Below are 144,179 nucleotides of genomic sequence, written 5' to 3'. Positions count from 1 at the left end.
TTGCTTATTTGCAGTATATTTCACATATTAGACAGTGGTACAAAAAATGTTGTTCCATTAGTGTGCAACAACATGTCTCATTTTTTTCTCAATTTATTATATTTAGTTTTTAGATTAGATCAGTTCATGTATGAACAGTGCTGTTAATGTGATTCATGTTTTTCATGATGTTCACCCACTATAAAGATATTTTTAAAAATATCGGGACTCCAATATATCAATATTTAAGAAACTGCCATTATTGGTGCTTGATCTATCAAAGTATCATTATATCAACAGAAAAAATATCAACATACCACCCTATAAAAATATCAGCTACCCAGTGTAAATATACTGCCGATTTTAGAGGTGTATATTCAAGTATTGAGTTGTTATCAGATATTCTGTAGGACAGGAATTGAAAGGAAAACACTATTTTTACACTTGGCAATAACCACATTGCTAACAATCTCAACTGCAAGTGGTACAATACGAGGTATCCAATGGGTCTGTTGTTTGGTTTCATCACGTATCAAATTTATCCAGAACACTTCGTGTCAACCTCCCTGTTTCTTCATTTCTCCTAACACCAGCAAATTAATGGTTTTAGTATCAAAATTGCACAGTGAAGTTAAACATTGCAGTTTCTGTTGACAGCACTGAGCACTGATCATGTCAGCATTTCTCCCCAAACGTCTGCACCCACCCAAAGGCCAATCTTGTCATTTAGATTTTTGTTAATCATTTTTAGCAACTGTTTATGAAGAATGGCAATGTGAAGAAATACCACACAAGTTAAAGCTGTTTTTAATGCATCTGGTGCGTTATTTCTTCACATCGGAAATCTTGTTATTTCATTCACATCTCCCCTCCCCCCCCCCCCCCACACAGTGCAATCGGACTACTACTTTATACCACCTATCCCTGCTTCACACAGTCAAAGAGAAAGACTGGACACGATGAAAGCTCAAAAAGTAGAAAGACTCCTCCACACAGTGAAAGTAAAATTATGTTCTACAATTTCAAAATAATCATTTCAAGTACTTATTGAAAATAGCAAAAAAAAATTACACAAGATAAAAATATCAGTAGGCTACTCGATATTGCCACTTCAATATATCAGTGAAAAAATTTTTTCCAAACCATTTTTCAAAAAAATATTGATATATCAATGTAATGATATTTTACCAACAGCCTTATTACAAAGCATACCCAAATAAACTGATAGGAAATATTATTACTGCTCTCCCCTTTTTTTTTAGCATCCAGGCTACTGTAAGTCTTTCAGGACAGATAACACATGTGCTGTTACCCCACTTGATAACAGCCGTAAGGTCAAAATTGTAGTTGTCAAAATAAATAATTTTTACAGTGAATAGCAACTATGGCATCTTTTAAAAAGTACTTCATTATAAAATTTCTCAACGAGTGTGACACTAACCAGCAGGGACAACCATTACAAGGATACCAAATGTCCAGACAACTGAATTCCAGGCAATCCACTGTATGCTTCACTGAACGCCTACATGCCCCCCTCCCCCCCTCATTGCGGAGACTGATATACTACACGTCCACAGGCTCCCAGCTCGGTAACTCATTAGGTGGCCCCACCTGAAAGTCTCCCATCATGGCATGGAGCATAGACCACTCTTAAACCCTTACTCGGAGTCAGATCTGGAGCTCAGAGGGCCAAGTCAAATATGAAAAAACACTTCTCTCCTCGTGGGATGACTCTCTGTACCAGCAGATGACAACAAACAAAAGCTCACTAATGAACTGGCCATTGTGCCTTCTACAGTATGGGATCTTGTTACTGCAACACCATATAATCATAAACATTCTAAATATCGTTCTAATGCTGCTTCTCCTTTTAGATTGTATTTCTTTTAAGTTCCAGTGGGACCTCCTTTCTTTTGGTGTGGAAGCCCTATTATTGTACAAAAAAATCTGTATTGTAACTGTGTTGCTCCAGAGACAAATAAATAAACTAGTGTGGAGATGGTGGCTACCAAGTACTCAATTTGCAGCAAATGTATGAAATTCCCCTCCTCATTACTGTGCTGGTGATCCCGAGCATTACAAGATGTCTGTTGTTATGCCAATTTATAAAATACACACATTTAGCAAGTAGCAGTATAGACCATTATACATATTCAGAGAAGGATTTAGTAACTGATGAATGTCAGCCTTTAGTGTCACAACAATAAATTACTTTTTCAGTACATGTACAATTTACCTTTTCCTCGCAATAAAACATGAATGTAATCTTTCAATCAGGAATTAAATATTTTGCAAGTTCTGCATTATAGTAAGATTGTTCCACTCCTGCACCACACAACAAGTACTAAATTATTCTCAGAACAGAAGGCAGTGTTACATGTTAGTAGCTCTTAACATTGTGGAATGATGGTTCACAATGCCTTGTCAGATCCCGACATAACACTGGAGTAATTCACCATGTCTGTAACAAAAATAAATCTCCATGAATACACAAACTATTTAGAATGAATGGTCCATTAAGTGTAAGGCAAAATGTTGAACTACTCCACTTGCTGTTCATTTCTGACTGGATGCATGTTATATTACTGTGAATATCATCTTTATATCAATTACAGCCCCCCCATGAACCATGGACCTTGCCGTTGGTGGGGAGGCTTGCGTGCCTCAGCGATACAGATAGCCGTACCGTAGGTGCAACCACAACGGAGGGGTATCTGTTGAGAGGCCAGACAAACGTGTGGTTCCTGAAGAGGGGCAGCAGCCTTTTCAGTAGTTGCAAGGGCAACAGTCTGGATGATTGACTGATCTGGCCTTGTAACAATAACCAAAACGGCCTTGCTGTGCTGGTACTGCGAACGGCTGAAAGCAAGGGGAAACTACAGCCGTAATTTTTCCCGAGGGCATGCAGCTTTACTGTATGATTACATGATGATGGCGTCCTCTTGGGTAAAATATTCCGGAGGTAAAATAGTCCCCCATTCGGATCTCCGGGCGGGGACTACTCAAGAGGATGTCGTTATAAGGAGAAAGAAAACTGGCGTTCTACGGATCGGAGCGTGGAATGTCAGATCCCTTAATCGGGCAGGTAGGTTAGAAAATTTAAAAAGGGAAATGGATAGGTTGAAGTTAGATATAGTGGGAATTAGTGAAGTTCGGTGGCAGGAGGAACAAGACTTCTGGTCAGGTGACTACAGGGTTATAAACACAAAATCAAATAGGGGTAATGCAGGAGTAGGTTTAATAATGAATAGGAAAATAGGAATGCGGGTAAGCTACTACAAACAGCATAGTGAACGCATTATTGTGGCCAAGATAGATACGAAGCCCACGCCTACTACAGTAGTACAAGTTTATATGCCAACTAGCTCTGCAGATGACGAAGAAATTGAAGAAATGTATGATGAAATAAAAGAAATTATTCAGATTGTGAAGGGAGACGAAAATTTAATAGTCATGGGTGACTGGAATTCGAGTGTAGGAAAAGGGAGAGAAGGAAACATAGTAGGTGAATATGGATTGGGGGACAGAAATGAAAGAGGAAGCCGCCTGGTCGAATTTTGCACAGAGCACAACATAATCATAACTAACACTTGGTTTAAGAATCATGAAAGAAGGTTGTATACATGGAAGAACCCTGGAGATACTAAAAGGTATCAGATAGATTATATAATGGTAAGACAGAGATTTGGGAACCAGGTTTTAAATTGTAAGACATTTCCAGGGGCAGATGTGGACTCTGACCACAATCTATTGGTTATGACCTGTAGATTAAAACTGAAGAAACTGCAAAAAGGTGGGAATTTAAGGAGATGGGACCTGGATAAACTAAAAGAACCAGAGGTTGTACAGAGATTCAGGGAGAGCATAAGGGAGCAATTGACAGGAATGGGGGAAATAAATACAGTAGAAGAAGAATGGGTAGCTTTGAGGGATGAAGTAGTGAAGGCAGCAGAGGATCAAGTAGGTAAAAAGACGAGGGCTAGTAGAAATCCTTGGGTAACAGAAGAAATATTGAATTTAATTGATGAAAGGAGAAAATATAAAAATGCAGTAAGTGAAACAGGCAAAAAGGAATACAAACGCCTAAAAAATGAGATCGACAGGAAGTGCAAAATGGCTAAGCAGGGATGGCTAGAGCACAAATGTAAGGATGTAGAGGCCTATCTCACTAGGGGTAAGATAGATACCGCCTACAGGAAAATTAAAGAGACCTTTGGAGATAAGAGAACGACTTGTATGAATATCAAGAGCTCAGATGGAAACCCAGTTCTAAGCAAAGAAGGGAAAGCAGAAAGGTGGAAGGAGTATATAGAGGGTCTATACAAGGGCGATGTACTTGAGGACAATATTATGGAAATGGAAGAGGATGTAGATGAAGATGAAATGGGAGATATGATACTGCGTGAAGAGTTTGACAGAGCACTGAAAGACCTGAGTCGAAACAAGGCCCCCGGAGTAGACAATATTCCGTTGGAGCTACTGCCGGCCATGGGAGAGCCAGTCCTGACAAAACTCTACCATCTGGTGAGCAAGATGTATGAAACAGGCGAAATACCCTCAGACTTCAAGAAGAATATAATAATTCCAATCTCAAAGAAAGCAGGTGTTGACAGATGTGAAAATTACCGAACTATCAGCTTAATAAGTCACAGCTGCAAAATACTAACACGAATTCTTTACAGACGAATGGAAAAACTAGTAGAAGCCAACCTCGGGGAAGATCAGTTTGGATTCCGTAGAAACACTGGAACACGTGAGGCAGTACTGACCTTACGACTTATCTTAGAAGAAAGATTAAGGAAAGGCAAACCTACGTTTCTAGCATTTGTAGACTTAGAGAAAGCTTTTGACAATATTGACTGGAATACTCTCTTTCAAATTCTAAAGGTGGCAGGGGTAAAATACAGGGAGCGAAAGGCTATTTACAATTTGTACAGAAACCAGATGGCAGTTATAAGAGTCGAGGGACATGAAAGGGAAGCAGTGGTTGGGAAGGGAGTAAGACAGGGTTGTAGCCTCTCCCCGATGTTGTTCAATCTGTATATTGAGCAAGTAGTAAAGGAAACAAAAGAAAAATTCGGAGTAGGTATTAAAATTCATGGAGAAGAAATAAAAACTTTGAGGTTCGCCGATGACATTGTAATTCTGTCAGAGACAGCAAAGGACTTGGAAGAGCAGTTGAATGGAATGGACAGTGTCTTGAAAGGAGGATATAAGATGAACATCAACAAAAGCAAAACAAGGATAATGGAATGTAGTCTAATTAAGTCGGGTGATGCTGAGGGAATTAGATTAGGAAATGAGGCACTTAAAGTAGTAAAGGAGTTTTGCTATTTGGGGAGCAAAATAACTGATGATGGTCGAAGTAGAGAGGATATAAAATGTAGGATGGCAATGGCAAGGAAAGCGTTTCTGAAGAAGAGAAATTTGTTAACATCCAGTATTGATTTAAGTGTCAGGAAGTCATTTCTGAAAGTATTCGTATGGAGTGTAGCCATGTATGGAAGTGAAACATGGACGATAAATAGTTTGGACAAAAAGAGAATAGAAGCTTTCGAAATGTGGTGCTACAGAAGAATGCTGAAGATTAGAAGGGGTGGATCACATAATTAATGAGGAAGTATTGAACAGGATTGGGGAGAAGAGAAGTTTGTGGCACAACTTGACCAGAAGAAGGGATCGGTTGGTAGGACATGTTCTGAGGCAACAAGGGATCACCAATTTAGTATTGGAGGGCAGCGTGGAGGGTAAAAATCGTAGAGGGAGACCAAGAGATGAATACACTAAGCAGATTCAGAAGGATGTAGGTTGCAGTATGTACTGGGAGATGAAAAAACTTGCACAGGATAGAGTAGCATGGAGAGCTGCATCAAACCAGTCTCAGGACTGAAGACCACAACAACAACAATCAATTACAGCAAGAAACTTTATTTCAATCTCAACTGACTACTGACACTGGTTTGTTATTTACCCTATTACATTCAGTGCAGTACTGTAACAACATAACTGCGCTTTTTCCCACATACTCATGTGAATTCTAGAATTACTTCTTGCGCTTCCTCCGATTCATCTTTCACGTTCCCTTTGGATGTGAGTGGCTCAAATGTGGGCCTGTGACAGAGATAATAAAACTAACTGTAACTTGCATCACGCTTAAACTGAAGCAGCCAATATCTGCACGTATACCGAAAACTTTCACAGAATGTGTACCTCTTAATAATAAATGACATCACATACGTATACAAAAACACTCCTGAAACTGCAAAGTATGTCACTGAGGGATGCTGCTGTGATGCAGGGCTATATAATACGTGCAGTTTTGGTACACAAAGAGAGCAAGCAAGATGTAAATTAATTTCATTAAAAATTTTGCAATAAAATTTACAGGTATCAAGAAAATTATAAGAAGCAGAACTTATGGACAATGAGATCCCACATATTCCTTTATAATGGCATACGTATGACAGAAAATTAAATAGGTGTTATAATCTACAGCACTATGATAGCCCATCTCAGTTCTGCTTAACAGAACAGGGGGGGGGGGGGGGGGGGGGGGGGTGGAGAGCCACAATATACTTAAGCAGTTAAATCAAGGACAGCACCCGAGTTACAGAAAGCTGTTCAGAAATGCTTGTTAACATTCCAGAAAGAGCACTCACCTATTTCTAACAAAGTTCCCTAATTAAATTAAAGTTTTGGTACATGATGCTATGAAGCCTCGTAACAGCAGAGTATCTAAATGAAAATACAAGTATTTGTCATAAACGAGCATCTACTATCTTGTATTAGCAATCCATAACACAAAAACACATAATGAAATATAACAGATATCAAATTATAATACACCACAGAGTAGACAATACCTGTTTGTTGAAGTGCTAAATACAATTTCAGGTTGACACAAGTACGTAAAATTCTGGGTGGAATGCAAATAATGGAGGGAGTAAAGATAACCACTCAGCAAACAGAGAGAGAGACAGAGAGAGTGAGTGAGTGAGTGAGTGTGTAGGCATGCGCAGGGGGCGGGGGGAATGCTCAACAGGTACATTAACACAAACAAGACAAATTGTTCCTGAGCCTCCAGGCAATGTCCTACTTCACAGCTAACTAACAGCACACATTCACACATACAGTGTCTGTGTACATTTGTAAAAATACTTGTGAAAGTAGGGAAAGCAAAGGTAAATGATTTGGACTCCAATGTGATGTTCCACAACTCCCCTCTCCCCCTGTCTTTCAAATCTGGGTTGTGATTATGGAACGATATCTGGCATATCCCAGGGTCTAGGTTGGAAGGTGATAATTTGGTTATATTGGCGAAACCAAATAATGTCAATGGCGAACAAAGGCTGTGGTAGTAGATTGACCAGTAGTCCAGCCTAACGTTTACATGTATTTAAACACCCCTTTCATCATAAAAAATTGAACCTGCAACATACATTCAGATCTATCGCAAATAATCTACGAGAATCGCAAGGTGTGCCCAATACTTTTAGCAAAATTTGAGCACTTTACATATCTTCCCTATGGGCAGGTTTAGTGAGAATCGCCCTTCACTACTCAGGAAGCAAAAAGGAGGCGACTGTTGCTCAACATTAGGATCGTACATAAATCGTATGAGTTCTAGTAACCACATAAACATACATGCAAACAATTGTCTGCATTCAGACTACCAAGTACTGCGAATGTGATACAGAAATTAATATCAAGCCCACAACACAAAGTTTGATTGTCGTGAATCTGAAACACACACACTTGTATAATGGGGATCACGGAAGTGTCCGATTCCATCCGCCTCTTTGACCCATGACGTCATCAATATGGCGGAAACAGCTATTCTAACAAGGGAACCTCCCCATCGCACCCCCCTCAGATTTAGTTATAAGTTGGCACAGTGGATAGGCCTTGAAAAACTGAATCCAGATCAATCGAGAAAACAGGAAGAAGTTGTGTGGGACTATGAAAAAATAAGCAAAATATACAAACTGATTAGTCAATGCGCAACATAGGCAACATCAAGAACAATGTGAGCTCTAGAGCGCCGTGGTCCCGTGGTTAGTGTGAGCGGCTGCGGAACGATGGATCCTAGGTTCAAGTCGTCCGTCGACTGAAAAGTTTAATTTTTTATTTTCAGACAACTATTATCTGTCCGTCCTTCCGTACGTCTGTCCGATGTGAGGTAACTGCGCCGTAGTATGGGGCGCCACACCTAAACAAACATCGAAACACACAACGTCAGTCGACTACAGCGCACGGAAGAGAGAGTATTCCTGCTAACGAGGCTCCCTGGCTGGCAGTTGACTGTACACTACTTTGGACGAGAGTGCATTAAATACGTGAGATGTATTCCGTGGGCAATATGAATCCAGCAAATATAGCTCGCGACTTCAATAACAATCGCACAGTTTTGCGGTACGGTCGCAAAACACAGGCACTAAACTTATTACAGTGAACAGAGACGTCAGTGAACGAACGGACAGATCATAACTTTGCGAAAATAAAGAAAGTAAAATTTTCATTCGAGGGAAGACTTGAACCAATTACCTCTAGGTTCACCGCGGCTCACGCTAACCATGGGACCACGGTGCTCCTTGGCTAACATTCTCCTTGATGTTGCCTATCTTACAGATGGACTACTCAGTTTGTATATTTTCCTTACTTTTTTCATAGTTCCACACAACTTCTTGTTTTCTCGGTTGGTCTGTGTTCAGTTTTTCAAGGCCTATCCACTGTACCAACTTATAACTAAATCTGAGGGGGGGGGTGTGATGGGGAGGTTCCCTTGTAAGCGTCTCCAATATGGCGTCTATTATGTCCCTACACACACGTGGCAACAAACATGAAAATATATATAAGTAAGACAATAACATGTCCCTCCCAAATTACAAGCAAACTAACGGGGAAACTGGGGGTGGACAAGCTAAATATAACAGTAAAAAACCACGATCCCAAAATACACAAAATAAACAAAAAAAATTACAAAATCTTCAGGAATCGGACACTTCCCTTGACCTATAAAGGTCAACCGCAAATGACGATTTCAAAACACCAACACCTACAGCAAACACTACGGAAATTGGAATGAGACGTTTCCCTTGACTACACTGACGATACCAAAACACAAATACCTACATATAAAGCTAAGAAAATTGGCATCGGTCATTTCCCTTGACCTATACAGGTGAACTATAACTATTGATAAGAAAAAACCAACACCTACAACTACGAAACACAAAATCAAAATCAAATCCAGCTCAAAAATTGAAAACACAAACACAACCAACTCAAACTCCGTGCCGTAATGACGCCACACACCACAACACCTTTACATCATGGGTAAATAGGGGTAATAGCCCTGTCATATTTAAATGTTATTTCAAACTGGTGAAATTATTTTGAAATACGCGCGAAAAACACTTTTGCCTGTGCCAACAATTTAATGAAGAAATTCGTGTATGGCATCTCCGAACTAACCCAGAAACTTCGTTAGTCAGGCATTTAAAGTGACAGAAGTAATTTTAACTACTATCATATGGACAAATGGGTACAAATTTCCAAGAGCAACCTGACTGTTACAGACTCAACATACGAACGAAATTAGGTTTAGCTATACGTATTATGACCAGGCCACGGCGTTTCCTTCATGCAGAACACACTTACTTCGAAAATTGCCGTATTAGAAGAAAACATTCATCAACGGACACAAACAGAAAAATGATACGGATTTCAAAACCCCACTATCTGTCGTCACGACAGTATTTTTGCTTACCGGTACTTTCGAAGTTGCTGCAGTCCTCTGCATCCTGACCTTCAGGAATTGCGATGCAACCCTTAACATTTTGCATTCTCTTTTTCAAAATACTCCCTCAGATATCATTCGAGTCCGCGGTCCTGGCTATGCAGCAGGCATTGTTTCTCCGTTTCACTTCATATTTTTCGTTTCTACCACTCGTTGCACTGGACATGATTTGAAATGAAACATAAGTGAATAAACACTAAAAACACCAAGAGTTACGAACTAAACTGCTTATTAAACAATGAGAAACGACAGCACCGGTTACACGGGGTACATTTTGCGTTCAGATACGCGCACATTAGTTTTGCAACGCTGCAACTTTGTTCATGAGCTCGTGCTCATTCAGTCATTGGTTGGATTCCTGCGGTCGCTTAGCAACGAAACGACGCTGTCAGTCTCGCAGACAAAAGAGTGTCAAGCGACGAGCGCTTCCTCTCCTCGCAGGGTTGGCATCCTATGCCCGTTTTCTGTGCTCCTGCTCATCCAAAAGTAAAACCACAGTCTAAAGCCCGGTCCACACGCAACGATCTGTCTGCGCAGACATCGGCGCAGATGTCTGTACATGCAAAAGATCGCTGCAAATGTGGTGTGTTCACACGACACAAACCCCAATCTACTACTCGCCCGCCATCTGTCGGAGTAGAAATGAAATATCAGTGGCAAGCGACTACGCTCCCCGTAAACGTCAAAATTTAATTCAGTTATTTTGAAATATAGAAATGGAGGAAGTTCTGTTGTGGTCTGTGGTCGCAATTTGTGTTGCAAAAAACATTCAGACCAACCGCAGGAAACAGAGAAAGCGGTCAAAATGGTGTAGACAGTGGCTGCTAAAGCGAAAGCAGTTTTGTCACGTAAATTTACTGCGAGAGTTGCAGGGCGAACCAGTTTTGTGTTACATTACCTCGTGTTCCATTTCCTCGCACATTGGCACTCCAATTTCATCTTCAATTGTACTCCTGCTTGGTCTTGGTGTTTCTTGATCACTAAGAAAGACAAGCAGATCAAAATACCATAACGTTGGCTGGTATACTTGATCTACTCCTACACCAGATCTTCTAGATTTCTCAACTTTGGATAACTCTTTTCGGTAAACAATTCGCTGACAGACTTAATTTACTTGACTTGCCTTCATGAACTAATCCTTCAGGAAAGCGTAAATAGCTTCACATCTGTTGGGTATTATTTCACTCAATGCTTGTTTCGACATTGCAGATGAAAATTCCAAATCCTTGTAGCTCCTTCCTGTTGCTAGGAATCTGAATGTTACCGCCAGCCGTTCATGAGGAGAAATTGCCCTTCTCATACAAGTATTTTTTCTTATAATATGAGGGGTTACAAGCTTTAAGAGATAATTTTAAGTTTCGACATCCATCCGCAAATAATTTCGCCAGTTCGCAACGTTTTTTTTATTTTTTATTACCGTTTCTCTGTTTACCGAGACGTCAACTGCCCGCATTTTTTCAATTAGAGCATTGTATGCGGCTGTCTTTTTGTCTCGGTCACTATGTTCTTTACTTTTAATCTTCCACAAACATGGGTGATTTCTATATATTTCAATGAATTCACTTATAAACTCTCGAGAACACTGACGAGTACCAGCCATTTTAATGCCCTGTGCGCACAAATATAAACACTAGACTGAGCAAACAGCTGTTTCGCGCCAGATTTGCGGCGATCTCCTGTCCACACGCTCCAACTTGTCTGCGCAGATGTGGTTTGAACCCACAGATTTGAGAGGTTTCGTTGAAACCTCCAACTCCAACTTCCAGGTTTGCACACACCTCAGGTTGGTGCAAATCTTCTGTCCACACGCAACGATCTGTCTGCGCACATGTGATGTGCGCAGACATTTGCGCAGACAGATCGTTGCGTGTGGACCAGCCTTTAACATGTTAGACTGTGGTAAAACTGAGCACTGTGAAATGAAGAAATGGTCATGAGGATCGCCGAGAGCTTCTGTTTTTGTGAGGGTCGCACTCGTATCCCGTCCCAGATAAGGGTGAAATTCAAAATACGGAAAGAAAAAGCGAGCAACACACAACAGAAAGTAAAGCCCGGTCCACACGCAACGATCTGTCTGCGCAGACATCGGCGCAGATGTCTGTACATGCAAAAGATCGCTGCAAATGTGGTGTGTTCACACGACACAAACCCCAATCTACTACTCGCCCGCCATCTGTCGGTGTAGAAAAGAAATATCAGTGGCAAGCGACTACGCTCCCCGAAAACGTCAAAATTTAATTCAGTTATTTTGAAAAATAGAAATGGAGGAAGTTCTGTTGTGGTCTGTGTTCACAACTTGTGTTGCAAAAAACATTCAGACCAACCGCAGGAAACAGAGAAAGCGGTCAAAATGGTGCAGACAGTGGCTGCTAAAGCGAAAGCAGTTTTGTCACGTAAATTTACTGCGAGAGTTGCAGGGCGAACCTGTTTTGTTTTACATAACCTCATGTTCCATTTCCTCGCACATTGGCACTCCAATTTCATCTTCAATTGTACTCCTGCTTGGTCTTGGCGTTTCTTGATCACTAAGAAAGCCAAGTAGATCAAAATACCATAACGTTGGCTGGTATACTTGATCTACTTCTACACCAGATCTTCTAGATTTCTGAACTTTGGATAACTCTTTTCGGTAAACAGTTCGCTGACAGACTAATTTACTTGACTTGCCTTCATGAACTCATCTTTCAGGAAAGCGTAAATAGCTTCACATGTGTTGGGTATTATTTCACTCAATGCTTGTTTCGATATTGCAGATGAAAATTCCAAATCATTGTAGCTCCTTCCTGTTGCTAGGAATCTTAATGTTACTGCCAGGCGTTCATGAGGAGAAATTTCCCTTCTCATACAAGTATTTTTCTCATAATATGAGGGGTTACATGCTTTAAGAGATAATTATAAGTTTCGACATCCATCCGCAAATAATTTCGCCAGTTCGCAACGAAATTATTTTTTTATTACCGTTTCTCTGTTTGCCAAGGCGCCAACTGCCCGCAATTTTTCAATTAGAGCATTGTATGCTGCTGTCTTTTTGTCTCGGTCACTATATTCTTTACTTTTAATCTTCCACAAACATGGGTGGTTTCTGTATATTTCAATGAATTCACTTACAAACTCTCGAGAACACTGACGAGTATCAGCCATTTTAATGCCCTGTGCACACAAATACAAACACTAGACTGAGCAAACAGCTGTTTCGCGCCAGATTTGCGACGATCTCCTGTCCACACGCTCCAACTTGTCTGCGCAGATGTGGTTTGAACCGACAGATTTGAGAGGTTTCGCTCAAACCTCCAACTCCAACTTCCAGGTTTGCACACACCTCAGGTTGGTGCAAATCTTCTGTTCACACGCAACGATCTGTCTGCGCAGATGTGATGTGCGCAGACATTTGCGCAGACAGATCGTTGCGTGTGGACGGGCCTTAAGGCCACCATCTGGGCTGTGGTAAAGCTGAGTACTCAAAACATGCGCTAACGGCTATAGCACAACTTTTTGACGAGTTTGGAGGTATTGTAACATGGTAGGTCAGGCCCGACATCAACCGGTATCTTAAACAACCACATGTTCAAAAACTGCCGCAATAAGTGTCTGCATAACAAAGGCTGCTTTCCAATGTTATATCGGTCCTTCCGTAGCACATCTTTTAAACCAACGTCCACAAAGCACTCAGACGTCAGGGAGCATTTATTTTCTACTAAGCTTTTTAACAGTATAGGGAATATAGGCATCAGTAACTAATGTGATCAACGCAAGAACTGTACCGTTTAAGCATGTATCATGAATAAGACAAAAACCAGCCGTAGGCTGTATTATTATAAAATGTTAATGCTTAAAATATGTATTATAATTTTCTGAGCAACACGGTGCCAGAAGATTTCTACTGCACTGAGTATTCACAGTATGTGTGAATATCATGCTAAATGAAGAACATGATTTGTGTGACTTTTGTACAAGAATAAGATATTCACTTGTTGCATTAGAACATAACCTCTGTCAGTATCCTAGTAACAAACTCTTTTTAGCTAGAAAGATGCTTATGGACTGGGCAGAACATTTACCATTGAAAAAAAAGAAGCATAACAAAAACATTCCAGACATTACAATTAAAGATCAACTCAGGGGTAACATGCGATGACATTTAGTGCATTCCAGTTTGGCTTTGTGAATACAGTGTAATACCAAATAGAGCAGTCCTCCTTACAAATGCTAAAAATGCAACATTAGGCATACAAATATGTTCACATGTTATTAAAGTGCGCGTCATATATCTTGGCGGCCGAGTTTAGGTTAGTTCTGCGCATCTGACGTCACAAAACACAGTCAGCCAATGAACAGAGAACGACGTTGCCAGATCTCGACAGCAGTGCAGAGCACGGACGAGTGTCTTCAGTTTTAGAAACGTTCAGTCATAAATAAAGTAATAGAACAAAAGCAATGTCTTGATAGCAGACTTTCTTTTACAGAAAGTTTGGAAAAAGCATTCTTTATACCAATTGCTTCATATTCTATTAATTAATTAAACCAAACAAGCAATAAGACTCCTAATTCAGGCGATAGCAAAGAAAAGAGTCCATATGGAGTTACACTGTTTGATGAGCTGAGGTAGCGGAACGGTTAAGATGTTAGGCTGCGAAGTGAAAGGTTATGAGTTCATACCTTGTGCGGTGCTTAATATTTTCTTTATTTAAAAACAATATTGGAGTGCCTTACTTCACGAATTTTATTCGTTTGAATGAAATTTCTAGTGCTTTGCCTCTTCATTAACTTTTTCGCTGCTGCAGACACGTGCTCCCCGCATTCCGCGCTGTGCGCGATTTTGTCATCACTGCACTTCTCGCCTGTGCAGACACATGGTGTTCCCACTGCTTTGACACACTTATCATTCGATTTCACAAAAACTATTTGGCCAAAAAATTTGATTTTTACACGTCTTCTTGCCTGATACCTTCCCCCCATAAATGACGTAATTTTGTTTTGATGTGCAGCATTAAATGTAGTAAAACATTGCACGAAATTTTGAAGAGTTTGCAGAGGTAAAAGTCCATAGCGTATACTTTCCGTATGGTCGATTTTAGTTGCCACAATGTTGAGAATGAAATGTGGACAAGATACCTAAATTTCATATAATATTTACTGTATAACAATATCTCATTTAATTTAAGTACCACATAGGTGTCGTATGTAATATTGAGAAATATTCTGTCTTTCGCGACTGTAATAAAAGTTTTATATACACACGGCGCGTTTGGCTTTATTTTAAAATACTTCCATCGGTGAAAGGTATGGCACATACACAATGTTCTATTTCTTGTTTTTGTTCCACAGTCGCAGTTTTACCAATGGTATTGAAATATATCCCTCTTCTGCAACTGTAATAAGCGACTTATTTAGACCAGACGCGTTTCTCTGTTTTGAAGCATCATAAGAGGACTGTATTTTGTGTCCTCCATTGCCAAGTCACCTTTCGTAGTTTTGTGCTGTGGTAGCACAATATTCAACGTTTGTGTTGGCTCATCAGTGTTTTAGCAAATAAATGCTGTTTGTGTGTGCCACACACAAAATTATATTTGACATAGCTCTGAGCACTTCACTGACAGATGGTATATTCAAGTCCTAATGTTTTTGTAAGTCCACAGTTTTGTTTAATGTATTTTGTCTACTTCCTTTTGATTGATTGAAGTGCTTTAAAATAAAGCCAAACGTGCCCAGTGTAAGTAAAACTTTTGTTACAGTCGCGAAAGGTGGAATATTTCTCAATATTACATACGGCACTTATGTGGTACTTAAATTAAATGAAATATATAGGTATCTTGTCCACATTTCATTCTCAACATTGTGGCAACTAAAATCGACCATATGGAAAGTATACTCTGTGGACTTTTACCTCTGCAAACTCTTCAAAATTTCGTGCAAAGGTTTACTATATTTAATGCTGCATAATAACTGCGTTGAACATCGAAACAAAATTAAGTCATTTATGGGGGGAAGGTATCAGTCAAGAAGATAGGTAAAAATCTAATTTTTGAGCCAAATAGTTTTTGTGGAATCGAATGATAAAGAGTGTCAAAGCAGTCGGAACACAATGTGTCTGCACAGGCGAGCAGTGCAGTGACAAAATCGCGCACAGCGCGGAATGCAGAGAGCACGTCTTTGTAGCAGCGAAAGGGTTAATGCGGCCGTGGTGGCTTTACTTCATGAACTGCGCGCTCCCCCCTACACGTAAGCTTGCGAACTATACTATACTATGGCGCTGCTTCTATTGGCGCGTGCGTCGTGTGCAACTGGCAACGCAGCAATCTCCAGCATCTGGGCGGGCATGCGCGAGCCGCCAAGATAAAAGAATTGAACTATAACAAGCGCTAAAAATTTTAGCAGAAATCATTACACTAAAATAATTCTCCCACTTCAATTAAAGTTTCAAAGCACATAATTCACCAGTCTCACATTTTCACCACTGAATATATTAGTTAATTAAGTATGACTAGAGTTCAATAAATACAGTAGCATTCAGTAGTCTGGATGTCCATTCACTCTATACCACACAATCCCATTTACAAATGTGCTCTTCCACGCAGAATACGTCTGCAGCTCGTGGTGTAGTGGCTAGCGTTGCTGTCGCTGGATCATGGGGCCCCGGGTTCAATTCCCGGCTGAGTTGGGGATTTTCTCTGCTCGGAGACTGGGTGTTTGTGTTGTCCTCATTTGTGACTGTGGCTAGATTGGATTGAATAAAAAAACTGGACTGTGTAAAAATTGGGACTTTGTACGGGCACTGATGACTGCGCAGTTGAGTGCCCCACAAACCAAACATCATCATCATTCCATCCAGAATATCTTTTCTATGGTACATAATTGTAAATGGCACAAAAACTACTTTTCTTTCACAAAGATTACAAAGTATACTCAGTGGCAAGAAGTATCACCATTCAAAGTAGAGTTACATGCTCCAGATTGGCTGGTATGGCTAGTGTACTGATTGGCTAATGTGAACAATGTCACTTGATCGAATGAAATGCTATGGACAAATGTCACAGACAGCATTAGTTACAGACTCAGATGCTTTCTTTATGACATCACGATCATTATCCAATGAGCATCGGATACTGATGTGCAGCCTCACTCCGGCAAGTCACAGCCCACTTAGAGAGGCCACTCGGTTGGCACTCTGGCACTCTGGTGAGCTGCCAAAGATGCAGCATTATTTAATTGATCGCAAACGAGTGCTGGGTCTATTCTGTACATTGTATTACTGTTATCCAGTAAATGTGTTCAGTGCTACACACAACTTGCATCTTACCTGTTGAACTATAAAGTACTATGTTCTATACATCGTGTTTGTTCTCCCTATAACAAACTTGGCGACAAATGAGGGTTACGTTTCCTCCACGCGTTAGTGTCAGTGCTAAGTCACCCGACAAACATCTCAATGGAAGAAATACTCCTGTGTCTCACTGCCCAGCGGCAATCTTTCACAGTACAACAGCAGGCTCTTGCCACAGCTCTCAATCAAGTGGCATCTACATGTTCACAGCAGGTTACCTTCCCGTCAGTGCAACCATTGCCCTGTCTGGTGTATGATGAATTGGTTGAAGATTGGTACCTCTATGACATGCAGTTACACCAATGTTTTGAGGTTTTTCACATGGGCAGTGCAAACCTGTTTAAGGCTTCCTTTCTTTCCTGGTTTTTGCCATGGATCTATCAGTTGTGCCAACTTGTGCCTCTGTAAGAACTGGTCAGCTTGTCATTTGGTGAAATGTGCAAGCTTCTCTCAACCAGTTAGTGAAATAAAACACATCTCACTGTGATGTGTGGAGAATTTTACCATTGTCAGAAATGGCCTAACCAATCTTACAAAGCCTGGACTGAGGACTTGCATGGGTTGAGCCATCATTGTAAATGTGTCACTAGTACCTATCACGAATCCTATGCTGATCACAGGGAGCATGATATTATTATTCATTTGGCCCCAGACAGGAAAGTCCATGAAAAGGAACTTCAGTTTGAGAATCTGATGCTTACAGATGTGCTCAGTACAGCACAGTCATTTGCAATGTCATGGGCTGCAGGTGATCAGATTGCCTGGAGACAGGTATTGGAACACACTGCTTCGTATGACATGAGTGTGCTCGTGCCTCAAGCAATGGATTGTTTGCAAAGATGTTGAAAGAAGGCCACATTACAGCAGTGTCTAATTACTCTTCAAACATGATGGACCATCAGTGAAGATGGACATAAAACGTATCTCTACACTGACTATTTCCTGGAACAAATTGTTTGTTGACTTTCGTGTGTTTATTAAACTGCTAAAAATGCAAGTGGACACAGGACATGCAGCGACTTTAGTAAACGCACAAACGTGTGTGGACTTGGGCTCCCCTCCCCTCTCCACACCCCACATAGGTTTCACGGGAGTGGTTTAGCTACAACAAATAGCATATCCTGAACCTAGGTCAGTTCTCTGCTCCTGTCTCTTACAAATCTGTGTTTAACCTCTCACCTTCCTTGTTGGGACCATTCCCATACCGCAGACCTGTTCAAGTTACATACATTTAACACTTTCGGTTCCTCTATTGCCAATGAGGTAAATTTAGCACCAGATCAAGTTCCGCATCAGCAACTGGAGTCCATCTGCTGCGAGTTTTCACCTCTGTTTCCCACTGGACTAAGGTGTGCTACCAGTTTTCAGGCCCACATTATCATGAAAGAGTCCTCTCACCCTTGTTTTGTCCAGGTGCAACAGGTGCTTCTCGCATTGTGCGACTCTGTCAAGGCCAAATTAGACTGTCTGACATCACTTGATGTTATTCAACTTATTTCTTCCAGTGAATAGGCTACACCACTGGTCATTGTTAAGAGGCCAACAGGTAAGCTTTGTCTGTGCAGTGACTTCAATGTCATGAATAAAGCACAGTCCATGACAGACGCATACCCTTCGCCTCGCAATCATGAGTTGCTCACAAAATTGTCAGGCGGCCACTACTTTTCCAAGATTGATTTGATGGAAGCATACCTCCAGTCCCTCTTGTATGAGATCTTCTTGCTATCAATACGCCTTGCAGCCTATACCAAAACCAACGATTGTTTTTTGGTGTTGGTAGGTGTCCACAATTTTTCATTGTTTTTTAGAACAGCTGACAGCCTCTGTACCCAGCTACTTCAATTACCTTGACGAAATCATTGTTTCAAGTTCTTAAACCAAAGTCCATCTTAGTAATCTCCAGTTGTTGTTTTCTGTTTTGCTGTCTGCTTGTCTTATGTGTAATTTTGCCATATCTAAATTTTTTTATCCTTCAATTAAGTGCCCAGGTTTTGAGATTTGTCACACAGACGTTTGAGCTGTTGCATCACCATGTTGACACAATTGCAGCTTTGCCATGGTCAACCTCCATTAAGAAACAGCAGGAATTTCTGGGTAAAGTTGTGTATTGCCGTAACTTTTTACTGGCACATCCACTGTAGCTTAGCCACTGCACGCGGTTTTGTTTATGAATCCCCAGCTTGTGATCAATGTCCACTTTGTTCAAATCTAAGCTTCAATCTGCCCCACATCTAGACACTTTTCAGCCAGGTCAGCATCTCATGGTGGTTACAGATGCCTCTCATCACAGCACTGGTAAAGTGTTGGCACCCAAATACGTGAACAGGTCTGAAAGACCCATTGTTAATGCTTGCAAGACTTTAACTCCCACTCAGCAGTGGTATTTTCAGATTGAAATGGAGGCTTTAAAATTTATGTTGACCCTCAAGAATTTTTGCACCATCTTGTATGCTTCTAAGTTCCATTTAATCACAGATCACAAGCCACTGGTTGCCCTTTTTAACCCTCCGGCCTTCTGTACCAGACAGACAGCACATCGTTTGCAGCAGTGAGCTCTCTTCCTCTCCCATTATCATTATCAGATCCAAAACTGGCTGACAGAGCAACACACCAATACTGATGCCTTATTGTGCATTCTGATCAGGCCATACCTGCCATTCAATCAGGAGGAGTTTCTTTGTTTCTATTTAGATACTGAAAATCAGGATGCGGTCATTGGTTTTATCATCACTAGTGCCACGATAGCATCGGCCATCACCGCAGATCCTGTAATTAGTCAGGAGCTCTCATTTGTGCAGCACGGTTGGCTGGAGAAACCTCTGGGCTGTGCCTTGAATCCCTTGCGTAATTATTTCTCGCTCCAGCAGCGCCTTTCTGTGTTCAACAGGGTTCTTTTGCTAGCTATGGAAGATGCTGCTTTCTCGATTGTTATTCGCATCTCCTTATGCTGTAATGTACTGCAGCTTCTGCATATCGGTCATTGGGGGACCTGTGTCTTCAAAGCTTTTGCATGCCAACATGTGTATTATCTGGGCATAGACTGGGGCATTATACAGCTTGTTGCTGCTTGCATCTAATGTGTTCAGCAACATGTGGCCCTGCAGTCATCTCTTTTCTGCCTGGCCAATACCACAGCACCTGTGGAAGCATTTACATATAGATATTGCTGGGCCCTTCCTAAATTGGTATTGGCTCATTGCAGCGGATGCGTATTCCAAATTTTTATACATGGTGCATTGTCCATCCACGTCCATAATGGCCGCTGTTTCTGCCCTGTCTATTTTTGCAATTGAGAGACTTCTGTATGCAGTGGTTAATGATAATGGCCTCCAGTTTGTTTCTAAGAATCTCCATCTTTTTGTCAAGTTAGTGGTGTTCACCATCTCACAGCTCCTCCGTTTCATCTTCAATATAATGTTGAGGATGAATCCATAGATCACCCGATTAAAACTCAGATGTGGAAGTACGTATCCGGCAGGGCGCCTTGAAGCTACTTTAGACCATTTTTTGTGTTTGTACCATTTCATTCGGGTTGGGGACAACAGCACCGTGGAGCTGCTACATGTACACAAACCATGCACACTTCTAATATAACATGATGAAAATGTTTTTGTGTGGTGAAGTTTGAGATGTGTATCATTGCTTAACACAAGAAAAACAATATACCATGTCATATCAAGGATATGCTCCACCAAATAAATAATATGTGTCATGTGTAATCGGGGTGCTGCTTCTTGATGACCGACGTAAGACTGACCTCAGACTAACCTATGGCCGCATACAAATCACCTCTATTTATATGATTTTAAACAAGTACTGTCATTGTTAGATATTAAATTTCTAGATTTATACAATTAAAATTTTTACATACATCTACCAAAATTACATAGAAATTTATATGAAATAAAAGTGAATAATTTCGTACAAAGACAGGAAAGAATTTATTTCTATTAAGACCATAAATTACATGTTTTATCATTGCAACAATATATTTTGTTAATTAGCATATATCATTTTACTTACTTAAAGGATAATCACCCTATCATTTTCAGGTGAACAGAGGGATTAGTTTTATTGAATGAAAGGCCTAGATTCAATAAATTAAATTTAGTACAAGTAAGATTTTACATTTTCTATATAGTCTTAATTACAATTCCATTAACTAACACCAATTAAAACATGAGTATGCTTAATTATGGCTGAAAAATCATCATATCATATTTCTATTACAGATGCAAACAATTTTTTGCTTGAAAACATAAAAATAGCTGTCTCTTGATGATTAGAAATATCGGAACTGTACTGGTTAATTACTCCACAATCACAATAGCAAAATTATTCCTATCATGTGCTTGAAGTTTGTATTGTGTGCAAATTGTGATGGTGCATTAGCTTTTAACCCAATATGTTTCCTTCATTCTACGTACTGTTGGGGCCCAACATAAAAAAATGTCAAAACAATAGCTTAAATTAATGCAAAATTACTAATTTGCTCCAAAAATAATAATAATAATAATAATAATAATAATAATCTTTGGGGTATTCGAATCTAGGTAACCAGAAAATACAAAATCAGAGCAGCAGTTTAAATTGGTGTAAATGACTGATATTACATATATGCCCTCTACAGGAGAGTAGGGATGAGACTGGAAGAGGGTACAGGATCCCAAAAGGGATTGTGGTGTTACAATACCCTCCAAAGTGTTTTGACTGTTACAGAGAGATAAAGCTCTTCTAAATCTGTGGCTAAAATGAAGCGAATATAATCATGACTAGTGAAACAAACAAACAATTTGACAATTAGAGTGTGTGAAAAATACCTGTTATATACAAAGTTTTGTCAGTCAACTAGAGGGCTGAGGTACGAGGACTGCAGCCTTGGCAGCAGTGTCAGTAGCCTCGTTTCCTGGCAGACTGACATGAACAGGAACCCACAGAAACATCAAACTAGCTCCACCAAGAGTGAGCAAGTGACAGTGTTCCTCAACACACTGCACTAAGTGATGGTTGTGTACAGTGCACATAGACTTTGGAGGGCGCTGAGTGTGTCTGAGCAGAGATCACCATTGGAAAGTCTGTGTCACCGGATGTACTCTTTGGCCTGATACAGGGCAAATAGTTCAGCTGTAAATACTGAGCAGTGTGCCAGAAGCCAATTTAAAAAGACATGGGTGCCAATGACGAAAGCACACCTGACCTTACGGTCAGTCTGAGAGCCATCAGTGCATAGCACGAAGTTCCACGTGAAGGGCGTGAAACTGAAGGCAATACAGCAAGGCTGCAGTAGTGTCCTTAGAAGGCAAATGAAGGCCAAGGTTAACAGGGGCTGCTTCACAAAGCCAAGATGGTGAAGGGTTCACACCCACCAGGAAAGTTGCAGGTTGTGTGAAGTTAAGCCGCCGTGTCAAGTGCCAAAAGCGGACTAGAGAAGGTAACAGAGAAGAGGGATGCACCCCATACTGGAGATAAAAGGAATCATCAATACTTGGCAGACAAACGGCACGCATACCTGCTGAGGAGAAAGTCACGGCAGCAGGACAGTGGTAGTTCAGCAGCTTCAGCATACAGACTCTCAACTGGACGAGTGTAAAAGGTGCCACTGGCCAAATGGATGCCACGATGGTGGACAGTACTGAGATGGCATAAGAGGTATGGAAGTGCAGAAGCATAAACAAAGTACTCATAGTTTCGAATGGAAAAGTGACCAGTACTAATGGAGGAGGGTTGTTTGATTAGTATCCCAGGAAGTACCATTGAGGACACATAGGACATTGAGGAACCATGTATAGTGGGTTGCAGGTAAGACACATGGGAGGACCAAGAGAGTTTCCTATTGAGCATGAGTCCCAGGAATATCTTAGTTTCAACGAATGGAAGGGCAACAGGCCCAAGATATATAGAAAGTGGAGAAACCAATTGGGCCACCAGGAATTCATGCAGACGGTTTTGTCAGTGGAAAAGCAAAAGCTATTTTTGATACTCCAGGAGTAAAGAAGGCCAAGACATCGCTCAAGATGCTGCTCAGTGAGACAGGTCCGTGGAGAACTGGAATAGATGGCAAAATCGTCAACAAAAAGGGAGCTGGAGATGCCCAGCGGCAGACAGGCCTTATAAGGTTAGTGGCGATAGCAGAGAGCATGACACTCAGGACAGAGGCACACCATTTTCCTGGATAAAAGTGTCCAACAAGGCAGAACCCACATGCACCTTGAAAACTCAGTATTTTCAAAATTACTGAAGGAAACAGGGCAGGCAGCCGCGGAAGTCCCACGTGTAAAGAGTAAAGAGGATATCAGTTCTCCAGCAGGTGTCGTAGGCCTTCTTCAAATCGAAAAACACAGTCTGGGACTTCTGCAGAAAACCATTCATCACATGGGTGGACAAAGTAATGAGACAGTCAATTGCAGAATGCCGTGCTCGAAATCCATTCTGTGCATTCACCAGTAAATTCCAAGACTAGAGTCACCATACTAGCCGGGCATGAATCATGCATTCCGTCACCTTGCGAACGCAGCTGGTGAGAAAGATAGGGCAGTATCTAGAAGGAAGGTTTTTGTCCTCACTGGGCTTAGGTATGGGTATCATGCCAACATCCAGGATGTGCGCTCTGCTCAGATGCAGAAAGTGCTTGCCCACAAGAGAAAGGTGCTGCAACATCTGAATGTGGATGGTGTCTGGTGCTGGGGTGGAGAATCAGGATGAACTGAGAGCATGAGCTGGCTCCCTCATAGTAAAAGTGGCATTGTAGCACTCATGATTCAGAGAAGAGAGGGGTATTGCCCGAGCCTCTTCCACTCGTTTTCAATGGAGGATGTAGGGTGATAGTGGAAAGAGCTCGAAATGTCCGCAAAATGGCGACCCAAGTTGTTGGAGATAGCAATAGGGTCCATGATGACATCAAATGCTACTGTCAGGCCGGAAATCGGGGAATTGATCTTGGCCCCAGAGAACAATTGGAGGTTGGTCCACATGACAGAGAAAGGGGTGGAACTGTTAAAAGAACTAGAGAATGAAAGCTCTTTTGCTACCCCGAAGAATGCGATGACACTTTGCACACATCTGTTTGTAATGACTGCAGTTTTCTGTCGTAGGATGACAGTTAAAAACGCAGAGAGCATGTCTCCATGTCTCCATGCACAAATTGCGTCGTGGTATGCCTCAGTCCACCAAGAAAGGGGGACACAATGTGGTAAAGAGAAAGTGCAAGGAATGGAATGTTCCGCAGCAGTAAGGATAATGTTTGAGAGATATTCCACCTGGCCATCACAACTGGTTAAATCTTGTTCTTGGAAGCACGCCAGGGAGGGGTAAAGCTGCCAGTCAGCCTTAGTAAACTGCCATTTTGGTGTGCGCGCAGCTAGGGTAGGAGTCAGCAAACGAATAGCACATGGGAAATGGTCGCTCCAGTAGGTTTCAGAGAGAATGGACCACTTGAGAGGATGGGCAAGCTGGGCATTGAAGAAGGATTGGTCAAAACGGGAACAGGTGTGCGAGGAGTTGGAAAGGAAAGTGGGTGCTCTAGTGTTAGGGCAGAAGAGGTTAAGTTGGTTAAGAAGATCAGCCAAGAGGGCACCTCTCTGACGGGTCCTGGGAGAACCCCAAAAGGGGTTATGTGCATTAAAGCTACCCACTAGCAAAAATGGGAGAGGTAGCTGCCCAGTAAGGTGCAGGAAGTCTGCCCTGGTGACACTGAATGATGGAGGGGCATAAATGGTAAAGAGGGAAAAAGCCAGGTGAGGAAGGAACAGGTGAACTGCAACAGCTTGAAGATGGGTAGTCAGAGGGATGGGCTGACTATGAAAGTCATTCCATATGAGCAGCATGATGCTCCCGTGAGATGGAATGCCAACCTCAGGGGCAATGTCAAACCGGACTGGGAAGAAATGTGAAAGCTGAAACCAGTCATGAGGACACGCTTTTGTTTCCTGAAGGCAGAGTACAACGGGATGCTGTGGTGCTAAAAAGCAGTAAATCCTCTTTGTGGGACCAAAGGCTGCAAATGTTCCATTGGAGGAGAGTCATGATGAGGAAAAAATGAAGGGGTGTCACCTCAGCAGCTGCTGAGTGACAGCCTGTAAAGAGTCACTGCCACAGGGCACAGAACCAGGAGGATCCTGCTCCATGGGAGTACTCCTTCTGTCCTTTCCGGCCTAGAAGTTGTGTAGATGGTGGTTTTGCCTCCTGAGGCTGGGAGTCTGATAGCTTGTTGCACAGCTGGATGGGGGGATGGTGATGCTACCTTGACACTGGGAAATTCTACATCCTCTTGCATTGATGCATGCCTGTATTTGTTGTGGAGTACTATCCACAAGTTCATCAAGGCACTGTTGGTCCAGATAGTCCCAATCCTCAATGGCAATTTGGCATAGATCCCTCAGAGTGGTTGGTGGGTCACATTGTCCATAAACAGCCCTTTTCAATCTATTCCAGGTATGTTCGACAGGGTTCATGTCTGGAGAACATGCTGGCCACTGTAGTCGAGCGATGGTGTCATCCTGAAGGAAGTTATTCGCAAGATGTGCACAATAGGGGTGTGAATTGTTGTCCATGAAGACGAATGGCTCGCCAATACACTGCCAATATGGCAGTACTGTCAGTCGAAGGATGGCATTCACGTATCATACAGCCATTACGGTGCCTTCCATGACCACAAGCGGTGTGCGTCGGCCCCACATATTGCCACCCCAAAACAGCAGGAAACCTCCACCTTGCTGCACTCGCTGAACAGTGTGTCTGAGGCATCCAGCCTGACCAGGTTGCCTCCAAACACGTCTCCAATGATTGTCTAGTTGAAGGCATATGCGACACTCATCAGTGAAGAGAACGTGATGCCAATCCTGAGCGGTCCATTCGGCATGTTGTTGGGCCCATCCGTACTGTACTGCAGAGTGTTGTAGTTGCAACGATGCACCCTCCATAGATGTCAGGAGAGAAGTTGTGCATCATGCTGCCTATTGTGCACAGTTTGAGTCGTAACATGGCGTTCTATGGCTGCACAAAAAGCATTATTTGACATGGTGGCATTGCTGTCAGGGTTCCTCTGAGCCTTAATCCATAGGTAGTGGCCATCCATTGCTGTAGTAGCCCTTGGGCAGCCTGAGCAAGGCATGTCATCGACAGTTGCTCTCTCTTTGTATCTCCTCCATTTCTGAGCAACATCACTTTGGTTCACTCCGAGATGCCTGAACACTTCCCTTGTTGAGAGCCCTTCCTGGCACAAAGTAACAATTAGTAAAACATTGAATAATTTTCTTACTTGTAGCTTTTTTCAAAGGGTGCAGCTTTACCAGTTTTGAAAATGAGTTGGCTGTAACAAAAAAATATGTGTAGCCTTCTTTAATGTGGGGAAGTTGACCAAATAAGACAATTCCCATCAGTTCTGACTTACCTCGTGGAATTATGCTCTGCATGAAACCTTTATGTTTCTGGTTGGTAACCTTTACCCTCTGACATAGATCACAAGAACTCAAACACTTCCTGACCCTCCTGGAGATATTATCAAAGTACACTTTTTCCTGTAGCTTTTGGACACACTTCACGGATCCACAGTGGTCATAGCTCTTATGTATATAGTTAATCAAAGTGTCAATATACTGTCTAGGCCAAAAACCTTCCAATTATCCAAATTGGGACTAAAATAAACTAAATTCCTTTAAACACATGGTAATACTGTTTTACCTTATACATCCTTTCTTACCTAAGTAGTTCTTAACTAGTTTTCATGTCTCACCCTGATTTTGATTATATCTCAGTTGTCTACAGATTCTCACAATTTCTTTCTCTTTTTTAATCCCTTGAATGTACATGATCCTAAAATTCCTATTCTCTTGAATATTCTCACTATCCATGTTACCTCCTACTGGTAATCTAGACAGGCAACTACATTCTGATCACCTCTAATGTACTGGATTGATTAATCAAAATGCTGGAAGAAAACTGCCCACCTGGTAACCCCACTGTGATATAGTTTGCACTCCTGACTAGCACAGAGCTTTGTGGTCTGTGTATACAATAACTTTGTGTCCAACTAAATAATTCTGAAATTTTTTAAATCCCCAAATAGTGGCTAAAAGTTCCTCCTCAGTAACTTTATAATTTTTGTCATGCTTTTATAAGCCTCTACTGGCAAAACTAATATCACAGTGCACGGTCTCTCCCTCAACTTCCTTCTGTTGAAATAAACAAACTCCTAAGCCATAATCACACCCATCTGTCATCATACAGAATGGTAAATTTAAGTCTGGTCTATATAAGATTTTATTATTGACAAGCTGTCTTTTAATCTCATTGAAAGTTGCTTGACATTCGTCAGTACATTCCTAAATACTGTTATTTTTCAAAAGCACAAAAATACATTGAGCATTTACAGCATATGTCCTTATATATTTCCTATAGAAATTGCATAAACCATAAAATGACCTAAGTTCCTATATAGATCCTATAGGAATTGCATAAACCATAAAATGACCTAAGTTCCTTCTTTGATCTCGGTTTGGGGAAATCTGCAATGGCCAACAATTGTCTTTATCAGGTAGAATTCCTTTCTTATGAATAGTATGCCCAAGAAATTTCACCTCTTTAACTCCAAATTTACATTTTTTCCAATTTTAATGTCACACCCCGTGCCTAAATTTTACTGCAATTGCTTTCAGAATTTCCATATGTTCATCGCAAGTTTTAGTGACTACCAAAATGTCATCCACATAAATGATCAATTTTGAAAGTAACTCACTTCCCAAAGCAAAATCCAAAGCCCTGATAAAGTCAGCAACTGATAAGTTTAATCCAAACTATTGAAAACTTTTTCTGTTATACAAAATTGCAGTATATTGCCTAGAGTTGGGTTCTAAAGTGATTTGATGAAATCCTGATGTCAAATCCAAACTTGTAAAATAATTTGCATCATGGAATTTATATAGCAATTCCTCCATTGATTCTGGGTGGTCAGTTTCCTTTTCCAAAAAAATATTTAAATGTCGAGAGCCAAGTACTATTCTAAACCCACCATCTCTCTTACTACAGGATTGTTGTACTGACTACTATTCCTTTCTGTTATCCCCTAACTCTGTAATTTCTCCAACTCCTTTTCAAGAACCTTCCCCTAATCTTTTACCCTGCCTGGCTTGTCACTGAAAACGCTATTATATTCCCATAGGAATCCCTCCAAGTCACTCTTTTCATCGCTACTTAAATTGTCTGCTGAGTTAAGTTTGTCCAATACCAATTGAGAAAAATCTTCACTAACTACCTGGTTATCAAAATATTTATTATCTTCATCTAAATAATTTCTGTCATCAAATACTTTCACTCCTCTTAAATTATTTCTACAATTCTCATCAAACATTATGTATAACTTAGTTTCACCATGAACACCAGATTTTGGATCAACAAAACCTAACTTCATGTTTAACCAATAACACCTAGAATTTACTTTCAGTATCCAATCCATCCCTAACAAGAGTCAGGTCAGTTATTACTAGACCTACCTGTTCAAATAGAACATTACTGACAGTAAATGAAATTAATGCCTGCCTACTGGCTGCTGAGTTTACCAATGGCTCCCTTTAGTTTAACACCAATAGTTGGAAATTCAGTGTACTGTTCAGTGTTCTTTGATCTATCTCTTAATTTAACAGACACACCATTTACTAGGCTACCAGTGTCCAACAGATAAACTCTCAGTTGCCTACAAATATTTCAATACAGGGACCACCGAGTGTTTCATGCTCATTACTTCCATCCTTTTCTGCCAATAAATTAGCTGCCATATATCAATTACACGATGAGAAAGGGGTACACACTATCAGTAGTCAGCAAGGCCAACTGCAGAATTAAATTGTCTATACATGCATAGCACTAACAACTATCACCCTTCCCTACTTTAACCAAGACCAATCGTTAGCCTTTCTTGAGCTCAGTTGTTGTTCTGTTAGTCACTTCACCTCTTACTTGGAGACGAATTCAATGTAAGTGCTACAGTTTATTGTTTCCATGTTGGGTGCTGTTGTGATAGTTTTTAATTATGAATAAGTCAACAACAAGAAAGAAATGAAAACTGATGTCGATTCATCTGCTAGCATTATGGAAAGTTAAAAATATGTACACACTGTTATAATAGCCTAATTACCTATCGCTAGTGGTTTAATGTTGGCACTGGAGTCGCTATTTGAAGACTGGTAGAACACTGGGGTTGTAATATTTCAGTATTCCACAAGGCAGTGGAGCAATAAATGCAATTACAAAGAACATTAAATTAGATCAGTCTTTGGTGAAGCTGTTCTGCAGGCCACTGGTAAGTATTTATTTTGACAACACAGACGAAATAGGTTTTCCTAGTGAATATACACATCCCATGTTGATCGGATGTAAAGTGGGATGCTGTTGCAGTAGGGGCTATGATGTATGAAGTGGGCAGCCACAGAAGCAAGTAGCCCAAATGGAAAAATACCAGCCTATCTGGTCACCCAAATGGTACTGAATTATGGAAACCATTTCTGATACAGAACAGTGGAGAGGGTTTTATGGGAAGTTTGAGGGGGCACTTGATGAACGTACACTCTATAGTTCCTTCATTTCTAAAAGATTTTTTCAGTGGGCTGCTTGAATTCATCAAAACCAACATTACCCTGCAACACTTCCACCCCCTTTCGTTCAAAATCTATTTACGCTCTTGTAATATTATAGACACTGAGATGAGAGGATGAGAAAAGGCTTGAAGCATTTGCAATGTGGATGTGAAGGAGAATGGAGAGGATAAGCTAGACAAAAAAAGTTAGTAACGAAAGTGTTTGGATAGTGTTGACGTGAGGAGAAGACTGCTGCAGGTCACAAGACAAAGGAAGAAGAACTGAACAGGAGGAGTGTCTGCTAACAGATGCTTTGGGAGGTATAGTTCACAGGAGACTGAGAAGAAGGAGGAGTTACAAGATGATAGATGACATAAAGGGAAGTGGAAATTACATGGGCCTGAAGAGGATGTCAGAAGTCAGAAGAGGTTGGACAGTTTCCGTGTGAAAACCTGCATTTAGGCAGAACACTGATGATCATGGTTATGTAATACTATAGTAACTGAGGCCAGCAATTCGATTCACAATTAAATCTTAAAATACTCATGCATTCATGCACCATCAAATGACGAAACATGCACAATTAAAGAACAAACATGCAATGTCAGAATTAAGTCTTTTGTTGTGATGCATTTTATTTTACTTCGAACCAATGTACAACAACCAGTTTTTCGAAATTCTCCACTGACTTTGGATAGCTCTGCATGTTGAGCCACTATGCTAGCATTCCCTGGATTCAGAAAGCAAGGTGATTTGAGTCCATCTGCTGGCAACCTGAAAATAGTTTTCTGTGGTTTCCCATTTTCAATTTAGGCAAATGCTGGGGTCGGTCCCTCACTAAAGGCCACAGCCAATTTCTTCTAAATATGTTTCTTCCTTAATAGATTTAAGTTCCCCCAAAGATGCAGCCTCTATGCTTAAATGAAATAAGCTGCATCGAAAGCGAGTGGAGCATCTCTTTGTAGACTCCTGGCACTAAATGCCATATGATAAATAAATAAAAATCCAAATTCTCCTCATTCAGGCTCAGGCATTTGTCTATCAGGACATTGTTTAATGTATCAAATGATCTTTCTTACATTGCAAGAAGTTACAGATGCATACTTAAATGAGGAAATTTGAGGGAGTGTAAGGTTGAATAATTCCAGAGCCTTTGCATTTTCACTCCAAGAAATTTCTCTACCTTCTCTGTCGAACAGAGATGTCTTCATACCAAAAGGCCTGCCAGTATCAATCACAGTGTACCAAAAATTAACACTTGTCCATTCCTGATCACTTTTTCAGTCAAATCCAGACTGAAAGAAGAGTGTAAAACGACCTTGAAGGCTGAACAGACATTGGAACATGACTGCTTGTTGGTTTGCCAAAATGCAGCACTCCTAAGTAATGAAATTATATCTTCACATGGTAAATACTCAGAGGAAATTGTTGGATAAAATGGTTACAGTTCTTTATGGAAATTTTCAGAATAATTGAAAATACATGGGCCATTTTAAGGTCCTCTTTAACAAATTGGATCCTCTCCCACTCCCCTTTGACAAAATCCTGTTTGTGCCCTTGGTGCCACTCATCAAATTCTCTACATAATCCATGAGCAGTTGTATTCATCACTTACAATGACAGTTTCATCATAGTACATATCCAGCTGTTGGCTACTAGTACATTAATACTGAACATTATCTCATGTTAAAGAAATTAGACTCTGATGTGAAACCAACATTCTGTAATGAAGTGCTGAATATTATATTTGTCAGTGACAGCATCTATTTCATTTAACACTACTTGTTTCCATAGTTAAGTATTTATAAAGTTAAATTTTTAATAAATTACTTATAATTTGTGTGACTGTTGTATTATCTGCTTGACCTTCTCCTCAATTAGCCTTGCTACAAGACAACACAATCGAGACTAGATCATATGTAGAATGTATGTTTATAGCCCTGTAATTGACAGTGCCAGCCTAACACAATGCTGCACCACAACTCTCACCAAGTACATGTTGTCGCATTCAGACAAATATAGCCAGTGCCTACTCAGACAGGCCAAAGACTTCTGTTGCAGTACAGAGACAGAACAGCAAACCTACCTTTTGTCCAGTTACAAATGGCTTAAAAGACAATCAAATTTCAATTGAACACAGGTGCATCTGTTTCCCTCACCAATAAAGACACTATGAAAGAATCGGTAGCCAATAGCTATTGAAGCTTACTTCTGTTTTGCCTACATATAATGGACTCGAAATACTAGCACACTTGGTGTGTGCACTTTGCCAGTAACTATTGTACTATCTTCTAGAAACAGTGCAAATATTTTTGGTTTAGACTTGTTTGATCCATTCAACTCATGCATACAAGATAATTTGATACAAATCGCTGTTTCAGTGCCTCCTACCAATGTTTCTGACTTGTGTAATAAGTACAGTGAACTGTTTGAAACATGATTAGGACATGCTAAAGATTTTGAAGTGCACATTACTATCAAATACAACGCACAGCTATATTTTTTTCCATGCAAGGGCTTTTCCCCATGCAATACATGAGGAGGTTGCTCAGGGACTGCAAGTCAGTTGGCATCCTGCTAGCTAATTCTCAAAAAGCATCAGGTGGTTTACATCTATGTGCCAATTTCAAAGCCACAGTAGACCCACAAACTGTTGTGGATTCATTTCCTCTCCCACAGCTGGAGGATTAATTGACAGATTTGGTCAACAAAGTTTCTTTTCCAAGACTGATTTACATGAGGCACGCTTATATTTACCGATGGATGAGCTGTCCAAGCAATACTCATAGTTCATGATCATTACTCACCTGGGTTTGTTCCAGTTTCAAAGATTATCATTTAGAAGTTCTTCATCTCGTGTTTTATTTCAAGGGTTCCTGGAACATTGAACAGCAAAAGTTCCTTCATGTACATACTATGTGGATGATACTGTTGTCACAGGTCGTATGCCTGCTGAAGATTTGGCGACTTTAAAATGTTTCTTTCAAGTTCTTTATGCAGCTGGTAATGAGTGTATCAAGGAAGAACCTGAATATTTAGGGCATGTAATGAATGCACAGGGTATTCATCCTGCTAATCTGCACTTGACTGCTATTACAGAATTGCCGGCACTCCGTGACATCAAGGAGCTACTGGCCATCATGTGGTAGTTCACATATTACATTAAGTTTTATTTCAAACACAGCACAACTTACTGTTCTGTTGAACTGGCTGCACCAGAAAGGTGTACCATTTTGTGACCCCAAGTATGTCAGGATGCATTTCAATAGTTAAAGGACACATTGATTAATTTTGATCCACCCAAGCCTGTGTGTCAGCTGTGGGTGCATCTTCGTATGGGGATTGAAGCTGTATTCTTCTATTCATTTGGTTTATGTGGCAGACCCATTGCTTTCGTCTCAATAACTCTCAACAAGGCACAGTGTGATTACAGTCAACTTGAAAAAGAAGCTCTCATCATTACCTACGGTGTACCAAGTTCCACCAATATTTGTGTGGTTGGAAGTTCTGTTTAATTACTTTCCATCATATTTAATGACTTTGTTCAGTCCTTCCAAACCTATCCCATCATGAACAGTGCAAAAGTTGCAACATTGGGTTCTGTTATTGTCTAATTATCAATAAGAGTTGGTGTAAAGTCCCAGTGCACAATGTTCAAATGCCAAATTATTGTGTCAGTTACATGTCCTTCCTGATGCAGCATTCGATTTGTCTGAGGAATCGTGTTATTGATTGATACTCAGGATTTTGAACTTCTTCAAAATTTTCCTCTTGATTTTCTGCATATTGCTGGAGCAATTACTTATAACTCCTCAGGTTATTTTGCAATACATGTGCATCTGGTGGCCACGTACCCTGAAAGAAATTCCTGACCCACATGGAGCTCTGCTACTTTTTGCACTGTTATGCACTAAAAGTGTTATATCCTAGCCAGTAATGCCACCCGAGCCCGCTGCCAAAAGGTTGGCAGCATCAAAGTCCGGACGCCGTCCGCATAAGCAGCGCCAGGGAGATAGGAAATCGCCGCAAGTCTGCGCGCGCCACGGCTGGCTTCTGGTTTCTTAAGCGCTGGAGTCGCGAGCGCTAGGACAGTTCTGTATTCGCCGCTCAGTTGTATACTCGCCACCGAATTGTGTACTTGCTAGTCAGTTGTGTGTTCATCGCAGCAGAGTTGTTGTTTGTCGTCAGCCGACGCTGACCTAGCCGCTCCGACTCGAACTAGACAGATTTCTGTAGACACCGAGTTCACTACTGTGTTGCTGTATCTTCGTTAATAAAGATAAGTACCGACTTTTATTTAATCAGAGTGTTTGGGTTTTCATCTTTCTGTTCACTGTTCCAGCGGACCGGTCGGCCCGCTATTAAAAGTGTGGCGGTGACTTCGTAAGCCGTTTCTACAGCGAATTGCTTGTCGCTACGAACGCCGCCACAAAACTGGCGACGAGGACTTCCGAACTCGTGTGCAGGACTGGTTCAACTTGTTTCTGGTTATACTAATTATAGCGATAAAATTTTGGGGGCTGGTTTAATTTGTGTTCACTATGTCTGCCGAATTACAACAGTTGATCTTCTTACAGAGTCAGCAAATACAAGGTCTGGTGGAAACAATCGCCAAACAAGCGGCTAATCCTCCAACACAAAAGGAACAAGCACAGGCAGCACCACCTTTCCGTGCTTTTGATGCATCACGAGAAGAATGGCGAGAATATTTCGCGCAGTTGCAGGCGCACATGACAGTCTACAAAATCACGGGTACTGAGCGGCAGCTTTATTTAATTTCCAGTGCAGGCGTGGAAGTCTATCGACTACTTTGTAAGTTGTTCCCGGAATCCAAGCCAGAAGCTTTAGACTATGACGTTGTTGTTAACAAGCTTGCTGAGTATTTCGAGTCGCGAGTTCATGTGGCAGCAGCCAGATTCAAGTTCTTCAGATTAAAGAAACTGCCACATCAATCTAACAAACAGTGGTTAACAGATTTACGGGGCCTCACCCGTCAGTGCCGATTTAATTGTGTGTGTGGAGCTTCCTACAGTGATGTCATGTTACGAGACGCTATTACTCAAAACATTGCAGATTCTCGTATTCGTGCTGCTATCTTAAAGTTGCCTGACCCGTCATTAGAGACTGTGATGAACATCATTGAAGCCCAAGATACTTTTGACTATGCTGAGTGTGAGTTAGATCAGCCATGTATTTCTCAAATTGCCTGTGCTAAGCAAGTTATGTCACGCCCGCGGCCCCACCGGCAGAGTCAGACTGTAAACACTAGCCGACCGCGTCATGTTAAACACATTCGTCAGCCGCGTGTGCAAAATGCCTTGCCCTAAGTGTGTTCTTGCTCATCCTCGTGAACGTTGCCCGTTGAGAAACGCGGTTTGTCACTTTTGTCAAAGGAAAGGACACATCCAGACTGTTTGTTTGCGTAAACGCAAGAACAATTCTAGTGCTGCCCAGCCCATGGATATTCATGTTCTTCAAAGCCAGCCCGCCCAGAAGGTCGCGTTTAAAGACTCTTTCACGGTTCGTGTGGGTAATAAACTTGTTCGCAATAAGCCACCCACCCAGCCCTCTGCTATGCGACCCAGGCTTAATTCAAACGTTGTAAAAAGTAATGTGCAGACTGCAAGTGAAGCGGGAGTTGTTGTTCCACCCGCCCAACCCACGAGTTGTCGTAAGCAGCGAACACGCGCTAAACGCGCTGATTTTGTGTCTTCCGCCTCCACTGCACCGATCCAGAGACAGTGTAATAAACTATTTGTGAAGCTACGCATCCAGGATAAGACCTTCAATTTTCAATTACACTGGTGCGTCTGTGACTCTCATAAATAGTGCTACGTATGCGGCTATCGGCCGCCCTAAACTTTCAGCGGCAAAACATTCTTTGGCTACTTATAGTGGAGAACAAATTCCTGTGTTAGGTGTATGTAGCGTGCCAGCCACATTCCGTGGCAATACAAAAACAGTTTCATTCACAGTGCTCCGCGCTACAGACAGTGTAAACATTTTCGGATTAGACTGTTTTGACTTGTTTGGCCTGTCTATCCAAGACAATGTGTTGCAAATTAATTCTGTTGTTGTTCCTCAAGACAGCATAACCGATTTGTGTAAACGATACAGTGACATATTTAAAGACGAACTAGGTTGTGCTGCGAACTTTGCCGCTCATATTACGTTAAAAGATAATGCTCAGCCTCGATTTTGTCGTGCTCGTCCAGTGCCTCACGCCCTCCGGGCACCTGTAGAAGATGAACTTCGTCGTTGGCAAAACAACGGTGTTATTCAACCCGTTTCAGCGAGCCAGTGGGCTTCTCCCTTAGTTATTATAAAGAAACCGTCTGGCAAGTTACGTTTGTGTGCTGATTTTAAGTCCACAGTTAATCCTCAGACTGTCATTGATTCTTTTCCTTTGCCTAGACCGGACGAGCTGATGGATAAGTTAGGGAAGCTCGTTTCTTTTCCAAAATTGATCTCCGTGAAGCATATTTGCAATTGCCCCTCGACGAGCAATCACAACAGTATTTTGTCATAAACACGTCGTTGGGGTTGTTCCGTTTTCTGCGTTTGCCTTTTGGTTGTGCGTCAGCTCCAGCTGTTTTTCAGCGTTTTTTGTCACAACTTCTGGCTAATGTGCCATCGTGTTGCAACTATTTAGACGATATTGTTGTGTCCGGTCGGACGCCTGCTTAACATTTCCGTAATTTGGAGTGTTTGTTTACAGTGTTGTCTCAGGCAGGCCTACGTTGCAACATCGATAAATGTTCATTTTTCCTTACGGAGTTGGAGTATCTGGGACATGTTATTAATGCTCAAGGCATTCATCCCTCCCAGTCACATTTAGCAGCTATTCGTGATTTGCCCGCCCCCCGCAATCTGCAGGAATTGCAAGCAGTTCTTGGCAAATTGACATATTATATTAGGTTTATACCTAATGCATCACAGATTGCTGCACCGTTGCATCGTCTCCGCCGTAAGAATGTTCCGTTTGTGTGGTCAGCTGATTGCCAATCAGCCTTTCAGCAGCTTAAAGAGGCTTTATTGAATGATCGTTGTCTGGTCCATTACGACCCTAACAAGCCTCTGGTGTTAGCTTGTGATGCCTCTTCTTTCGGCCTCGGTGCTGTGTTGTCTCACCGAGTCGGTAACACCGAACGTCCTATTGCGTTCGCATCTAAATTGCTAAACAAAGCTCAGTGTAATTATAGCCAATTGGACAAGGAAGCGTTGGCTATTGTGTTCGGTGTCACAAAATTCCATCACTACCTCTATGGTAGACCATTCTAGTTAGTAACAGATCACAAGCCCCTGACGTCACTGTTTCATCCGTCTAAACCAGTTCCTCAGCGGACAGCTCAGAGACTACAACGTTGGGCTCTTTTTTTTTATCACAATACCAGTATGAGATACTGTATCGCCCTACAGCTCAGCATGCAAACGCTGACGCGCTTTCTAGATTGCCGATTGCTGCGGATGATGTCTTCGATTCCTCTGACGACTCTTGCCATCAGATTGACGCCGATGTGCATCAATCCCTCCGGGATTTTCCGATTGATTATCGTCAGGTGGCACGTGAGACAGCTACGGATCCTCATCTGAGTTTCCTATTACGTTTTGTTCAACGTGGTTGGCCGTCCAAGACAAAGGACATATCGGACCCTGTGGTTCGTCGCTATTATCCGCAACGTCATCTGTTGTCTGTTTCGCACGGAGTTTTGCTGTTACGCACCGAGAATGACCAGCTTCGTGTAGTGGTTCCCCAAGTGCTCCAATCCAAGGTCCTCGACTTGTTGCATCAAGGTCATTGGGGAGTGGTCCGCAAAAAGCAGCTTGCCCGCCGTCATTGTACATGGATCGGCATTGATAAGCAGATTACGCAGATGTCTACAGATTGTTCGACGTGTGCCGAACACCAAGCTGCTCCGCCTCAACGCTATTTTGAGTGGGCACGGCCTGCCGGTCCCTGGCAGCGAGTACATATTGATTTCGCTGGTCCATACTGGAATTCTCGTTGGCTCATCGTGATAGATGCATTTAGTAATTTTCCGTTTGTTGTGCCCATGCAGTCTACAACGTCTGCACAAACTATACAGGCGTTGACTTCAATTTTTTGTATTGAGGGTCTTCCAGAAGTTTTAGTGTCTGACAATGGTCCACAATTTACCTCTGCTGAATTTGAAAGTTTTTGTTCTGCCAATGGCATTCGCCATGTTCTTACTCCGCCGTTCCACCCTCAATCGAATGGTGCAGCGGAACGTTTTGTACGCACATTCAAGGATCATATGGACCGCCTTCGTGCTACGCACTCTCGTCAGCAGGCCCTCATCACGTTCCTGTCGTCGTACTGGACCACGCCACGCGACGGCCCTTCGCCTGCGGAGCTTCTCCACGGCCGTCGTCATCGCACCCTACTACGGTTGTTGCACCCCCCGGATCGACCCGCCGCTTCTGAGCATCGCACGCGTTTTCAGCGCAACGACTCCGTTTTTTTCAGAGTTTATCACGGTCGCCGTCGTTGGGAACGTGGTACCGTGATAAGTGTCCAGGGTCGCGGGTTTTATACTGTTCAAGGTGCTACTGGGGTGCACAGGAGGCATCGGAACCAGTTGCGCCGCGCTGGCCGCCCGGATTCTGCCGCTCGTTCTTTGTCCACAGATTTGGTCCGCGGCGGGTTCCAGCCGCGCCTTCCGACTTCGCTGCCGCCCCCAGGGCAGCAGCAGCAGCCGTCGCCGCTACCACGCCGACAGCCCGTCCCGTTGATGCCTCCCGCGCAGCTTCATTCGGGAGCGCCCCAGGTGGTCGCTCCGGCGCCTGCGGTCCCTCTTCAGTCGCCACCGCCTTCGGAGCTGATGGACGTCGACCCCTCAGCCGGGCCGCCTTCCCAAGCGGTGGCTGTGCAGCCTGTCCTGCAGCCGCTTTCCTTGGGCACCCCCAAGGAGTCTGACACCGCAGCGCCTTGTCAGGCGCCCACTCAGCAGCCGTCGACGCAGCGTCAGGATACGCTGCCTCTCTTCGTGGGTCCCGACGCCCCGTCGCGTCCAGTACCAGAAGCTGCGCCCGTGGTCACAGGCGTGCACCCTGACCTCGGTTTTCAGTCGGTGTTTCCCGAGGCCCCGCGCAGCCAATGCTGGGGTGCGGACCGGGGACTGCCACCGACAACAGTCTCCGCCCCGGTCTCTTCTGCTACGCCTGCGGCCAGACCCCTCCCCCGCCGTCGACGCTCGCCACGTCATTATTCAACGACGGTGCGGCGATTTGGGGGGGGAGGAGTGTTATATCCTAGCCAGTAATGCCACCCGAGCCCGCTGCCAAAAGGTCAAAGTCCGGACGCCGTCCGCATAAGCAGCGCCAGCGAGACAGGAAATCGCCGCAAGTCTGCGCGCGCCACTGCTGGCTTCTGGCTTCTTAAGCGCTGGAGTCGCGAGCGCTAGGACAGTTCTGTATTCGCCGCTCAGTTGTATACTCGCCACCGAATTGTGTACTTGCTAGTCAGTTGTGTGTTCATCGCAGCAGAGTTGTTGTTTGTCGTCAGCCGACGCTGACCTAACCGCTCTGACTCGAACTAGACAGATTTCTGTAGACACAGAGTTCACTACTGTGTTGCTGTATCTTCGTTAATAAAGATAAGTACCGACTTTTATTTAATCAGAGTGTTTGGGTTTTCATCTTTCTGTTCACTGTTCCAGCGGACCGGTCGGCCCGCTATTAAAAGTGTGGCGGTGACTTCGTAAGCCGTTTCTACAGCGAATTGTTTGTCGCTACGAACGCCGCCACAAAAAAAAGCACAGTCAGATGTTCTGTTGTTGCAATCAGAGAATCATGATGCATGGGTTGTGATTCTTCATTCTCTGAAATGGGATGTTTTGTCTTCTTGAACTAAGGTCACTGTATATGGAGATGGTATCTGTTCTTTTGGACATGTCCAAAAGAACAGATTCCATCTCCGTATATAGTTCAGGCTAATCAGCCATGACCTTATTCTTCTGTGCGGATGCACATGCATTTCCCGAACTCTTACGGGACTCAGTCAGATTGTCTGCCGCAAGTAATTAATGTAGTGGGCAGGGGCACTACTAGTGTAGTGTGTGGACATTCAGTTGAGAATGTGGGTCTCACGGAGAGCATGCAAGGGATAAATCCCTACATTCGCACTATCCTCTGTGCCCTCGGTAGCTCAGATGGATAGAGCACCTGCCACAAAAGCAGGAGGTCCCGGATTTGAGTCCCGGTCAGTGCACACATTTTCAACTGTACCCGTCGATGTATATCAATGCTGTTGACAGCGTAGGGTCTTGATTTAATTATTATTGCTTAAGGTCACTGTGGTGTAGTTTGTACATAGCAACTTGCTCAATATTATTGAACTTGGCTGGGCATGAGCTCGCAGGTTCAGCAAATGACCTCTCATTTCAATGTGCGTACAGAGCATCAATCCACTCCACCACAACATTGTTTTTAGTGGCCACGTCCATTCGGACCATGGCGATGCATTCATATTGATTTAAGGGATCTATCCTTCAACTCACAATGGTTGTTAGTGGTAGATACATACAGTAAATTTCCTTTTGTGACTTCTGCACCTTTTCACCCTCAGTCCAAGAGTGAAGCTAAATGGTTCATTTGAACATTCAAAAGTCAACTGGAGAAAGTCCATGCCTCCCACACACAGCTGCACACCTTTAAGATTTCTCTTTCACCTACTACTACTTACCAGATGATGGGAAGCTGCCAGCAATTGCTACATGGCCGTCATATCTGTAACTTGTTGCACCTTCTGCAGTTGCCACGAAAACAATTCATTTCACTGGGTCAGTCAAAGTTTTGAGTTGCAGGATGAAGTCTTATTTAAAGTTTCTGGCAAGAAACAGTGTTGGGAGCATGGTATCATCACATGTGTGTTAGGACGTTCATCTTACATCATTCAAGGTTCTTCTGGGCTGCATTGGCTTCACCAGAACCAGTTCTGCACCCTTACGTCACTGATTCTGCCACAGGATTTTTGCTCACAGACCCAGGAAGTTGCTGGGATCTGCAACAGCCTCTCCACCCATTGTGGATGCAGCAATCCAGCACAGTGCCAATGAAGAATGATGCCATGCCACTGTCACCGTCACTGCCAGTCCCACACCCAGAGCTGATGCTTACAGATATGCCACCCGTGGGCAGGCAGCATGACATCCTGGAGTTCTGCTTGCAGTCAACCCACCACAGGGTCTGGGTCACTAAATGCAGGTGTTTACCCTGTGGCTGGTTTTCTGGGCAGTGTTCTTGGTCAGGCTGCAGACAGGGAACTGCCATTGGCCATTATTACACTCTCTGTCTCTTCATCTACACCTGCAGTCAGGCCTCCCCACCATCGTCACATGACATGGCACTTCACGACTACGGTGCGGAGGTTTGGAGAGGGGGGCACAGGGGGGGAGGGGAGTGGGAGGAACAATGTGGTGTCATCTGCAAAACGAGGTTTCATGCAAAGTTCGGTACCTCAAGACAGCACTAAAAGTAAAAAGACAGTAGCTGCCAAACGCAACAACGAATCAGAGACATCAGTGCAGAAGTGCCCTGAGTGTTTTCTTACGCTGCTGCAGCTGGAAAGTTATCTCTGGTCGACTGCAGTGCCACTTGCACACACTTTATGTAATCAATGATCACTTGTAATTATTGCTTGTGATGACAGTATCATCGTAGTATATATCCAGCTACTCATAAATAGAACAGCTATTCTGAACCTTTTATCAGTTAAAGGATTGTCCTTTGGTGTGAACCATCATTCTGTAAGGCAGTACTAAATGTTGTAAGTATCAGGAACAGCAACCATTTCATGTTATATGTGTGAATACTACATGTTTCCAAAGTTAAGTATTTACCATGTTCAAGCGTTAATAACCTGCTAATTGTTTGTGTAAGTGTTGTAGCCCCTCAATGTCATCCTGAACTAGACCTGTTACAATACACCACATAAGCAATGTAATTAACCCTTTAACTGCTCTGGACGTGTTAACGTGTGCGTCTTTGTACCTGCCCTGTGTGCTCTGAATGTGTTGAAGTGCACCACCAGTCCTTTTGCCTGGTACTCTGAATGTGTCTATGTGTAGACACGTGTAGGTACAAAGGCACACACATTAACACGTCCAGAGCAGTTAAAGGGCTAAGAGCTTAATATGAGCTACCAGCAAGCAATGTGTCAGCTTACAAATGTCTGCAATGACATAATGTAGATTACATTTATTGATACCAAGAGTAAAAGAAAAAAGCAGGAAACTAATAAGAGGGCTTTACCAATGTTCCTGGCACAACAGACATATTGCCTGCCATTTATTTTTTTTATCCAAAAAAAGACCCCATCACCACACTTCTAAGTTCCTGGAAAGTAATGAAATAGAATAATGTGACCAAATTCCTGTTTCATTTCTTAATGGATGATAAAGCTCAGTCTCCCACTGTCAGAGCAAATGTGCCATCAAACAGAAAGTATGTAATTTAATAATGGATGAATAACACAAAGACTCAATGCCAACAAGTTATTTACTACTGCAGAGTTTTGAAGTGCCAGTGTATTGCAAAGCACATCAAACACATGATTATTTGTAGGCAGTTCACATACATAACAAAGGTAAATAAAAACTATACTTTTCTCTCATACATAAGTTAATATGAGAATGGAATATGGCAGAAACCAGTTGTTAATAAAAACTGTATTCATGAAATGATTAACAGTTTTTTTTTACATCAATTCCTTTCAATAACAAATAGATATAAATGCCGGCTAATTTCTGTGTTTGTGTCACAAATTTAATGACAAATTATTGTGAATATCTTTTATTTACATATTTGTCCTTTGAATATTTAATATAACATCATTTAATATAAATAAAATACTATAGATATTGATATACAGGATGTTCCTTGTGTGATGGAAGCTCTGTTTCCATCATCCACAGACAGCAGTAGTCAGCTGGAGTACCGGCACCAAGCAGCAGTATTTGAATTGGTACATTACCACACTGTGGTTATTTTGCAAGATTTCAGGTTCAATTTGTTCACAGCTTTGTGAGCAGATGTTAATGACACAACAGGCTGAAGTGCTAAATGGTGGAGGATTTCTCGGATGTCTAATTTATTCCAAATTAAAATCTATACTCCATCTGCCACACTGAGCAAGCAGTGTTGCACTGCTCATGTGGCAATTGGAGACAGGTCAACTGTACCTACATATTGCATATTTCGACTTCGTCCTATAACATAATGATGACATGGTGTACAATGACTATGTGAGATCAGCATATTTTGCCTTCTTCCAAAGCATCATCTCTTATGAAATTTTACTGTGGGGTAGTAGCTGTCATGTAAATGACATTTTACTTTTACAGAAGAAAGTAATAAGAATAATAACGGATTCTGATAAAACAGAACATTGTAAACCTCTGTTCATTAAATTGCAGTGTCTTACAGTAGTAAACTTATTCATCTACAATGTTTTAATGTACGTTAGAAACAATGTGTCTAATTTTGTGTTGAGAAGTGATATTCATAGCCATAATACTAGAAACAGAACATCTGTAGACGTTCCATATCATAGATTATCAAAATCGCATAACTCTTACCTAGTTCTTGGACTAAGGATGTTTGATAGACTAAGTGCTGACTTTAAAGAACTGCCTGTAAATATCTTTAAAGCTAAATTATACAAGCTACTAGTGAACAATCCGTTTTACACCATTGATTAATTCTTTGAAGATGAAAATACTGTATTCTAACGTGTACCTATTTTATGTAAACCAATTTACATCGATATAGTAGTTTATGTAGAAATATATGCTCTTGACTTTGTCTATTGCTGTAATCAGCTGAACGACAATAAAATTATTATTATTATTATTATTATTAGTGTCATATGTAAACAAACAGAAAGAGAAAAAAACACTGATCTTAAATTTTTGCCTCTATGTTAATGTTTGAGATATGAGTTGTGGTAACAGACTGATCTGTAGCATAGCTTGAAGTCTAGCTTGGTCGTGAGTTGGCTCAGTTAATCCTTGGAACATGTCTGGGATGGTAGCACTTCTCATGTAATGCCAGAGACAGGTCTTGCGCTATACATGGAACACCCTGTTACATACATATAAACAAAATACAGTGACTTGTAGGGGTTGGGTAAGAATGGAGCAGAAACTCAACCACAGCCTTTCCAATGGAATCACACTGCCATTAACAACTTGGAGAAATCACAGAAAACCCAACTCAGGATGGGCAGACATGTTCAGAAACCCAGGCCTCCAAATGAGAGCCCAGTGCCTCAACAACACACCACCTCCTTAGATGTTTTATCTGTGTGAGTGAATAATATATTGTGGGACAAGAATGTCAGCCAGTACTCGCCTTATGAAGGAGAAATGTTTTCCAATTGATGCATACAGTTTAAAAGTAAAAGTAATGGCTCTAACTTAACTTTCGGCACTACTAGTTCCTTTCCAGGGGAGAAGAGGGTTGGGGAAGGTTAAAAGCTAAGGGCAGCACACTTGGCTCCCAGGATGAAAGGGGGACCCTCCCCTATCCTTGCACTGAGGATGAGGGGCAGCCAACTTTAATAGGTCCCTTACAGGAGAAAGAAGAGGATACAAAAAGTAATTTGACACAAAATAAAATACAAAACTGTGTTTATTAATCATCAAATATAGCAATGCTATCACCTTATCATACGTAACTATTACCTTCAATGACCTTAACAGAATATAATGTGCAGATTATTTTTACATCATTTTGCTGTTCAGCAGGTGGAATTCAGATAAATGAGAATGCTTTCTATATTCACTTCTTTTGTGTCTTTTTAACTAACTACTAACATGAGGAAAAATGATTGTGAACTTAAGGTGCAACACTACTGCTAGATTTTAGAACCAGAGCCACCAGTTGTTTTCAGCTGCAAGAACAGCAGTGAAAAGAGATGATTTTGAGATTTTACTACAAATGGCTTTGGGAACACTTAAAACAAGCCATTATCCACTATGTGTTCTGGCTAGCTTCAAACTAAAAATGCAGTGAATGTCTGTCTGCATGTTGGAAGAAGACAAAATTCGAATTAGGGAAAAAATGTATATTTTTAATGACACTGTTTCCCTGTCAATCAGTGGAAACGACCTTAGTTGACTGTACATCTTTCCTTAGCCAGCAGAAAAATTCAGCATTAAGTTTTACCTTTGCTACATGGCAAAGGAGACAATGACTGAAATGAACTTCAATATGTCACGAAAAAAGCCATTTATATGCAAAATTTTACGACATACACGTAGCAAATTAGCAGCAGAAAATGTGGGGAGATGAGGGCGCAGATAGCAAGAACTTTATTCAACAGGAAACATAAAATCTCTACTGAAGCATCTAACATTTGTTACTTATGAAAAATGAAAACATACAGTTCCCTATTTAATGTCATTACAATATGCTGTGATACGAATAACTACGTTTCGGTAACTTCCTATTGTAATCGAAAAACTTACATATACTTTGAAATCTACACTGATTAAAACGTGTACGCGATTGGCAGACGGCCGCGAGCGTAAACAGAAAAGCAATCACGCGGAACGGTGAAAGGGGACAAGCTCCACCTCCGTTATACAGGCCTGGCAGTTTACTATCGCGTTCTCATACTTTCTCCTATCCACAACTGTTACTGGAGGCCCTTGTTTCTGTGAAGAAGAACTGCCATGATATCGCAATACAGACCGCCAGTCCCATCTGGTGCTGTGAACTTAGTAACTGTACCCCGTGGTGGACCAGGATTAGTCCGTTAACTCAATTCAAAATATGAATAGAAAACAAAGAGCAAAGTAAAGTGAAGTACACAAAGTTTCCGGTAACGGCTGCAGCGCGACTGTTTGCTGAAGTCAGCAGTGTCGTAAACGTGGTAGGTCAGGACTTCAGGTCCGACCCCAACCAATATCCTGAGGAGAAATTCATACGGAAGTGACGTGTTGCGGGCAGGACGTCGGCATTTCATACTAAAGTGGCGCTGTCTGAGATTCGGGGCCGGCCGCGGTGGCCGTGCGGTTCTGGCGCTGCAGTCCGGAACCGCGGGACTGCTACGGTCGCAGGCTCGAATCCTGCCTCGGGCATGGGTGTGTGTGATATCCGTAGGTTAGTTAGGTTTAAGTAGTTCTAAGTGTTCTAGGGGACTTATAACCTAAGATGTTGAGTCCCATAGTGCTCAGAGCCATTTGAACCATTTTTTTTTAGATGCGGGACCAGGGTCTCTTTAAGACTGTCGCAATCACCGCAGTCGCAGGGGGGTGCGGAGTGAGACCTGTAAATACATATTTGTTCATCAAAAAGTCTGGTTTCTTGTTAAAAGAACAAAAAATTCAAATTTAAAAAGTTAATTGGCTCCATTCACACAAGTCGCGCGGTTAAGAGCAGTAAAGAGCACATTCACTGTTGATTCTATTTTTTTTCTTAAACCGGCCAGCTTTGATGAGCACCGCAGCAGTCAATGTAGACCAGCAAGCAGTTCCACTGCTAATCCACGGGCAAGCGCGTTCGAGTAAACGGCTCTAATGTTTGTGGTACCTTGGTTCAGCAACTCAGTCAGGTGTGAAGTACGAAACAGTCTGTGGTCTGCGTCTGGTGCTAGCAGAACCTGTGATTTGTTTTATGCTAGAGTGTACAACGAATCGTAAATACTTGTCGGTTGGCAAAAGACAGGAGCAGTTACGGCAAAAGGGTTCACTAAATAAATTTTTAAACTTAATTGACACTGTTTCAGTGAATGTACAGTGTGATATGAAGGAATGTAGTGTTACTAAAGTTTCATCATTAGATAACTCTGAAGAACTGCACGTTTCGTGCATGCAAGGACTGGTGGCTAATGAAACTGTTCCATTAACGGAAATAGCTAATAACAACGTTACTGCGGACGAAAGCGGAGCAGGCCAAAATCACCAGGACGAAAAAAAAACCTCATTTAAGGAAGGTAACTGTCGATGATCTTAGCGACCTGGGAACCTGGCCGGATATTATTGCTTCAGTCATCTTTCAAATGATGAAAAAGTTAAGCGAATGTGGCCTGTATTTTCTCGAACAAAAGATGCCGTGTATTGCTTTTGTTGCAAGTTGTTCAATTCGAGTGTTGGCGCTGTTACAAGAAACGGTTTAAGAAACTGGCAAGACTTGTCAAAAGTTCCCTCTAACCGTGAACTGCCCCGCAATCAAATTACTGAAATATAGAAGTGGAAAGAGCTTCTGCAGAGAATTAAAAACTCAAAATTAATTGACCAGAAAACTCAAGATCAAATTGATCAGGAAAAAAAGAGGTAGAGTTCAGTTTTGTTAACGTTATGTTCCGTAGTATGTTTTCTTAGCGAAAGAAATCTTCTACTAAGAGGCGAATACGACATGGGAAATCCAGGTAATGGAAACTTTTAAGGGCAAGTAGAATTAATGGCAAAGTTCGACCTTGTTCTAAAATGATCGTATTAATTGTGTGACTAAACCTGGAAGACTGGGTTTCTTAAGTAAGGACATACAAAACGAAATCATTACCATTATTTCTGATGAACGATACCACACTGAAAGATAAAGGTTACTCAATAATGTTGTAATGTACACCAGATTTAAGGAAATGGTCTTACAAAATTGTTACTTCATATAGGTACTACATAACCTTGGCATACCGCTTGCAGACTGTAGGGAACAATCTTCCTACAAAGGGAGCAACATGAAGGGCAAGAAGAAAATACAAGAGTTCATTGTCGCCCTTTCTGTGCTCGTGGCTTGAATTTGGTTATTAGTAGTGCAGTTAAATCATCTATAATTGAGCTATATTTTTTGTGTAATTCAAAGGTCGTTCACATTATTCTCTGCGTCTGTGAAGCACTCAAGAATCACATAACCTGACTTTGAAGGCGTTGTGTGGTACAAAGTGGGAGGCTAGGATTGAATGGGAATGGGGTCTAAGATCTGAGCCTAATAACGTAAGACTTACATTAACAGAGTTAAAGAACACATGCAAAAATGATCCCATGTGTTTCAGTAAAGTATCCAAGCTACTGAAAGAAATCTCAAAATTTAATTTTTTTTTTCTGCTGTGATACCGGTATGGCATAATGCCCTTTGCCATGCCAACATAGTCAATAAAACAGTTCAGCAAGAAGATATGCAATGAGACACTACAGTAAAATTCATAAAATCGAAATTTAGTGTTACTGAGGAACACAGAGCCAACGATTCTGAAGAGGCTAAGAAAGCAGCAGATTGTACCTTTAGGAAATGTTGCTGAGTTAACAGAATCCAGATCTGCAACTATTAAAAGGCTGTCTTCTTACAAAGGTAAGGATGAACCCATTCCAGGGGAAGCGAACCGATCAAGGATAAACTTCTTCTATGTTGTGGCAGGCACAGCTATTATGTCTTTGAAGGAAAGACTTCAGCAGCTCAGTAACTGCTGTGACGTATTCAGTTTTAGTTTTCACATTAAGTGCTTGGTGACAAAAAAATACGATCTCAACAGGGAACGTAGAAATCTTGCAGCAGCTTTGAGAGACCTAAAATGCGTTCAGGAAACATATTTTCGCAAGATATTGCGAACAAATTGGAACAGCTGTTCCCTAGGCTTCTACAAACAGTGTACACATGTTTAGAAGTGCTTCCGTACATCTTCGAAATGATTTGCAAGACGTTTACCCAAATATAACAATTGCATTAAGACATTTTTGTACATGCCAGTGTTTGCATCTTCCGCAGAACGTAGCTTTTCCAAGCTGTAGATCATTAAAAGCTATCTCACATCTTCAATGCGCAACTAGCGTCTAAGACGTGTTGCCACAACAGCAATGGAAAGACAGATTGCTCGGTCGCTCGACATGAAGAAACTGGTGAAGGTCTTCGCTGCTCGAAAAGCAAAAAAGGTGAAGATTTAGGTAAGTAATTTCTAAAATAATGCTATTACAATTTAGTAGGCTTTTCCATGTTTTATTTGTTGTTAGAGGCAATATTTTAATCAAATACCTAATTTTGCATGCTTATAGCGAAGTTATTACTTCAAGTCAGCTGGGCTTCGCTGGCAACTATTGTGAACTATTACTAAGATGTGGTCATCAGTGAAAAACGAACACGACAACAAAATTTGAGATTGCATGTAAATACCATTTACTGCTACGCTAGCTCTCACCGGCCGCTTGTCTTAAACATAAAAACTTATCAACGTTTCACGCGTTCAACCAGCCGCTTTTGCTTTTTAAAAGGTAAAAGTTATGATGAAACGCTCAGTCGTTACAGCCGCTGCAATATTTGTAGTACCTAATCTGTGATACCCTCACGATATATGAAATACTGCAACTAAGACTCTTAGTACATTTCAGAATCGCCATATACTTGCTTGCTGTTAAACTAGTTAGTTAAAGGAAAACGTTATATGGGGCATTATGTTTCAGAATGTACTTATCGAGGATTATTTTGCAAGCAACAACGCACCAATGAAGTTCTGCTTCGAACCATAACGTGACACAGAGGGTATTGTTACGGATCTGACAAATATTTAGACGAATCTGAGAGTTTGGAAAATATTTAGTAATTTGATTGATTGATCGATTCATCTGTAGCAAAATATACATTGCATGAATGTCATCAAATGTTTGTACAACATTTCTTATAAAATAAACATGTCTCTTTACAGTATATACAGCTCCTATACCTAGTTCCCCTTTTCTAATCATGTCAAGTTAAATTTATTACGCAGTTCATGAACACTAGTCTATAGCTATTTTAAATATTCATCTATTATCTAGTAAATATTTTTCTAGCCTTTGACTAAGGGTGTGGGGATCATTTACATCTTTTATTTCTAGTGTTAATCTGTTGTACAATTTAATACCATGATATAATACACTATTTTCAGTTTTTGACTTGTTTCTTCTGTTTAGGTGTAAACAGTGTCTGGATGTGGTTCCATGGTCGTGAACTGTGCTGTTTTTGGTATACAGATTAATGTTTTTCCTTATATACATTATGTTTTGATAAATATATTCACACAGAACTGTCAGAATTTCTAACTTTTTACTACAAGAGACACAACTAAAATCATTTCACAATTGGTCCAGTATTATTATAATGTCAGAAAGGTATAATAAGTTTTTAGGCTCCTTTTTTTCAATTCTATTTCGTGTTGGTTTTACCTGCAGGTTCTTTCATTTTAAGTACATATTAATATATTTTTGGTGCATATTTTCCATGTTGTAATGTATATTTCAGGTATTCTTGAGCGTATTTTAATGTGTACTTTCTTACATCTAACATGGCAAAACCAACTGGCGATCTAGCCAGGACAGGAACACATCCTGTTTACATTTAAAAAAGATGAACGGAGATGCTGTGAAATCTACACTATCTGGTATTCTTACAGCTCGAGGTTAACACGCTATGCTCCATATAAAAAATAACTAAACGCGTTTTGGCAACAAGTACTAACTTAGCTGCGACTTCGCATGGGCATTGCATGAGCTTTACTATGCGAAGTCGCAGGGAAGCTAGTACTTAATAAATTCCTGGCCCGTTTGAATTTATGTTCAAAGAATCATCAGTCCATGAATTTCATCGAAACTGTTTTAGCTGTAAACACACGCGCGCGCACACACACACACACACACACACACACACACACACACACACACACAGAGAGAGAGAGAGAGAGAGAGAGAGAGAGAATAGACAAATTTACATTAGTGAAAAAGTGTGGAGGCCCCCAACTCAGACGTCACAGGGGGAGTGGGGGAGGGCAAAATTCCTTAAAGTGGTCCTCTGTGGGACAGTCATGCTGCGAATGGCCCTGAATGTATCGTCTTCATCAGACGAAGATTTGATGCACTGGATTTTTTCTATTGAGCAGTGAAGAAGATATTGGTTAAATACGTTATAGTTGAAAAAAGGACGAAATATGGCATATTCACCGAATGAAAGAGCTGACCACATATCCCGGTCATTTCTAGTATTTTTACAGAATGTTTCAAAAGTGTTTCTTTATTGTGTTAGCAAAGTGAACTACAGCATTTAGAGAAAAACAACGAAACTGGAATGTTCTGATCATATTTCCTATTTCTCATACGATTTTCATTGGAACATCAGCCTACATATTACTAATTTTGTGGAAGATGTTCAAAATACTAGGACACTTTTTCAAAAACTGATCATCCTTAAATATTTCATCGTTGTAGATCAGTACTTCCTTCTGCAGGGCATTGTCTTCTACCTTGTGATAGAGGCTTTGCCCTACACAGAGGAACAGAATATCCTTTCACACAACTGGATTCCAGTCATTGCCAACGCCAAGGACAGCGCTTCCTTCTGTGCAAGATGGAACCAGAGGATTTCAGGGATGTTAGAGCAGTAGACCACCGCTTGCACAGAGGCTCATTTGCAGAGGCACATGTGTGACTACACATTCCTTCTGACAGCTCCTCTACACTAGGGGTAACGAAAAGACATAATATACAGCAACCGTGGAATTGTCAAAGCATTGCAAAGAAGCCGAGAAGTAATGAGAAAAGAAATGTGCTGCTAAATAACATTACTGTTTCCCTATCTTGTGTCATAAAATTCTGCCAGTAAAAGTGCCAAGAAGAAAGCCTTACTTGATGTGTGTAAGTATATCCCAGCTGAAAAATGGAACTTCTTTGAGCAATTACCAGGATAATAGTGGATTTGCATGTCTGTCTGGCAAAACTCACTGATTGAGGACAGAAAATGTAATGGTGACTGTACATTCTTCATGTAAGTATTGGGGAAAGGGGGGTATCACGGCAGTCTCCATTGTCGCCAGATGTATCCAAGATGGCGGCGATGACGTCATCCAAGATGGTGGTGTGTAGACTTGGAAACAGTGCATGACATCGTGCAACATGGCGGCTCTGGCGTCATCTAAGATGGCGGATTTTGGCGGGAAGATAGGTCAATTAGGCTATCTAACCCCCTACCCCTCCCCTCCTCCATAAAATGGCGGGAAGTTCAAATTGCAACAGGATAATGCATCAGACCACGGTTACCTCTACTAACCTAAGAAAATGTCGGGGAAATAGTTAAATTGGGCTATCTCCACTAACATAAGTCACCCGACCGCCACATCTTCCTAAGAAGTGGCGGTAGAGAAAGGCCACTTAGGCTATCTCTACTAAGCTAAGAAACTTGCAGGAAAGAAAGGGTAGTTGGGCTACCTCCACCAACCTGTCATCCGACAGCCACCTTCTCCTATGGGTTGGTGGGCATAGGACTCGACCTGTGCTGGACATAAGTTTTTATTATTTTGCATGCACTATTTTATTTAAACAATTAGAGGCACTACCACCATCCAGTGTGGGCACCAAGGGATCTGGACTCCAATTGACCTAGTACACAGTAGCACCACCAGACAGTGCTGTCATCCCTCCTGTGACATAATCCAAGATGGTAGGGGAAAATGGCGGGAAAGAGTGTGGTCACCATGGGGTCTGGACTCCAACTGACCCAGTACACAATATCACCGCCAGAGGGCACTCTCATCCCTCCTGTGCCGTAATCCAAGATGGTGGGAGGAAATGGCAGGAAGCAGTGTGGTCGCCATGGGGTCCAGACTCCAACTGATCTAGTACACAGTACCACCACCAGAGGGCGCTCTCATCCGTGACTTAATCCAAGATGGCTGCCATGAGGTCAGCTGATGATGCAAGTACTAAGATGGCGGGGAACAGTGTGTTCGCCACGAAGTCTGGGTCTAGTACACAGTACCACCACCAGAGAGCGCTGTTGTCAGTTCCATGAAGTAATCCAAGATGGCGGTCTGGGGTGGGGGAAAATGGTGGGTAAAGGTGCCTGTACTGGACATGAGTCTTTGTTTTTCAGGCAGTGTCTCCACCACAAGATCCAGAGTCCAAGTGACCTAGTACACAGTACTGCCACGAGAGGGTGCTGCCATCCCTCCTGTGATGTAATCCAAGGTGGTGGTCTGCAGGGGAAAAACTCTAGCGTGATATTTTCTCTATTGATTTGTAGTGACAGGAACAGTAAAAATCGAAGAATAACTGGGACACCAGCAACGGCAGCACTGCCCTGGCCGGCGCTAGCTGCTACTGCCGAGCACGCCACGATACTTCATCACTGCTGAACTGCTGTTTGTTCTTCGAGTTTTATTCTCTCTGTTAATACCTACTGATAAAACGATTATCACACTGGACTAATGTGGGTCTGTTCAATCAAAAGGTCAAATAAAATTCCGCTTTAATTATCAGTTTGTTTGTATTTCCAGCCCCTGTTTCGCTGTTTGTAAGTCAAAACAGGTAACACACAGAGACCATAAAAATATTCAGTTCAGGCACACTGGAAACTTCATTTTCGTCTTTGATACACATTGCAAGTCAAACTCCAAGATCGCCAAGTTCCTCGCTTTTTGGTTTCATTGCTAACAGCGTACATCAAATCAAATGTAAGAAAAGAGATATTCAGAAACAGGCAGTACTAACCGTTTCGTCGATTCAGTATTTCTTGATTTAATAGAAACCTCCAAAAATAAGTGAATGAAACTACACAGTTGCAGAGACCTCTTCTGGTCTCTAACATCTATGATGCAGACGGAGGCGATAAATTATACCCGGCCTTGGTAGAAATTTTCATTTCGCGCTGAAGTTTGTTGAGCTTATGCCCCCCACACACCGAGCCACTGACAAGGGAAGCTCCCCATCGCAGCCCCCTCAAATTTAGTGATAAGATGGCCGAATGGATAGCCCGTCAAAAACTGAACACAGATAGGAAGAAGGTGTAGTGAATTGTGAAAAAAAAAGCAAAACACAAACCATGAGCGGTCCAAGAACAAGAAGTGCAATAAAGAGCAACCGGATACAAAATTGTTAAGGCTTTTGTGGCCACTTGTTGGCATACTGCCTATTGGCTTCTGTCTCGGGTTCTTCGGCCGACGTTCATCTAATGATTTTACTGACGTTTCGCCAGCACGAATGGCTGGCATTGTCAAAGCTTCACCCTCCATTGCCGGTGGTGAACTGGAGCGGAGCTCGCGGCCGCAGACTATATATACCTGGCGCACCAACGTTGAGGGCTTCTCCGCGGTCATTTCCGGTGCGGTTCTCCTCTTGCTACCTGCGACGGTCGTTCGCTGCAGTACGGGAAGCCAGGATCTGTTTACCTTAACGCTTTCCTCTTTCTTGTTGAAGCTGTTCGCGTGTTTTTGTATTTCAACAGCTTCTCTGAAGAAGCGTGTGTGATAGTGCTTCTCTACAGCCAGAACTTCCGTATCGGCGAATTTTATTACGTGGTCGGTCTCACTTAGTGCGTGCTCTGCCACGGCCGATTTCTCCACCTGCCCCAACCTGCAATGTCGCTTTTGTTCTTTGATCCTGGTGTAGATTGATCGTCCAGTCATTCCGACATAAACTTTTCCGCATGTGCATGGTATACGGTATATTCCCGACATTGCAAGTGGGTCCCTTTTCTCCTTTTCCGATCTAAGACACTCTTTGATCTTCCTTGTCGGTTTGAAAATCGTCTTTACGCCGTGTTTGCGCAATAAACGGCCGATTCTGTCCGTCACTCTCGGAATGTATGGCAGAAAGGCCGTACCCGACATTTCTTTTTCTGATTCCTTACTTCGCCGTTACACTTCTAATATAACTTGTGAAGTACCCATAGCTCCTCAGAACACTTTCCAGGTGTTGCATTTCGCGTCTGAGGTGCTATTGCTCACATATTCGTCCTGCTCTCGTTACAAGCGTATTAATCATGCCTCTTTTCTGGCTCGGGTGGTATTTTAATAGTTTGTGCAGGTATCGGTCCGTCTGTGTCGGTTTTCGATACACGCTGTGTCCCAGGTTTTCGCCATCCCTTGTGACCAGCACATCTAGAAATGGCAGCTTTTTGTCCTTTTCTACTTCCATGGTAAATTTTATCTTGTCGTGGAGGCTGTTCAGGTGTCTTAGGAAGTCACCGAGCTGTTCTTCGCCATGGCTCCGCACAACGAAAGTATCATCGACGTACCTGTACCACACCTTAGGTTTGCAAGTCGCCAAGTCCAGTGCCTGTGCTTCGAATTGTTCCATGAAGAAGTTGGCCACCACTGGACTAAGAGGACTACCTATGGCGACGCCTTCCAGGTAGACGAACATAACCGTTTCCAGTCGATGATCGGTTCAGTCGGACCAGAGGACTCAATCCATTACCTGTAAACACAGGCACACCATTGTGGGGCCACCAGCAGCTTGCACAGTGGCTTGTTCACAACTTGGGTCACTGCTTCTTTGGTTTTCTACTATACACGCTACCGTCAGCTCTTACCAACTGAAATCGGGATTCATCCGACCATGTCACGTTTTTCCAGTCGTCTAAAGTCCAACAGATATGGTCACGAGCCCAGCAGACGAGCTGCAAACGGTGCGATACTGTTTGCAAAACTTCTCAAGTCGGTCGTCTGCTGCCTAGCCCATTAACGCTAAATTTCGCCGCAGTGTCCTGAAGGACCCGTTCGTCGTAAGTTCCACATTGATTTCAGCGTTTATTTAACGCAGTACTGCTTGCCTGTTAATTCTGACACCTCTACGCAAACGCGGCTTCTCTCGCTCGTCAACTGAAGCCCGTCGGTCACTGCGTTGTCCGTGGTGAGCGGCACTGCTTGAAATGCGCCACTCCCGGCACGCTCTCCACACTGCGGATCTCGGAACACTGAATTCCCTAACGTTTTCCGAAATGCGATGTCCCACGCTTCTAGGTCCAGTTACCATTCCGCGTTCAGATTCTGTTAGTTCCCCTCGTGCGGCTACAATCACGTCGGAACCCTTTCACATGAATCACTTGAGAACAAATGACTCTCCGCCAAAGCAGTTCCCCTCTATACCTTGTGTACGCAATACTACAGCCATGTGTAGGTCGTTGCTACACTCCGTTCATATAAGAATAAACCTGATGTAAAAAAACGCATACGCGATGATTGGTCAGCGACCGTAGCACATGTACAGTGGTGTTGCTACTCTCTTGGAAGTACGTCCTACTTATGTATTAGATATACAATGAAGAGCCAAAGAAACTGGTACACCTGCCTAACTTCGCGATCACGCAGAGGTGCCGCAACACGACTGGGCATGGACTCGACTAAGTCTGAAGTAGTGCTGGAGGGAATTGACGCCATGAGTCCCGTAGGGCTGTACGAGGAGGTGTTGATCTCTTCTGAACAGCACTTTGCAAGACATCCCAGATATTCTAAATAATGTTCATGTCTGGGGAGTCTGGTGGCCAGCGGAGGTGTTTAAACTCAGAAGTGTGTTCCTGGAGCCACTCTGTACCAATTTTGGACGTGTGAGATGTCGAATTACCCTGCTGGAATTGCCCAACAGACAATGGACACGAATGGATGCGGGTGATCAGACAGGATACTTATCTACGTGTCGCCTGTCAGAGTCGTATCTACACGTATCAGGGGTCCGACATCACTCCAACTGCGCATGCCCCACACCATTACAGAGCCTCTACCAGCTTGAACAGTCCCATGCTGCCATGCAGGGTCCATGGATTCATGAAGTTGTTTCCATACCCGTACACGTCCATCCGCTCGATACAATTTGAAACGAGACTCGTACAACCAGGCAACATCGTTCCAGCCATCAACAGTCCAATGTCGTTGTTGATGGGCCCAGGGGGGGCTTAAAGCGTTGTGTCGTGCAGTCATCAAGGGTACACGAGTGGAACTTCAGCTCCGAGAGATCATATCGATCATGTTTCGTTGAACGGTTCGCACGCTTGCACTTTTTGACGGCACACCATTGAAACCTGCGGTAATTTGCTGAAGGGTTGCAGTTGTGCACTTTGAGCGATTCTCTTCAGTCGTCGTTGGTCCCGTTCTTGCAGGATCTTTTTCCGACAGTAGTGATGTCGGAGATTTGATGTTTTACCAGATCCCTGATATTCACGGTACACTCGTGAAATGACGGTACGCGAAAATCTCCACTTCATCGCTAACTCGGAGATGCTGAGTCCCATCGCTCGTGCACCAACTACAACGCCAAGTTCAAACTCATTTCAATCTTGATAACCTGCCATTGCAGCAGCCGTACCCCATCTTACAGCTGCACCAGACACTTTTTGACTTACACAGGGTCGTTCATTGATAGTGACCGGGCCAAATATCTCACGAAATAAGCATCAAACGAAAAAACTACAAAGAACGAAACTCGTCTAGCTTGAAGGGGGAAACCAGATGGCGCTATGGTTGGCCCGCTAGATGGCGCTGCCATAGGTCAAACGGATATCAACTGCGTTTTTTTTAATAGGAGTCCCCAATTTTTTATTGCATATTCGTGTAGTACGTAAAGAAATATGAATGTTTTAGTTGGACCACTTTTTTCGCTTTGTGATAGATGGCGCTGTAATAGCCACAAACGTATAAGTACGTGGTATCACGTAACATTCTACCAGTGCGGACGGTATTTGCTTCGTGATACATTACCCGTCTTAAAATGGACCGATTATCAGTTGCGAAAAAGGTCGATATCATGTTGATGTATGGCTACTGTGATCAAAATGCCCATCGTGTGTGTGCTATGTATGTTGTTCGGTATCCTGGACGACATCATCCAAGTGCCCGGACCGTTCGCCGGATAGTAACGTTATCTAAGGAAACAGGAAGTGTTCAGCCATATGTGAAACGTCAACCACGACCTGCAACAAATGATGATGCCCAAGTAGGTGTTTTAGCTGCTGTCACGCCTAATCCGCTCATCAGTAGCAGACAAACGGCGCGAGAATCGGGAATGTCAAAAACGTCGGTGTTGAGAATGCTACATCAACATCGATTGCACCCGTACCATATTTCTATGCACCAGGAATTGCATGGCGACGACTTTGAACGTTGTGTACAGTTCTGCTACTGGGCACAAGAGAAATTACGGGACGATGACAGATTTTTTGCACGCGTTCGATTTAGCGACGAAGCGTCATTCATCAACAGCCGTAACGTAAACCGTCATAATATGCACTATTGGGCAACGGGAAATCCACGATGGCTGCGACAAGTCTAACAACAGCGATCTTGGCGGGTTAATGTATGGTGCGGCATTATGGGAGGAAGGATAATTGGCCCCCATTTTATCGATGGCAACCTAAATGGTGCAATGTATGCTGATTTCCTACGTAATGTTCTACAAGATGTTTCACTGCATGACACAATGGCGATGTACTTCCAACATGATGGATGTCCGGCACATAGCTCGCGTGCGGTTGAAGCGGTATTGAATAGCATGTTTCATGACAGATGGATTGGTCGTCACCGCACGTTCACTGGATATGACGTTCCGGATCTCTTTCTGTGGGCAAAATTGAAGGATGTTTGCCATCGTGATCCACCGACAATGCCTGACAACATACGTCAGCGCATTATCAATGCCTGTGCGAACATTACGGAAGGCGAACTACTCGCTGTGGAGAGGAATGTCGTTACACGTATTGCCAAATGCATTGAGGTTGACGGACATCATTTTGAGCATTTATTGCATTAATGTGGTACTGGCAGGTAATCACGCTGTAACAGCATGCGTTCTCAGAAATGATAAGTTCACAACGGTACATGCATCACATTGGAACAACCGAAATAAAACGTTCAAACGTACCTACGTTCTGTATTTTAATTTAAAAAACCTACCTGTTACCAATTGTTCGTCTAAAATTGTGAGCCATATGTTTGCGACTATTAGAGCGCCATCTATCACAAAGCGAAAAAAGTGGTCCAACTAAAACATTCATATTTCTTTACGTACTACACGAATATGTAATAAAAACGGGGGTTCCTATTTAAAAAAACGCAGTTGATATCCTTTTGACCTATGGCAGCGCTATCTAGCGGGCCAACCATAGCGCCATCTGGTTTCCCACTTCAAGGTAGACAAGTTTCGTTCTTTGTAGTTTTTTCGTTTGACGCTTATTTCGTGAGGTATTTGGCCCGGTCACGATCAATGGACCACCCTGTATAGGCGTTACCGACCGCAGCGTCGTATTCTTCCTGTTTACATATCTCTGTATTTGAACATGCATGCATATACCAGTGTCTTTGGCTCTCCAGTGTGTTATTACTACGCTACATTAAAGGAAACTTTGAGATATTCAAATGTATTAACAGCCATCAAAGTTTTTCTTAATCACTTTTAAGTTCTGTATTTATTTCAAAAATCGTGTAAAGCCTCTGCACTGTTGTGCTCTGATTGTCGCGTTGTCAATGCGCAGTATGGATATGGCTGTTACGTAGTGACACACGCGTGTGGAACACGGTTAAAAAGTTAAGTGAAATAGGCTTTCCTTAAAGTTTTTCATAAATTTACAGAGATTATAGGCTATGAAGTTTTTCGAGGGATTGTATTAGTTATAGTTGAGACCAATCTACCGGTTGGCCGTATGGCGGAAACGGTACCGTTCTAGAGTGATGGTATCTTTCTGCAGTTCACTGTTCTCTGATTCAAATCCGGCCTACATCCTTTTTTTCTCGTTTAATTTCAAATACCTACATCTCGTAATTGTAAAATTCATCATCATTTTTTTTTTGAATAATACAAGTTTTCTTTTTTCGAATTACGTATTGCACGTGAAATTCATATTTTCATTTCAAATAGAAATTCTTAATTATCGATATTTTATGAAAGACTGCTAATAAAAGTGCTGAAATTAATAAAATATAACAATTTAATTTTTTAAGGCAAAAACCAAATGCTCTTTATTTGGACTATGTCCATCGTTTTATACCACGGATGTAGATAAATGTCGTAGAAACACGAAAAACAATCATTTTCACAGCATCGAGCACACCATACAAATGCCGCGTTTGTACATTTGCCACTGTATCATTACAATATGAACCCAACAGAGCTGATCTGGGAGCAAGTCACGGATTTTGCCCGAGAAGTAACAAGACTGTTGAGCTGCCAGACGTACTGGAACTAACGCACGCAGCTGTTTCACACGTCACTGGCGAACGCTGGCGGACATAGAACGGCTCATTATAAAAGAAGGTGCATTCTGTTGTTGATAGGCTCGTTATCAACGTAGCAGGTGACACTTCCAGAACACAAACATATTGCCGGCCGGAGTGGCCGAGCGGTTCTAGGCGCTTCAGTCTGGAACCGCGCGACTGCTACGGTCGCAGGTTCGAATCCTGCTACGGGCATGGATGTGTGTGTCGTCCTTAGGTTAGTTAGGTTTAAGTAGTTCTAAGTTCTAGGGGACTGATGACTCAGATGTTAAGCCCCATAGTGCTCAGAGCCATTTGAACCAGAAACGTATTTCTCGGATTCGGATAAGGAAGGCGCTAAAAGATTACCAGACGGCTGACAGTAATTAATACCTTCAATAGCTTCAGCATTCAACAGTATGCTGAAATCCCTGCAGTATGCTTTTGCGCCACACACAGCTCGTCCAGAAGAATTACCCTGTGTTTAAGTTAGAAATTTCCACCACTCTTATTTGTAATTAGAGTAGTACCGGGTGAGAACGAGAGCATTTTATACTTTCCGTCTGGTCACGTAAGAAGCGCGTGGCAGTGCTGGAGTTCCGCCCAATATTATTTCATTCTCTGTAAAAATTAAATTACATTCGAAGCTATATTGTTGGTTTGCTCGTCTCTTTTTATGTCTAAACTGCAACTGCTCACAACCTTGCATGTTGGTCAGTGCTGTCGAAGTTTAATGCGACGGTAAAGCCCTTGTCTCGCACTAATGCTCAGTCTATGTGTGTGTGTTAACACAGCACAAAACGTATCCTTATTATCGTACTTGACTGTCCTGGTCTCACAGCTGGCTTCCGCTCCACGTGAAACGAAATCCAATGAGATTCAAGCAAACGCGGAAGAAGACATGGCGTAATGTTTACAAAAAAGTTCAAATGTGTGTGAAATCTTATGGAACTTAACTGCTAAGGTCATCAGTCCCTAAGCTTACTCACTACTTAACCTAAATTATCCTAAAGACAAACACACACATCCATGTCCGAAGGAGGATTCGAACCCCCGCCGGGACTAGCCGCACAGTCCATGACTGTGGCGCCTTAGACCGTAATATTTACAATAGGTTTATTATTATAATGAACAAAGTATAGCTGGTTTGCCGCCCAAGGCAAGAACTGAAAAATAACGCCCCCTCGTTCCTACTACCATCCGTCGGCCCGATGTCCTGCGCTTCCCCCTCCCCCCCCCCCCCCCCCCCCACACACACCGCACCCCCTGATCAACCGCCACCATTAACGTCCAACGGCAGAGCAATGGAAATCAGGGTCATGGTTTGTTTCCGTTTCGAACACAGTAGCGACTGCGTTAGATTAGAGGTAGACTTTCGTCAAAGTAACTAAAAAGGCTCATTAAGTAACTGGTCCGTGTGCTTTTGAAAACAACACGGTGTTTTGATTTTCCTCTTTTTCATCTTTTTTCCTCATTTGCTCAGTTTTCTTCACATTTTCATTTGAAAGTGATTTTTTCCGCCCTTTCCCGCCCCTAAAACTTTGCCGCCGCAGATGGCCACCTAGTCTTTCCTAAAGCCGTCGGCACGTGGACCTTGCATCCGAACGTTGAGCGTGCCGAGTTTCCAGCGTCATTGCGTGGAAGTAGGGGAGTCTTTCCGAAAATGCGGAGGAATATCTAGCGTGTCAGATACTCTGAAGGCGCGTTTGAACGTTGACGGCAGAGCGTCACCTACGTGACACGCACGCCATCTCACTTCAAATTCAAATGGCTCTGAGCACAATGGGACTTAACTTCTGAGGTCATCAGTCCCCTTTAACTTAGAACTACTTAAACGTAACTAACCTAAGGACATCAGAGACATCCATGCCCGAGGCAGGATTCGAATCTGCGACCGTAGCGGTCGCGCGGTTCCAGACTGTAGCGCGTAGAACCGCTCGGCCACATCGGCCGGCATCTCCCTTCAGTACAGAGTTGTGAGGCGCCATATTGGCCTCCAGTTGAAAAATGTTCAAATGTGTGTGAGTTCTTAAGGGACCAAAGTGCAGAGGTCATCGGTCCCTAGGCCTACACACTAATTAAACCAACTTAAACTAACCTATGCTAAGAACAACACACACACACCCATGGCCATGGCCGAGGGAGGACTCGAACCTTCGGCTGGACGGTCCGCACAGTGTGTGACGTGGAGCCTCTAACCGCGCGGCCCTCCAACTGAAGCCAATATATGAGCTATATGTCCCGTTTGTGAGCACGAGCAAATTGAGGATCAGTCGCAGACCCGTAGTTGATTGTACGATTCGTTGTAGTAAAATGACGAAAAACGTAGTATCCGTGGTGAAAGAGTTATTATAACTTGCTTATTACGAGAGGACGCCATTTCAAGGGAACGGCATGTTGAGGATCCATCAGAAGCATATCGTCCTTGATACAAATTGTTATAATTAAATTTCAGTTAGCAGTATACCTACGATTAAAGCTTGCAGGAGATGGTAAGATGCCAGACGGTCATCCAAGAATCGTGGTCTACATATCGGCTTGAGGAGCGCCATAACTTCGTATCGACAAGTATTATGTGTTGATGGTTCACGTGCCACTACACCCAAATATTTTTGTTCTAACCTTCACGTTTTTAATAGGTTCTGACTCTTTCTTATAAATGTATACAATCGCTGTTTTGTAAATATAAGTGCGCTCTTTTCGAGGAGTGGGTTTGTTCGGTTGGCTTCTGAGTAGCAACAGTGACCAACTAAGTCACCTTAGGGTTTTCCAAAAAGTGAGAATAATGAAATAATTTTTATCTTATGTGGAGAACTATTGTAAATTCGTATCGCACTGTTTATAATGGAAATTTTATAAGGCAATGTCCTTTGTTGACTGGACGTGGTACCTTCCTTTCTGCCTTAAAACATGTCCATGGATATTGAATTTTTTATGTATACGACAGACACAGCAACATGACTAGCGTTTGGCCAGTGGAGAAAATGTGCGTCTCGTGGAACTAATGTAGGCATTTTACGCGCGCCCATTTCGTAAACAGTTCGCTGCGATCGCGTACACCACGTGGAGGCCGACGTCCCGTGTGGGCAACTCGCGGGGTTCCTGAGCGTTCAGCAGCACGCCGCTGAACTCGGCACGCTGAACGTTGGCTTTCGGAAGCACGGACTGTGGAAACGGCCCTGTCTGTATACGTACATGTCGCTGTCCCGTGACTTTTGTCAACTAAGTGTATCTTCTAGCCCCACAGAGACTACCCGAAAACTCTCTAAAAAGAAATTGTATCTGTATTAACGCAGTAAGAAAGATGACGCACAGAAACTAATCAACAACGATTACAAGGGGAAAGTAATGAGAGCCTTTATGCAACTGTCTGCTTTGAGGAAATTTAATTTCATTGTCAGTTGACTTTTTAAGAAGCAATGAATTCTTGAAACACACGTCAATCCGGCGATTTTCTATTTGCTCCATCGTCAATGAGCATGAATCTGTGGTGCGAATCACACCCAGGCAGGAATAGTATCTAGAGCAAGTTTTTGTAATTAAGCGGCGCACAGTCAGCTGGCCCGATGGCTGCCTTCTTAGTAAACCTTTAACTACTCTTCCTTAGAGAAATAGTAGCACCTTGTGTTTACTTTTAAATTAACTCCTTTTTTTCTTATTCAGTAACAGAAGTAAAAGAGAGTCATCCCGGTCGCCAGACTGCATGACACAACCGGAGTACGGCGGCGAGGCAGGGGCGACAGACGTCAGCGACGACGAAGGAGCAGCTTCTCTCTGCGCGTCTCCCGTGGCTCGTGTGAGTGGGGCCTTGAAGGCGCCCTTACTGGACCATACTCCATCTCGTCTGGGTTGATGTTGTTAGCAAAAGAGGAAACCACTGATCTAGTGGGCGTAATGGCGATGCTGCCAAGTGTAGCCATAGCGATACGTGATCATTGACAAATCACACAGCACAAGGTTGCTTAAACACACGTGTTAAAACTATTAAATACAAAACTGAATGATGAGTCCAAAAGTTTGCTGAATCTGTCTTTATTCAGTAAGAGTCATCCTGGTCATCAGGTTAGTCTTGTTACAGCAGAATATCGGACTCTTCATTCAGTTTTATATTTGACAGTTTTAACAGCTGTATTTAAACAACTGTCTACTGTACAAATTGTCAGTCAATAGTGTATAATTATTTTAGCTGTGGCTGTCCCAGCTTTAGAATTATCTGTAGCCGTAGCAGTCTTTTTTGCGTCATATTATTATAATTCCGTCACCAGCGTGATTTTTACTGGATAATGTCTTACTGTTTAGTAATCTGGATGCACTAAAATTGGTTAAAATGAGTATGGTGGCAATTGAGAACATTCTCCTTGTAGGTTCCGTGCGACGTCGGAGGTCGTGCGCTTCCAGAGGGGCAACTCCCGGCTGGGAGCGGTGGCGCGCTCCTGTAAACCAAGCGACTGGGGAGCCGTTGTGTGGGAGAAAACTGCGGCTGTGCACGCAGTTTCGATCGTTCTGTGAGCTCCAGAACGACCGCGGCGACGTCCCCGAGCATTTACCCGGGGGTGTGAGGGGGTTCTCCGTGCTCGACAGCCGCCTGATGACAGGGGCGCTGATCACCTCGCGACGCCGCACGAAACGCGGCTGAGGCCGATCGAGACAGTAAGACGCGATGTGCTATGAGAGCGAACTGCGCAGCGAAGTCTCAGCCAGGGAGCCGAGGCCCGGAGTAGTCGCTAGCGAGGCGGCGGTTCTTCCCAGTCCAGGTGGCCCAAGGCCCGGGAATAGGCGCCGTTCCACCACACAACTAATTTTTTCTCGCATTTTCTTACTTGTTGTACGTTTTTATTGCCCATAATGAACCATTCACTCTGCAACGGAGTGTCCTCCCATTTAAAGCTGCCTGACACGTTAGAGCTGGGTTTAGAACCCGCAATTTTTACCTTCGTTCTGCCGACTAAGCTGTACTGTTGTACAGTTCTTACGGTTAGAGACGGGACAACCGGATGTTTTCTAATAACCGGTTGGACAATCGGTTTTTTCAGTCTAGAGCAACCAGTCTCTGCGGCCACGTCGGCTGTATGGATGTTCGTCACCCACTCTCTGGATTTCAGTGGTTTCACATAACGTGCGATAATCAACTGACGCAAGTCCTTGACTGTTGTATCAAGTTTATTCAATGTTTTCACCCAGTCTCCAAACAGAGGTCTTCCCACTTACATATTTGTTCAGACTTCTCAGTTAATAGATTTCCACATTTTCCCATTCTTTAACTTCAAGGGACTTGCTTTCCAGGTGAGAATGCACTCCGAACAAGGTTCGACGAGTTCTTCGGGTCTGTTCAGCGTTGGCAGACTTGTAAATAGTCAAGGAGAATATATTATTGATGATTATGTACGTGTTGTTTTTATTAAACTTTCGGAAAAAGGCTACGAACTTGTACAACAACCCAATACATCGAAAAGTTTATCCTTAATTCGACTAAAACTTTCACTGTTGCTGCCATTGTACACACAAATCACAAGAGTGTACTGTTTTTCTGAGAAAAATTCCAGCTGGCATGAGCAATTCGAAGTTAGTCGAAGTCAATTTCGAGCGGTGACACAGCAGACGACGCCCTTGATTACACATAAAATGCCTGACGGGTACTGAATTTGCTTCAAACATGGCGGAGGCAATAGCCATTCTATTAAATTTAAACTCGTTGGTTGTTGCCATAGGTCGGTTGCAATCCAAGAAATGAATGGATAATTCAACCGATAAGTAAACGTACAGCCGAGTGATGGGATTCCTTCCCAACAACCGACTGACTCGACTGTTTATATTCAAAATACAATAAAACAAAACACTGCATTTTGTCGTATTGATATGTTTGCTTGTTTTTCAATCTTCCTAGTAGGATCTTCCCCTCTTCGCCGCCGATAAAACAAGGAAACTGTAGGAACGTAACTGACTGAATCGTGTTCACCATTAATTCAATTTATAATGGAGGCGTTGGCAAAGGGTTTCTCTTGGCTCGCAAAGTGTTCCTCATCAGCCTGAAAATTCGATCTAGAGCAGCAATGGAATGAGGTATAAAAAACACGAAACAGGCAACTTCGTACAAGTTTTCACTGTTTTCATAACGTCGAAAAAATTCCATCCACTTATCCATCCGACTTCAACTTAAAAAAATCTGCTCTTCATCCTTAAGAAACGTGTTCAGTTGCACACGTTCTTCGAACATAAAATCCTCGCCTACACGAAGTTCATCTAGAGACGTCACTTCTACGAATTCTAAAACTAAGCACTGTTTCCCAATTAATGAAAGTGGTTTGATAGCTTTGTACACGGTCTCTTCAAACTCAAATCGTTTGTCAGAGTAGTTCATGCCACGCTGCAAGTCGTCGGTCGCTTCTCTTTTCGATGTTTTGACACGCTCGTCATTTCTGTATCTACATCTACGTCTACATCTACATGGATACTCTGCAAATCACATTTAAGTGCCTGGCAGAGGGTTCATCGAACCACCTTCACGACTCTCTATTATTCCAATCTCGTATGGCGCGCGGAAAGAACGAAGACCTAGATCTTTCCGTACGAGCTCTGAGTTCCCTTATTTTATCGTGGTGATCGTATCTCCCTATGTAGGTCGGTGTCAACAAAACATTTTCGCATTCGGAGGAGAAAGCTGGTGACTGGAATTTCGTGACATGATTGCGTCGCAACGAAAACCGCCTTTCTTTTAATGATGTTCAGCCCAATTCCTGTCTCATTTCGGTGATACTCTCTGCCATATTTCGCGATAATACAAAACGTGCTGCCCTTCTTTGAATTTCCTCGATGTACTCCGTCAATCCTATCTGGTAAGCATCCCACACCGCGCAGCAGTAATCTAAAAGAGGACGGACAAGCGTAGTGTAGGCAGTCTCCTTAGTAGATCTGTTACATTTTCTAAGTGTTCTGCCAATAAAACGCAGTCTTGGCTAGCCTTCCCCCACAACATTTTCTATGTGTTCCTTCCAATTTAAGTTGCTTGTAATTGTAATTCCTAGGTATTTAATTGAATTTACGGCTTTTAGTTTAAACTGATTTATCGTGTAACCGAAGTTTAAAGGATACCTCTTAGCACTCATGAGGATGACCTCACACTTTTCGTTATTTAGGGTCAACCGCCACTTTTCGCACCATTCAGATATCTTTTCTAAATCGTTTTGCAGTTTGTTTTGGTCTTGCTGATGACATTATTAGTCGATAAACGACAGTGTCATCTGCAAACAACCTACGACGGCTACTCAGATTGTCTGCCAAATCGTTTATATAGATAAGGAACAGCAAAGGGCCTGTAACATTACCTTGGGGAACGCCAGAAATCACTTCTGTTTTACTCGATGACTTTTCGTCAGTTACTGCGAATTGTGACCTCTCTGCCAGGAAATCATGAATCCAGTCACATAACTGAGACGATATTCCATATGCACGCAATTTCACTACAAGCCGCTTGTGTGGTACAGTGTCAAAAGCCTTCCGGAAATCCAGAAATACAAAATCGAACTGAAATCCCTTGTCAATAGCACTCAACACTTAATGCGAATAAAGAGCTAGCTGTGATTCACAAGAAAGATGTTTCCTAAACCCATGTTGATTGTGTGTCGATAGAGCGTTTTCTTCGACGTAGTTCATAATGTTTGAACACAATATATGCACCAAACTCCTGCTGCATATCTACGTTAACGATATAGGCCTTCAATTAAGTGGATTACTCCTACTACCTTTCTTGAATATTGGTGTGACCTGTGCAACTTTCCAGTCTTTAGCTACGGATCTTTCGTCGAGCAAGCGGTTGTATGTTATTGTTAAGTATGGAGCTAGTGCATCAGCGTACTCTGAAAGGAACCTAATTGGTATACAGCCTGGACCAGAAGACTTGCTTTTATTAAGTGATTTAAGTTGCTTCACTACTTTGGGGATATTTACTTCTACGTTACTCATGTTGGCAGCTGTTCTTGATTCGAATTCTGGAATGTTTACTTCGTCTCCTTTTGTGAAGGTATCTGGTAAAGCTGTGTTTAGTAACTCTGCTTTGGCAGCACTGTCTTCTATAGTATCTAAATTGCTATCGCGCAGAGAGGGTAGTGATCTCACATTGAAGTCCGCACTAAATTTCGAGCTTCTGTGAAAGATCGCTAATCTTGGGGATTTTGCGTCTGTTTAAATTTGGCATGTTTGTTTCGTTGTTTCTGCAACAGTGTTCTGACCCGTTTTGTGTACCAAGGAGGATCAGCTCTGCCGTTTGTCAGTTAATTTGGTATAAATCTCTCAACTGCTGCCGATACTGTTTCTTTGAATTCAAGCCACATCTGGCCTACACTTATATTATTAATTTGGAAGGAGTGGACATTCTCTCTCAAGAAGGTGTCAGGTGAATTTTTATCTGCCTTTTTGGAATAGGTATATTTTTCGTTTATTTTTGGAGGATTTGGGGGTTACAGAATTTAGCGTCGCTACGACAACCCTGTGTTCACTAATCCCTTTATTGACTCAGGATTATTTGTTGCTAAGAGGTCAAGTGCTTTTTCACAACCGTTTACTATTCGCGTGGGCTCATGAACTAACTGCTCGAAATAATTTTCAGAGAATGCGTTTAGCACACTTTCGGATGATGTTCTATGCGTACCTCCGGAATTAAACATGTATTTTTGCCAACATATCGAGGGTAAATTAAAGTCGCCACCAACTATAATCGTAAGAGTCGGCTTCGCGTTTGAAATCAAACTCAAGTTTTCTTAGAAGCTTTCAGCAACTTTATCATGAATTGGGAGGTCGGTAAAAGGATCCCATTATTACTTTATTCCGGTTGCCAACAATGACCTGTACCCATATTAACTCACAAGAGCTATCTACTTCAATTTCGCGACAAGTTAGACCACCTTTAACAGCAACTAACACGCCACCGCCAAGCGTGGTTAGCCTATCCTTTCGGAACACCGTTAGGTTCTTCGCAAAAATCTCGGCTGAGCTTGTATCCGGTTTTAGTCAGCTTTCAGTGCCTATAACGATTTGAGCATCTGTGGTTTCTATTAGCGCCTGGAGCTCTGGTACTTTCCCAACACAGCAGCGGCAATTTACAACCGTTATACCAATGGTTCCTGTATCTACTTTCTTCCTGTGTTCGACCTGCACCCTTTTTGACTGAAGCCTTTCTTGTATTTTCCCGAGACCCTCTGACCTAAGAAACCGCCCAGTCCACGCCACACAGCCCCTGCTACCCGTGTAGCCGCCTCCAGACATATTCAATGGAACTCGAAACCCAACCATCCTTTGGCGCAAGTCGAGGAATCTGCAGCCTACACGGTCGCAGAACCGTCTGAGCCTCTGATTCAGACCCTCCACTCGCCTCTGTATCAGAGGTCCGCAATCGGTCCTGTCGACTATGCTGCAAATGGTCAGCTCTGCTTTCGTCTTGCAAGCAAGACTGTCAACCTTTACCATTTCTGTTAGCCACTCGAAACCAAAGAGAGTCTCTTTTGATCCAAAGTGACACAGATCAATGGTACCGACGTGAGCAATCACCTGCAGTTGTCTGCACCCTGTACTCTTCATGGCATCCGAGAGGACTCGTTACACATCTGGAATGACTCCACCCGGTATGCACATTGGTTTTCTTTTCCTTCTTGGCAGCAATGAGCCTAAGGGGCCCTCTAACGCGCCTAACATTGGAGCTCCCAACTATCAATAATCCCACCCTCTGTGATTGTCCGGATCTTGCAGGCTGAGAGGTTTCCTCTGAAACAGGACAGGTGACAGCATCTGGCTCAGCGACAGTGTCAGCCACAGACAGCATCTGGAACCTGTTTGTCAGACAAACAGGGGGGGCCTTACGTGCGAACTCTGGGAAGAGTTTCGCCTCCTGCTACGCCCCGGGGCGACCTCCTAGTCGACCACAGGTGAGGGGTCAGCCTCAGTGGGAGCAGTAACTGGGCTGGCCACCGGTGAGGACCGATGGAGGACTCTACGTCCGTTGGATCCCCACGGCTGGCCCACAACAGTGGTGCCCATCCACTGCAGCCTCAAGCTGTGTAACCAAAGCCATCGCAGCCTGCATCTGAGAGCAAAGTGCCAGCAATTCGGCTCGCATCCGCACACAACAATCACAGTCCCTGTCCATACTAAAGACTGTGAAAAACTAAACCATGCAGATAAACGGACTATCGCCACGTGCTGCGCAACCCCACTCTAGACCCTGACGAAAACGCAGGAACTGTGTCTAATAGATTAGATTAATACGGAGCGATTTAAAAACCTAACTACCTGCACTCAGGTGAATTAGAAACTCGTAAAAGTCACAATATCGGTTAGTTCCCTGTTGCTGCTTGTGTCTCGGCCGGCTACTGCTTCTGACTTCTAGACGACCGAGGACGCCCCAGAGGAAGCACACTTCAGAACACTGCTTAGTAGTTCCTGCAGAGAATGACTAAGCACTGTGACTCGAAAGCAACGGCTACTGAGTGAAGTTTGCCAGCTTAGTTCTCAGACTGACATTAAAAGCAGAATTTTAAATTTCAGTACCTTTTACAAGATTGCTTCTCAGTTTTAAACCCATAACGAACGATCTAAAGTGGAGATCGTAATATTATAGAAAATACTGTCGATTTTTGTGCGATTTACATTTTTACCTATCCCGACGAGGTTTAATCGCAAGTCGGGTATTCCAGCTGGAAATTCGGGACAATACCGACTACATCGAGATACCTGACGACTGCACCCAGGAGCCGCCAACACAACTTTACTTCCGCCAGCACCTCTGTTACGTTTCCCCCTCATATTACCTGTTGTTGTCACGTGCAGATCCAGGGGGCGGGGGGGGGGGGGGGGGGGGGGATGGAGGTGAGGGACTCACGAAGGTGAGGACGCCTCCCACCTCACTCCTCCCACAATATTTTACTAAAAGCGTAAATTTCCAAATTTCTCAGCGTAGTATCGGAAAATAAAGACGAAAATTAAGAGATGATAATTTAAGAAAACAGAAAGCTACGTTGAAAGGCAGGCCACTTTCCTGTCAGCGTGACATGAGTGACTGCAGGGAACATTGCAGACAACAGAACGCGAACACTCAGGGGCCGGCCTCACGCGCTGCCAGCACCAAGTCCGGCAGGGTTCCCACCGACTGGGTCGGAGATTTTCTCCGCTCAGGGACTGGCTGTTGTGTTGTCCTTATCAACATCATTTCGTCCCCATCGACGCGCAAGTCGCCGAAGTGGCGTCAACTCGAAAGACCTGCACCAGGGGAACAGTCTACCCGACGGGAGGCCCTAGCCACACGTCATTTACATTTATCAACAGGTCGAGTGAACCGAGACAGGAAGCGAAAGACAGCCGAGAAAAGTGACAAGGAAGACCGACTGTCACGAATAGAAGTGGAAAAGATTGAAAGAGCCAGCATTTCTTCCGTTTACGTGCCCCTATAGTCAGACTGCAGACCTGCATCCACAGTCCTAACGCTGACCCCGGGGAGTGCAAATTTGACGTCGTCACACTTTTGACAGTTTCGGAGTTCTTAATTCAGCTGTATTAGACATGTGTTTATCAGATGTGTTTTTCAGAAAAGTAATTTCTTGCAACTTGTGCTAAAGTGATATACTAGGCACTACTGTAAACAAATTACCATTGTTAGTATTGCACTAAAACATTTATGTATTTTATTTCAATTATTATTCAGATTTTAGGCGCCTGTGGACATCAAAATTGTCAAAAGTGGAGGTGAGAATAAGCTATCTTTTTGGGAGGTTGGTGGGTAGAAAAATAACAAAAGTTGCCCCTCTGTCCCCCCGCCCCCAGCCATTCCCTCTCCCCAGTCCAAATAACCAGAATCCGGAGCTGGTTGTTGCTGGCGTAGTCATCAGTCAAAAGACTGTTTTGATGACGCCCTTTGCAGTGGTCTATCTTCTGCTTACTACATTCAAGCTATGGTCTCCCGCTCCCCACTTCCATCCATCACAGAATAAATTATTGCGTAATGCCTTAGAGCGTGTCCTAGGTACCTACCCTTTCTTATTGTCTACTTGTGCCACAGAGGTCTTCTGTACACGATTCACCTCAATAGCTCTTCGGCACCAACCCACGCACTTCTGTTGTTTACACTTTCCATCGTTCACATTTCACTGATACATAACGGTACCCACACACCTCCGTACTGTTTTCGTGATTTGGCAACTTTATTTTCATTTAAACTTCCTGTCGCCACAGTCCTCAGTTAACCGAAGGGCTGGAAGTCGTGTGCGCCACCGCTCCGTGTTATCGCGTTTTAACTGTTTGTGTATAGTATTTCATGAGGCACAGACTTGCGACCAAAGAAGCATTTGCCTGAAACAGCGTGGAGCACCGCCTAAAAACCGCACTAAGGCTGGGCGGTGTACCAGGAGAACGGCCGCACGCATTCCATCCTGATCTCGCTGTCCTCCATGTCTCACAAGCTAGCGTCTTAAAGTAATCCGAGGATATAATATTTTGTTGTAGTCAATTTATATTTCATCGAAACAAAGTTCTATTTTTCGGGAACGCTGGATCGCTACTTCCAGCGTATATTTTATATCCTCAATACTTCCGGCATTGTGTGTTATTTTACAACCCAAATGGCGATACTCTTCTGATACTTTTAGCGCCTCACTTCCTAATCTACTGCTCTCAACGCTATAAGATTTAATTCCAATATACTCCGTTGCCTCGATTTACCAATTCGGATATACTCCGTTACCTTGATTTACCGATGTGCATGTAATAAAATTTCTTCAGTGCACTACCACCTCCATTCAACCAATCTTCCGAGCCCTTTGCTGCCTCAAATAGAATTATAGTATCACAGACAAACCTCAACATACTCATTTCTCCTCCCAGAACTTCGATTTCTTTCCCACATTTCTCCTTGATTTCCGTTACTGCTTGGTCTGTGTACAGAGTGAATAACATGAGACATAGGCTACATCACTGTCTCATTCCCTTCTCAGAGTAATATATTTCAATAACCGCTCAGTGGAGTCACAAAGTCCGCAGTAGACTCTACTGAATTTTTTTTTATTTTTTTGCAGTCTGATTCGCCATTGTAGTGATCATCATTTCGTTTATTAACATGCCAGACGTCAGAAATAGTACAGAAATAATCTACAAACGCTAGTAGAGGCATTACAAGTAAAAAAAAGGAAAAAGAAAAACACCGGATAAGCGACTCGTCGACTTCAGAGTCTCCAGAGACTGAGGAGAGTGGGTTCTGTTTACGAATGGTTGTGGGCGAGAGTTTGGCAGTGCACTTGCGGTGATCTAAGGAAATTACGAGAAAATTCTGGAATTTCTCAGAGATGCGTAATCCCCAACCTTCCCCGATTCTAGTTTCGAGTACTACTGCGTTGCGTTAACAATCGACTGTCGGGTAGTTAAGGGTGGGGGACGTCCGGCGAAGGGGTGGGGACGGTAGGCTCCCGTGCTGCCATCTGGCAGCCAAACGTTCTCGACGTCTCTTCAAAATAACTGCGGGGCGCGCGGTTTTGTTACAGGAAAACCTGCCGACGCCCGTACGTAGGGTTGCCAACCACCCCGTATAACCCAGGAAATGCCGTATATTCACTCCATTTGGACGAAAATACCGAATCCCGTAATTTTCAAGACATATCCCGTATTTTCAGAACTCCAGCCACTAGATGATGATTGCTCTGATGCTCTTTGTCACTTCCTTTCCTTTGTGTGAATATCAGCTTATAGTCATTATTTATGTTATGTTATTCGTTTCATAATCTAGATAATGCAACAATGACTGATTAGCTCTTTTTGTGACTTGGTAAGTGACAAGGAGAGAGAAAGGGAAGTTAGGGCGGCAAACAATAAATCTGACTTCTTGAGCGGCACGTCACAAAACGAATTATGCAGCGCAACTGTAGGAGAGCTGGCATTCGTGTATGACAATGTAAAACTTAACCTCAGTTGGATTGCAACGTGAAACTGATGAAGGGAGTGTTCAGCGATTCGTGTACTTCAAAAAACATGCAGTGTGGTCTCACAGAAGCTGAAGATCTCATTACGTATGTTTTGGCCCCCAAACGTGTGTTCGATTATACTGAAATTTTGAAATAACCATCTAAGTTGAACTTATTTTTCTCTGTTTGTACTGTGGTTTTTTTCCCTTGTTTGTATTTGCAGGAATGTATGTAATTTGTGTTGTTGATGTAGTGATATAACTTTTTTATTGAGAATAATAGAATGATTATTTACCAATTGTTATTCTGTATGAATAGTCAACTTTAGTTTCATTATTTTCTACAGTTATCCGTTATTTTCACTTCTCTTACGTACTACCATCCCGTATCTCCACTTTAAAGAGTTGGTAACCCTTTCTATATGACACGGCACTGACGGAAAGAAAAATCGCAGCTCCAAGAGGGGCTTGTGCGAAATAAACGAAAGCTGGTAGGCCTTTTTCTACATCTGAAAGACGTCGGTTCAAATTTCGAGCCAGTCGCGTAGGAATGGCTCTAATAGTGTCACTATGGAGAATGGAAATAGGGTTTGCTTTAAATACACGCTGTAATGGTCGTGTGCGTTAGTTATCTTTGAGATTGGATGTGGTCAGTTGCTTTTAGTCAGGAATGCCTTTAAGGCGACGAAGACGCAATTATCAACACTTGACTGAATTTGAACGAGGTCGTGTAATAGAGCCACGAGAAGGTGGATGTTGCTTCAGCGATATTGCAGAAGGACTTGGCAAGAATATAGCCACTGTTCACCATTGCTGGCAACGGTGGTCGGGAGAACGTAGTATGTACATTTGCAAGAAGACGGGACTCTGGACGGGCACGTGGCGCTCCAGAGAGAGGAGGCCAGCGTTTGAGCGGAAGGCTCTGTCGTGTCGCACTCCATCTGCAGCAGCAGCTGGCGCCACGGTGACACACCGAACCGTTACAAATCGGTTACTTCAAAGACAGCTCCGACACAGACAACATGTAGCATGCATTCCACTAATCCCAAACTAACGCCGTTTTTGACTTAGTAGTGTGAAGCGAGAGCTCATTGGAGGGCAGGGTAGGGGTGTGTCGTATTTTCTGATGAAAGCTGGTTCTGCCTCAATGACAGTGATGGTCGCATATTGGTTAGAAGGAGGCCACATGAGTGCCTGCAAACAACCAGTGTGCGTGCTAAACACACCTGGAGTTACGGTCTGGGGTGCAATTTCGTTTGACAGCAGGAGCACTCTTGTGGTTATCCAACGCACCTTGCCTGCAAAATTACACGTCAGTCTGGTGATTCGATCTGTTGTACTGCCATTCATTAACAGCGTTCCCGGGGTTGTCTTTCAAAGGACCACTGCCCTACAGAGCGTCGACGTGTTGCCTTGGTTCGGCCGCGGTGGCCGAGCGGTTCTAGGCGCTTCAGTCCGGAACCAACCGGCTGCTACGGTCGCAGGTTAGAATCCTGCCTCGGCCATGGATGTGTGTGATGTCCTTAGCTTAGTTAGGTTTAAGTAATTCTAAGCTTAGGAGACTAATGATCTCAGATGCTAAGTCCCATAGTACTTAGAGCCATTTGAACTTGTTGCCTCGGCCTGCCACGTCACCAGATCTGTCTCCAGTCGAGCACGTATTGGACAGCAGGTGACAGCTCCAGCGTTATCCACAAGCAGCATTAACTGTCCCTGTGGTGACTGACCAAGTGCAACAGGCATGGAACTACAGCTCACAAACTCATCTCCGGCACCGTCAAACACAATGCGTGCACGTTCTCATGCTTGCACTCAACATTCTGGCGGTTACACCGGTTACTATTGTACCAGTATTTCACATTTGCAATGGCTTATCTCGCGCTTACATTCACCGTAATTTTGCAATGTCAATCACTGTAATATGTTACCTAGACAAATGTATTCTCGAAATTTCATTACACTTCATTAATTATTTTTTGGTGCTCCGGTTGCCGGCCGAAGTGGCCGTGCGGTGAAAGGCGCTGCAGTCTGGAACCGCAAGACCGCTACGGGCGCAGGTTCGAATCCTGCCTCGGGCATGGATGTTTGTGATGTCCTTAGGTTAGTTAGGTTTAACTAGTTCTAAGTTCTAGGTGACTAATGACCTCAGAAGTTGAGTCCCATAGTGCTCAGAGCCTTTTGAACCATTTTTTTTTGCTCCAGTTGTTTCCGTCAGTGTAGCTTTGTTTCACTAAGGTAAACAGTCGCTTCGAACTGAATAAGTGATCGTTAATTTGAGAAAACTGTACTGAGAAATTAAGTGGAACAAATGCAGTTTAGTTGAATCCATCATCAGTTATACTCATCTACAGAATTTTTGACAAGAAAGTAATTACAAGAATTATGGAAAAAGTGACTGAGCTACCCAAGCACGACTCACACCCCGTCCTCACAGCTTTACTTCTGTCAGTACCTCATCTCCTACATTCCAAACTTAACAGAAGCTCTTCTGCGAACCTTGCAGAACTAGCACTCCTGAAAGAAAAGATATTGCGGAGACATGGCTTAGCCACAGCCTGGGGGATGTTTCCAGAATGAGATTTTCACTCTGCAGCGGAGTGTGCGCTGATATGAAACTTCCTGTCAGATTATCCGCAATATCCTTTCTTTCAGGAGTGCTAGTTAAGTTTGGAAGGTAGGAGACGAGGTATTGGCAGAAGTAAAGCTGTGAGGACGGGGCGTGAGTCGTGCTTGGATAGCTCAGTTGGCAGAGCACTTGCCCGCGAAAGGCAAAGGTCCCGAGTTCGAGTCTCGCTCCGGCTCACAGTTTTAATCTCCCAGGAAGTTCGATACACTAATGGTTTATAAGAGGCGGAGAAAGGCAGTGGTAAATCGGTAACACTAAAACCCAGACCGAGACAGAAATGGGATAACCCTACCTTGTCCCGAACATCGTGTCACGAATCACCAATGGACTGAGTTTGACTTTGATAAATGTGCAGTCGTTACAAATATAAGGAACATAATCCACAGCAATGCGTTTTACGAATGAAACTTCCATCGTATGCCTGTCTGAGTTATATCAAATGCACTCCACGAGCACTCGAGGTCAACTTATAAAAATAAATAAAATTATTCTGACATGAAGTCGTCGTCTTGCTTAAAAAACGACAACGCTAGTTTTCCTGATACGCTTATTCATTTTACCTATCTGATCAATGCAGTATATCTCATTAAGTTGTTTGCTACGAACACCAACTGAACGTTGTATGCCAGAAAAATTTTCCCTGGTTCTTTGAAATTTTCCCAAAATTTGGTAAAGTGACGATCTTCTTATCCCTTGTTATTTACTTTTTCCGTTTCTTCTTGCCCTTGTGACTAAGACGATTTACCACCTTTACATCGTATCCGACATTTACTGCATCATGCGTTTATATAATACAATGTACATAGTGTGAAGCGAAACATATAGGACAAACAGGTAGGAAATTTACGACAAGACACAGGGAACATATAAACACTTTAGATTGGGCAACTACGGCAGATAGGTGGTTGCCAAACATACGAAAGGCATAAAAGAGGACTCAAAGAGGAAAGGAAATAAAACCGGACCTGCTTGAGGAACGTGAAATAGCAATCCACCGTGTTAAGTTTGGCGAGAATGGTAATGCCTTCTGCAACTGTTTCTACGTCTTTTTAAGGCTGGCGTTATTACGATAAATGTGAACAATTTGGCACAGGTTACTACTAGTACGGTGTCTCTCCATCGCTTTGTACCATCTTTGGAGTGTTTAGTAACGGCTGGTGGCTCAGTGCAGTCTGGCAGAGCCGTAAGTACACATGTTTACCAACTAGCGGTGCACTGTGAGGCAGCTGATGTGGCCGCTGTTTAGCGGCCCACGGAAGCAACGCTTTGGAGAATGCGTGGAAACACGGATAAGTGGAGCAGGGGATGTGGTGTTGGCGTTTCTAGAGTAAGACGAAGACTTCATGTCCGAATAAATTTATTTGTTCCTCCATTTTGATCTTATGCATTTTATAGACGATTAAGTTAGACAGTCAAATGATGGAAATTTGACTCCCAAAGCGCGTTGCTACGGATTATGCTCGTAATATTAGTGGTTGTATGCTAAATTACTCATAACGATTACCTTAACAGCCGCTGTCTCGCTAGACAGTATTAACACTTTGCCGTCCGCACGTCTCGTACAAATTCATTCGCTTGTCGCCGGCCGCTTGTCACCTTCCCGTTGATGACAAGCTTTTGCGCGCTTTAATTTTCCAGAAATCCTCTATTTTGCCGTGTCGTTCCACAAACTCGAATTTTCTTTTCAAGTAACCTCTCCGCAAGTTCTACACTGTTATAATGATTATCCATGCACAGGTGATGCCTGTTTCCATCAGAAGGTATCAATACTTCCGTCACTGTTTTTGCTAAAGGCTGTCCAGCGCCGGAATGTGAGGAAATGGATCCCGTACTCGAATCACACAGCATCCGAATGAGTATGCCGTATTTATCAATTTTCGACGGATTGTGAACTTTAAAATTTAACCGTCCACGCCACGGTATCATTCCTTCACCAATTGAGATGTTTTGACTTAAATTAAACGTTTCTTTAAACTTTTTGGAAAAATAATCGATTACGAATTGCACTTTGACAAGCGGGTCGGCACTATCCAGTTTATTGTTGCTGTCGGAAAAATGTAAAAATGATAATATTTGTCTGAATCGGTTGCGGGACATCATTTTGCCAAATATCGGTGTGTCTATGAACGGGTTCGTTAAGCAATAATCATTGATCCTTGCTTTTCTTACAATTCCCAGAGGATAGCAAGCCCAAACCATTTTCTTAGTTCGGGTCCCGTAACGTCGACAAATTTGGCATTTTTAAAATCCAGTTTCCTCCTATTGCAATTTTGACTGTAGTACTTGTTGGTTTCGTTGCTGATATATTCAAGTAGATCGTTCCCAGCATATAATTGTACGATAGCCTCGACGCTCTGTGTATCTTTGGGAAATATGTTTGGACCCGGGGATCCTTCAAATTTATTAGTGGTCCTCGGTAAATCAAAGTCTGACCACTGTGCACTGTCTTCTTCGTCTGATTCAGCCGAATCAGTTGGCAATCTTAGCGTTCGCCGAATTCTTCTTGGACGTATTTCACTATCTTCCTACGATTCTGCTTCACTTTCATTTTTTTAAATATCCCATGTCTTCTTCCCCTACCGGCCAAGCCGTCCGGAACGTCAGACAAGACGTCCGCGCGTTCATCGTAAATAATCCTATTGCCTTCTTCAACTTTTGTCGTCCTGTCTTCCTCAGTTGCGTGTAATATTACGGTATATTGATAATTTTTACTTATGGACCGTCTGACAGCAACCAAAACATTGCATTAAAACAAGCGTTCAGTGCATAGTGCTGTGGAATGTGGAAAAAAAACCGCAAATTGGCGTTCATAAGAAGAAGAACAACACCAAAAATGCAACAGGAGCGTCATATGTAAGAAATTGTCAATACAACCTGCCACTGATGATGTCTTGCAGAAAATAAAGGCGAAACGCGTATGGCACTAAAATTGTGTTTTATTCAGTTGCTGTCAGACGGTCCATAAGTAAAAATTATCAATATACCGTAATAATCCTTTCAAATAACTTCCGGGAATTCAGCCAGGTAACACTTTCAGCGACCGCCGATATTTCGGCGGGAGAACACCCCGCCATTTTCAAGGCAAACTGCAACGGACAGGCGACGTACATGCAAATTTAATACCTCGGTTCTCGGACCCAAGCAGGAAAGATAACACACACACACTGAACACTAGTGCCACCAAAGATGGCCAAAGTCAGAGCTATCGATAGTGAGACTATGAATTCGCAGGTGAGGTAGCATTGAGTCTGTCCCTCTGTTTCTTGACAAGGGAGAGAGCCGGATTCCAAACAGAGTTTAAACAGAAACCTCCATCCCTGTTAACAAGGTTGCTCGCTAATTTAATCTCAACTGCCTCCCGAATCACACTGTCCCAATAGCTGGACGTGCATGCCAATATCTCGGTGTTATTATATAACATGGAGTGACCAGTATCCAAGCAATGTTCGGCAATAGCAGATCTATTTGGCTGCTGTAATCGTGTGTGCCATTTATGCTCAGTACATCTGTCCTCCACGGTCCTGATAGTTTGACCAATATATGCCATGCCGCAGCTACAAGGGACACGATATACACCCGCCTTACGCAGTCCAAGATCATCCTTAACGGAACTCAAAAGTGCTCTAATTTTAGATGGAGGTCGGAAAACACATTTCACATCGTATTTCCGTAAAATACGACCGATCTTATTGGACGTGTTTCCTACGTAAGGCAAGAAGGCAGCAGACTTAGGTGTTGACTCAGAATTATCATCAATCACCTGATGTACAGTTGGTCGATAGCGCAACGCACGTTCAATCTGTCTATCACTGTAACCATTTTGACGAAATGTAACTTCAAGATGGGACAGCTCAGCTGGCAAAGTCTCAGCGTCAGAAACGATATGTGCCCTGTGTACCAAGGTACGAAGTACCCCTTCATGCTGAGCCGAATGGTGACAACTATTAGCTTGTAAGTACAAGTCGGTGTGAGTACGTCTACAGGAAACGTACTCACACCGACTTGTACTTACAAGCTAATAGTTGTCACCATTCGGCTCAGCGTGAAGGGGTACTTCGTACCTTGGTACACAGGGCACATATCGTTTCTGACGCTGAGACTTTGCCAGCTGAGCTGTCCCATCTTGAAGTTACATTTCGTCAAAATGGTTACAGTGATAGACAGATTGAACGTGCGTTGCGCTATCGACCAACTGTACATCAGGTGATTGATGATAATTCTGAGTCAACACCTAAGTCTGCTGCCTTCTTGCCTTACGTAGGAAACACGTCCAATAAGATCGGTCGTATTTTACGGAAATACGATGTGAAATGTGTTTTCCGACCTCCATCTAAAATTAGAGCACTTTTGAGTTCCGTTAAGGATGATCTTGGACTGCGTAAGGCGGGTGTATATCGTGTCCCTTGTAGCTGCGGCATGGCATATATTGGTCAAACTATCAGGACCGTGGAGGACAGATGTACTGAGCATAAACGGCACACACGATTACAGCAGCCAAATAGATCTGCTATTGCCGAACATTGCTTGGATACTGGTCACTCCATGTTATATAATAACACCGAGATATTGGCATGCACGTCCAGCTATTGGGACAGTGTGATTCGGGAGGCAGTTGAGATTAAATTAGCGAGCAACCTTGTTAACAGGGATGGAGGTTTCTGTTTAAACTCTGTTTGGAATCCGGCTCTCTCCCTTGTCAAGAAACAGAGGGACAGACTCAATGCTACCTCACCTGCGAATTCATAGTCTCACTATCGATAGCTCTGACTTTGGCCATCTTTGGTGGCACTAGTGTTCAGTGTGTGTGTGTTATCTTTCCTGCTTGGGTCCGAGAACCGAGGTATTAAATTTGCATGTACGTCGCCTGTCCGTTGCAGTTTGCCTTGAAAATGGCGGGGTGTTCTCCCGCCGAAATATCGGCGGTCGCTGAAAGTGTTACCTGGCTGAATTCCCGGAAGTTATTTGAAAGTTGTATGCGCCAGGAGAAACTCAGGTCTCACGTAATAATCCTATTGTCTCTTTCGTCCGCCATGATGGAAGGGCATAAAAACAAAACACTTATTGACGTGTGTAACTTATTGTTACCTAAACAAAACACCAACAGAATGCCAAAGATACCAACCTGCTGTCACCGGCCTCTGCGCGATGCTGTGCAGACGACACCACTCTGGTGTCGCCGGCCGTTGACCGCCATATCGCGCAAGACGTCGCCGGACGTCATAGTGTTAAAAAGTGCTATCTGTCGTCTCATTTGCTTCCAATAACATTGCCCGGGTGACCAAGATTATTGTGTGCTGTTCAAGTCTTCTCGCTTTATAAGAGCGCAAGGAAACCGTGTGGAACTCGTACTAGGACTGCGCTGCTCGCCGTCCCCCCTCAGGTATGAGCCGGCCGGTGTGGCCGAGCGGTTCTAGGCGCTACAGTCTGGAACCGCGCGACCACTACGTCCGCAGGTTCGAATCCTCCCTCGGGCATGGGTGTGTCTGTGATGTCCTTAGGTTAGTTAGGTTTAAGTAGTTCTAAATTCCAGAGGACTGATGACCTCAAAAGTTGTCCCATAGTGCTCAGAGCCATTTGAACCATTTTGAACCCTCAGGTATGACTCCAACACTCTGAGGCTCTGCCTTCTCTACACCCACACTCTGTAAATCAGTTGTCTCACGTATTGGACTTTCTTTTCGTTCCAGTTGCGTATGGATGTCGGTGGGAATGACTGCTTAAATGGCTCTGTAATTTAACTTGTCTTTGCCGTCACTACCCGAGCGACACGTAGGCGGTTACTGTATATGCCAACATTCCTCACTCCATACTGGGTCTTGAAACTATGTAGGACGGCTCTCGCGGGATAGCTGACGTCTTCAGAGAGAGTAGAGGAGCACTCACTGTCTCTAGACATTCAAAAATTCTTGACTGAGTCGGACGCACTGGCGTCACCTATAAATTAAACCAATTCGTGTGCCTCAGGCACATAATCTGGACCACAGACTCCTTCCTGCCAACGCGGCAGTTACTTGCAGGGAATACTTCCCGTTTCAGCCAGATACGATGAGTTGAGGCAGGAATACTGCAGAACTGGGTGAGTCCTTGTTATGTACCGTACGCTGTTTACGGAAACGACATACTTAAACAGGTAGGTAGCGAAATAGATCTTTACGCCGACGACCCTGTGATATTTAAGAGCTGTCGCAAACTTCACTTTATCCGCAGAAAATTAGCGCAACATTTCAGCATAACAGTCCAGTGGTGCCACATTTGGAAGGTTAAAATTAACCTTACCACCTATCAGGTTATGTGCCTGTATTTCACAACAAAACACGAGCTACACAATCACCATTTTTCTACTGGTGGCGGGGAGTTCCCCTGCCATGATCCGATAACATGTTTAGGCGGGAAGTGATAAATATATATTCTGGAATAATCACACAAATAAAATCACAAACAAAGGTTGTATATCTTATTCCGAGCACACCCTCTCCTCAAAGGACAAGGGCCCACTACAGATTGCAAGCAAAGCGTTGGCATAATTATAGACTTACACCGTTGATGTCAGTCTGTTGTAGAATTATTGAACATGTTTGACGCTCACGTACTATGACGATTTTGGAGAACGTAAATCTCCTCTACAAAAATCGACATGGATTTCGCAAATAGTGGCATTGCCAAACTCAGCCAGCTCTGTTCCTCGCTGTGATCCGTGGACAACGGCGCTCAGGATGATGCCGCGTTCCTTGACTTCAGGACGGTATTTGACGCCGTCTCGTATTGCCTTTTAGTGAAAAAAAAAAGCGATTACCAAGTATCGGACCAGATTTGCGAGTGGATTCGGACAGACCTCAACACATCACTCTGAATGGAACAAAATCGACAGATGTAAAGGTAATCTCCAGAGGATCCCATGGAGGTGTGACAGGACCGTTACTGTTTACACTGTATGTAAATGAACTAGTAGAAAGCGTCTTTAAGACTGTTTGCAGGTGAGGCAGTTGTCTATAAGAAAGTGGCAACGCCAGGAAGGCTATCGATTTGCTAATGATCTACAGAGGGTTGATAAATGGCCCAGGCTCTGGCTGTTGACCCTGAACGTAAATAAATGCAACATATTGAGCAAACAAAGGAAAAGAAATCCACGCTTGTAGGCCTAAAACTACACTGCTGATGATAAATTGCTAGGAACATCATCTACTGTCTAATACCCAGGAGTAACTATCCAGTGTGACATTAAGTGGAACGTACACGTAAAACAAACACAGCAAAAGCAGATGCCATACTGAGATTCACAGGAAGGATCTTACGGAAATCTAACTCATCCACGAAAGAAGTGGCTTATAAGGCGTTTGTTCGGCAGATTCTTGAGTATTGCCCACCAATCGAGGACGTTCACCGGGTGGGACTGACAGACGAGATAGGGAAGCACCGACGAAGGCCGGCGCATTTCGCTCAGGGGAGAGCGTTACAAAGATTCTAAAAAAAAAAAAGTTCAAATGTGTGTGAAATCTTATGGGACTTAACTGCTAAGGTCATCAGTCCCTAAGCTTACACACTACTTAACCTGAATTATCCTAAGGACAAACACACACACCCATGCCCGAGGGAGGACTCGAATCTCAAGACGTTATCGGACAGAGCCAGAAATATTTGTGAACCTGAGTTGCTCGACGCTGAGATGGAACATCTCCACAATGCACTAATGAAGATCGGATATTCGTCCGCCGAAATAAAGCGTGCGTTGAGGCAGCCACGCAGAAATCGTAGTGACGTACAGGCTACTGCAAAATCTAAGGTTTTCCTGCCGTTTGTTAAAAATGTAACGGAAAGAATAGGGAGGATCTTGATGAAGCAGAATATTACCGTAATTTACAAGCCCACCAGGAAGATACAGGAATACCTTAAGCCTGCCAAGGACGCTCGCAAACCATTGGAAAAAGCTGGAGTGTATAGGATCCCATGCAGCTGTGGAGATGTTTATGTGGGTACCACTAAAAAAACTGTTTCTAAACGTTTGGAAGGGCACAAGGGCAATTGTAGAAGAGGAGAATCGGAACGATCAGCTGTTGCGGAGCATGCTTTCCAGCCACAGAATCACAATATTTGTTTCGAGGAGACGCAAGTACTAGCGGCCACAAGCGGATATTACGAAAGGCTCTACAGGGAGGCAATCGAAATCGCTAAACACCCTAATCACTTCAATCGAAAGGAGGAGGGCGTGAAATTAAACGGTATATGGATGCCTGTGTTAAAGAAGATGTGTACCACCCGTCCACTACTGGGTGATGGCAACGGCGATCGACGGCGACGGACAGCGGCCAATTGCACTGACGTTTTCAAACCACGTGGCGTCACGCCGCGGAGCGGGAGCGCGCGGACACGGAATTTAGCGGCAGTCAGTAGCGAGCCAGTGGGTGTGTTTGACCTTCCATCAATCTACGGACTCCCTTGAAGATGTCTCCCGCAGTCGGAGACGAAATGTTGGGAATTGACACAGAATTCATCAACCGACCACTGCATAAGTCTGGATAATTATAATGGAGATGATATTTCCGGCCGTGAAAGTCTACATTTTAGTATAATAGTACAGCCGGCCGGTGTGGCCGAGCGGTTCTAGGTGCATCAGTCTGGAACCGCGCGACCGCTACGGTCGCAGGTTCGAATCCTGCCTCGGACATGGATGTGTGTGATGTCCTTAGGTTAGTTAGGTTTAACTAGTTCTAAGTTCTAGGGGACTGATGACCTCAGATGTTAAGTCCCATAGTGCTCAGAGCCATTTGAACCATTTTTTTGTAATAGTACACTGACGTCGTTGAATGACGTATAATTTCCCTCCTATGTTGCTTTGTCTCTCTCTATTAAAATTTTACTTGCGGTAGAATGCAACATTTTGCATGGAAATGACACAGATCACCGTTTTTTTATGATAGAGAGGTACTCTAAGTACGGTTTCGTGCAGTTTCGAGCGTTCGAGGTCAGAGACGTCCCATGTAAGAGTTAGACGCAAGTATTTGTACGAGTTTACCGACTGCAGTTGTGAGGCATTGATACTGTATTCATAGGAAACTATGTTTTCCGTTTTGTGAAGTGCACAATTTTATATTTCTCAACATTTAAAGCAAGCTCCAGATCTTTGCATCACTTTCAAATGTTATCAAACTCTGACTGAATATTTGTGCAGCTTCGTTCAAACTGTCCTTCATCGGAACGAATTCAAAAGTAATAGCAGTGTACATGGCAACAACACTAGGAGAAAGGATGATCTTCACTACTCAAGGTTAAATCAAACTTTGGCTCAGAAGGGGGTAAATTATGCTGCCACAAAAGTCTTTGGTCACTTACCTAATAGCATCAAAAGTCTGACAGATAGCCATATAGCACTTAAAAGGAAATTAAAAGAATTTCTTAATGGCAACTCCTTCTACTCATTAGATGAATTTTTGGATATAGTAAGTGGGTAATTTCCCAACCTCCATAAAAAAAATTATTGAGTGTCATGTAATATTTTGTCTAATGTAATATCTTGTATAGACACCTTTTATTAACCTGACACGTTCCACATCATTACGAAGTGTCGTATTCATGATCTATGGAACAAGTACTAATCTAATCTTAGGTAACTACTTCATGGGCGGAAAGTTTGAGATTACTATTAATATTGTCCGCAAGGTCTATAATATACAACATGAACAGGAAATGAGTAAACAAACTTCCCTGGGGCACACCTGAAGTTACTTCTACATCTGTCAATGAATCTCCATACAAGACAACGTGCTGCATTCCCCTGCGAAAAAACCCTCGGTCCAGTCACAAATCCCTCTCGACGCCCCATACGCTCACACTTCTGATGATAAACGTAGGTGTAGTACTGAGAGTCAAATGCTTTTCGGAAACAGAGAAACACTGCAGCCACCTGATTACCTTGATCCATGGCTTCCCGTGTGCCACGTGAGAAAAGTGCGAGTTTGGTTGCACGTGATCTGTATTTCCGAAGTCCGTTCTGGTTGGCATGGAGGAGGTCGGTCTGTTCGAGATGCCTGATTGTGTCTGAAATCAGAATATGTCTAAGATTCTATAATAAATCGATGTCAAGTATACTGGGCGGTAGTTTTGTGGATCACTTCCGGTACCCTTCTTGTAGACAGGTGTGATTTGTGCTTTCTTCCAGCCAATAGGTATGGCTTCTTGTTCGAGAGATCTATAGCGCACTGTAGTTAACAGAGGTCTAACTTAGCCGCGAATTGGGTATAGAATCTGATAGGGATTCCATCGGGTCCTGTGGCTTTGTTCAGTTTTAACGATTTCAGCTGTTTCTCAATACCACTGACACTACTACCTATTTCACTTATCTTCTTAGTGGTACGAGGATTAAATAGGGGCAATACTCCTGGGTTTTCCTTCATAAATGAACATTTGAATACAGAGTTAAGCATATTTGCTTTTCCTTTGCCGGACTCAATTTCACTTCGTGTTTTGTCCACGAATGACTGGACACTAAATTTGGTGCCAGTAACAGCCCTTACATACGACCAGAATTTCTTTGAGTTTTGTGAAAGATCTTCGGACGGTATTGTGCTATGGTAATCATTGAAGGCATCACGCATTGGTTTCTTCATAGCCAAACGCTTTCATTGAGCATCTGTCTATCTACAGCCCTAAACTTTGTTTTATACCTGTCATGCAATAATATGAGTGGTCAGCGCGACAGAACGTCAATCCCAAGAGCCCGGGTTCGATACCCGGCTGGGTTGGAGATTTTCTCCACTCGGGGCCTAGGTTTTGTGTTGTCCTAATCATCATCATTTCATCCCCATCGACGCTCAAGTCGCCCAAGTGGCGTCAAATCGAAAGACTTGCACCTGGCGAACGGTCTGCCCGACGGGAGGCCCTAGTCACACGACATTTTTATGTTTCTTTAGAAGTTCCTTTAAGTGACTGCATACCGTGAAGAGCCGCTCCCATCGTGAACTTTCTGCTGGGTGCAGATTCGTCCAGTGTGTGGTCAATTATTTAAAAAAAAAAAAAAACATGAGCTATAGACGCTCTTCATGTTCCTGTCCTGAGCTACACATTCAAGTTCTTCATTGAGATATGACACTACTGCTTCCTTGTCCCGTTTGCTGAACATATAAGTTTTTCTCCTTGTTTTATCTGCCCTTTGTACTTTGGTATACATCGTTGCTATAGCTGCCTCATGGTCACTGATATGGTTTGATGTGGACACCCTCAAAGAGGTCAGATATGTGTGTTACCATCAGATCTAATATATTTTCATCATTAGTGGGGTTGCCAACTATCTATTCTAGATAGCAAAGAAGACATTTAGTAATGTTTCACAGGCTGTGTTGTCACGCCCACCACCAATAAATCTGTAACTGTCCAAATTAATTGTTGGATGATTAAAGTCCCCTCCATTGATTACAGTATGATCAGGGAACTTACGTACAAGTGAACTGAAGTTTTCTCTAAGATTTTCGGTTACATCGGGACAGTCTGGTGGTCGACAGAAGGAACCTGTTACAGTTTTATGCCCGCCCTCGATACAGAGTCTTGCCGAAACAGTTTCTCATGCAGCTTCAATTTCTACAGCGGTGGATTTGAGTTTCCTGTCTACTTCGACAAATACGTCACCTCCATTTCAAATCGTCTCGCTATACGTTTACAAATGGCTCAAATGGCTCTGAGCACTATGGGACTTAACATCTATGGTCATCAGTCCCCTAGAACTTACAACGACTTAAACCTAACTAACCTAAGGACATCACACAACACCCAGTCATCACGAGGCAGAGAAAATCCCTAACCCCGCCGGGAATCGAACCCGGGAACCATATACGTTTACATTTTCGCAAATTTCTTACTACTGTCAGTTTCAAGTTTTAACCAGACTTCTGTGTCTAGTATCATTTGAGCTTCAGTACTTTTTAGGAGCACTTGTTGAGTATGCTTCGGCAATTTACTGAATTCCGTGCAGTTGCGATCGCGGACGTTTGCGGGCGGCAGGGTTTGCCGGACATTTGCCGCCACCGCATTCGCCAGGCAGTTCGAGCAGCGATCCCCCAGGCAAGGAAGGCCCTTCCTCCTGCTCGCCGTGTCCGCCTTCAGACTCCGCCTCCGCATCTTACCCCACGCAGCCAGTACGAAAGGGGCCTCCTTCGACGTCCTGGATTTTTGAAATCACATTGCCATTTGAAAATACTGATATAATTGTTGATAGTGCCCCACAACGCAGATGGATTTTAGATACAGTAGTTGTATCTGATACCAACATATTTCCAATTACTGTTACATTGCACCGAAATATAGAGCTTCTTTTCAGAATCCGGAAATCGAAATATTTAAAACTTTTGCGAAACGTGAGCAATAGGGGAGCGAGGGGCTTGTTGTAACAGTTTTCATGAAAACTAATATTTCTTGAGATCCATTGATGAAATTGCTACTAAATAAAGATGGATGGATGCTGTAACTCTACCAAATCAAGTAAAAATAATACCATAACTATTGGTCATTATTTTACAATCAATTATTTGCTAGAAGAAGTGCGGTGTTACAACTTACCTCGTGCTTGGGGCAAGTTGTAACGTCTACCGGGGTAAGTAGTAACGACCAAAAAAAAAAAAAAAAAAAAACAGCAATAATACCTCTAATCATTTATTCTTTGTTTATTGTTAACAAAACTGACATCTTTCTAAAGTAGGTATTATGTAATTCTTACCAAAAATCAACTTAAATACACTTTTTAAGTAATCAACACCTAAAAATTAAGTAATTAACAGTTTTATTTAGTTAAACACTACTTATTACCATCGTGGCACTTTTCAGTCACAGTAAGTAATTAAATTATTTATATCTAAGGTATGCTTCGTAGTTATTTCTTTTTAATATCTATCTAACAAAATATTGCACTTATATACGAACCAACATTTGGTGGGCTTCATTATAATTAAATTCAGTCTTCATCTGAGCTACAATTAATACAAATAAAAGATACAGTTTCTCCTGTAACACATCCTACATATGCCCACATCTTACAAATGCAATCTTCTATATTTGAATCTGTGTAAGCGTCACCACATACCAGACAATACCACTCTTCTGATTCAGATTATGAATCTGAACATAAAATCTTTTTTTTTTAGCTCTGTCCACTCCAGTTTTATGTTTTATTGATTTACCTTTGCCTTTCCCCTTCCCCTTTCCTTTACCTTTTCCTTTAATTTTGTCATCTTTTTTCTGTTTTTTTTTTCTTCATCTTTACCTCATATTCCTTTTGTAAAGCTTCTATTTCGGGAGTGTCCGTCAGTACTGTAGATTTTTCTTTTGCGTCTGCTATTTGTATTAGTTTTTCTTGTTAGCGCCTTTGGTAGAGGTCTAATCTTCGGTGGCGAAAAAGGTTTTTGTAGACTGGAGCAACTCGGAGTTGGTTCGTTCGCAGTTTCGATTTGGCTTATAATTTCCGTGGTGCTGATATCTAATTCAGGGGCAGAATTAATAGTTCTGGATTTTCAAGATTCAATGATAAATTTTCTGTGACATTTACGACATCTGGCTCTTGTGTAGGATCTGGACGATCAGTAACATAAGATGGCGCAAAGTTGGAGTCTTGGAAAATATCATCATTGAAAGGCCACACACCAGAAGCTTTAAATCCACTTATAATATTAGCAGGGTTTAAGGCAAGTGGTAACAAGTCTTCCACAATACATGGGATGTCATATAGGCCGGCCGCGGTGGCCGTGCAGTTCTAGGCACTGTAGTCCGGAACCGTGGGACTGCTACGGTCGCAGGTTCGAATCCTGCCTCGGGCATGTATGTGTGTGATGATGTCCTTAGGTTCGTTAGGTTTAAGTAGTTCTAAGTTCTAGGGGACTGATGACCTAAGATGTTAAGTTCCATAGTGCTCAGAGCCGTTTGATGTCATATTGTCATCGTTTTCCCAGGATTGTTGTGCATCTATGCTGTCTGTGCCCTATTTATGTAATTTTTAAATGTACACTCCTACTTCTAAAGGTTGCAAATTGTGGGAGCAGTGCGGGGAAAACGATAACATGATGACATTATTTTCTTTGGTCTTTTCAACAACTCCTCTATTCAGGTGTGAGTTATGGTTATCAAGTAGCAACAGAACTGGCTCTTCCTTGGTGGGTTCGGCGTGTTTGATAAAATGATCCATAAAAATTATTTTTCGGTCATCCATCCAGAGGAATTACTAGCTCCAATGCAAGCTGGAGGTGCACCACGAATAAACATTTCAGAATATATGAGCCTGGGAAAAACGAACATCGGTGGGATAAAATTACCCTCAGCATTAGAGGCACAAGCAAGTTTTACAAGAGTTCCTCTCTCAGCCGATGTGATAGCTCCGATTTGCTTTTGGCCACGAGCAGCTACTATTTTCTTAGATTTTTGAACCGTTGTGACCCCTGTTTCATCAATGTTCCATATTCGAGAAGCATTAAACTGATATTTTTGGAGAAGTCGTTGACATATTGCAAAGAATGAATTAACGTTAGTCTTACTGAACGACGTCGCTCGTCTTAAAGACGTCGCTTCTGGTGTCCTTAAAGATAACTGTGGCTTTCTGCGCATAAAATTTTGGAACCATCCATGTTTTTTGATGCCAAGAAGGAGGAATGTTTTTAACATTAAGCTGCACACCACATTGGTAAGCTAGTTTCCTTACTTCAATAAGAAATAGACCAACACGTATTTCGGAGCACTTGAGTAGGTAGGAAGCCATCTTACCCTCTTCTTCTGCAGTAAATACTTGTATAGGCTTAACATAACCAACTCTTAAACATTCATTATTCTTCTTTTTCTTTGTGTTTCTAGAAAGAGAGACGTGACATAATCCGAAGCCTGACTAGCTTTCCGAATACTGCATTTTTTTTCCCCTACAACTTCAGCTGCATCTAACTCATACACTTCTTGGCTTTGTGTTGCCCGCTGTGGCTTTATTTTATACACCCTCATTCTAGAAGAAAGGAACAAAAAAAAAAAAAAAAGTAGGTATGTACAGTAGTGGACAAAACGAGCGAGACCCTCGCCTTTGCGTTATGTTGATCCGCACAGCTTTGAAGTCTGCTACACGGCATAACAGGCAAGGCGACGAAGTGCTACCAACATACTATACACAGGTGTGAAATTGAAAAACTATCCGAACTTTGTCAGACTGTTTTTAATCATGTGTAAGACTATATTAACGCTGATTATTGTGTTAAACACGTAAATATAAGATACAAATGAAAGAAGAAACTCTAAATAGTATGAACTGTACTAATAAAAATGAATTTCAGCTTACCGAGATAACACAACTGTTTTAGTAAGACAAAGTACCCCACATCGTTACGAATTAGCAAAATATTACGCGCATTCAGCCACGAAACGATCTGTGTCATCGTTCAGACCAGACACACTGGATTACCGTTGCTGAACTACCATGAAAGAGTGCAAATTTAGCAAAGCGTGGAGGTTCATAACGAAATTCTGTTAAAAATCATTCGTTGCCACACTTAAGTCACTTCAGCTATTGACAGAAGTGGAAAAAGTAGGCAGTAACAAGTATGAAATTCTACACGAGTTTCATATTGACATCCGCACAAGGCGTTGGTTCAGAATAAAGGTAGCAATAAAACGCATTGGGGGGAGCGAGAATTTCTTAAAATGGCTTTACTGGTAGTCTACCTGCCTCCATCGAGATTAGAAGCGAAAACAAACCAGACCTCCCTTGCAGTAGATAACACCTTTCGCTACACTAGCAGACAACCCAGGCATGAATAAGCAGGCAATTTCGCAATGAAAATGGCAAAATTATCTGCAGTTTCTGTTTCATAGAGCTTTCCAGACTAAAAAAAATGAATTTTCTACCTTTATGTCACCGCTTATGTGACGATCATTCGGGATGTTTATCGAAATAACAAAATACTGTTATTATCGAGTAAATTTAGTAGGATAATTCTGCACCACCCCAGGAAATAAACGACGACATAGTTGCTAAACGTATTCTACAATGTTTCGAATTCCCCATTATCCTCACCACAGCCAGAAAACGTTCGTTCATTAGCCGAAGTGTTTCCTAAGCTAGCTAGCAATGGGAATGCTCTCACTTCTAAAACGCCGTGGCATTAATACTGGGATCTGAATTACCACGTGTATAGGCAAATGGATTTTATTTGCATTCCTGTAAACGGATTTAGATCAAAAGCGTAGCTACGATTAACATGTTGATGTATCGACTGCAACTATAACATTTCGAATAAAGAGTAGGGTGAATTATTCATTCGTTGTTAGGATTTCGTCACCTAAATCGCTAAAAATGGAACCCTACTATTCTCACTTTCTTGACCGTCAATCTAAAAAAGTGAGCTTCTATGTCAACGCAATCTAAAGATACGGCCGTTTATGTAAAGAAAATTTACGCGAAAGGTCAAAAAATGGCTCTAAGAACTATGCGACCAAACTGCTTAGATCATCAGTCCCCTAGACCTAGAACTACTTAAACCTACCGAAGCTAAGGGCCTCACACACATCCATGCCCGAGGTAGGATTCCAACCTGTGACTGAAGCAGCCGTAGTGTTCGTGACTGAAGCACCTAGAACCTCTCGGCCACCGCACCCACTGAAACCCATTTCACCATTAACAGTATTTCCGTATGAATCAAAATGGTTCAAATGGCTCTGAGCACTATGGGACTTAACATCTGTGGTCATCAGTCCCCTAGAACTTAGAACTACTTAAACCTAACTAACCTAAGGACATCACACACATCCATGCCCGAGGCAGGATTCGAACCTGCGACCGTAGCAGTCGCGCGGCTTCGGACTGAGCGCCTAGAACCGCGAGACCACCGCGGCCGGCTCCGTATGAATCTTCATGCATTGATAAATTTGCACGCTTTCATGGTAGGTCAGCAACGGTAATCCAGTGTGACTGGTCTGAACGATGACACAGACTGTTTCGTGGCCGAATGCGCGTAATATTTTGCTAATTCGCCACGATAACTAAAACAGTTATGTTACCTCGATAAACTGGAATTCATTTTTATTAGCACAGTTCACTAGTTAGCGTTTCTTCTTTCATTTATATTTTACATTTGCGTGTGGTGTTTAATACACTATTCAGCGTCAATATAGTCTTACACATGATTGAAAACAGTCTGACAAAGTTCGGATAGTTTTTCAATTACACGCCTGTGTATAGTATGTTGGCAGCACTTCATCGCCTCGCCTGTTATGCTGTGTAGCAGACTTCAAAGCTGTGCGGATCAGCATAACGAAAAGGCGAGGGGTCTCGCTCGTTTTGTCCACGACTGTACATCATAACGTAGGGCATGTTGTAACACGTTACAACAAGCCCCAGGAATATTGTTAAAACTAACCTCATGGTATGATTTTTAACATTTATCAAGATAACTATTTAAACAATATAGCAATCTGCAAAACTGTTACACATTATCAGAGATAGATAAATTTGAATGTAAATAAGATATAGAAAGTTTGCAATTAGTCGATAATAATAACGCAAACCAAAATGTACCGACAGTACAATTTCATATTACCTGGCAAAAGTGAAGCGCGTGCACGCTTCCGCTGACTGCGGCTGCCGGCGGGACACGCTACGCCAACATGATGCGGCGCGGCTTGTAGGTCAAATCGAGTCAAAGAAATACGCTAATAAAGTTTAAGATCCTAGTGAAAAGAGCCTGTTACTACTTACCCCTGTTACAACAAGCCCCTCGCTCGCCTACCATCGACTATACCAATACGTAACTAGATATTTCAAGCATAAATTCACCCTCCGTCTGTACGGTAACTCCTTACCACACTTACTAATTGCGGTAGAAACAGCCCGTCGCAATGGGAGGAACAGGAAAGGAACTATGTGAAAAGAATGCGGATGTTCGCTAATCATTTCCAACGCTGCGTTTATGGTTATTTTAATTCCTATGGCCGACAGTCCAAAACAACAATAAGGAAAGAAGAGATGGGTATCTGATGGGTTAAGAAGAAGAACGATGTCCCATGCGGCAAGAAACTCATTAATAACGTGTCGCGGGACAACATTCAAGACGGAGAAAGAAAATATGATCGCTAAATAGTAAATTACAGATGAAAAATGGAACTGCAGTTTCTGGTGACAGGACGGTGAGGTGATGTGAGTGATGTTTAATGTTGGCTTCGTTAATTCAAATCCCACTGCTTGTTGATTAAACGCTAGTGAACCGAGCTGCGACCAGCTAGTTTCATCATTAAGCTATTTAGGGATACTCTTGAGAGGCCCGAAACTCTCTTTAATTTTTACAACTAATAACGGCTGATAGCCATCAGTCTTTGGACTGTCAAAAAAACTGATCGTTTCTCATTTCCGCGTGTTTAAAATGAGCCTAAATAGTCTTCGACATTTTTATGCAAGGACTGCAGTGCACTCTACTTCTAACCATACCTTAACACTGGCGCCGATAATGCTGCTAAACATACTTAATAATTTTAACTAAATAACCCGAGGATTCAGTAAACTTTATACCTTTTTAATACATTACTTTTTAACAGTTTTAGTTCAGTTTCTGAAATGGGCAATGGCTTTGAAGCAAGACCTAATGTTGCCTGCTCTTCAAAATTTTTATTGTTCTCTCTACCCTGTTGTCTAGCTTCCAGCATTTCTCCTTCCTCTTCTTCCCTTGAAGATGAAGTGGAGGGGCGAGGGTACTTACATACTCGCCTGAGTGTATGAAAATCATTCCATTCCTCCACCGGTGGGACTCACTGATGGTGCACACTATCCGTGCTCTGTGGGTTTAAGCCCTGCAGAATACTTCCTTATTCCACATGTGGCTATGCATTGTTAGTCGTAAAAATGACACCGATCATTTACCTGGGTGCAAAATGCATCACCAACCTGAGGAATAAATGCTCTGGGTATCTTCGAAAACGGAACACCGAGACATCTGCTTTCCTGTCACTGTGGAAGATGAGAATAAATGTAGAGGTCATCACCTTCGGACAGCTGTTTGGAAGCGCTCCACAATACTGCAGACTCTTTCACTTTCCATATGTTGCGAGTCTTCGACATTTTTGTCAATAAGAAACACCGCCTGTGTGTGTTATTTCAACCATCCTGTGTCTTGTGGGAGCAGCATAGTTTACACCATGCTATGTCCAGCTTTCTGTGAGAGCCAATGGATCGAAACATGTTAATGTTGGTTTAACACCAGACACAGACCACAGAGTCATTGTAGAGAAACAAAAATCTATGTATGTGTACACTTGTGATTGTGAGATATGGTTTTCCTCCAGTACAGGCGACAAAAGTTAACACAGGTCCGTGGAAGCGATTTCGATTACTGACCGCCTGCTCCAGTCGACCAACACAAGTATATTTAATGGGGTCATCACATATGGTCGATGTCAGCACACAGACGGTAGTTGTTTCCGATGTATCTAAACAGAGAGGCGTGATAAAATCTTATTGAGTTCTCTATCAGATGATGTTGGCCAAGCTTTTATAGTTCGTAGGTTTCCTCTGTTCGATGTTCAAAAAATAACAAGGGGGTGGGAAGGACAGGGAAAGAGAGAAGAGAGGGAGAGAGAGAGAGAGAGAGAGAGAGAGAGAGAGAGAGAGAGAGAGAGAGAGAGAAAGGGGGGGGGGCACTGTGCAGTCAACGAAGACTGGGACACCATTACGTTTTCGTTTTTCCAAGGTGGTAATCAATTAATCATAGGAATACGATAAAGAACATTACGTCATGTACCAAAAGTGTTTATAGACAGCCATTTGATATCGATCAGTTGTAGGTGTTATGCTTTTGAATTTCTTTGTGCAATCCATGTGAACTCTGCACTGTTGTAAATTTCCTCCTGTACGTTAGTGTGCTATTTTTCTCGTAGTGATAGCTGTCTCCATAGTCAGTGACGGGTGGAGGACTAGACGGCCTACTAACTAATGGAACAGTATGAGATTTTCACTCTGCAGCGGAGTGAGCGCTTACATGAAACTTCCTGGCAGATTAAAACTGTGTGCCCGACCGAGACCTTTGCCTTTCGCGGGCAAGTGCTCTACCATCTTTTTTTTATTTTTAATTGTTCGTTTTCGTTCGTTGTATCTGATCAGGGCGGACGTCGTAAGACACCCGTTTAAGTTCGTTGCTGATCGATTAACACAGTTTTTTTATTACAGAGGGCGGCTAACCCTCTGACCGAGCACGCTGAGCTACCGTGCTGGCCATCCCATCTGACTCACGCCCGGTCCTCCACAGATACTGGCAGAAGTAAAGCTGTGAGGACCGGGCGTGAGTCGTGCTTCGGTAGCTCAGATGGTAGAGCACTTGCCCGCGAAAGGCAAAGGTCCCGAGTTCGAGTCTCGGTCGGGCACACCGTTTTAATCTGCCAGGAAGTTTAATGGAACAGTGCTGTCGGAGCGTGATGTGATTTCGACATAATTAACAGGGGTCTGTAACTTGGCGGCGGACATCTCCTATCGTTGAATCAGTTGTATCTAAATGCTACGTACCGAAGACCGGAGGATTCGTGGAAACACTGGTAGGCGATACTCTGACGAAAGGGGAATTGAGAGGTAAGCTGTGTACCGCTGCGGGTAAACATATTACAACCTCTCTTATACGTCTCGCGGAGTGACTGCAATGAGAAAATTAGTGGCTAATATGAAGAGTTCTACAGAGAGACAATCAGCAGCAGAATTTCTGTCTTTGTTTTCTCAATAAATAAGAGACAACATTCTTCCGTGAGTTTTAAGCGCCTGTAAATGGATGGAGTGACATCTTCATAGGTAGACTAAATTTAAATCTACATCTATATGCATACCTCGCAAGCCATCGTATGGTGCTTGGCGGAGGGTACCCTGTACGACTACTGGTCACTTCCTTTCCTATTCCACCCGCAAACAGAGCGAGGGACAAAACGACTGTCTGTATGCCTCTGTATGAGTGCCAATTTGTCCTATCATATCTTCGTGGCCCGTACGTGGAATGAATATTGGCCGCAGTGGACTTCTTCTGCAGTCAGCTTCAAACGTGGATTCTGAATAATATTCCTTGAAAAGAACAGTGCATTCCCTCCAGGGATTCCCGTTGCAGTTCACGGAGCATCCGCCCACTAATTTAGCGGTAGCCAATTAGTAACACTTCTGTAGGGCTGTATTCTGAGAGAAACCTAGATCTGCCGACTCGTAGGCGACTGGGATGTGGCGCTCAGTAGACAGGTATTTTGCTACTGCTCACTGGGTCAGTCCATTTGGGATATTTCGAAAACACATCTCACAACGTTTCGGTTTGCAGGAGGGATGAGGAGAAGCAACTTGTTCAGCATCCTGGCATGTACCGCAGTGACATTTAAGCGCCCAGTCCTGGGAAGGATAGGACAACTTTTGCGAGTCTGGAGTCATTAACAACTGTCCTTCTTAGCGAGTGGCGGACTGTCGGCCTGGAGCAGTACAGCTCCGAGATTTGCTACCCAGCGGCAGCAGTGGAAGCTGTCCACGTGCGATGCGGTGGCGGCGGCGCGGATGGGGGTGGATGTGTCACGAGGGTGGAAAAGAGAGCGAAACGCCCGATTGCCCCCACAGACCGACAGGTCTCAGTACGATTACTTCGGCAGCAGCATAGCTGAATTCTAAATGACTTACTTCCACCAGGATGGCACGGTAACCGAGAGACAGCTCAGCTATTTGACGACGGTTACCACCCATTTTGGTATCGGAAGAAGTGCCTGCCTGCCCTGTGGGAAGCCTTCAGAAAGGTCACGGAAGTGACTGTAACGGTTACCTTGCAAGGCCGGCCGCAGTGGTCTAGCGGTTCTAGGCGCTCAATCCGGAACCGCGCGACTGCTACGGTCGCAGGTTCGAATCCTGCCTCGGCCATGGATGTGTGTGATGTCCTTAGGTTAGTTAGGTTTAAGTAGTTCTAAGTTCTAGGGGACTGATGACCACAGATGTTAAGTCCCATAGTGCTCAGAGCCATTTGAACCATTTTTACCTTGCAAGTGTAATACGATAACAGAAAAAGAATTACTCACTTTGTAAAGGGACTCTCATCATCAATTTAACTAATTAGTCAATCAGTTTGATATCAATGACGTGCCACCAGGCGGATGGAGGCGAGGGCGTGGATATGATTGGAGAGGTGGAGCGGTAATAAGGCATGTTTTCGTTGCGGCGAGATCTTCTAACAGAATTTCAGTCTGCCATCTACATAGGAAGAGATGATCATTATAATAAAAATCAGGTATATCAGCGAACCTATAAAGTGATACGCAGTAGAAACCTGATATTTACAACTCCTCTGTGCTGCTGCCTTGAGATACTTCGTCGGTGACGAAGCATTTGGTTACTTTAAGAGAGTTCGAAAGTGAGAAGGCATAGTGTGACAGACGTAGAGCATGCTCTCAGCATTCCGTCGTGAGCCATACTGTGATGTAGCAGATTTTAGGCTGACAAGAACAGAATTTTTCTACGTGATGAGAGAACACTTCGAGGAAATTTAGCCTGTGTCGTAGTGTTGTACAGGATTTTCACAAATAACGATACTTTAAGAATGTGAAAACGCATGTATGGTCCGATTTCTTCCTTCGAAAATACGTATAAAACGGAGGAATCCACATTTTCAGTGAGAAATTCTAGGTGTTTTGACGAAACATCTCCATTTCGGATTGGGTAAACTGGGTTTTTTAAACTGAGGAGCAGTTAGTCCAGATCGCGCCTGCTCGTCTCACATTATGCCACGGCGAGCAGCAGAGGGGCCGGGGGGGGGGGGGGGGGGAGGGGGTCGCTGATCGGAAGCCGCAGCTTAAGCCTCTCGCTAGCGGTAGTTACAAAGACCGCTTCCGGGCGCTAAGCGGCAACAGCTTCGGCTCAGCTCTCCGCAACCCCCGATTGCAAACCCCCCAGCGGGACTCACCCGTTCTTCGGTAAGGTTTTGTCAGTGCCAGGGGCCCGTTCACCTCGGATAACCCCGCGCAATGCAGGCCGCTCTCCTCTACCCGCGCTCTATTGCGCCGTGCATTGCACATCGCACAGATAGGTCGTAGGGTCTCCCCTCTCCTGTAGGTACACAATATACTGCACTCTCGCCGAAAAAGCAAAAGTTGTCGTTTCGAAAAGAGCAAAATTGTCGTACACGCCCCCTTGAACTTATCCAAATAAAACGTCCCGATGCAGGAAAGATGTCGGATCCTCCCTGCATGTCGCCTCCAGTAACCCGCAGTAAAGCTGCAGCACAAGAGGCGGGAATGCCGGCTGTTCCCGCCAACATCTCCGTCCCACTCTCCGCGTCCCAAGAGGCAGCTGCCTCGAAATACCAGAAGATCGCCGATCAGCAACTGCTGATCGAGGTGCTGATGGTGGGTGAACACGCACAAACACCGACACACGCTCCACACACACGCACACACACACACACACACACACACACACACACACACACACACACACACACACACACACACATAAGCGCCTGCCGCAAACACAAGAGATGTGCCCTCGCTCTCACCTCGCGTGGCTCAGGCACCGATAGAACCGGAGCCAGCGCCGACAGAAAACACTAACAACTCCGAGGACGGACCGTGGCAGCAGGCCGGTCCACGACGCAAACCGCTTCAAAACACAAACAACTGAGTCCACAACCTCACGAGGCAACCGCCGAGTGCTGCTGCAACTCCAACCACATCGCAAAATAGCAACACGGGGAACAATACGAACAACTCTGCGACTGCAGCAGACACAGACACACAAGCAGCTACGCAGGATCCGCACAAGTCCTCGGCTGGCTTCGCACCAGTAATTATACACAATTACGGAGACCGTAGTCTCCTAAACACAGAATTTAATAAGAAACACAACCCCACAGCATTTTAATCCAACCTCACCGGGTAGGTATGCTGGCGCTTGTAACGTTGTTGCTTTAATTTGCTATGAAAGCGGTACTGATAGACAATAAAAGCGGGTTAAAGCTGTGTAAATGTGAGTTTGTAATCTTATGGAACACATCAAATAGGGAGCCAAGATTGGGAGACTACATACAACACTCCATTCATAAAATAACACACGAAGAACGTTGAAACATACGCAAGAGGAAATTAACCACAACCAACCGATTCAATTTTCACCCAAAGAAGTTACGTTCGTAGCGCAATCCTGTCCGTCATGTAATTACCACACACTGGTATACTAAATTCATATTAACTCTTTGTGAAATCTTCCCGAAAAGAATAGCTGAGGGCTACTTTGATAATTACACCACATGCTTCACGTGGTCAACTTGGTTTACACAAAGAGTGTAACTCCACAATAATTTTGATAATTAAAATAAATTAGATCGAAAAGCAATTTGCAAAAGAAAAACCTCGAACTGGTTACTAACGTCTTACTATTAACCTGATGGGTCACACAATTGTATAAGCACGTGGTACTGGTCTCACAAAGTACACCCCACGTGGGTTGAACATAAAGAAAAATTGCTATATTGAAAAATATTGTCAAGACGAGACGTTATAATCTCACGCACATTCGCATTTAAGATTGATGATGCTAGTTAGAGTTACTGATCTACACGTGGTTCCACTTTACTCACAAAGTAGTGACAAAGCAACTACCGGAATATATTCTGAACTTCACACTCGAATTACACTGCGTTGCAATTTAAGATAACATTAGATATTTTAGAGCTAAACCTGAAATAAAGGTGATTAAATTTTCAGTTAGGCTGAACTTAAGAAATCCATTGTCCTACGAACTTAGCAGACACGCGCTTAACCTTTGATCTTACCACTTCAGACGCTCGCCGCGGACAGACTGCCATGGTCCCTTCCTGAGGGGTGGCTCACAAATACCAACGGAAGTGATCAGAGAGGCCGCTTCCTATACCAACATGACAAGGACGGACAGGACCATACTAAGGATAGAAACCTCTCTGCTTTTAGAAAGCGTAGCTACCTGTTCCGACGTTGGTCCTACTGTTCTCTAGCAGACAGGCTTGTCTGCTGCCCTCAAGCATGCAACTAGAAATACATTTGCTCATTCATCCTCTCACACAGAAGGGAAGGGGGATGACAGTACCTTATCATATACAGTATATAAAAGAAAGCGGATGTAGGTTCCGTATGAAACTGTGTGACATGAATTACATATAAGAATTACATATAAACTGTGTTTTAAAGTGTAGTAGTGTGACAGATCGTTCTTGTTTATGTGTAAAAGTAACACGTTCCACTACTCAGTCTCCTCCCAGATAGTCAGAAACGCCACAGTAAATTTAGAAGAGGAATTTATGCCGTAAATGACAACAGATTTAAGAAATTAACATGAAAGGAATCCAACAGAGACCTTTCACGCTGACCGAGAGATCAACACCGGCACCCAGCGGCAGCTGCCGAGTAACGACACCGCACATCGTCAAAGGTATCGACCTGCATGATACCCACTACTAACAAAGCCCCTTTGCATGACATGTCGCAGGCAGCAAGACATCCGCTACTGCTCTTACTATCCGACCTAACTATCGCAAAGGTTTTTTCCCTTGGCTCTTACCTTGGCACTTTTTTTCCCTCTGTCCTTCAAACCGCTATCCTTCGTTTGACTTTAGATCCCATCTATCTCCAGAAGAGCGCGTATTAATGGTTAACCTTAAGCAGACGTACGCAAACATCGCAGTATCCACATCCTGCAACACCTCACTGAATTGAAAACTAACCATTATGCAGATGGAAGTAGACCTTTTGAGTTGGTAATCATGCCGGTGTTGGCGTGGAGGGGCTCCACCATTTTTTTCTTAAAAAAAAAAAAACAGGGGCTCAGTTCATCAGCGCACCTGCCGATGGCGACATGTCTGATCGCCGAAATATCATTCTCGTTGGACACTATGAACCAGCAGTACACCCGTCCACTCTTCAGTCAGCAAAAAAAAAAAAAAAAAAAACGGTTTTAGCCGTTTTTGCATCGTTGGTTTTTTTTAAACGTTAGCAAGAATCACCCTGTATAGACCGTGGCAGTGAGAGGGAGATGCTGAGTACGAAAGCTTCACTATGAAGAGAGACTGGGTACACGGGTTTGGAATGTTCTCTGTTAAAAGTGCGCCAGTACATTGACATGCCACAACTTTTGGTGTCGAAGATGGAATGTGGACTGAGACAGCTGGTTCCCCACTTTTCTTCCTTTTCATGACGAGCATAATCGCCTTGTTTGTGCTTCAAGTGGAGCGTTTCTTCGCTGGCTTACACTACGGTGCTCTACGTTGCACAAGATACTGCCGGCGGAACTCGAGTGAGTTAACAATTGTTCGTGGTGCAGTAGGTGGAATCAGAATGCGCGGAGACTACATGTCATTCTACTGTATTTAGAAAACGGACGCCCCCGAAGAAATGGCGCGAAGTGTTCCAGCGCGGAGTAGAGAGTTCATACACAGGTTTATCAGAGTAACAGCTCCTACTATTACTATTTGCTGCCTCCGGTATGTAATTTTTTCCGCCTACATTTTCTGCTGTCACATTTCTGATTTCCACAGACATTTTTAATCAAAATAACAGTAGACTGCGCTAACTACGAATTTAAACAACTATAAATGTATTTCCAATTTTCATTGTATTTGATTATAATTTCATACCAAAAAAACAGTAACACACTTGCGTCATGTGCCCTTGCTAATATCATGTTCTAAATTTCACACTAGTTTTGCAATGAAGTCCTTATAGAACTTTTGTTACAGTATACAGTTTCCTCATACCAGTGCAATTTCAAAACGACACATTATTGGACATAGGTTAAATATGTGATTTCGTACCCTTTATTATCTCAGGAAACTATTAGTAGCTATTGTGACACACGTTGTACAATGTTCAGTCACACTCAAAATTACAGGAAATGGAGAAAGATAAAAACCGTGTCAACCGTATCTCCCACTGCGCCTTTGAAATAACTGACGCAGCACTCATATCAGTCATGAGTGAGCGAGCAAAGATTAAATATACCGAGAAAGAATACTAGTGCCTTGACGCATTCATGGAGTAGGAGACTGAAAGAATAATAATAAACTGGTTTTAAAAGTAGTAACAAAGACAGTTATCAAGTTCTCAGGATCCCAAGACCACCGAACTGGATGATAGCGCAACTATAATCTACACAAACTGATACGAATGACGAACTTGCGAGTTCGGCTTCAGATGCCATCCAAAAATGGATATTGTAAAATGTGCGTAAGCCTCATTTAATTTTATTTTTAAAATGGTTTAATTTACTTTCACTTAACTTTAAGACAAAAGGCTAAATATTATACTGATTTGTACATTGACGAAATGTCTTGTGCCAGTAATGCTGCGACGTGGTTTTCTATCTCCACTTGTTCCCTGACGTCCCCACATAATATACATTAGCGCTATGTACAAGGTGAGTCAGGAGGGAAGGTACGTGTTTGATTCTGAACAAAAAACTTGATGTGGGTATATTCCCTATTACGAATGGTTTCCGAGATAGAGCGCTTTTAATGTACATTTCTATTTGTTTTCTGTTTTATTCATTATCATTGTTTACAACGTACCACAGTAATACTGAGGAAGCTGAGATGAACATTTTGATACAGGACGCTTGTGGTCTATCGAGTCGGAAAACTACATCAAACTGGCCTACAAAAAGCTTCCAAGGTACAGCGCACGCGCGTCGTGCGAGATTTTCAACATTATCGCGATATCTCCGCGCAAACTGTTAGTCCTAGACAAAAAATAAATAGGACCTTTCCGGTAGAAAATTTACTTTAGTTTAATTGTGTACTGAGACACGTTTTCGCTGGAGTGTGCGATTTTCGAATTATCAGAGAAAAACGTTCAGTTCAAAACTGATAAGCGAGTTCTACCTCGGAAACCATATGCAATAAAGCATGTGTCGATATATGGTCTTTTAGTCTTGAGACATTAGCACACTCGCTTGACAGCAACGACTCGCGCAATGAGTAGCATATTATAACCTACTTGCATTTAACACTGTCAATGTCGCTTTGCGAGCCTTCCGTTCGGGAAATGTTTGAATCACAGTTGCCAAGGTTTCCAAATCTGTGAAGCTTTGTTGATGCATAGTTGATATGAGACCACTTTAAACACGAGTCAGAGTGCCGAATACAATCAGCCTCGTCTACAGTCAGTGGACGAGCGTAAATGGTGCGCATAGCTACACATACATTCGGGAACAAACTTAGTATTTTAAGCACGTGCGTCTTATTCAACCGTTGTAATCGTCACAAAGTAATATATTCAAATATATTCAAGAAATATTTCGGATAGTGAAGGGTGACGAAAATTTAATAGTCATAGGTGACTGGAATTAGGTAGTAGGAAAAGGGAGAGAAGGAAACGTAGTAGGTGAATAAGGATTGGGGCTAAGAAATGAAAGAGGAAGCCGCCTGGTAGAATTTTGCACAGAGCACAACTTAATCATCGCTAACACTTGGTTTAAGAATCATAAAAGAAGGCTGTATACATGGAAGAAGCCCGGAGAAACTGACAGGTTTCAGATAGATTATCTAATGGTAAGATAGAGATTTAGGAACCAGGTTTTAAATTGTAAGACATTTCCAGGGGCAGATGTGGACTCTGACCACAATCTGTTGGTTATGACCTGTAGATTAAAACTGAAGAAACTGCAAAGAGGTGGGAATTTAAGGAGATGGGGCTTGGATAAACTGAAAGAACCAGAGGTTGTACAGAGTTTCAGGGAGAGCATAAGGGAACAATTGACAGGAATGGGGGAAAGAAATCCGGTAGAAGAAGAGTGGGTAGCTTTGAGGGATGAAGGCAGTAGAGGATCAAGTAGGTAAAAAGACGAGGGCTAGTAGAAATCCTTGGGTAACAGAAGATATTTTGAATTTAACTGATGAAAGGAGAAAATATGAAAATGCAATAAATGAAGCAGGCAAAAAGGAATACAAACGTCTCAAAAATGAGATCGACAGGAAGTGCAAAATGGCTAAGCAGGGATGGCTAGAGGACAAATGTAAGGATGTAGAGGCTGATCTCACTAGGGGTAAGATAGATACTGCCTACAGGAAAATAAAAGAGACCTTTGGAGAAAAGAGAACCACTTGCATGAACATCAAGAGCTCAGATGGAAACCCAGTTCTAAGCAAAGAAGGGAAAGCAGAAAGGTGGAAGGAGAATATAGAAGGTCTGTACAAGGGCGATGTACTTGAGGACAATATTATGGAAATGGAGGAGGATGTAGATGAAGATGAAATGGGAGATACGATACTGCGTGAAGAGTTTGACAGAGCACTGAAAGACCTGAGTCGAAACAAGGCCCCCGGAGTAGACAACATTCCATTGGAACTACTGACGGCCTTGGGAGAGCCAGTCCTGACAAAACTCTACCATCTGATGAGCAAGATGTATGAAACAGGCGAAATACCGACTTCAAGATGAATATAATAATTCCAATCCCAAAGAAAGCAGGTGTTGACAGATGTAAAAATTACCGAACTATCAGTTTAATAAGTCACAGCTGCAAAATACTAACGCGAATTCCTTACAGAAGAATGGAAAAACTAGCAGAAGCCGACCTCGGGGAAGATCAGTTTGGATTCCGTAGAAATGTTGGAACACGTGAGGCAATACTGACCCTACGACTCATCTTAGAAGCTAGATTAAGAAAGGGCAAACCTACGTTTCTAGCATTTGTAGACTTAGAGAAAGCTTTTGACAATGTTGACTGGAATACTCTCTTTCAAATTCTGAAGGTGGCTGGGGTAGAATACAGGGAGCGAAAGGCTATTTACAATTTGTACAGAAACCAGATGGCAGTTATAAGAGTCGAGGGGCATGAAAGGAAAGCAGTGGTTGGGAGGGGAGTGAGACAGGGTTGTAGCCTATCCCCGATGTTATTCAATTTGTATATTGAGCAAGCAGTGAAGGAAACAAAAGAAAAATTCGGAGTAGGTATTAAAATCCATGGAGAAGGAATAAAAACTTTGAGGTTCGCCGATGACATTGTAATTCTGTCGGAGACAGCAAAGGACTTGGAAGGTCAGTTGAACGGAATGGATTGTGTCTTGAAGGGGGGATATAGGATGAGCATCAACAAAGGGAAAACAATGATAATGGAATGTAGTCGAATTAAGTCGGGTGATGCTGAGGGAATTAGACTAGGAAATAAGAGTTTTACTGTTTTACTGTTTGGGGAGCAAAATAACTGATGTCGGTCGAAGTAGAGAGGATATAAAATGTAGACGTGCAAGGGCAAGGAAAGCGTTTCTGAAGAAGAGAAATTTGTTAACATCGAGTATAGATTTAAGTGTCAGGAAGTCATTTCTGAAAGTATTTGTATGGGGTGTAGCCATGTATGGAAGTGAAACATGGACGATAAATAGTTTGGACAAGAAGAGAATAGAAGCTTTTGAAATGTGTTGCTACAGAAGAATGCTGAAGATTAGATGGGTAGATCACATAACTAATGAGGAAGTGTTGAATAGGATTGGGGAGAAGAGAAGTTTGTGGCACAACTTGACTAGAAGAAAGGATCGGTTGGTAGGACATGTTCTGAGGCATCAAGGGATCACCAATTTAGTATTGGAGGGCAGCGTGGAGGGTAAAAATCATAGAGGGAGACCAAGAGATGAATACACTAAGCAGGTTCAGAAGGATGTAGGTTGCGGTAGGTACTGGGAGATGAAGAGGCCTGTACAGGATAGAGTAGCATGGAGAGCTGCATCAAACCAGTCTCAGGACTGGAGACCACAACAACAACAACATATTCAAAGCCTAAACTATGAATTGTTTTCAGATATTTAATTTATTCCTTTAAATCTATTGTGACATCATTATGGTATTCATAGATAAATAACTCGCACGCCTCAGCGACCTGATCGTCAGTCATCTTTAAGTATGTCCATAAAACCAAAATGTTCCATATAAAATCTTCACTGTTTTTAATCGAGTTTTCAAGTTAGACACGAGATTGTCAATAATGCCATAAAATTCATCTATCTTCAATAAATCTTGTGGATTCACATCTGTCACTTCATTCTTGGCTTTACCACGAAATGATTTCCTTTTCATCGTGTGCGCCTCCAGAAAGTCGGAATCGATATTAACTGCACTGGCAACAAGTTTAGATCAGGTACCATGGCGTCCCATCTTCGCTAAAATATTTTAAGCAATTTAATAAGCTCGCAAAGTGTCGTACCTCAACATCAAAGGTAGTACTTCAAGCTTTTAATAATTTGCTTCTGTAGTCGGTTGGTACCAACAACTTTGGATAAATTGACGCCTTCATTAAAAACTTGAATGAACTCACATAATCCATAAAAAAAAACCGTACCACAGAACGTGTTTCAGCTGACAAATTTAACTTATTGGGAGGTTCATCAGAAACGGCAATCTTATTCTGGTGAGTTGCAATTAGGATTGCAGCGTCAAGCGAGCGCTCCAACGTTCATCAGTCATGGAATCTAAAAACTTTCCAAAACAAAGTTTCAGAAATTCCCATTGCGGTGTCCTGATATTGAACATGTTGTCGCGAAGTTGAGTCACTCCAAAAAAAAGTATCTGCTTATGACAACTTTCAGCTGCATGGGCTCCATATAAGGTTATTACAAGCACATAGTAATTCAATAATACTTCTCATTCTCTTTATGGTCCAAAATGGCACCCCTGACGTGATGGGCACAACCAGAAATAAATTCATTCTGAGGTTCACTTGACAGATAACGCACTTATAAAACACTTTCCATCTTCTTGTCACCTCTGACCACGCTCATGGGTTTTGCAAAAACTGGATCGTAATGACTCGAGAGCTCTAACATTCCGAGGAAATTTCTGTTATTTGAATCTCTATAATTTTATGAGCTGTGCCTCTGAAGGCCAATATAAGGCTTTTTTGTGTTGTTGCCTTGGATTATGATTACACGAATATTTTGTCAGGGCCCTTGAGGTACGGCAATACGTGAACACGGGAAGCAAGTTTAAACAGTTTTATTAACAAAGGCGGATTATAAAACACGCACGCTACACGCACCCATCATCACTGTGTCTGACATCCTAACACCGGACAATTACAGTCGTATCGAAAGGCTCCATGGTGAGCTAAGAAAAAGAGACTCATTCGGGCGCGCTAGTTAATACTGCGCGCTGCGGACGGCGGCCAGTCGCGTGCTCTCCGTCGCAGTCCAAGGAAATAATGCCACAAGTAGCATGAGAGTTCCCATGTAAATTGGCTACTCTACGGACGAAGAAAAGAAGACATTACTTCTTTACTTCCGAACATCAGCATGGTCAAAGCAGCTCTTTCATGTCATCCATTTCTTCAGTTCTATTATTCTTCCGGGACAGCTATATACAGACAGAAGTATTTATTTTGTGTTTACTCTTGAATGTAAAATATTTTCTGTGTCCTCGTTTTTTGTCACCTTGTGATGGAATCACAGTTGCCTTATCTTTGAATGTTGTTGGCAAACCTACGAAATTATAACGACGTTTTTCAGCTGTTGCCGTGTACATTTGCTCGGAAAATGTCTTGGCAGGATTTCCAACATTTAAAAAAAAAGCGCATTTTTGACTGCATCACAAGTTGGTTTTAGTGCACGATGCCTACAGAAAGTATTGTGCATTCAAGATCATACACGAAATAGAATTGTATGTAGTTACTCTGTATGGATCATAAAACTGAAGTGGAAAGGAAGAGTAACATTGGTTATACTGGTGCTGGGGTAATGTTCTTTTATTTACTGTATGATACAAAATTTGTTTTACAATAGCATATTTGCCAACTGAGCACCCTGGTATGTCTGAACCCTCGAGAGGATGTGTCCCCCCATGAGGCTTGGGCCCCAGGAATTTTGCCCCCCCCCCCGCCTCCCCTCTCGTCGGGCCTGCTCATGAAAATGAAAATGTGAAAATAAAAATATGCACTTGAAAGTGAGCAAACAGTTGATGCTAGCCAACTGTTTGGAATGAAACATGTCATTTCAAATAAAGTGACTGCATCTACGGAAAAGGTTAATGAAACACAAATTTCTTTAGCAAACCGACAAAAATAACTTCATGGTTCTGCATGATGATTAATGTTGACTCCTAATACCACGGTAAAAAAATAAAATCAGAAAACTGGGACTAATAACATATTCTTTTAGTTCTCTGTGATTACGTGACTGTATTACAGTTCACTTAATACTTCCCAGCCACAGAAATCTGTTTTGTTTTTATGTGACGTGAGAGCTGAAACAAAGAGAAAACAGCAAAATCGCGAAATGTAAACACGATTCACGTGGAGACTACCCAAGCACGGCTCACGACCTGTCCTCACATCTTCAGTTCTGCCAGTCCCTCGTCTCCTGCCTTCCAAACTTCACAGAACCTTGCAGAACTCGCACTCCTGGAAGAAAGGATATTGCAGTGACATGGCTTAGCCACAGCTTAGGGGGATGTTTCCAGAATGAGATTTTCACTCTGCAGCGGAGTAAGCGCTGATATGTAATTTCCTGGCAGATTAAAACTGTTTTACTCTGCCAGTTCGAGTCTCGGTCCGGCAGACAGTTTTAATCTTCCAGGAAGTTGCATATCAGCGCACACTCCGCCGCAGGGTGAAAAATCTCATTCTTTTCTGTATGTTTTCGTATGGAGTGTATCCAGGTATGGAAGTGAAATATGGGCGATGAACAGTTTAGACAAGAAGAGAAGAAGCTTTTGAAATGTGGTGCTACAGAAGAATGCTAATGATTAGATGGGTAGATCATGCAGTTAATGAGGAGGTACTGAACAGAACTGGGGAGACAAGAAATTTGTGGTACAACCTGACTAAATGAAGGGATCGGTTGTTGGGACACATTCTGAGCCATCAGGATCGCCAGTTTAGTACTGGACGAAAATAGAGGGGGTAAAAAGTCGTAGAGAGAGACCAAGAGATGAATACAGTAAGCAGATAGAGAAGTACGTGCATTGCAGTAATTACTCGGAGATGAAGAGTCTTGCACACGATAGAGTAGAGTGGAGAACTACATCAAACGTCTTGGACTAAAGAACACCACAGCAACAGTCAGCGCTATGCTACAAGAAACGACTGTGGCCGATACTCTTGTTTTCCTTTTCAGTTCCACGTAACTCGATCAGTCTTTTGTCTGGGAGATGAGTAACGTCTTTTCGTTGCTAAGCGACCGCAGTATGCCAGCCAATGACGGACTGCATATGAGTATGTAGCACAGCCCATGTTGCTGCGCTGCGTGTGGAATCGTTCGCGATGTGGTAAGTCAGCGGTGTGTGTGACAAATGCAACCGGTGTTGTAGTTTCGCGTTTTTTTTATCTGGAAGTGTAGTTCGTAATTTATTTCGTTTTGGGCATTTATTCACTTCTATTGACTTTCAGACAGTGCCTAGTGCGATAAGTGGTGTAAACCCATCACATGAAGTGAAACAAAGGAAGAAAAGCGTAGTGGATAGCCCGGCTCGGGAATTTGGGTGTTCGAGGAGGGAGTATTTTGGAATAGAGAGGGAAAAAAATCTGCATTTATTTCCTACTGGTCAGAACGTAAAGAGGACGCCAGTAGCTTTTGAAAGTGTAGTGAGTATTGTATTCATATGTTTTATGTTTTTTTATGTTATACTTTCCGACTTGTTCCACATTCACGATAATCTCATTTTTGGGTCAGTGAAACAGAAGCTGAATCTAATCTTATCTATCGACCTCAGCTGCAGACGTATCAGCCGTAAATAATGAAAAATAATTAATGCGTGATATCTTCAAGATCACTTTCTTTTGGGTAGCTGCTTAACGCTCAGTTTTGTTTTGTGACATGCTAGATGTTTAGTTATAGAGAAATAAACGTAGGTTATCTAAGGCAGTATTTGATTCACTTATACTAGGTGTCTACTTACTTTACAAGCAAAAAATAGTACAAAAGTAACAAAAAATACTGTTGTGACGTTAAGGATAGTTCTACTTTTTGTTTACGTTCCAGCCGACTACCACAATATAGTGCCAGCAGCGTAGTTACTGTTGTCAGGTAGTTAGATACTGAGAGTGCGCTCTTTCGTCAGTCTGCAGACAGAATAATAATGAACTACAGTGAGGTTTCGAAATCCAGAAGTTCATTCGGAATTTCATTTTTCTATTTCTGCCTGTGGATTAATATTTCCTCCACGACATCAATTTTACAGGTGTGTTGTACGTAAAAGGAAATACTGTGACCTGGCTCCTGATGTATTTAGCTGTATCAAGTTCAGTGCATATTTTGAGTCTGAAACAGTCAATTTCTTCTTGCAAACAGGCTTCGAAGTTTCTGATCATTTTAACTACGGAATAGTTATTAAAATGACTACATATAACTTTAGATACCGGTATGCCTGAATCGCAGTGTTACCCGTTTGCTTCGGAGATGTCATACACCAGTTGTTTCATGAAATCGTTGGCGGGTGTAAAAATGTTTTGCAAATGCATTTTTAAATAGTTTACCCGAAATAACGTCTAAATACCATACTATTATGCACTTGAGCTTTTGATTGATAATATAGGTGATGATACTATTTCCTAACAATCTGTTGTTGTCTTATTACATGATACAATAGTTATCGCTTTCAGATTCGTTACTATCACAGCCGTGTGTTGCGGACTTGATGTTAAAACGGGTGTGTCTCATAAGCCTCCTGTGCTTATGGCCCTGAATGCTGTTAAATCGTTCGCATTTTTTTTTTTTTTACGTATATAACAGGACATACACTATCTATGAAGCATGTTAGTGTTGAACAGCAGTAGTCATATTTCTAACGAGTGATTATTCTCCCCAACCTTATCTTTCCGTAAATTTGCTTACATCAATTGGATACCCCTTGGATTTTTTCGTAGTTCATTTTCGATATTTGTTCATAATATGCACAAAAATACTTCTCAAGACCGGTGCGTTATATTTCCTGGGTCAAGAGGAATGCTCGAAAAGAGTCGTCGGCTTTGGCCTGTGATGTAATGTTAATGGTTGCAGTCACGTCATGCATGTATTCACAGTTTCGTTATTAGTTGGCGAAGCCAACCTATTAGAAAGGGGGAAAAAATATAAATAAAACTGTCGTGACACATTAATCTGTAGCTTAGCCCGAGGTACAGGTTAGACTGAAAGGTGACAGCCCGGTTGAGAGTCGACGAATTCAACAAATGTGATACTAAAATACGTGGGTTGTGGTGACAGACCAAAAAAATATCATCGCCAATAATATCACGTTATAGTCACCACATTGTTTATGGCGTTTGTCGCATGTTTCCGTTGTCACTGATCGAAGGCCAACGACTGTTATCGAACATACCTCGATATCCAGTTTTTGTGAAATAACTGAAATAATATTGCAATTCCACTTTTTTGTTACGAAAAGTGCGTTCAAATATGGCGCGAAAGTGCTGCTACTTGCAAGTTTCACAACTGTCACTTGGCATTCATATTCGTTGGCTTCGCCAACTCAAAACCAAATTGTTATCTTTCAGCCCAACCTTGAACTCGGGCTACGCGAACGATCAGTCAATAACCAAGATCAAGATTTCAAGGAGGTCGAAGCATCACACTGTAACCCAAATTTTCTGCCGTTGTATTCATTATCACCACGAATATTGTTACGAACTCACGTTTTTGTGTACCATTTCTGCTACTTAACTGTAATGATTTGGAATTTTATGGTCAGAAGGCACGCTGCTGAGCTTCAGTGTTGTCCACCTAAAGAGCAGTCACTGTGTGTGGGGGGTGTTAATTAGCTTTGGAGAAGACATTGCCCATAAACTCAGTAACGTTTTGTTGTGTTCGTTTACATGTTGAACATTTAATGCCCCACATAGGCCTCTCTGTTGAGTGATTACCTTTATTCCATAGTCCTTCCAACATTTGAATTCCACCCAAGATTCTACAGCATTTTACTGATATGAAATTGTATTTAGCACTTGAATATATTGTCTACTCTGAAGTGTATTAGTAATTACATAATCTCTTGATTTCTGTGACGTTCGACATCATCTTTTTGTACTGTGAATTGGTAATGTAAGAATGTAGGTGCTTGTTAATGACTAGATAACCTGTCATTGCCAGGGCTTGGTAATTGCATCATAGCCTCACTCAGAAGAACTTTTAACTTGATTAGGAAACTATTTTCACTAGAGGTGTAGACGTGTAGACGTAGAATCACCCTTCCCAGAATGAAAAAAAAAAAAAAAAAAAAAAAAATTGCAGTTCGTGGGGTGCTGTACTTGATTCCAAATCATAAATACATTGTGGCACATCCTTCCTCAATTTCTACTGGAGGATTGTGGTCTTTCCTAGTTCCATAGACCATAACACCTGTTTCATTTTCTTTTGGTACATATTTGGTCATAATATAAATATATGGGTATCTCATTAGCAATAACTTCTGTTTCTTCCAATTTTCTTAATGCCTCTGAATTTTATTGCAAAAGTTTTAATGAAATTAGCTTACAAATGTTTTCCCCTTCCTTCCTTTGTGTACAAAACGTGTACTCCTTACTTCATATGACCATGCCACTCCATCAAAGCAGCATCTTTTAGTAGTGTACTTTGAAGCTTCCTTGTTGTTTTTGTAGGCTTGTGTTGTGTGATTTAGTATTAGCAGGTACATATTTTGTGGAAGTTTTTGGCAGTATGTGGATAGCATGGGTGCTTTAATTTAGGCTTTACCAAAGTTACGATTCGTGTTCTTTTTGTTACAGGCCCGCGTCTCCCCCTCCCTCCTACCACAAACACACACTGTCAAAATGAATTTGAAAGGTGAGTTGTAGGAAGCAGTATTTCAAGAAGTAATTCTAAAATTTCTTGATACATAAAAAAAACACAATTACGTTATTGTAGTATTGCAGCAAATGTAATGGCATAATCAAAGTAATCAGTTGTCATTGAAATCTAGTTTCTTGCTGTAGTTGATATAAAGATGAAATTTGTAGTAATATGATAGAAATCTGGTGGAAAATGGACAGAGTGTGTGGAATGGTGCAATGCTTTCCATTACTCTATATGCATCAACGTATTAACTGTTTTCAGTCTAAGTAGTTTTAACATACAGAGAATTATTTCATTGTTGCATAAGTGATACATTACCCCAGCATATCTTCAAAATCTGGTAAATCATGTAGCAATGCCATCTAGTCTGAGGATATATCTGTCCCCTTTGTTGTGTGGTGCATGAGTGGAACAATTGTAAGGCAATATAAAATCGTGGGAAGTAATGTAATTCCTGATTTTTATGAGGAGAAAAGTGTAAATGGTAATTGTACTGGAGAAGTAATTTGTTCTCGTTACATTAACTTCTAAGATTTATCAGTTTCTAAATCCTTTTATGAATATATGTAATGGTCCACACAGCTATTTAAAATAATAGTTGTCTGTATAAATGTATATTGTTTTTTAAATTTGTGTAATGGTAGATGTCTTTTAATTCTTGAAATACTCAACACAGTAGTTTGGGGGGAAGGGGTATATCTGAATATACTTGTGGAAATACGGAAGCGTCCGATCTAACCCGTCGGCTTTGACCCATGACGTCACAAATATAGCGGAAACGACAATTCCAATATGGCGGATATAGAAACGTTGCATACGTATCACAAAGACGAAAACACATAGAAAAACAACACACACAAAGGTTTCACAAGAACAATCTGCTAACATTGATAGCAAACAAAGATAATAATAAACAAGTGGTACTCAAGGCCAGGCAGGGGGGGGGCTGCGCCCCCCCCCTGACCTCCCCCGCCAAAAAAAAACTCCCAACCTAACCTCGTATTCAGGGCTACGCTACAGATCAATGTGTAGGTCAATCAAAAGATAAAAAAAAGAAACAAATAAAAAAAAAAGAAGAAAACAATATTGATTCATTAGACATAACGAATAGCGACAAAACATACAAACACGCCACAATCACAAACCAAACTCCGCGCCGTAATGACGTCACACACCACAACACCCTTACGTCACGGGTCAAAGCCGACGCGTGAGATCGGATGTTTCTGTTGACCCATACTTGTAGTTGATTATATACCTTTGCTGTATCTTGAGTAGTTGTCATCCAACAAATCCAGGCTTTTTGTTTTGTTTTGTTTTGGTTTGAGTAACATAATTACAATACAGATTTGGTTTGTTCTAATAAAAGGGGTCCACATAAGAAGTAAATGGAGGGTAGATAAAATAATATCAACATACCTGTAACTTTTACTGCTTCACAGGTATTTTAAAAAATTACAACCTGAAAGGAGAAGCATCATTAAAATGGTATTTAGGATGATGATGAGCATATGTATTAATTAGAGCTGGTGTGGTACACTGTAGAATGCACGAGGTTCAGTTCAGCAGGCGAGCTCCTCTGTTGTTGTAAAGAGTCATCCTTTGCAGGGAACCCTGTTTCTTAATATTTGACATGGCTCTTGCAAATGCAGATCTGAGCTGCTTACAGGTATCTTTGTGGTCCATGCTTGTGGCCTGATTGGAGATGATCAGATGAGGTCTAACCATTGAGTGAGTGAGCTCTGACCTTGGGGTTCTCCAGTATGAAAATCTATGGCTAACTGTGGAGAGTGCCGGCATTCAGTAAAGCATACAGCAGTTTTCCTGGAATTCAGTTGTGTCTAGGCAGATTGGTTTTGATGTAATAAATTTGCGTGCTAGCTAGTACCTCAATAATTTAAAAATTTTATAATGGAGTAGAGCTGAGATGAAGGTGAGGGTGTATTTATTGATGAAGTTACATTTACTATATACTGAGTGTCTTACTGATGTATATAGCATAAATCATTTCTCATTCTAGTGTTACATTTGTGAATGCTTCTGATATTGAACAGTGGTTGATTGTTTACAACAAACTTCGTAAAGGAGTAAAGCTACACTCAGGTTACAAGTCATGAGATACCTCCTAATATTGTGTTGGACCTCCTTTTGCCCATCGTAGTGCAGCAACTAGATGTGGTGTGGACTCCACAAGTTGTTGGAAGTGCCCTGCAGAAATACTGAGACAAGCCAAGCTACAGCTGTCTGTAATTGTGAAAGTGTTACAGGTGCAGGACTTTGTGTGTGAACTTACCACTTTATTATGACCCATAAATGTTTGCTCGGATTCATGTCATGAAATATGGGTGGCCAAATCATTTGCTCAAATTGTCCAGCATATTCTTCAAACCATTCGTGAACCATTGTGGCCTGGTAACATGGTGCCTTGTCATTCATAAAAATTGCATCATTGGTTGGGAACATGAAGTCCATAAATGGCTGCAAATGGTCTCCAAATAGCAAAACATAATCATTTCTGGCCAGTGATGCATATAAACACAGCCCCCACCATTATGGAGCCACCACCAAATTGCACAGTGCCTTGTTGACAACTCGCGTCCACAGCTTAATGGGGTCTATGCCACACACAAACCCTACTGTCAGCTCTTACCAACTGAAACTGGGACTCATCTGATCAGGCCACAGTTTTCCATTTGTCTAGGGTCCAATCAATATGATCACGGGCCCAGGGGAGGCACTGCCGGTGATGTCATGCTGTTGCCAATGGCACTCATGTCGGTCATCTGCTGCCATAGCCCATTAAAACCAAATCTCTCCACATTGTCCTAACGGATACATTCGTCATACATCTCCATTGATTTCTGTAGTTATTTCATGCAGTGTTGCTTGTCTGTTAGTACTGACAACTCGACACAAATGACGCTGCTGCTGGTCATTAAGTGAAGGCCGTAACAATTTCTGAAATGGATTCTCTTCTTTTTTGTTTTTCCCATAGTCCATGCTTCACTACCATACAGTGCTGCGTTCTGAACGTACATTCTTATGAAACTGAAACTGTTCTTCAAATTAAGGCTAATATTTGATATTAGATTACTTCTTTTGCTTAGGAATTCCCTCTTTGGATGTGCTAGTCTATTTTGATTTTCTCCTTTGTTCATTCATCATGTGTTATTTTGATTCCAAGGTAGCGGAATTCCTTAACTTCATCTGCTTTGTGGTCCCCAATTTTTATGTTAAGTTTATCACTAATCATGTATATGCTACTCCTCTTTCTTCAGTTGACTCTCAGTCCATATTCTGTTCTTAGTAGACTATCAATTCTGTTCAACACATTTTGTAATTCTTCTGCACTTTCACTGAGGAGAGCACTATTATTAGGGAATTTTGGTACTGATATCCTTTCACCCTGAATTTTAATCCAACTCTTGAACCTCCTTTTATTTTCATCATTGCTTCTTTGGTGTGTAGATTCGACAAGAAGGGAGACTTCAACTAAATCCCTATCTTCCAATCTTTTTAATCTGGGTGTTTCATTCTTGTCTTAAGTCATATTGTTCCCATTTGGATCTTGTACATACTGGATATTATACTTCTTTCCCTATAGCTTTCTCATACTTTTCTCAGAGTGATGAACGTCTTGCACCATGTTACATTGTTGAACATTTTTCCCATCTTGACAACTATGAACATTTCTTTATTTTTCTCACATCTTGCTTCCATTATTATTTGCAATTTTAGAACTGCTTCTCTGGTGCTCTTACCTTTCAAAAGCCAAACTGATCATCATCTAACAGATCTTAATTTCGTTTTCCATTCTTTTGTATATTCTTTTTGTCAGCAATATGGATACATGAGCCATTGAGCTGACTGTGGAGTATTTTTTGCATTTATCTCCCCTTGCTATCTTGTGGATTGTTGTTGTTGTGGTGGTGGTGGTCTTCAGTCCAGAGACTGGTTTGGTGCAGCTCTTCGTGCTGCTCTATCCTGTGCACACTTCTTCATCTCCAAGTAACTACTGCAACCTACATCCTTCTGAATTTGTTTAGTGTATTCATGTCTCGGTTTCCCTCTATGATTTTTACCCTCCGCACTTCCCTCCAATACTAAATTGATGATCCCTTGATGCCTCAGAATGTGTCCTACCAACCAATCTCTTCTTCTGGTCAAGTTGTGCCACAAATTCCTCTTCTCCTCAATTCTATTCAATCTACCCATCTAATCTTTAGCATTCTTCTGTAGCACCACATTTCGTAAACTTCAATTCACTTCTTGTCTAAACTATTCATCATGCATACATGGCTACACTCCATACAAATACTTTCAGGAAAAACTTCCTGACGTTTAAATCTATACTTGATGTTAAAAAATTTCTCTTCTTCAGAAACACTTTCCTTTCCATTGCCAACCTACATTTTATATTCTTTCTATTTTGACCATCATAAATTATTTTGCTCCCCAAATAGCAAAGCATGTCTGCCGCTTTAAGAGTCTCATTTCCTAATCTAATTCTGTCAGCATCACCTGATTTAATTCAACTACATTCCATTATCCTCATTTTGCTTTTGTTGATGTTCATCTTACATCCTCCTTTGAAGACAGTGTCCATTTCATTCGACTGCTCTTCCACATCCTTTACTGTCTCTGACGGAATTCCAGTGTCATTGGCAAACCTCAAAACTTTGATTGCTTCTCCATGGATTTTAATTCCCACTCCAAATTTTTCTTTTGTTTCGTTTACTGCTTGCTCAGTATACAGATTAAATAACATCGGGGAGAGGCTACAACCCTGTCTCACCCCATTCCCAGCCACTGCTTCCCTTTCATGCCCCTCGACTCCTACAACTGCCATCAGGTTTCTGTACAAATTGTAAATAGCCTTTCACTCCTTGTATTTGACCCCTGCCATCTTCAGAATTTGAGAGTATTCCAGTCAACATTGTCAAAAGCTTTCTCTAAGTCTGCAAATGCTAGGAACGTAGGTTTGCCTTTCCTTAATCTATCTTCTAAGATAAGTCATAGGATCAGATTGCCTCACATGTTCCAACATTTCTAGGGAATCCAAACTGATCTTCCCCAAGGTCAGCTTCTACCAGTTTTTCCCTTCTTCTGTAATGAATTCATGTTAGTATTTTGCAGCCATAACTTATTAAAGTGATAGTTCAGTAATTTTCACATTCAAATTCAGATTCTTTATTGGTCATTCAGCATTATTACATGCAATAGACTTTGTCAGTTCACTTAACCTATTAATTTTATAAAATAAATTTTTACATATTTAAGTTGATGTTGAGCATTTCTAAAAATTCTTCTAATGAATACAATGGATTAGTTAACAAGAAGTTATGTACATTTTCTTTAAATAATTTGTCAGGCTTGATTGACGCATACTTAGACAATTTGTTATATATTTTAATTGCCATATACTTATGGTTATCATTAGTTTTAGCTAATCTATTTTGTGGCAACAGCAGAGGAGTACAGGTTCTTGTATAGTAGTTACAGTTAAATTAGGTAGTTCAGCAAGTATGTAGTTAACACTGTCAAGAATATTTAAATTAATAACTGTTAAAATTCTATATTTAATGAACAATGGTTTCCAATGTGTTCTATTGTCTACCTTTGCCATTACTCTGATTGCTTTCTTTTGGATCACGATAATTTCATGTATTTTTCCGCTGTTTCCCCAGAGTATTATCCCATACCTTAAAACAGATTGAAAAAAGGCAACGTACACTGCCCTTACGTACTCAAATGTCACACAATACCTCAGTCTCTTCAACAAATATATTACTCTTGACAACGTAACCACTATGTGATCAACATGAGAGTTTCATGTTAGACTGTTGTGAAGTATGATACCTAAAAACTTTGCCTTTTGTTTTTCTATTTTTGTAGTCTTTGATAGACTGAACCACATATTCTTGGTCTTTTCCTCATTTAACAGTAGACCATTTGCATTAAGCCATGATGTTGCATTTTCTTTTGCCAATTTCATATCACTTACAAGGTTATCAAATACATGGTTTACAGATAAAAAAGTTGTATCATCTGCATACATATACGTCTTTACATCTATATTTCCTGGTAAGTCATTTATGTGTACAAGGAAGAGAAGTGGTCCCAATTTAGATCCCTGTGGCACTCTGCGTTGAGCCTCGAGTGTGTTTGACAGATGACTTCCTGAACTCACCACTTGTTTCCTTTTATTGAGGTATGATTTGATGAGTTTTAAACTTTTATCACATATTCCATAGTACTCAAGTTTAGAGAGCAAAAGTGAGTGGTCAACACAGTCAAAGGCTTTGCTCAGATCACATAAGGTGACCTGTGTGTGAGCATGGTCCTCGAATGCTGCTAAAATGTCTCTGACTAAGAGCTCTATGACATGTATAGTTGACCTTCCTTTTCTGTAACCAAACTGTAACTCACTTAACATATCATTTATTTCTAGGTACTCATACATCTGCTGATATATTATGCCTTCAAAGACTTTTCCTAGTACTGGAATTAGTGAAATTGATCTGTAGTTTGCAGCACCTGATTTGATACCCTTCTTAAAGACTGGAGTCACCTTGGATAGTTTGAGAGGATCAGGAAAAACCCCTTCTATGAGACACAAGTTTATAGAACATGTTAATGGTTCTGCAGTGTAATGTATGATTTCTTTCAGTAGATTGTTTGACATATTAAAAATATCTGTACTGTATGAATTTTTCATTTCTTTGACTATTTTAAGAACTTCATGTTGGCATACATCTTTAAAGTGTTTCAATGATGATCTGGCCCTATTATGATTTAGGTTTGCATTCTTAAGGTAATCTATACATGTTACATTGGGTTTACTGATAAACTTTTTGTTATCATCTGCGTAGCTAACAAAATATTTGTTGAATGTATCTGCTGGTATTGGGACTGTATTGTCAAAGTTTCTGACTTCACCTTTAACCGTATTAATTACTGACCAGGCTGTTTTGCATTGGTTTTTACTATTTTTTATGAGATTTGTGTTGTATCTTTGTTTCACCAATTGTAACTCTTCCTTATACAGTTTCTTAGTGGTTTTTTCGAGATCCTTAATTTCATTAGAATTGTTTACTTTGGCAAGGTGCTTCGACAGTAGGAGCTTATTTTTTAGAGTCTCCAGTTCTTTGGTGTACCGCAATTTACCCTTTCTTGTTTTATGATATTTCTTTTGAACGAGATGGGCTTTTAAAGTACCTATTAAGTAATTGTGAAATGTTTCATAAACTGTTTGGGCACTGGAATCACAGTTTTGAAATAATTTGTCCCAGTTTGTTATGCTCAACTGGTGTGTTAGTTTTCTGAGATTGTGTTTTGTTAATATTAAGGTATTAGATTTTGTCAACTTTTGTGCAGCCTTGCTCTGATCCACTTTTATAAAATGTCTTAACTCTACTGTTAACGTGGCGTGGTCTGAGAAAACAAATTCCTGTACCTTAGTGGAGTACATATTATGAGCACAGTTGACAAAAGCATTATCCAAGCACGCTTTTAGACTTGTTGGTTCTGAATTTACATGATGGAAGTTGTGCTGCCTTAGCATATTCAGTAACTTTTTTACACTGGCTTTGTTACATGTTACATCAAAGCTTCAATTAAAATCTCCCCCAATTACAGTTACATATTGTTTCCACTTCGTTATGTAGCAGAGTACACTGTCTAAATTATCTAAAAAAGTTTTATCATCTGAGTCAGGGGAATGGTAGATACACACTGTGATAAGTTTCATTATTGAGATATGCAAAAACTGTTTCTATGTTTAAAACCTTCTGGTACATGTTATTGTATTTGTTCTGGTTTAAGCCAATGTTCAGATAGACATAAGAAAGAATACTTATTCTGTGGCAATGACTCCTCCAGAATTTCAACTTTACTTTCAAGACCCTGACTGTTTGAAAATAAGATGTTGCTGTGACTTATCTGTGAGTTAGCAGGCTGGTTTTTCACATTTTTACTTTCTTCTTGGCTTGAAACCATAAAAAATTATCACTGAATGACACATATGTATTTTTCTTTTGGCTCCTCCTTAAGTAGTGCTGTGTTGCTGCTCCAGTTGTTGTTGGTTTGGCTACTGCTGCTGCTGTTCTTGTTGCTGTTGCTGATATTGCTGCCTCTGATGATAATGATGGTGTTGCTGCTGTTTCACTTATTTCTGGTGTTTGTTGTTCCACAACTGCTGTGCCTTTGTGTGAATTGTTAACATTTGGGGTGTTCACTTGCATTAATAAAATTTCACATTTGTCTTGGAGAGGTGTATCTTCACTGACAGCAGATTTCACATTTGAGTCTCCAGGTAACACACACTTCCTGTCCATGAGAGGTATGACTTTTCTATCATCACACTGCACACTTGAGATTATATTTACTAGTTCTAAAATTTTTGTTACTATTACGTTTTTTCCAAGTACATTTAGATGAGAACCGTGTGTTGTGTGAAATCTTTTCCCTAAATTGCTGATGTTACATTTTCAAATATTTTGCATCTCTTTATTTGCAGTTTCAATTTCTTTATTTACACAGGACCATTCTATCAAGTCATAACAATGTGGCACTGAAAAAACAATATCATTTGTTCCTCTCAGCTCATACAGCTTTCTTGTTAGAGAGATTAAGAGATCGTTTTTTTCGTTCCTAGCGACATCATTTGATCCCGCCAGGAAGATGGAAAAGTCCATTTTGCTCAATGAGGAAATTTTTTATTGACTCATTGACGTAGCAGCACTGAATTTTGCTCCTGGTTTAATTGTACAGTTGAAATTAAATTTCTGACTGCTTGTATGCCGAAATTCAGTGGCTATATTTTGTTCTTGGCTGTCGGCATGCAGTTCAGTGTTACCGGCACTTGCTGTTCCGAGATTACCTGTTTTCTGCCAACCTTTGCAGTAAGCGAAGTCTTGTTCGGCACTATTTATTATATCTTTTTTGTCAACACTTACTTTCTTTGGGATCGGAATTAATATATTCTTCTTGAAGTCTGAGTGTATTTCGCCTGTCTCAAACATTTTGCTCACCAGATGGTAGAGTTTTCTCAGGGCTGGCTCTCTGAAGGCTATTAGTTGTTCTAATGGAATGTTGTCTACTCCCGGGACCTGGATTCGACTTAGGTCTTTCAGTGCTCTGTCAATTTCTTCACGCAGTATTGTATCTCCCATCTCATCGTCATCTACGTCCTCTTCCATTTCCGTAATGTTGCAATCAAGTACTTAGCCTTTGTATAGACCCTCTATATACTCCTTCCACCTTTCTGCTTTCCCTTCTTTGCTTAGAACTGGTTTTCCATCTGAACTCTTTATATTCATAGAATTGGTTCTCTTTTCTCCAAATGTCTCTTTAATTTTCCTGTAGACAGTATCTTACCCCCAGTGATACATGCCTCTACATCCTTACATTTGTCCTCTAGCCATTCCCGCTTAGCCATTTTGCACTTCATGTCGATCTTATTTTTGATATGTTTGTATTCCTTTTTGCCTGCTTCATTTAGTGCATTTTTATATTTTCTCCTTTCATCAATTCAATATCTCTTCTGTTACCCAAGGATTTCTACTAGCCCTCGTCTTTTTACCTACTTGATCCTCTGCTGCCTTCACTATTTCATCTCTCAAAGCTGCCTATTCTTCTTCTAGTGTATTTCTTTCCTTTGCTCTTGTCAATTGTTCCCTAATGCTCTGTCTGAAACTCTGCACAACCTCTGGCTCATTCAGTTTATCCAGGTCCCATCTCCTTAAATTTCCACCTTTTTACAGTTTCTTCAGTTTTAATCTACAGTTCATAACCAATAGATTGTGGTCAGAGTCCACATCTGCCTCTAGAAATGTCTTACAATTTAAAAACTGGTTCCTAAATTCCACGCTCTAATCCATAGAACACCAGTTTTCTTTCTTCTGATGGCGACATCCTCTTTAGTAGTCCCTGCCCGGAAATCGGAATGGGGTACTATTTAGCTCTGGAATGTTTTACCCAAGAGGACACCATCATCATTTAACCATACAGTAAAGCTGTATGCCATTGGGAATAATTATGGCTGTAGTTTTCCCTTGCTTTCAGCTGTTTGCAGTACCAGTGCAGAAAGGCTGTTTTGGTTCATGTTCAAAAGCCAAATCAGTCAATCATCCAGACTGTTGCCCCTGCAACTACTGAAACGGTTGCTGCTCCTCTTCAGGAACCACATGTTTGTTTGGCCTCTCAACAGATACCCTTCTGTTGTTATTGCACCTAAGGCTGTATCGCTGAGGCATGCAAGTCTCTCCGCCAATGGCAAGGTCCATGGTTCATGGGAGAAAGTCTGATAATGTACCTCCATGCTCAGAGATTCTGTTTTATTGTGACTTCCTCCACTGATTTCAGAAATTCTGAAGGAATGTTATCTATACTTTCTGCCTTATGACTCACATTTCTTCACCACTTTTGTCATCAGACAGTTCCTCACCCTTATACAGGCCTTCACTGTGTCCTTTCTGCCTATTCCCATTGCACTGTTAATGTTGATTTCACCAAAGGATGTTTTGGCTTTTCTTTGTGCTGAGTCAGCCCTTCTGACAACCCGTTCTTTTTGATTCCTTCACATTTTTCCTGCATCCATTTTGCCTTGGATTCTGTGAGCTTCCTATTTGTTTGGTTCCTAAGTGACTCATCTCTGCAGTGCTGAATTGCCATGAACATTTTTGTATTTCTTTCTCTTGGCAGTTAATTGAGGAATATCTTCATGTTTATGTTAGAGATGTCCATTCCTTTACAACTGAACTGTCGACCATGGTTTTCATTATCACAGTATCTATAGCCACTTTGCACTTCAAATGCATATCATACATCATTTGTCATTACTTCAATGTGGTGCTATTTTGCATACTGATTCTTCTGGACGAGTTTCTTAAACTTCGGCCTACCCTTCATAGTTACTATGGATCAGAAAATTAGCATATATTTTTTGCCAAAAACAGGATTATTTTCATCAAATCTCTCTCTCTCTCTCTCTCTCTCTCTCTCTCTCTGTCTCTCTCTCGTTGGGGAACTTTTTGCCTGGAATGTTGGCACTCTTGGGGGGACACTACTTTATCGTAGGCACCTTAAGCGTTGGGCAGGAGGGCTTGCATGCCTCAGTGGTGCTGAGGGCTATGCTGGCAGTAGGATAGCTACTGGTAGTGCCACCGAAGCCAGACCAACCACAGTGGGGGGGGGGGGGGGCAGCTAATGAAGAGTGTCACACAAGTACCTAAGTTTTTGTGATACAAGGCCTTAGGTGACTACCATGTTGTGGCTGAGTTACATAAAACCCTTAATTCTGTAAAGGTCTGCTCCAATATAATGGAGATGGACACAGGAATTGCATGGAATATTGAAAAATATCGGTGACATGCAAGTGCAAGACTATACAAGGAGAACCAATTGCACATTGGAAAAAACTGCTAAATTTATTTTAATTTTTCATACTCCAGAATCACTTGAACATATTCTTGCAAGTTGTAGCAATTTTAGGGTTCAACTATTTGTTACCCAATGCGATGCTTCATGTGTCAAATATTTGGTCATACCACTACGGCATGTAATGGAAAGGCTATTGGGGGAAATATAGGAGGCTTAGCTCATGAAACAGACGATTCTTGTACACTTCCTTCAAAATGCATAAACAGTGATCATCTAATATGGAGTAAGAAGTGTGGGGTTTATAATGAGGAAAGGAAAATTCATCAGGAGTTGAAAGTTAAAACGGCATGCCCTATGGTGAAGCTAAAAAAAACTTTTAAAGCTATGCAACCTCTGCTGTTTGCTGCTACTTTTGCTTCAACCCTTAAGAGGCCAATCGGCAAGTGTGATGTTTCCACACAATCCAGACTACAGATTCAAGTAATAGTGGCTGTGCGAGAAAAGCTACACTTCAACATGAAATCTTTTGGAAGTTGTTGGCGACATACTTAGAACCTCCATCACATACCACTGCACACCATCAGTTGCCCATTAAGCCATTCTCTCTAGCCATATGAGCAACTCCTTGCATAAGTAAGAAAAAACATCATACAAAAAGTGGCAGCTAAACGTTAGGATCAGTGAGTATACTCCCCTTCCGATGGTGATTTTAGTGCCAAGGATGTTGACATCTACATCGAGAACTGAACAGCTGGGCACCATCTAATGTCCCGCCTGACCTCCTGGCTAAATCTTCTCCACTGAGGAAGGAGTACAAAGACAGTTGTCACTAATAAATGGCTCCCACAGAGTCTTATTTGTTTGCAGTGGAACTTAAATGGATACTGATCACATATAGAAGAATGACAACTCATGGCCCAGGAGAGACCATTCTGCATCTGCTTGCAAGGAACTCATTTTAAAGTCACCAGTACTTCTGCATTTAGGAGCTACCACCCCTGCAGGAAAAACGATGCAACTGGAGATAGGGCTAAGAGTGGAGTGGCTGTTCTGGTTGATTCCAGATACCTCTCTCCTGTCTGTCTTACCACGGTCACACAAGCAGATGCAGTAGAACTTCTCACACCGGTTAAAATCTCAGTGTGTTCTTTATGTTTTCCACCTCAGATGCACTGACAGAACTCTTCCAGGCACTCCCCTGCCAATTCCTCCTCATGGGGGACTTCAGTGCACACAATATGCTCTGCTACCATTTGCTGCAAGGGTCAAGTTACTAAGGGCTCTGTCCATTCAGAGAACATCTGCCTTGTGAACTCTGGTCAGATGACATTTCTCCACAGCTACAGGGTATTTTTCAACCATTGACCTTTGCTTTTACTCCCCAGCTGTTGCAGTCTCAGTTCAGTGAGAAGTGGCCGTAGATACGCATTCCAATGACCAGTTTCTGGTCAGGATTCATCTGCTGACATGGACAGTGATCGACAGGAGATTGCAAAGATAGAGGATTCATAGGGCAGATTGGTTGTGATACAGTCAGCAGGCCATCTTGGAACAACAAATTGTGCTCAGGACATGGTGAATCATATCATTTGTGGGATCAAAGTAGCTGCCACAGATTCCATTCCCTGGTCTAGCAGCCACCTTGGATGATGGTCTGTTCCTTGGTGGAATGACTAATGGTGCTCAGTAATCGAAGCCAGGTGGTCAGCTCTGAGGAAATTCAAACACCATCCAACTACAGAAAACCTTTGTGCCTTCAGATCTGCAAGAGCACAAGCAAGGTGAGTGATAAAAGAATGGAAGATGAAGTCTTGCAAGGAATTCACAATTACCATTAACTGGTCCACTTCCACTGGGCAAGTTTGGGATTTAATAAGACGGATTTCAGACAAGGGCAGTACACCTCCCATTAAGGCCTTGGTGAGAAATGAGGTCTTGGAGGACATGCCAAAAGACATGGTTCAGATTTTAGCTGAACATTTTTTACTGTCACTGCATCATCCAGACAAACTCTTGTGTTCCAGGTGTTCTGTAAGACTGCAGAAATGAGGAGGCTCTGCTTCTCATGTAATGAGGTTTACAATCTTCCATACTCCACGTGGGAATTAGAATCAGATCTTTCCATGGCCAGAGACACTGCTCCAGGACCCAATCAGATTTGTTATGCCATGTTCTGTCATCTGTGCCCAAAGCCAAAGACAAGCTCCTATCTTATTTCAGTCAGATTTGGTTTGATGGACAGTACCTTCACGACTTAGAAGGAGGCAATGTTAATTCCATTATGGAAACTAGGTAAGAATCATACCAACCCTAACAATTCACCAACTGTTTGGGTAAAACTCAGACACATGGTCAACCATTGCCTCATTTGGCTTCTCGAATACTGAGGTCACTTGTGCCACTCCCAGTGTGGTTTCAAGTGCTATCATTTTGCCCTTGATAACTTCATTCTACTAGAGATGGCAGTGGCAATGCATGATTCCTTCTTATGCTGAAACCACTCGGTTAGTTTTTTTTTAACCTTGAAAAAGCTCCTGTGATACCACTGGGAGGTACAACATACTTCACCAACATCATGAATGTAAATGAAGTGGATGTCTGCCACTTCTTATCCGATCCGTCCTTGAGGACTGTTCCTTTTGAAATTGTGTTGGTGATGCCTTGTCTAATTGCTATGTTCAGGACAGTTTCCCCCGAGGCATTACACTCAGTCTCACATTGTTTGGTGTCACTTATCAGTGGCATCTCCTCCACAGTCAGGAGCTGTGTTAAATTGTCTTTGCAGATGATGATGCAGTCTTCCGCTCTTCATCCAATTTTACAGTGACGAGGCAACTACAGCTGACCATCAGGAGGCTGGAAGCTTGGGCCAATAAAACTAGTTAGGTTCTCACCAGAAAAGACTATGTGTGTCAATTTTTATTGTTCATGTTGAAATTTAACCAGCCAGAGCTCACAATATGGGATAGTATTCTACATTTTAAGAACGCGGTGTACTTTTTGGGCCTACTATTTGACTCTTAAATTAAACCGGTGATCACACCTGAAAGACCATCAAACAAAGGGCTTCAAACTGTTGAATATTTCGAAATTCCTCAGCCAAAAAGTGTGGGAGATGACAGGTACTGTATCCTGTAGTTTTACAGGTCATATGTCAGATCGAGTTTAGATTATGGCACATTGATCTATGAGTCAGCCCATATTTCCTACCCCTATATGATAGAGGCTATCCATCATGAGGGTATTGAGATATCAACTTGACCCTGATGGACCAACTCAGCTCAGAGTCTGTGTGCAGAGGCTGGTGAACCACCACTCTGGATTTGGTGGTGCCTCCTGGCTTGACAAGCCCTGAAAATATCAGCATTGCATCAATCATCGGCATTTAGTACAGTGATCCACCCTAACTTTGAGTGGCTGGTGGAACCGGCCCCATGTGACCAGGCCGTTTGAGATGCATGCTATGGACTGTCTCAATGATCTGAATATATCAGACCTCTGAATATACAACTAGGGAAGGAACAAACCACTGCATTTCTGTCCCTATAATCCCAAAAGTGATTTTTAATCTTAGTGTAGTACAAGAAAACTTCTACTGCAGATTAAACAATGGAAACACCAGGTAGGAATGTCATCAATGTAGGAAAAGACAGATTGCTACATACTGTAAAGAAGATATGTTAAGTTGCAGTCAGACACAATTAAGTCACTTACACAAAGCTTTTGGCCACAGCCTTTGCCAGCAGAAGATAAACTCGCACCATTTGTACACACAAGCGAGCACACCTTACGCACACATGACTGCCATCTCCAGCAGTTCGGACCATACTGCAGCTATCATGTGGGATGAAAGCAGTAATCTGGAGTGGGCAGGGAAGGGGACAAGATAGTAGTGTACGGGTGTCGGAGTGAGAGGAACCGTGTCCGGTGGAATGTGCAGGGACTAGAATGGCAACAGATGCAGCGTCAGGTTGTGGGGTAGGGAGGTGGATAAAAAAGGAGAGGAGCGGGGAAAGATGGGTGGGTGCATTGGCAGAGGGCAGCAAACAAAGAGCTTGGTAGATGAGAATGGGGAGGAAACGATAGGACAGAGGGGATGTAAACAATTGGGTGGAGGGTGTGGGGAGCGTATGTTACCTTAGGTTGAGGCTGGGATAACTACAGGAATGGAGAATGTATTGTAAGGCCAACTCCCATCTGTGCAATTCAGGAAAGCTGATAGTGTGGTGGAGGATCCAGATGGCTTGGGTAGTAAAAGAGCCATTGAAATCGAGCATTTTATGTTCACTTCACTTCACTTCACTTCACCAGCTGTGTCCATCCCAGTCCATCCCACATGATAGTTGCATTCTGGCCAGAGCTGCAGGAGTTGATGGTCGTGTGTGTGAGGTGTACTTGCTTGTGTGTATGAATGGTGTGTGTGTCTGTGTTGCTGATGAAGGCTGTAGCCGAAAGCCCTGTGTAAGTGTCTTCTAATTGTGCCTGTCTGCAACTTAACGTGTCTTCTTTGTGGTAAGTAGCAATCTATTCCAGTTTAGTGGTTTTTACAACTTTGTTTACTTCCGGTTTAAGTACATACCACAGTTTTGTCATTCTTAATACAGATAGATCCCATTAAGAGAAAGCCACTGGTTGTTTGGCTGTTTTTCCTGATATGGTTTTCAAAGTGCACCTTCTGGAACCCCCTGCCCCCCTACAGGTCTGGGTGTTAGAATAGGCCTGAGGTATTCCTGCCTGTTGTAGGAGGTGACTGAAAGGAGTCGCTCCTGTTTCGGCCTTAATGTGATGGTCCCCTGTGGGGTTTGACCTCCATTCTTCCAAATTTTTCTGAAGAGCAAGCCAATTTGGGAAGGGCACCTGACATGGTGCATTGTGTCCATCGTGCATTGAGATCTTTAGCCCTCTCTCTCGTCGTGGCATTGCAGTCCCGCTCATCCTCCATCTCTTGGGCGAAGACACCTTCCTGGGTTTTCTCCATCCACCATGCAGGGTTGTTTTCTGTGCCGATGATGAGAATGGACTTCCTTGCACCTCATATCCAGTATGGTAGCCAGTCCGTTGTGGTGTACCCTGTTGGTTGTAGCCTTCTGACCCCCCCCCCCCCCCCCAAGGGGGTTCACAACTCTTTTGTGGATACGTGTGTGGCGAGCACGGGGCCCCAAGCTAGTGCAGTTCTCCTTCCTTTCTGGGCTGCCCTACCCCCCTTCCCCATCTCTCCTCGTCCCCAATCCCCCCCCCCTTCCCCTTCACACTCCCTCTTCTTGGGAGTAATGCATCGAGCCTTCGTCCGGAGACGGACGTTTTAAAACTCCAGGAACCTATTTCCTTTGTTTTTCTCCATCCTCACACTTTCTTCCTCTATTGGTCTTTCCCTACATTCACTCTTCTCCTTGCTTTCATGCCCTTAATTCTATCTCTGCCTCTTTCTCCTTGCCCTGTTCTCCTGGTCTTCTTTTCCGTGTCTTATTCTCCACTTCGGTGTTTGAGATTCTTTCTCTTTGCTCTCTTCTTTCCTCCGTGTGCGTGTCTGAAGGCCGACCCATGCGTTCGCATGCGTGGCCGGTGACAGGGTAACGCGTAATTCCCCGCCCTGGGTAGACAAGTAAGGCACACACGTACCCCCTGGCCCAGGGAGGGGTGATTGCCTGAGCTGTTACCTTCTGAATGTGCCGATTGGTCCCTCCGTCTGTTTCTTGGGAGGTGTGACCTGAGGTGTGAACAATCACCTAAGGTGGGAGTGCCCTCTGAGAGGGCCCCCACAAGGAAGGAGTGCACCACCGTAGATGCTGGCAATCATGGGGGACTCATCCGCAATGGATTTCTCTTCTTCTTCTTCCCTTTCTTCTGCCCAAAAAAGAAAGCTAGATGAGACTCCTGTTCCGAAAACTCTACCACCAGCACCGAAGTTTCTTGTTATCACAAGATCTGATGGTCACGATTTCTCAACAGTCAACCCTTTCGTCATTCAGAAGGGTGTATATGCGATTGCAGGACCAGTGAAATCTTGTACTCGGTTGCGCAACGGTACCTTGCTGTTGGAGACCAAGCGCGCCTTCCAGGCCCAAAAATTACTTTGAGCCACTCTCTTACACACATTTCCTGTACGGATGGAGGCCCACCACACCTTGAATTCGTCGTGTGGCGTGGTGTATACCAGGTCACTCGACGGACTAACTGGTGAGAAGATTCTGGTTTTCCTGCCTGATCGGGGAGTGACGGCCGTCCATCGGGTCGTGAAAAGGGTCGACAAGGACCTCATACCAACCCTAACCATATTCCTGACATTCGACAATGTGCAAGTGCCTTCACGAATTAAAGCGGGTTATGAGATTATTACTGTTTGGCCGTATGTACCCAGCCCTACAAGGTGTTGCCAATGTCAGCAGTTTAACCATACATGGCAGTCTTGTTCAAGTGTGGCTAAATGTGTTATCTGTTGCAGGGATGCCCATGAGGGTGACTGTCCACCTCCGTCCCCTCGTTGCATCAATTGTATGGGCGACCATGCTGCCTCCTCTCGCGACTATCCCCATCTACAAAGATGAGAAAAGTTTACAGGAAATTCAAGTGAAAGAGAAGGTGTCGACCTCGGCTGCTTGCAAGTTATTCAATAGCAGAAAGCCCACTGTGCTTCCGGCAGGTAAGTACAGTACCGTTCTCGCCTCTCCTCGGCTTACCAGGGAGGTAGCTACACAGACATGAGAGCTAACATTTAGCGATTCGGTCGTCAGATCAGCCAGTCCTAAGATCGCCCGATCAACGTCTCCCCTTCCTCCCACCAACCCTAAGGCTCAAACATCATCATCTGCTACTGCTAAGATGAGGACCTCTAAATCAGATGCTCGGACTTTCGCCGAGGTGCGTTTCTTCTCCTGCGCAACCCAGTGGATGCCATCCCTGGCCATCTTCAGTTTTGCCAGGCCGCGCCGCTGGTAGCTGATCATCTGGCCTTCCTTTCACCGGCAGAGGAAGCTGCCCCTCCCGACCAGCTCAGGAAGGTGGCAGACGCAACTGTTGAGTTGATGGACCATGACTCACCACCTATCGATTGCAGCAGCAGTGCTCCCTTGAAGCCAGGCTCTCAGCGGCCATCGAGGTGACCCTTTCTTGTTTCTTTTTTTTTTTTTTCGTTTTCATAATGGCACTTCTTCAATGGAATATTCGCAGCATTCGGTCTAACCGGGAGGAACTAAAATTGCTCCTTCGAATGCACTGCCTGCTTGTCGTAGGTCTCCAAGAAACGAAGTTACGCCCATGCGATTGTATTGACCTGGCACACTATACCTCCATGTGTTTTGACCTACCCTCTGTGGCAGGTATTCCGGCTCATGGAGGGGTCATGTTGCTGGTTCGGGATGATGTTTACTACGATCCAATCACATTGCACACATATCTGCAGACAGTTGCCATCCGAATTACTCTCCCCATTTTCACATTTTCCATTTGTACAGTTTACACTTCATCATTGTCTGCCTTTACTAGGGCAGACATGATACAACTGATTGCTCGGCTTCCTACACCATTATTGTTGATTGGAGACTTTAATGCCCACCATCCCCTTTGGGGCTCTCCAGCATCCTGCCTGAGAGGCTCCCTCTTGGCAGACCTTTTCAACCACCTCAATCTAGTCTGCTTAAATACCGTTGCACATACCTTCCTTTCGGACGCAATGCATACCTATTCCCACTTGGACCTCTCGATATCCACTATCCAACTCGCACGTCGGTTCGAGTGGTATGCTCTGTCTGACACATACTCCAGCGACCATTTCCCCTGTGTAATCCATCTCCTGCATCACACCCCTTCTCCACGTTCCATTAGCTGGAACATATGCAAAGCCAACTGGGGGCATTTCACCTCCCTGGTGACCTTCCATGACCAAAACTTCTCCAGCTGCGATAGTCAGGTCGTATACCTCACAGACGTTATTCTCACTGCTGCTGAATATTCCATCCCTTGTACTTCCTCTTCTCCATGTCGAGTCCCAGTCCCCTGGTGGACTACAGCACGCACCAACGCTATTTGTGCTCGGCGACGTGCTTTACACACCTTCCAACGCCACCCTATGATGGCGAACTGTATCAGTTCACTCCGTGCACAATATCGTCGTGTTATCAAAGAACGCAAAAAGGCTTGCTGGGTGACTTGCACTAGCTCATTCAACAGTTTTACTCCTTCTTCGGTTGTCTCGGGTGGCCTGTGCTGGCTATGTGGCACCAAGGTCCACTCCCCGATTTCTGGCCTGTCTGTAGCGAATGAAGTCCTTGTGTATCCTGAGGATGTCTCAAATTCCTTCGGCCACTTTTTTGTGGAGGTTTCGAGCTCTGCCCATTACCACCCTGCCTTCCTCCCCCGAAAACAAGCAGAGGAGGCACGGCCACCTTCTTTCCAGTCTTTGAATCGTGAAAGTTACAATGCCACCTTCACTGAGCGGGAACTGGAAAGTGCACTCGCCCAGTCCCAATCCTCTGCTCCGGGGCCCGATGGTATTCAGCTGCTGAAGAACCTTTCTCCTGCAGGTAAAGGCTTTCTTCGTCGCACCTATAATTGCATCTGGACTGAAGGTCATGTAGCCACACGCTGGCGTGAAGCAATTGTTGTTCCCATACCCAAACCAGGAAAAGACAAACACCTTCCTTCCAGTTATCGCCCCATCTCCCATACCAGCTGCATCTGCAAGGTGATGGAGTGCATGGTAAATTCTCGATTGGTTTGGCTCCTTGAATCTCGACACCTCCTTACCAATGTCCAATGTGGCTTTCGTAGGCACCACTCTGCTGTTGACCACCTAGTTACCTTGTCGATCTTCATTATGAACAACTTTTCGCATAAGCACCAGATGGTGGCTGTGTTCTTCGATTTGGAGAAGGCTTACGACACCTGTTGGAGGGCAGGCGTTCTCCGCACCATGCACGCTTGGAGCCTTCGCAGTTGCCTCCCTCTTTTTATTAATGCATTTTTAATGGATCGAATGTTCAGGGTATGTGTGGTTTCTGTTTTGTCAGATGCCTTTCGCCAGGAGAATGGGGTGCCCCAGGGTTCCATTTTGAGCGTGGCCCATTTTGCCATATCTATCAATCCAATAATGGATTGCCTTTTAGCTGACGTTTCAGCCTCCCTTTTTGTGGACGACTTTACGATCTACTACAGCACTCAGAGAACATGTCTCCTGGAGTGTTGTCTTCAGTGTTGTCTAGACCGTCTATATTCCTGGAGTGTCGCTAACGGTTTCTGTTTTTCTGGTGATAAAACGGTCTGTATGAACTTCTGGTGTTACAAACAGTTTCTTCCACGATCCGTACATCTTGCTCCCATTGCTCTCCCATTCGTGGAGACAACAAAATTTTTAGGTCTTACTTTTGACAGGAAACTTTGCTGGTCTCCACATGTGTCTTACTGCTCGTTGTACCCGTTCCCTAAATGTCCTCCGTGTTCTCAGTGGTACATCATGGGGAGCAGATCGAATCGTCCTGCTTTGCTTATATCGGTCCCTTGTCCGATCAAAGCTGGATTATGGGAGCTTTATCTACTCTTCTGCCCAGCCGTCCATCTTAACGCCGTCTAAACTCTATCCACCATCGGGGCTTACGTCTGGCGACTGGGGCATTCTATACCAGCCCTTTTGAGAGTCTCTATGCCGAAGCTGCCGAATTATTGCTAAACTACCAGCGTGATATGTTGCTTTGTCGGTACGCCTGCTGACTGATGTCAATGCCTGACCACCCATCATATTTCTCCTCCTTTGACGACTCTCTTGACCACCAATACAGGCTGTATGTCTCTGCCCTGTTACCTTCTGGAGTTCGCTTTTGTCGCCTGCTTCAGCAACTTGATTTTACCCTCCCTATGACTTTTCGTGTGGGTGAGAGCCCGACGCCACCTTGGCTACAGGCTCAGGTTCGCGTTCATCTTGAACTCAGCTCTCTCCCAAAGGAGAGGACCGCGGATTCGATATACCGCTCGGGGTTTGTCGAACTTCGTTTGATGCTCGCTAATAACGTCTTTATTTACACAGATGGCTCCAAGACTACTGCTGGCGTCGGATGTGCCTTTGTCGTTGGAGATGATACCTTTCAGTACCAGCTCCTTGACGAGTGTTCAAGCTTTACAGCTGAGCTTTTTGCTCTCTATCAGGCTGTTCAGTCTATCTGCCGCCATAGTCATTCTCCCTATGCCATCTGCTCTGCTTCTTTGAGCGCCATTCAGAGTCTCTGTGACCCACATTCGGTCCACCCTCTCGTGCAACGAATTCAATGGTCCCTTCAGTCGCTAGCTGATACCGGCGCCCGTGTCCCTTTTTTGTGGATACCTGGCCTCTTTGGTGTGCCTGGGAACGAAGCTGCTGATGCTGCGGCCAAGGCTGCTGTCCTCCTGCCTCGGTCAGCTTCCTTTTGTGTCCCATCAACTGATGTTAGTGGGGTTCTTTGTCAGTGCGTTTCATCATTTTGGCATGAGGCTTGGTCCTCTCTCCATGAAAATAAGCTTAGGGCCATCAAATCGATCCTGACAGCTTGGACGACCTCCTTACGCCCTTCCCGGCGAGAGGAGGTCATTTTGGCCAGGTTGTGGATTGGGCATTGCTGATTTAGCCACTGCTACCTGTTGTCCGGTGACCCCGCCCCGCAGTGCCCCTGTGGTCATCCATTGACGGTGCGCCATGTTTTATTGTTCTGTCCCCATTTTATTCACTCTCGTGTTGTCCTATGTCTGCCATCTACCTTACAGGAACTTTTAGCTGATGACGCTCGAGCAGCTGCTAGTATCCTTAGTTTTATTACATTGACGGACTTGTCCAAAAATATCTAACTCTTTATTTTGTGTATCTGCGTCTTTGTAAGTACTTTCTGGTGTTGCCCCCTTGCGTTTTTCTATGCTATTAGTGTACTAACATTTGTGACTGGGCGCAGATGACCTTAGTAGTTGAGCGCCACAAAAAAAAAAAAAAAAAAAAACCTCCTGACACACGAGGATCGCTCTGCTGATGCCTGCGCCATTAACTCCCCACATATGCCAAGGAGTAGATGCCCGTCACCCCGGGGAATCGGACTCCCAGCAATGGCCATACTGCCTGGTGGCCTTCTCACCTACAATCCTACAATGCTAAAAAGTATGATGCTAAATCATTCTCCTCCCTGGCCACACCATGGGAGAAATGCCACGCTAAGGATGGCAGTGAACCTTATTCACCCCGATACCTCATATGTACGAGAGCTGATGGGGCTCCTTTGTTTCAGTGAAGTCTCAGTTTTTTGTAGAGCATTTAGAAGACAAGTTTGGGGAGGTGGACAGCTTGTCCAAAATGTGCCATGAGTCAGTTTTGATAAAAACAGCATCCTCTGCCCAGTCAAGGGCATTAATTGCTTGTGACAAGTTGGGGGATGTTTCTGTTACCATCACACCCCATAAGAGCTTAAATATGGTCCAGGGTATTATATTCCACAGAGGCCTTCTTTTGCAGTCTGATGATGAGCTGTGCGCCAATTTAGAGTGGCGAGGTGTTCATTTTGTCCAGCACATCCATCAGGGTCCGAGGGATAATCAGGTTGCCTCCAGTGATTCATCTTGGCCTTCGAGGGTGACACATTCCTCAAGAAGGTCAAGGTGATGGTCTACTGCAGTAATGTCAAACCATATATCCCTCCCCCGATGCAGTGCTTTAAGTGCTGGAAGTTCGGGTCGAGATTGTGGATGTCCATCGCATCCCCATACTCCATGTGCCCCACCTCCCAGCTATGTCAACTGCAGAGAGTATCATTCACCTTGCTCACCAGACTGCAAGATTTTACAGAAAGAGGGGAAAATCATGGAATATAAGACCTTGGACCGACTGACTTACATTGAAGCGAAGAGGAAATTTGAGTGCCTGCATCCTGTAGCTATGACCTCCTCATATGCCGCTGCTACGGGAACAGTTGTCGCTCCATCAGTTCCTTGAACTCCTGTTGCCTCTCAGAACAGGAAGACCACACCTGCATCCTTGTGGTGGTGGAGGGGGGGGGGCACTTCCCTTCTGGTTTCTCCCAAACCATCTACTTCAGGAGCAACACGCCCCCCCCCCCTCCCCTCCAACCATCGGGGATATCAGTCTCCACTTCTGAGCCAGAGAAGCATAAGTCTTCTTCGGCTCCTCTCACTAGGAAGGGGTTCCTTGGGTCACTCCCTTCCCAGGTTTCTGCTAGTGGGAAAGATGACACCCACCAGTGGCTGAAGAGCCTGAAAGCAGCTCATCCTCAGCCCCGGAGACTGATTCAGTGAAGTCCTCCCAGCCAGTGAAACCCAAGGAACAGCATGAGAAATCGAAAAAGAAGACCCCAAGGACAAGAACATTGCAGTGGCGGCACCACCACCACCGCTACCTACAAGCTCTGCATCTGAGAATGAGGTGGAGATTCTGGCGTCTGCTGAGGACCTAGATCTCGCCAGACTGTCAGACACTGCCTCACTGAATGTTCCATGCCTTCCCAGTCTAATGATGACGTCATCCTCCAGTGGAATTGCGGCATTTTTTTCCACTGTCTGGACGAGCTACAGCAACTGTTAAGCTTTACACCTGCTTTCTGCGTTGCCCTCCAGGAAACCGGGTTCCTGGCAATGCAGACCCCTGCCCTCCACGGGTATAAGGGATATTACAGGAACTGTAGTGACTATAAACGAGTGTCAGTTGGAGTTTGCATTTATGTCCTAAACTCATTCTGTAGTGCTACTGTGCCCCTTCAAACTCCTCTTGAAGCTGTGGCTGTCAGAATAAGGATGACGCAGGAAATAACTGTCAGCAATGTATATCTTCCTCCAGATGGTGCAGTACCCCTGAGTGTATCAGCTGCAGTGATTGATCAACTCCCTACGCCTTTCCTACTTTTGGGAGATTTTAACACCTATAACCCCTTGTGGGGTGGCACCATGCTTACTGGCAGAGGCAGAGATGTCGAAACTTACTGTCTAAGTTTGACTTCTGCCTCCTAAATACTGGGGCCACCACACATTTCTGTGTGGCTCAAGGTAGTTACTCAGCCATTGATTTATCAATTTGCAGCTCACGACTTCTCCCATCTATCCACTGGAGAGCACGTGACAACCTGTGTGGTAATGACCACTTCCCCATCTTCCTGTCACTTCTCCAGCATCAGGTCCACGGATGCCTGCCCAGATGGGCTATAAACAAGGTGGACTGGGAAACTTTCGCCTCTGCTGTCACCATTGAATCTCCTCCAGACGGTAACATAGATATGATGGTTGAGCAGGTGACTACCACAATCATTTCTGCAGGAGAAAATGCGATCTCTCGCTCTTTAGGGTGCCCCCGGCGAAAGACAGTCCCCTGGTGGTTGCCGGAAGTTGCTGACCCAATTAAGGAGTGCTGGCGAGCTCTACAGCAGCATAGGTGGCACCCTTCCCTGGAGCACGTCGTAGCCTTTAAACGGCTCCATATCCGTGTTCACCAACTTATCAAACGACAGAAGCAGGAGTGTTGGGAGAGATATGTCTCGACCATTGGGTGCCATACATCACCTTCACAAGCCTGGGCAAAGATCAAGCGTGTTTTCAGGTACCAGACACCAACAGGTGTTCCTGGTGTTAACAGAAATGGCGTGTTATCTACCAACGCAAACGCGATTGCTGAGCACTTTGCTAAGCACTATGCTCCAGTCTCTTTGTCGGAGAATTACCCCCCCCCCCCTCGCCTTTTTGCACTCTCAAAGGATGGCTGTAAGGGAAAGTACTCTCATTCACTACAGGCCACAGTGAATCCTGTAACGCTCCATTTACAGAGTGGGAGCTCCTCAGTGCCCTTGCACATTGCCTCGACACAGCTCCAGGGCCAATTCGGATCCACAGTCAGATGCTTAAACATCTCTCATCTGACTACAAGCGACATTTCCTCGTCATCTTCAACCTGATCTGGTGCGATGGCGTGTTTCCACCACAATGGCGGGAGAGCATCGTCATTCCGGTGCTCAAACCTGGTAAAAACCCACTTGATGTAGATAGCTATTGGCTCATCAGCCTCGCCAATGTTCTTTGTAAGCTGCTGGAACATATGGTGTGTTGGCGGTTGGGTTGGGTCCTGGCCTACTGGCTCCATGTCAGGGCAGCTTCTGCCAGGGTCGCTCTACCACTGATAATCTTGTGTCCCTCGAGTCTGCCATTTGAACAGCCTTTTCCAGACATCAACACCTGGTTGCCGGATTTTTTGATTTACCACTTCGTACTTTCCATGTCCAAGTTGGTGCCTCCCATAGTTCTCCCAGTATCCAGGAGAATGGGCTCCCACAGGGCTCTGTATTGAGTGTCTCTCCATTTTTAGTGGCCATTAATGGTCTAGCAGCAGCTGTAGGGCCGTCCCTCTCAACTTCTCTGTATGCAGATGACTTCTGCATTTCATACTGCTCCACCAGTATTGGTGTTGCTGAGCGGCACCTACAGGGAGCCATCCACAATGCACAGTCATGGACTCCAGCCCACGGTTTCACTTTTCGGCCGTAAAGTCATGTTATGCATATCTGTCGGCGTCGTACCGTTCATCCAGAACCAGAACTTTATCTTAATGATGATCCACTCACCATAGTGGAGACATATCGATTCTTAGGACTGGTTTTCGACACCCGATTGACTTGGCTTTCTCACCTTCATCAGCTTAAGCAGCAGTGCTGGCATTACCTCAATGCCCTCCGCTGCCTGAGCAACATCAACAGGGGTGCAGATTGCTCTACACTGCTGCAGCCCTACAGAGTCCTTATTCAATCCCGCCTTGACTATGGGAGTCTGGTTTATGGTTCGGCGGCACACTCAGCGTTGTGTTTACTCGACGCGGTGCACCACTGTGGCGTTCACCTAGTGACAGAAGCTTTTTGGATGAGTCCGGTAACCAGCATCCTTCTGGAGGCTGGAGTCCCTCCATTGCAGGTTAGGTGTGCACAACTGCTGGCCAGTTACGTTGCATACATTTGTAGTTATCCTGAGCATCCGAATCATTGTCTCCTTTTCCCACCCACAGGGGTTCGTCTCCCGCATCGGCGGCCCAGGTCAGGGCTTCCCATACTCGAGATCCACTCACGTGCAGCTCCATGGTGTATGCCTAGCCCACGGCTTCGCCTGGACCTTTAACATGGCCCTAACGCCTCAGTTAACCCTGCGGCACTCCACTGCCACTTCATCTCAATTCTTGACATGTACCAAGCCCACGAAGTGGTTTACACAGATGGCTCAATGGCTGCTGGTCACATAGGCTTCGAGTATGTCCATGGAGGACATGCTGAACAGCATTCCTTGCCCCATGGCTGCAATGTTTTCATTGCTGAGCTGGTGGCTATATCTCGTGGTCTTGAGCACATCCGTTCATGCCCTGGGGAGTCGTTTCTTCTGTACACTGTCTCCTTGAGCAGCCTATAAGCTATTGACAAGTGCTACTCTCATCATCCCGCCCCCCCCCCTCCCCCCCTCATGAACCATGGACCTTGCCGTTGGTGGGGAGGCTTGTGTGCCTCAATGATACAGATAGCCGTACCGTAGGTGCAACCACAATGGAGGGGTATCTGTTGAGAGGCCAGACAAACGTGTCGTTCCTGAAGAGGGGCAGCAGGCCTTTCAGTAGTTGCAGGGGCAACAGTCTGGATGATTGACTGATCTGGCCTTGTAACACTAACCAAAAAGGCCTTGCCGTGATGGTACTGCGAACAGCTGAAAGCAAGGGTAAACTACAGCCGTAATTTTTCCCGAGGGCATGCAGCTTTACTGTATGATTAAATGATGATGGCATCCTCTTGGGTAAAATATTCCATAGGTAAAATAGACTCCCATTCAGATCTCCGGGCGGGGACTACTCAGGAGGACGTTGTTATCAGGAGAAAGAAAACTGGCATTCTACGGATTGGAGTGTGGAATGTCAGATCCCTTAATCGGGCAGGTAGGTTAGAAAATTTAAAAAGGGAAATGGATAGGTTAAAGTTAGATATAGTGGGAATTAGTGAAGTTCGGTGGCAGGAGGAACAAGACTTTTGGTCACGTGAATACAGAGTTATAAATACAAAATCAAATAGGGTAATGCAGGAGTAGGTTTAATAATGGATAAAAAAATAGGCGTGCGGGTAAGCTACTACAAACAGCATAGTGAACGCATTATTGTGGCCAAGATAGACACGGAGCCCACGCCTACTACAGTAGTACAAGTTTATATGCCAACTAGCTCCGCAGATGATGAAGAAATTGATGAAATGTATGATGAGATAAAAGAAATTATTCAGGTAGTGAGGGGAGAAGAAAATTTAATAGTCATGGGTGACTGGAATTCAAGAGGAGGAAAAGGGAGAGAAGGAAACATAGTAGGTGAATATGGATTGGGCTTAAGAAATGAAAGAGGAAGCCGCCTGGTAGAATTTTGCGGAGAGCATAACTTAATCATAGCTAATACTTGGTTTAAGAATCATGAAAGAAGTTTGTATACATGGAAGAACCCTGGAGATACTAAAAGGCATCAGATAGATTATATAATGGTAAGACAGAGATTTAGGAACCAGGTTTTAAATTGTAAGACATTTCCAGGGGCAGATGTGGACTCTGACCACAATCTATTGGTTATGAACTGTAGATTAAAACTGAAGAAACTGCAAAAAGGTGGTAATGTAAGGAGATGGGACCTGGATAAACTGAAAAAAAAAACAGAGGTTGTACAGAGTTTCAGGGAGAGCATAAGGGAATAATTGACAGGAATGGGGGAAAGAAATACAGTAGAAGAAGAGTGGGTAGCTTTGAGGGATGAAATAGTGAAGGCAGCAGAGGATCAAATAGGTAAAAAGACGAGGGCTAGTAGAATCCCTTGGGCAACAGAAGAAATATTGAATTTAATTGATGAAAGGAGAAAATATAAAAATGCAGTAAATGAAGCAGGCAAAAAGGAATACAAACATCTCAAAAATGATATCGACAGGAAGTGCAAAATGGCTAAGCAGGGATGGCTAGAGGACAAATGTAAGGATGTAGAGGTTTATCTCACTAGGGGTAAGATAGATACTGCCTACAGGAAAATTAAAGAAACCTTTGGAGAAAAGAGGTCCACTTGCATGAATATCAAGAGCTCAGATGGAAACCCAGTTCTAAGCAAAGAAGGGAAAGCAGAAAGGTGGAAGGAGTATATAGAGGGTCTATACAAGGGCGATGTAATCGAGAGCAATATTATGGAAATGGAAGAGGATGTAGATGAAGATGAAATGGGATATATAATACTGCGGGAAATAACTGATGATGGTCGAAGTAGAGAGGATATATAATGTAGGCTGGCAATGGCAAGGAAAGCGTTTCTGAAGAAGATAAATTTGTTAACATCAAGTATAGATTTAAATGTCAGGAAGTCGTTTCTGAAAGTATTTGTATGGAGTGTAGCCATGTATAGAAGTGAAACGTGGATGATAAATAGTTTAGACAAGAAGAGAATAGAAGCTTTCAAAATGTGGTGCTACAGAAGAATGCTGAAGATTAGATGGGTAGATCGCATAACTAATGAGGAGGTATTGAATAGAATTGGGGAGAGGAGGAGCTTGTGGCACAACTTGAATAGAAGAAGGGATCGGGTGGTCCGACTTGTTCTGAGACATCGAGGGATCACCAATTTAGTATTGGAGGGCAGCGTGGAGGGTAAAAATCGTAGGGGAGACCAAGAGATGAATACACTAAGCAGATTCAGAAGGATGCAGGCTGCAGTAGGTACTGGGAGATGATGAAGCTTGCACAGGATAGAGTAGCTAGGAGAGCTGCAACAAACCAGTCTCAGCCCTGAAGACCACAACAACAACACTCTCATCATCCCTTGGTAGCGAACATACAGGAGTCCATCTGTACCCTGGAACAGTTCACTCATTCAGTGGTGTTTGTCTGGATCCCAGGTCATGTCGGAACCGAAGGCAATGAACTTGCCGACAGGCTGGCCAAGCAGGCTATGGAGATTGGCTTCTTTGTAACTGACCTGCGTTCAGTACTACACCACAAGGTTTTGCGACTTTGGGAGACATAATGGCATAACCTCAGCACGTACAACAAACTGTGTGTCATTACGGACACTACGAATGTGTGGCAGTCCTCCATGTGGGCCTCTCGCAGCGACTCTGTGGTTCTCTGCCGGCTTGGCATTGGCCATGCTTGGGGGACACATGGCTACCTCCTGTGCCTTGATGATCCACCTCAGCATCGGTGCGGCACCCAGCTGATAGTGGCCCATATCTTGGTGAGCTGTCCTTCTTTGGCAGCCCTGTGATGGACTCATCAGTTACTGGACTCGTTGCCATTAAATTTAGCTGACAACGCCTCATCAGCTAATTTAGTTTCACGTTTTATACATGATGGTGGGTTTTATCATTCTATATATGTTTTAGCACATGTTCTGTGTCCCTTTGTGTTCTCCGCTCTAATGCTTTTAGGGTGGGTGTTTTAATGTGTCGCAGAGTGGCTGGCTTTTCCTTTTTATTCTCATGGTCAGCCAGCCACAGTCATCTGCTCACTTGTTTTTACCCCTTGTACCTGTTTCTTGCTTCTCTCTGTCTTTTTCTTTTCCTGTTTTGTGCATAGTAGTGTTGGTTGTCCTCTTGTCATTCTTGTGGTTCTTCCTTTCTCCTGTTATTGTGCTGTATGTGTCATTTTCTTCTTTCTCTTGTGTAATTGTTTTAGCAGAAACAAGGGACCAATGACCTTGCAGTTTGGCCCCTCCCTTCTCCCTTCTCCCCCCCTCCCCCCCCCCCTCTTTTAAACCAACCAACCAGCCTTCTGGAACAGTTTGAAAATTAAGATGTATAGTTGTGTGGCATTATGGCAGCACTGGAGTGCACAGGCATCACAGTGCAAAGTTTCTCATCTGTTCTGACTTGCTCAGTGCTCTAAAACTGATCCATCAAATGTATCTTGCAGACCAGTTGATACACCTCCTCCAC

This window comes from Schistocerca serialis, chromosome 9 (genome assembly GCF_023864345.2).
Source record: "Schistocerca serialis cubense isolate TAMUIC-IGC-003099 chromosome 9, iqSchSeri2.2, whole genome shotgun sequence".
In the NCBI taxonomy this organism is placed as follows: Eukaryota; Metazoa; Arthropoda; class Insecta; order Orthoptera; family Acrididae; genus Schistocerca; species Schistocerca serialis.
This window is presented reverse-complemented; position numbering follows the sequence as displayed.